Genomic DNA, 144,179 nt, shown 5'->3' with positions numbered 1-144,179 from the left:
TCACCTTCTACAAGGAGCCTTCCCCCATCCTTCTAAATCCTGGTGTGTTCCCTCTCAGATTACTATTTTTCCAAGCATATATCTTTTTTTTTGGCTTAATTGTTTTTATCTTTCTCTGCTCGTGCTTTCTCTTCTTTTCTCTATTTTCTTCTCTTTTTTCCTCTCTTCTATTCTTTTCTGTTATCTTCTCTTCTTTCCACTCCCTTTTCTTCACTTATCCTTTCCTTTCTGCTTCTTTCTTTCATTAATTTCTAACAATTTAATTATAATATTTATTCAGACAATACTTAGATCTGCATATTAGGCTCTAGCATCTCCTCTGAAACAGAGTATTAACAGTTACAACTGGACACTTCAAGCTGAGCATTCTGATAAAATCTCAAACTCAACATGCTCAAAATGTGTCTCTTCTCTTTGCTCTTAAACCCATTCCTCCTGCAAATTTTCTTATTTCTGTTGAGGTATTGTCATTTCCTTAGTACCACAAGTTTATAATCTTGGATTTATACTAGACACCTCACTATTCCTTAGTCCATTCTTCACACAGCTGTCAAAGTGATTTTCTTTAACTATAACTCTGATAATGTTACACCCCCATGCAATAAAGTCCCATGTCTCACTATTATCCCTAATACAAAATATAAATGCACTTCTTTGTAATTTATAACCTTTATTGCCTAGCTCAAAAATCTTTCTTCTTTCTCATTATATATTATTCTTTTTCTTCCTCCCCACAGCCATGCCAAACTGTGCTTTTCTTCACTCTTTTTTTATTATTATTATAACTTTTTATTGACAAAACATATGCATCAGGTAATTTTTTTTACAACATTATCCCTTATGCTCACTTCTGTTCTGACTTTTCCCTTCCCTCCCTCCACCCCATCTCCTAGATGGCAGGCAGTCTTATGCACATTAAATATGTTCTAGTATATCCTAGATACAATATATGTGTACAGAACCATATAGTTGTCTTGTTGCCACTACTAAAGGGCTGCCACAAACATTTTTGAACATACAGGTCCCTTTTCCTTCTTTAAGATCTCTTTGGAATATAAGCCCAGTAGTAACACTTTTGGATTAAAGGGTAGGTACAGTTTGATAACTTTTTGAGTATAGTTCCAAATTGCTCTTCAGAATGGTTGGATCTATTCACAACTCCACCAACAATGCATCAGTGTCCCAGTTTTCCCACATCCCCTCCAATATTCATTATTATACTTTCCTGTCATCTTAGCGAATCTGACAGGTGTGTAGTGATATCTCAGAGTTGTCTTAATTTGCATTTCTTTGATCAATAATAATTTGGAACACCTTTTCATATGAGTAGATATAGTTTCAATTTCATCATCTGAAAATTGTCTGTTCATATCCTTTGACCATTTATCAATTGGGGAATGGCTTGATTTCTTATAAAGTCAATTCTCTCTATATATTTTGGAAATGAGGCCTTTATCAGAACCTTTAACTGTAAAAATGTTTTCCCAGTTTATTGCTTCCCTTCTAATCTTGTCTTCATTAGTTTTGTTTGTACAAAATCTTTTTAATTTGATATAATCAAACGTTTTTATTTTGTGATCAATAATGATTTCTAGTTCTTTTTTGATTACAAACTCCTTCCTCCTCCACATGTCTGAGAGGTAAATTATCCTATGTTCTTCTAATTTATTTATAATCTCATTCTTTATGCCTAAATCATGAACCCATTTTGATCTTATCTTGGTTTATGGTGTTAAGTATGGGTCAATGCCTAGTTTCTGTCATACTAATTTCCAATTTTCTCAGGAGTTTTTGTCAAATAGTGAATTCTTATCCCAGAAGTCAGAGTCTTTGGGATTGTTAAACATTAGATTGGTATAGTTATGGGCTATTTTGTAATGTGATCTTAACCTATTTCACTGCTCAACTAATCTATTTCTTAGCCAATAGTAAATGGTTTTAGTGTCTACTGCTTCATATTATAGTTTTAGATCAGGTACAGCTAGGCCACCTTGATTTGATTTTTTTTTTCATTAGTTCCCTTGAAATTATTGACCTTTTGTTCTTCCAGATGAATTTTATTGTTATTTTTTCTAGGCCATTAAAATAGTTTATTGGAAGTCTGATTGGTATAGCACTAAATAAATAAATTAATTTAGGTAATATAATGATCTTTATCATATTTGCTCGACCTACCCAAGAGCACTCAATATTTTTCTAATTGTGTAGATTTGACTTTATTTTTGTGGAAAGTGTTTTGTAGTTTTGCTCATATAGTTCCTGACTTTCCTTTGGCAGATAAATTCCAGATATTTTATACTATTGACAGTTATTTTAAATGGAATTTCACTTTATATCTCTTGATGTTGGCTTTTGTTAGTGATGTATAAAATGCTGATGATTTATGTGAATTTATTTTGTATCCTGCAACTTTGCTAAAGCTGTGGATTATTTCTAATAGCTTTTTAGTAGAATCTCTGGAATTTTCTAAGTATATCATCATATTATCTGCAAAGAGTGATAATTTGGTTTCCCTATTATCTACTCTAATTTCTTTAATCTCTTTTTCATCTCTTATTACATAAGCTAGAATTTCTTATACAATATTGAAGAGTAATGGTGATAGTGGGCAGCCTTGTTTCATTCCTGATTTTATTGGAAATAGTTCCAGTTTATCACCATTTCATATGCTGCTTACTTATGGTTTTAAATAGATGCTACTGACAGATTTAAGGAAAAGTCCATTTATTCCTATACTCTCAAATGTTTTTAATAGGAATGGATGTTGGATTTTATCAAATGCTTTTTCTGCATCTATTGAGATGATCATATGGTTTTTGTTAATTTGGTTATTAACATGGCCAATTATATTGATAGTTTTCCTAATATTGAATCAGCCCTGCATTCCTGGTATAAATCCTACTTGGTCTTGGTATATTATCTTGGGGATGATTTTCTGTAATCTTTTTGCTAATATTTTATTTAAGAGTTTTGCATCAATGTTCATTAGGAAGATTGGTGTATAAGTTTCTTGCTCTGTTTTCAACCTACCTGATTAAACTATCAGTACCATATCTGTGTCATAAAATTAATTTGGTAGGACTCCTTCAATCCCTATTTTTTTCAAATACTTTATATAGCATTGGAATTAATTGATCTTTAAATGTTTGGTAGAATTCACAAGTAAATCCATCTGATCCTGGGGATGTTTTCTTAGGGAGTTGACTAATAATTTGTTCTATTTCTTTTTCCTAAAATGTTACTATTCAACCAATTTACTTCTTTCTCTGTTAATCTGAGCAATCTATATTTTTGAATGTATTCATACATTTCCTTTATGTTTTCAAATTTATTGGCATAAAGTTGGGCAAACTAATTCCTAATTATTGCTCCAATTTACTCTTCATTGGGGCAAGTTCTCCCTTTTCATATTTAAGACAAACAATTTGATTTTCCTCTTTCCTTTTTCTAATTAAATTTATCAAGGTTTTATCTATTTTGTTGGTTCTTTTCATAGAACCAACTCTTAGTTTTATTTATTAATTCTATAGTTTTTTTTTACTTTAAATTTTATTAATCTCTCCTTTTATTTTTTAGAATTTCAAGTTTAGTGTTTGATTGGGGTTTTTTTAATTTGTTCTTTTTCTAGCTTTTTTAGTTGCAAGCCTAATTCATTGATTTTCTCTTTCTCTATTTTATGCAAGTAGGCCTCTAGAGATATAAAATTTCCCCTTGATACCATTTGAGTGCATCCCATTTTGGTATGTAGTCTCATTATTATCATTCTCTTGGGTGAAATTATTAATACTGTCTGTGATTTGCTGTTTCACCCAATCATTCTTTACTATAAGTTATTTAGTTTCCAATTACTTTTTGATCTATTTCCCCCTGGCTTTTCATTGAATGTAACGTTTATTGCTTTGTGATCTAAAAAGGGTGCATTTACTATTTCTGCCTTTCTGCATTTGAATTTGAGATCTTTATGTCCTAATATATGGTCAGTTTGTGTATAGGTTCCATGAACTGCTGAGAAGAAAGTGTACTCCTTTCTCTCTCCATTCAATTTTCTCCAAAGACCTATCATACCTAACTTTACTAGTGTTCTATTTACCTCTTTAACTTCTTATTTATATTGTAGTTTGATTTATCTAGTTCTGCAAGTGAAATGTTGAGATCTCCTACTATTATAATTTTGCTGTCTATTTCTTCTTGCAGCTCTCTTAACTTCTCCTTTAGGTATTTAGATGCTATACCACTTGGTGCATATATATTTAACATTGATATTGCTTCATTATCTATGCTACCCTTTAGCAAGATATAATGACCTTCTTTATCTCTTTTAATTAGATCAATTTTTGCTTTGCTTGATCTGCTATCAGGTTGGCTACTCCTGCTTTTTTGACTTCACCTGAAGCATAGTAGATTCTGCTTCAGCCTTTTACTTTTATTCTGTATGTATCACCCTGCTTCAAGTGTGTTTGCTATAAACAACATATTGTAGGATTCTGGCTTTTAATCCCATCTGCTCTCTGCCTCTGCTTTATGGCACAGTTTACCCCATTGACATTTATGGTTAAAATTACTGGTTCTGAATTTCTTGTTATCTTGTTAACCCCAGATTGTGCTTTTTCTTTCCCTTTTATCCCCCTCCCACCATTAAATTTATGAGCACCACTTGCCTCATGCAGCCCACCCTCTTTAGGATTACCCCCCTCACCTTAGGGTCCCTTCCCTTTTCTTAAACATTTCCCTTACAATTTCTGTGATCCCTTTTATTTAGCCTACTTCTTCCCTTTTCACTTTTCCCCTCCCACTTTTCAATGAGGTAGGAGAAGTTTCTCTGTAAACCGATTTTGTAGAATATTTTCTCTTTTTGCCAATTCTGATGAGAGTAAGATTCACACTATGTTCATCCCCCTCCCTTCTTTCCCTCAGATATAATAAGTTTCCTTTGTTCCTTTGTGAGATGTAGTAGATACACATTTCCCTTTTTCTGGTACAATTTCCTTTCCACCTCTAGATCCTTTTTTATATTATAACAGTAAAACCAAATTATGCATGTACTCTTTATGTATACTCATAACAGAAATACAGTTCTCAAGAATTTTTTTTTTTTTACCTTTTTATGTTTCTCTTGAGTCCTATATTTGGAAGTAAAACTTTTGTTTAGTTTCAGGTTTTTTGTGATAAATAGATGGAATTCATCTATTTCACTGAATGTCCATCATCTTCACTGGAAGAAAATCCTCTTTTTGGCTGGGTAAGTTATTTTTGGCTGCACCAAGTTCCTTAGCCTTTCAGAATATCAGATCCCAGGCCCTTCTATCCTTTAATGGATACTGCTAAATCCTGAATAATCCTTATTGTGGCTCCTCTCATAAAGGAGAAATAGGGTTTCATATGTACCAAAATGTTTGTGAAAGCACTTTTTGTTGGTAAGAAACTGGAAACTGGAAACTGAGTATATGCCTATCAGTTTGAGAATGGCTAAATAAGTTATGGTGTATGAATGTTAGGGAATACTATAGTTCTATAAAAAACGATCAGCAGGATGATATCAGAGAGGCTTGGAGAGACTTACATGAACTGATGCTCTGTGAAATGAGCAGAATCAGGAGCTCATTGTACATGGCAACAATAAGATTATATGATAATCAATTCTGATGGATGTGGCTCTTTTCAACAATGAGATAATTCAAACCAGTTCCAATGATCTTGTTTTAAACAGAGTCATTTATACCCAGAGAGAGGAATGTGGGAACTGAGTGTGGATCACAACATAGAATTTTCACATTTTTGTTGTTGTTTGTTTGCATTTTTTTCTTATTTTTTTCTCTTTTGAATTGATTGTCTTATGTAGCAAGATAATTGTATTAATATGTATGCATATATTGAATTTACTATGTATATTTTTAATATATTTAACATAAACTGGATTATGTGCCATTTTAGGGAGAAAATGGGGTTAAGGGGAAGACAATTTTGGAACACAAAGTTAGGCAAGGATCAGTGTTGAATAATGATCCTTACATATGTTTTGAAAATAAAACAGATGTAATAAAAACATTAAAATTAAAAAAGAGATAAAAGTTTAAACCAGAATGTATTGTTTTAATTGAAGTTAAAAAAAAAAAAAAAGCAGAGGTAAGAATCTTGTTCACAGATAAAGCAAAAGTAACAAAACATCTAATTAAAAAAGATTAGGAAGGAAACTAAGTCTTGCTTAAAGATACCATAGACAAGGAAGTAAAATCAATAATAAACATATTCAATAAGTAGTATAGCATCCATATTCATGGAGGAGAAGTTAAATGAGATACAAAAAGAAATAGATAGCAATACCATACTCGTTGGGGACCTCCACTCAACTTTTCATAATTAAATAAATCTAATCACGAAAGGAACAAAAAAGAATTTGAAGAGATAAAGAGAACTTTGGAAAAATTAGAGATGATAAACCTGTAGGAAAAGTTGAATTGGGAAAGAAAGAAATATCCCTTTTTCTCAGTAGTATATTACTGTACTACTGCACATACTGTACTGCACATACATTAAATGCTATGTATCAGGGCATAAAAATCTAACAATCAAATGCAGAAAAGCAGAATTATATGAATCCTTTTCAGAACATGATACAAAACAAATTATATATAATAAAAGATCATTGAAAAAGAAACTATAAAACTAACTGGAAAATAAACCATCTAATCTTAAAGATTAGTAGGTTGAAAAACATATCATAGAAACAGTAAATAATTTAATCCAAAAAAATGATAGTATTGAGTCAATACATCCAAACTTTTCAAATTCAGCCAAAACAGAACTCAGAGAAGATTTTATATCTATACATGCTTATATGAATACATTAAAGAAAGAGATCAATTAATTGGGCATTCAACTAAAAAAATTAGAAAATGAATTAATTAAAATCTACAATTATATACTAAATTAGAAATTCTGAAAATCAAAGAAGAGATTCAAAAATTGACAGAAAACTATTGAGTTAATAAATAAAACCAATAGTTAGTTTTATTTAAAGAAAAACATAAGAAAATAGATAAGTCATTATTTAATTTGATTTAAAAAAAAGAAAGAAGAAAAACAAATTAGATATCAAAAATGAAACGTGTTAATTCACTATCAATGAAAAGGAAATTACAAGTTATTTTGCCCAAATAGATGCCAAAAAGACTGTCAATTTAAGTGAAATAGGTGAAAAATAAAAAATATATAATTTTTCATAGTAACAGAAGAGGGAATAAAATACTTGAATAGTCCCATTTTAGAAAAAAAGAAATTGGACAAGCCATCAATGAACTCCTAAGAAAAAAATTCAAGGGCCAAATGGATTGACAAATTAATTTTACTAAACATTTAAAGAACAATTAATTCAAATATTACATAAATCATATGAAAAAATAAGTAAAGAAAGAGCCCCATCAAATTCTTTTTATGACACAAATGTGGTCATAGTGCCTAAACCAAAAAGGGCCAAAGTAGAGAAAGAAAATTACAAGTCAATCTCCCTTATGGATAGTGATGCAAAAAGAAAATTATTAACACAGAGGTTATAACAATTTATTGCTAGATCATATATGACCAGGTGGCATTTATGCCATGATTATATAGTTCATTCAATATTAGGAAAACTATCAGCAAAATGAACCATATCAATATCAAAACCAACAGAAATCATATGTTTATTTCAATACATGCTAGAAAAGCCTCTGACAAAAAACAGTATCCATTCTTATTCAAAAGATTTGAGAGCATAAGAATAAAAGGAGTATTCCTTAAAATGATAAGTAATAGTTTCAGCTAGAAATATCAGCTAGAATTATATGTACTGGGGAGAAGTTAGGAGACCTGTCAGCAAAATTAGGAGTAAAGCAAAAATTGTACACTGTACAAAAAGGTTTATAGCTCGTCTTTTTATAATGGCAAAAAATTGGAAATTGAGAGATGCCCATCAATTAGGAAACTGGCTGAACAATTTGTGCTTATTGAATATAATTGAACAATAATGTTCTGTAAGAAATGATGAGCATCTAAATTTTGGAAAAACCTGTAAAGATCTGCATGAACTGATACTGAGTGAAGTGAGCAAAATCAGGAACATATTGTACACAATAACAACATTGTGCTGATGATCAATTTTTATAAACTTTGTTCTTCTTAATAACACAATGATCTAAGACTATTCTAAAAGACTCATGATGGAAAACACTAACCACAAATACAGAATAAAATATGTAATCTGAATTAAGATAGAAACATACTATTTTCATTTTTTTTGTACTGATTCTTATTTTAAAGCATGACTAATGTGGAAATTTTTTAATATGATTTTACATATGTAATCCATATCAGATTGCTTGCTATCCTTGGGAAGAGGAAAGGAAATGAGGGAGGGAGGAAAATGGAAATCAAAATCCTATAAAATCAATATTTTAGATGATACTGGCAATAATATAAAATTTATTAGATATTTTTATGTGCAACTTACGTATTTTTCTAGTTATCTATATACAGTCATCTTTATTACATCCTCATTTTGTACAGGACAGCTTTATTTCATCCTCTTTTTGCATAAATGTTATGACTTACTTTTTTTCTTACAAAAAGAATAATTTAAGATATCTATTTCTCTTAAGTGAGAGACACAGAGAGACATCGGCTACAGATGCAATGTGCTTCACTATTTGGAAAATTATTTAAATTACTAACATTTATAATCAATAAAATAAATAACATATAATTATAACAATAGAGGCATAAAAAGATTTCTATAAGCACAGAATCTCATTCATGTTAGAAACTTTAAAAGATATAATAATGGAAAGATTATTAAAATATAATCAAAAGCATATAACTAACATCAATAGATAGTTGGAGTCTCTCTAGTTGGAGAATCATTGAAAATTTCTCAGTCAGTAAAGATGTAGGACAAAATACCTTCTTACCACTATTATTTGACATAATTCTAAAAAAGGCTTATTATAACAACAAAACAAGATATGTAAAATAAAAATATATCTAACAAACAGAAGACAAAATCATCTGTTTGTAATAGGGATTATTGAATACTCACTGTTCCCACCAAAATTAGCTAAAATATTTTTAGAAAATTAATAGTTTCAGACAAATAACAGGATGTAAATAAATCCAGGAAAAATAATTGGCATTTGTTTGTAAATTTATAAAATATAGAGAAAAAGATAGGAGAAAAATGTGTTTAAATCTTTAAATGCATAAAATTCCTGAGAGTAAATTTACTAAGATATTGTGAAGACTTGCAAAAATATAAAACTAAGACATCTACTTCTCAGTCCATTTTTATGTGAATACTGATTCTAGTACTCTACTAAGAATTGTTATTTCCAAGATTATTAATGGTTTCTAAATTCAATATATTCTTATATCTAATAATTTTTTTTCAGTCCTCATTTTACTTGGCTGATGGCTGGAGCTTTAAACATTTCACTTTCTAGCTTTCCTCCATTGGCCTTTGTTATAGTATTGTCTTTAATTTTCTCATTAGCTCCCATGGACCCATTCTCCATATAAAAATAACTTTCATATTTATAGATGAAGTTCTACTTTCTAAATTTAGCACCAATAGCTTGTTGAATATCATCTTATAGATAGATGTCTACTGGGTTTATCAATTTCATTATATAAAAATGAAACTTCTAGATTAAGTGATCCACTAGATGGAGGGTTAGGCATTTTATTCTGTTCTGATGATATCACAAACATTTCCAAAATTAGCAACTTTGGATAAAAATAATTCTGTTACCTTCATGGTAAAAGACATGAACAAATAATGAAATAATTATTCATTTTACTAATAAAAAAGTGGGACTTTAATGTTTAACATGCTTATTCAGATTAGCTACATTAACTAATTCATAATTAAAAAAAAATAAAAGTCAACTCTTTTTTTCCCTACCTCTTAGTCCCCAACAAATAAAACTGGGGAAGGGATCTACCAAGTTTATAGATTTACCATACCTGAAGGAATGGGGACTAATAGCCCACTCTAATCAGAATTCACTTGACATAAAGACTGAACTGGTAAAAAGTGAATTCATGAGTATAGAAGAAAATGCAAAAGTTGTGAGATCCAGCTCCAAGGGAAATTGCATTCAGAGGAGGAAAAGTAAAAAAAAAAAAATAGAAAAGTAGGGAAATAAAAAGAAAAAAAAAGAACCTGAAATTTCTAAAGGTGTGAGAAGAAATAAAATTAACTTGAGCACAAGATGATAAATTAGCAAGAAAGATATAAATAATAGAATGGAATATGGCCTATAGATCTGGTTTTAAAAAAAAGTCTGGATATCTATGAATAAATATTGTATCAGAAAGAAACATGAATCTCTGTATAATAGAAGATTCTAGGCAGTTCCATGAAATCACTGAACCACAGTAAGATGTTCCTGAACATTTTAAAAGATAAATAAGAATTAAGAAAGCAGAATTTACGATCTCTCCAACAGAAATAATTGTGAATCCAGAGCATCATCTCTTGAAAGAAATATAAGCAAAAATCAATAGCATAAACTACTTTGCACCCACTGGGAACAGCAATAGGGAATTATGATTTTTTCCAAAGATCAAAGGATTTCAAAATATAACACAAGGTTGCACCTTGAACAATTGAGAAGATAATCAATAGGGTAAAAATTGAGTGTTCAATAAAAATAGACATTTGATACATTCCTACAAAGAAAACTATCAGAGTAATTTGCTTTACAGATATCTGAGACAACAGAAATACATGAAAGATAAATATAGCAATCAAGAAAAGCCCAGGGAGTTAAATTATTTCTGGGGGAAAAAGTTGAAAAAATTAGCTAGATAGAGAAAGAGTTCAATAGATTTAACAACAGAAAAAGCAATAATCTAACAACAAAAGAACCATTAAGAGATTTCTTTCCATAGGTATATACAGAGACAAGAAAAGAGGCAGTGTTTAATTGGGAGAGCTGATGGTAAAGCAACAAATCTGAAACACTATAAACTAAACTTTACAGCATCTTGCTAGAGGTGAATTAATCTCTTTTGGAAAGACTAACGAACAAAATGGGAAATCTTTGACAAAAAAGGATTAGAGTGAATAAATTTAGAGGAATAGTATAATGTACTAATGGTTAACAATGAAGGGACAATCATTTTTTTTTTTTAAATCCTTCAGAAAGGAGTGGACCTAAAGAAGAATGGGTAATACCATCGCAAAGAGGTGGAACACAATAGGGAAAAAAAAGTAAAAATCTCAATTAAGTAATGAGAAGAAATCCAATGAAGATTGTTCCCCTGGAGTGATAGATATTCTTTAATAAAAAATAGAGACTTTACAGTTGATATAATCTGTTGGATTCAGTATTTAAACATACCACTAGGTCTGAGAGAGAAAGAGAAGTGAAATCAGAGTTCCTAGGGAAAATTTCTAGGAAAGCAGGGTCCCATAAATGAAATTTCACAGGAAATATGGGAAAACAATGATCATTGGGAGGGCAAAAGAGGTAGAAATGAACTGTATATAGGAAAATTCCTATAATGAGAAAATGCTTTTATTCCCTTTATTTCCTATAGCAATTTTCTGAAAGTGAAGTACGTTTAAAATGAGCAAACAGGGAGAAATATATACAAAGTAATAACAGAGAAGTTTTTCAGAAGAGAAAATTTGAAATAGATGTCTAAGGATTTAATTCCGTGAATAATACAGTGACTAAAGATGGACTCAATACCTAATAGGCCATGAATCAAAGAATATAAGTCCAGAATACAAAAAGAAGAGAAATAAAGTAAACCTTATTTTCATTATAGTGAGTTCCAATCCTCATTGTTATTTTGAAATATACCTGATCTGAAGGCTAACCCAAACAAGATTTTTAGTCATTTAAAAAATAAACTTTATACAAGCCCTGATTTCTATAACCATTTCCATATAGAGTAACCTACTGAAGGATTTGTATTAATTGATTTCTCTATCTGATATGATTTTTAAAAATTTGCTCACATGAGGAAAAAGCTTTGATATGATCCCAAATCAAATGCATTAAATCACTTTTAGAAAAATTACTCTCCTTTGCTTTTGTATATTTCAATTTGTCATCAAACTAATTCTTCATATTTTATGATGGATACTAAATCTCCTCAACTCATTATTTACAAAGACACTTTAATGTTTAAAATTTATATTAAATACATATTTTAAATGGTATTTGTGTTGCTCATATCACTTAAAATGCTATAAACATATACATTTTGAATTTACTTTTCCTGGAATCTTTTCCTTGTTAGTTTTTAGAACTAATTTCTAAATGGGCACTTTACTCTTCCAGTTTGAGCTTACTTCCTAGAATATAGATTTAGAAGGTTTACATTAATTATTTGGTCTTAAATGACCGAATTGATGGCATTTCTAACACTCATTGAAAGCTATTTCATAACCGAATTGATTTTACTGCTAAAAAATGTTTCATGGCATGCAAACTGAATGCCCCATTGTCTATAGAACTATATACAATTCTAGAAATCAAAAAAAGACTTAGGTTTTGCTATGCTTTCTTTCTTATTTATTTATTTTTGGTTTGACTTGCAGACTTCTCTGTGACTCAGTTATTATGTCTGTAAAGTAAGGATTAATAGCATTTGAATCTGAATCACACTGAAAAAGAGACTATATGGTTACTACATAAACAATTTTCTTGAGGAATTGAGAAAAATCCTTATACAGAAATTTATGTGGGTGATGTGGATACCAGGTGAGGGTAGAGACCAAAAGTTGGGGTTTGGTCATATGAAGAATTCTATTTGGTAAAAGGTAAATTTATTTAGGGAAGAGGTTACAGACAAAATGAAAGGATACAATAGAAACAAGAGTTGGAAATGCATAGAAAGACAAGTGCCTCAATGGAATTCACAGTTACCCAGTAGAAAAGGAGCACCCCATGATGTTGGAGCATGTCTTTAGCTAGCAGGCTAAATCCTGAAAATGACTTAACACCCTAAAAGAGTTAGTTAGCTATAAGTAGGAGAAATGGGGTTGAGAAGCATAATGAAGTTGGGGGGGGAAACAATATGTGGCATGGGAGAAAGGGATGGAGAAAACCACCAGGCAGAGTACTATAGTAGATTGACCCAAAGGAAGGCAGCAGCCATGGGATGGCCCATAAGTAGATTGTATAAGGAAAATTTAACCTCAGGGGAATGACAGGATATGGCAAGGTGCAACTGTAGACCCCTACAGAGGATAGGTCTCAGGGGTTTCACAACTTAATTTTCAGACTAGAGCTTATACCCAAAGGGTAGGACTGAGAAGCTAAACTGATCTCTAATAAGTTCCTTCTCCTGGCTTGGCTCAGGTATCAATTCTTTAGTCTCTCTCTATCCAACATACCATTCAGTAACATATGCAAAAACAAACAAACAAACAAACAAACAAAAAAAAAAATAAAACCCAAAACATAACAAAATCCAACCACCATAAAAATATTTTCTCATCAATAAGGTTATTTGTGATCCTTCATATGTTTTTGCAATCCATGTCTTTAAAATCTTTTTATTATGTTTTCTGTTTTGAATAAGATTATCATTGTGTATTTTTTATATTTCTTCATTTCTCATATATCACCTCACTACTTTTATAATCATTGCTGAAAATAGGCATTTTTAAAAGAATGTATATTTCTGTACTAAGGGAATTTCTGGGGGAAAAAACTATTTTATTAATCTTGAGATGATTCATATATGTATTTATGAGTTTGTGTATAATATATGTGTGTATTTGTAAACATATATATATATATATATACACACATATGTATGTATATGTATATCTATTAATTTAAACTAAGACATCTATTTAGAACCACAGAAGATATACAAGATAGGATCCATTATGTCTGGATTATACTGCTTGATTTAGTGACCAGTTTATTTTTTTCATCTTTACTAAGTGCCTTCTGTTTTCATGCACCATGATGTTTCCAGTGCTCTCCCTTGTGCTGGAGACATGCCATTAGTTGTGACTATTTCTCAGCTTGCTTAGGCTCAGAGGAATACAATATTTCCCTGAATGTTGTCTGCTTTCTCTAGGAGTTTGACACTTTGTGTACTGTACTCCCTAGGCTCAGTCATTAAACTTGGACTGATTATAATGGCATCTGTTAATCTAACACAAAGGAATAAACCTGGACTCTTAAGTGTGTTCTCTGGAGAAGCCTGTGCCCTGTTCAACAACTTCTAAAATTATGGGGGAAATGGAAAGGACTTTTTTTGATAACCATTTGGAAAGCAATTATTTTTCATTTAATCTAACAATTTGGAAAACAGCTTGAATTATTTCTTGTTAATTTGAAAAGTACTAGTTTTCCTCTTTCCATCTGTTCAGAAATCTCAAGTCAAAAACTAAAATCTATTGTCTAAGCAGGATCACCTAGTAAAGGAGGGAAAAAAATCTGCCCAGACATGCCTCCTTTTCATTATGATTTTGCAGATAAAACATGAACAGTGTTACCTACTTCTAGAAAACACAGAAAGTAACCACTGTATCTGACTCATAAGATTTTTACTGTTAGACAAAGAATAGTACTCTGCCTATTTTAAAGTTCACAAAAGGAAAATATGCTTTTTCTTTCTTTTCTTTCTTTTTTTATCCATCTCATAGGAATTTATTGTTTGATCTAGTCTTCTGAAATAACACACTGTACACTTATCAGAAGATGTAAAAAATATTCAGATATTTGGGAATCTGACATAGAACCATTGAACTATCACCAACCTTCATTCTTATTTCTTATTTCCTTTGAATTAGGAAAATAGTTCCTGTCATTCATATTTGGTGATGTAATTTGTCACATAGACCTTTTATTCTGAAAGGTTTGTGTTTAGCTAATATAATTCTAATGTAGTACCACTCTTGTTTTATCTGTTCCAGCTGTTGTGAATGTTGAAAATTTTGCATATGTTTTGAAAATGCTAATTTTGATACTATTTTAAAAAGCTAAAAAAAAGAAAAAAAGATACACTTCATGATAAACAAATATATAAAATAGTATCTCTGAGACAATAGTTTTAATTATAGCCTATTAACAGCAAGACTATTTTCTCCAATACAGTAGCATATATCATTAATCACTGTAAATAAGAATAGTTGCATTGCTTTTTCACATTTACATTATTTATAGTGTTGTAGTTATTAGGCATGCTATGAAAGGACCTACTAATAAGAGTACTGTTCCAATACTAGGAGCACACACAATTTTCAAATGAAGAGGATTTCTGGATACATTCTCCTACTCAGTCAGTGGTATCATTGGCTTTTGTTTATTCTTTCAAGATCTTAAGTGCATGAGTGTCCTTCAATGGGACTGCCATGTGATGAGTGAGACTGGGAGATCCATCAAGTGTCATCACAGGAATCTCATTTCAAAAATCAGTTAATAGCATCAGCAGCTGAGGGTGATAAGGCACTAGCACAACAGAGTAGCAACTTGCTTGATCCAGGCTCACAATGGATTGATCCAATAATAGAAGTAGATTAGTTTCATTTGGAGCCAGCCTACCTGAGCAAACAAGTGCTTCATCCCAAAGAAAACATGGTGAGTCCTCCTTGAAAGGAGAAAATGAATTATAAGATGATTCCTGAAGAATATCTTAGCCACATAAGTTTTGAATAGAAGTGATTGCCTTTATAACTTATATTTAGCCTACTTTCCCAAGATCCCTATGTCTGTGTGTGAAAGGAGAGAATATGCCCATTTGTTTTGGTAGGTTGTATGATGTTTTGTAACTACTGATTTTCAATGGCTCTTTAGTAAAACTCATCTTAGAACAGCAAATTGATATCAACTAGTTGATTGAAATTAAAGAGGCAACCAGATGAGGTATATTTTAATGTATTCTCTAAATCAATCTGGCAGTCAACTCAAAAATATAGACTCCTCAATATAAATTATTTAAAAAAAAGTATTCAAATCTTTCTCCATTGAGTCTTGGGAAGAAGACTCAATTCTTCAAACCAATCAGCCCGTATGATTAGGGAGAATAAGTCTAGAAAAAGTGTTGTTTTATATATCTGTTTAGATCCTGCTTTTTGAAGTCTGAATCTTTTTATACAAATCTTCCAATGTGTTTTCTGAATTTTTCATAGTAATTATTCATTGTGGCATTATAATAATATACCATGATATTCATTTTTTTTTATTTAATAGCCTTTTTTGTTGTTGTTATTTAATAGCCTTTTATTTACAGGATATATACATGGGTAACAAGCATTTTAAAATTTTTCCTTTTTCCTCTAATTTAGAGGCAGGATGACCAGGAGATTTAAATAATTTAAAAATAAATTAGATACAAATAAGTATAAGACAAAACGTTATTTTGCTGTACAAAAAGAATCAGACCTGAAATATTTACAATTAGCTTGAAGGAAATCAAAATCAGGTTCAAAAATAGGGATTAGGGAATTCAATGTAATGGTTTTAGTCATCTCCCCAGAGTTCTTTTCTGGGCATAGCTAGTTCAGTTCATTACTGCTCCATTAGAAATGTTTTTATCTCGTTGTTGGGATGGCCTGGTCCATCAGAACAGTCATCATATAGTATTTTAAGGGAGTATATAATGATCTCCTGGTCCTGCTCATTTCCTCAGCATCAGTTCGTGTAAGTCTCCGGCCTTTCTGAAATTATCCTGTTGGTCATTTCACAGAACAGTAATACTCCATAATATTCATATACCACAATTTATTCAGCCATTTTCCAACTGATGGCATCCATTCAGTTTCAGTTTCAGCCACTACAAAAGGGCAGCCATAAACATTCTGCACATAATCCCTTTCCCTTCTTTATAATCTCTGGGATATAATCCCAGTATAACCTGCTGGATCAAAGGGTATACGTTTGATAACTTTTGACATAGTTCCAAACTACCCCAAAATTTGGATTCTTCAAACTCCACCAACAATGCATCAATGTCGGTTTTCCCCATCCCCTCCAACAATCATATTTTTTTCCTGTCATCTTGCCAATCTGACGGTGTGTAGGGTATCTTAGAGTTGTTTTTGTTTTTGATTAATAATGACTTGGAGCATCTTTTCATAACTAGAAATAGTTTCAATTTTTCTCTGAAATTGTCTTTTCATATCCTTTCCATTTTTCAACTGGAGAATGGCTTTTTTTATAAATTAGGTTAATTCTCTATATATTTGGAAATGACCTTTATCAGAACCTTTGACTTTAAAAATATTTTCCCAGTTTATTGCTTCCCTTCTAATCTTGTCTATTAGTTTTTTTTTAAAAAACTTTTTCAGTTTAAATTAAATTTTCTATTTTGTGATGGTAATAATTCTAGTTCTGCTTTGGTCATAAGATTCCCCTTCCACAGGTCTGAGAGGTAAACTATCCTGTTTCCCAATTTAATAATTTCATTACTTATCTAGGTCCGAACCCATTTTGACTTTATCTTTTCCGGATTAAATATGGATCAATCCTATTTCTGCCTTATTAGTTTCCAATTTTTAACAATTTTATCAAACAGTAATTCTTATTCCAAAAGCTGGGATCTTTGGTTTTCGAACCCAGGTTGCTAATATTTGTTGACTGTTTATCCGAACCTAATCTATTCCATGATCAACTAATCTATTCCTTAGCCAATAAAATAGTTTTGGAACTGCTGCCTAAATATAATTTTTGATCTGGTAAGCTGCCACCTTCATTTGATTTTTTTTTTAACCCCTTGAAATTCTTGACCTTTTTGGGGGGCGGACCGATGGCGGAGAAGACACACGATTTCGCTCTTCTCTTACCCTTTTATCAATATTATTCGAGCCTCAAAAATAGTCTTGACTCCAACTAAAGATAAGAAGTAGAACAACTCACCGGGGAAAAATCCAGTCTCCCAAAAAATGGTTGGTTCCAGGGCCGGGGGATTGAACGGGGAAGTTAGGTTCAAGGAGAGTTCAAACCGAGGGTGAAGGGCCAGTTCAGCACAAGTCGTAGCCCCAACCCCGTACAGGCTATTCCTTGGGCATTTGGGATCCCTGCACGGCAGGAGGACGCAGCCGGGGTTAGTCTCAACCCATGGGGGAGCCGGGTTTGGGGCCCCCAAAACTTTTCCCAAAGGGTTTATTTCATCAAAGCCCAGAGCGCTGGGGAGTTTCTGGGTCTGGGTTGGGTCTGGTCTCCCGTTAAGGGAAATTCCCAAAACTCCCACCCAAAGAGGCCCGGCCTGGGGCAGTACCTTTCACCCCTGCTCTAGAGGGCAATTGCTACCCCTAGCCCTACTAAATTTGATAGCTCCCCAAAAGGGAACCACTCCTGTTGGGGAAGGAAAACCCCAAAGCACCCCAAATACCCGGGGGTTTCATTTTTTTCCCAAGGAAAGGAATTGTAAGGAGACCACCCAAAGGTTAAACCAAATAAAAAGAAAAAAGAACATGGGAAAGTTTTAAGGGAAAAAGAAAAATTACAAAAAAATTAAAAAAAAAAATCACAGACCCCCTTTACATTCCTCAAAGAAAACCAAAAAGTTAAAAAAAGTTAGAAAAAAAAAAAAGGAAAGAACCAAAGAAACAAAATTCCGAAATAAAAAGGAAAAAAAAAAAAATTCCCAAAGAAAAAAATTGAATTAAAAAAAAAGAATTCCTAAAATAAAGTTTGGAATTAAAAAACAAAAAAAACCCAAAAAAAATCTAATTAAAAAAAAAAAGAAACATAAAAAAATCGAAAAAAAAAAAACATAAAAAAAAAATTATAAAAATAAAAAAACCCCAAAACCAAAACAAAATTCAAAAATCAAGACATAAAAGAAAAATAAAAAAGCAAAAAAAAAATTAAAAAAGAACAACAAATAAAATAAAGTTCATTAGACACAAAACAGTCAAACAAAAAAAAAAAAGAAAACAAAAAAACTAAATTTTTCCAAAAGAAACTTAAAAAAAGGAAATAATTTAATTTTGCTTTCTAAAACAATGAAAAAATAAACCTAAACTTTTTAAAGAAATAACAAAAAAATCCCCAATCTTTAAAAACAAAAAAAGATTGAAAAATTATGAAACCCTTTGAAAAATAAAAAAAAAAACCCCCCCAAAAGGAAAAATTTAAAAAAATTTCCCAAAGCCCCACAGAAAAGGAAAAATTTTAAACACCCCAAAAAAAAAAAAATATACCCTTTAAAAGGGAAAAATTTTCTCCCTCATTAAAAAAAGGGGAAAAAAAAAAAAAAAATTAAAAAGAAAAAAAAATCAAAAAGGAGAAATTTTTTTAAAAAAAATACTTAATAAAAATAAATTTTTGAAGAAAAAACGGGAAAAAAAGAATTTAAAAAGAAAACCAAAAAGGGCAAAAAATTAAAAAAATTTAAAAAGAAACGGGAAAAAACCAAAAAAATAATTATTTTTTTAAAAACATTAAAAAGGGAAAAAAAAAGGGAAAAAAGGGAAAAAAAATTTAAAAAGGGATAAAGAAAAACATCCCAAAACAAAAATAAAAGAATTAAAAAAAAAATTTATTAAAAAATACAAAAAAAACTTTAAAATTAATCCAAGAGAGTAAAAAAAAAAAACTTTGAAAGAAACCCCCATTAAAAAAAAAAAAAAAAAAAAAAGTAAAAAAAAAAAAAACCAAAAAGTAAAAAGTAGATCTTTGAAAAAAATAATAAAAAAGGAAAAAATTTTTGGGAAAAAAATAAAAAAAATTAAATTATTAGGATCCCAAAAAGAAATACAAAAAATTTATAATCTCCCCTTTTAAATTAAAAAAAAAACCCAAAAAAAAATTTAGAAAAAAAATTTAGAAAAAAGGGTTTTTAAAAAAATTTAAAAAAAAAAAATACTTTCTTTCCCCCTCTAACCAACAAAAATGAAAACAACCAAAAATTATAGAAACCCAAAAAAGAAATTTTTTATCCTTAAAAACAAAAAAAAAAAATTAATAAAAAAATTAAAAATAAAAAAATTAAAACCCCAATAAATACAAATTAAATTTTAAAAATAAAGAAAATTAAAAAATGAAAAGTAAAAAAATAAAACTAATTAATAAAAAAAATTGTTCTTAAAAAAAACCAAAAAAAAAAAAATCAAATTAAAAAAAAAATAAATTAAAATTTAAAAAAAAGGAAAATTTAAAAAAAATTGAAATAAAAAAAATTTGCTAAATAAATAAATTTATAACCAAAAATGATGAACCCCAAAAATTGATTAGAAAAGGAGGAGGAAATTGGGGAAATAATATTTCAAAAAAATGAAAAAAAAACCTCCCAAGAAAAAATAGGAAAAATGGTTAATTGTTTTACAAAAATTTAAAAAAATTGGAATGCTTAAAAAATTATTTGATAAAAAGGGAAGAAATCCTAAAATCCTTTAGAACAGACAGGTACATCCCAAACCGGTGGCTGAAAAAGGAAAATTAAGACCAATTCCCAAAAGAATTATAAAATTTAAATAAAATTAGGAAAAGATCAAAAATTCTCAAATTAACATGCAATTTTATACCAAACCAGGTGTTAAAAAGGAAAAAAAATTAAAAATTTAATAAAAATTAACAAAAACCAAATTCCAAAGAGCAGAAAAACAGAAAATCAAATCCTTCCAAAAAACATCAATGAAAATGGATTTTCCAAAAATCAAAGGGCATTATTTAAAAATCATAAATATTTAAAAAGAAACTAACCATTCCCAAAAATCTGAGGAAACAATTCCCATATCACCTTACTATTTAATATTTATTAAAACCTACTATAGAAAAACTGAAAAATTAAAAAAGAATAGGCAAAGGAAGCCAAATTATTTCTTTCCTAATGGGTTTTAGAAACCCCAAATTCTCAAAAATTTTGGAAAAACCACAACTTTTAAAATTTTGGTTATAAAAATAAACCCACATAAGTCATCAGCATTCTTTAAATACTAACAAAATCCAAATAGAATACAAAAGAAATTCCATTTAAATAACTACAAATATAAAATATTTAAATCTACCCAAGGGAAAATCAAACTTTTACAAAAATTACAAAACATTTTCACACAAATTAAGTCATCTAACCAATTGAAAAAAATTAAACCTTGTCCGGGCACAAAAATAAAAACAAATTACCAAACTTCATTTATTTAGCACAACCAGCTCAAAAACTTTTTAAGCCAAAAAAAACAACAAATTCATAGGAAAAAAAATCCAAATTTCAAAAAATTAAGAAAAAAAATAAATAGGTCACTTACAATCTAAAATTAAAAAGCAATTCCCAAAACTTTTGGGGCAGAAAAAATTAGGTCAGTGGAAAATTATCTTCAAGGGACAAAACAGTCACTAACAACCCTATCTTTACAAAAACCCAAAACACGGGAAAGTTTACTTTCAAAAAATTTAAAAAGGAAAAATAGAAAAAACTAAGCATTATCCAACAACGCCGACACCAAAAACAAAAATTTCGAACTAGGCATAAAAAAAATATTAAAAATTAGAAACATAGGATATTTACCCTCAATTAGGAAGGGGAAGGTCTTTTAAACCAAAAGAACAAACATTCATCACAAAAAAAAATTTCAACCAAACAAAATTTTTAAAAACAAAACTAAGCAGACAAAATTAGAAAAGAATAAACGGGAAAAATTTTTTACATCAAATTCATAAACCTCATTTCCAAAATAAAAAATTAACTCTAATTTAAAAAAATCAACCATTCTCCCAAGGAAAAATGGTAAAGGAATAACAAAACAATTTCAATAAAAATTTAAACATTTCATCAATAAAAATCCCAAAAAACAGGAAAGCAAATTAAAAACAACCTAAAACCACCACACACCCGCAAATTGCTAAAACAGGGAAAAAAAATATATTTTGAGGATGCGGGAAAACAACAAATCATTTTGGTGATTGTAACAAATCCAACCATTTTGAAAGTATTTTTATATTAAAAAATTATCAAACCCTTTACCTTTATCCACATTTACCAACATTATATCCCAAAAGTTAAAAAAGGAAAAAGGGAACCTTTATTCACAAAATTTTTGGCAACCCTTTTTATGGCAAAACAAAAACAAATGTCCATAATTGGAAAGGCTAAAAAAGTGTTATAAAATTATGAATATTACTTTCTGAAAAAGCCAACAGGGTATTTCAAAACCTGGAGAATTACAGAAACATGCTGGGTAAAAGAGGAGACCAGGAATCAATATACTTAACAACAAACTAGGAGACCATTTATGGATCCAAACCATCCTCAAAAATCCAAATCATTTCTAAGGACAAAAACAAAACCTTCCCAAAAAAAACTCAGAACAAAACCATTAATTAAATTCCCAATCCCTATATTTATACACATCATTTTATTTCCTTCACAACTAAACAAAACAATATTTTTTTACAAAAAAAATTTTTAAAACATTTACTTTATATTTTAATTATTTCATCTACTGGGATCCCCATCAAATGGGGGTAAGTAAAAAATGAACAAAAATTTTAATGTTAAAGTTACCATTATATCCTTAAAAAACAAAAAAAAAAAAAAAAAAATTTTGACCTTTGTTTTTCCTAGGAACTTTGTTTTATTTTTCCAGGTATTAAAATAGTTTTTGGGACTCTATTGGTATGGGCTAAAAAAAATTAGTTTAGGTAATATTGTCAATTTTTTATATTTGCTCGATCCAAGAATTTTATTTTTCAAATGGTTAGATAGACTTAATTTGGGAAAAAGTGGTCTGTAATTTTGCTCATAAAGTTTTGATTTTCCCGGCAGATGATTCCTAAATATTTTTTATATTATCAGTAGTTACTTTAAATAATTTCTTTGTAACTCTGACTGTTGGATTTTTTATGATATATAAAATGCTGATGACTTATGTGGGTTTATTTTTTAACCGCCTTTCTAAAGTTGTGGATTATTTCTTAACTTTTTAGAACCTGGGGTTCTCAATAATCTGCTCCGGTGTTTTATTCCTATTCCTATTTTATTCCTTTAACTTTTCTCACTCTTATTTAAACAGTTTTCTAATACAATATTAAATTTTAAAAGTGTGTGGGAACCTTTTTCCACTCCAGTTTAGGGAATGGTTCAGTTTTCTCATCATATGATTTTTCTATGGTTTTAAAAAATTTGATTTTTTTTAAAGGAAACCATTTTTTATACTTCGTGTTTTTTAGGAATGGATTTTTGGATTTTTCAAATCTTTTTTTCATCTATTGGATGTCTATTTTTTTTTTGGTTTTAACTGGTTTAGATAGTTTTCTTAAAATTTGAAACCTCATTCCCTTTTATAAATAATTATATAGTGATTTCTTTGGGTTTTTTAGTCTTTTGCTAATTTTTTTAAGTTTTTGCTCAATTTCTTGGGAATTGGCTATAATTTTCTTTCTCTGTTTTCAACTATTTTTAGGTATCATACTATTCTTGCATAAAGGAAAATTTTAACTCCTTCATTTCCCTATTTTAAAATTTTTTTCATTGGGGCCAATTTTCTTTTTTTTAAAATTCCAATAAATCCATTTTGGGGTTTTTCTTAGGGGTTTTTAATTTGTTCTATTTTTTTTTAAATTTCAAAATTTATTCCTCCTTTTATTGAAGTCTATATTTTTGGGATCTAATTTCTTTTTAAATTTTTTAAAGTTAGCAAAATAACTCCTTATTATTTCCAAATTTTCCTCTTCTTTGTGGAAAGTTCTCCCTTTTCATTTTAAATATAATTTCATTTTTTCCTTCCCCTTTTTTAATAGATTTACCAAAGGCTTTTATTTTATTATTTTTATGGAAATCTTGTTTATTAATTGTTCAATGGGTTTTTTTTCAATATTTTAATTTTTTTTAATTTTAGAAGTAAAAATTATTTTTATTAAATTCAATTTTCTTTTTATTTTTTTAATTTAACCCTTTTAATCTTTTTTTTTTTTTATTTGAAACCCTAAGATTAAAAATTCCTCTTATTATTTGTGTCCCAAATTTTTTGAGCTCTCTTTATTTCTTATGAAATTATTAATTGTTTATAATTTTTTAAATCTTCTTTAAATGGTTTTTTAGCAATTACTTTTTCCCTATTCCCCTTTTTGTTGAATTGTTTTTTGCTTATCTGAAAGAAAGATTTCTATTTCTGCTTTTTGCATTTATTTTGGGTTTTATTTCCTAATTATTCCCTTTTAATGGTTCCTTGTAAAAAAAATTATTTCCTTTTATCTCCATTCTTTTTAAAGATCCAACATACCTAATTTTCAAATTTATTTCTTTTTAATTTCTTTTTTTTTTTGGTTTTTTTCTAATTCTGGGTACAATTCCTCTTTAAATTTTTTGTCTTTTCTTCTTCACTTTCTTTCTCCTTTATGAGGGAGAAATTTTGAAATGTTTAATTTATTTTTTTTTTTGGCCCCGAGGAGTAGTTTCCTTCCTTCTCTTTAATTGATAATTTTACTTTTGTTTTCTTAAATCTACCTTTTTATTCTGACATAATATTCTCCCTTTTATTTATTATAGTATTCCCTTTTAAATGTTTTTTGTAAACAACATATTTAAGTTTATTTTCACTTTTTGCCTCCCTTTTTGGGGAGTTCAATTTTTTTCGAGAAACTAAATCTTTATTTCCTGCCATCTTCCCCAAACTTTGCTTTTTATTCTTCCTCCCCCAACCTCTTTTCCCCTTTCAAACAGACCCCCTTGTGTCCAATGTTACCCTTTTAAATTTTTTTGTTTTTTTTTTTTTCCTTTATTTTTCCTTTTTTTCCCTGTTTTAATGGGGAGGTTTTTCTAAAACAAATTCAATTATTTTTTTCTTTGACCAACTCTGGGGTAAGATTCAAAATGTTCCTCCCCTTCTAGAAATTCCCTCAAATTAATATTTCCTTTGTCTTTTGGGAGTGGTTTCCTTTTTTTCCTTCCCATTTTTGGTTTATCCCTTTTTCCATATCTATTCCCTTTTTTTTTTAATTAAAAAATTTCATGTTTTTCTTTTTGTATATCCAAAAAAATAAATTCTCAAAATTTTTTCCTTTCTATTTTTTTAGGTTCTTTTAATCAAATTTTTTTTTAGTTCTTTTTCTTCGAAACAAATGGAAATTCTTTATTTCATTAAATTATTTCTTCCCTAAAAAATTACTTTTTTTTATTTTACTTCACCCAATTTTGTCCTTGGAATCATATTAGGCCTTCTTTTTTTGTGGATTAACCTAGTTTGGGTGATCCTTTTTGGCATGATTTAAATGTTTTTTTTTTTTTTTCAGTTTAAAATTTTTCCCTTAATCTGAAGCGAAATTTGAAATATTTTGGGGGTTTTTATTTTGGGTTTCTTTCAGAAGGGTTCGAGTTCTTTCAAATTAACCTTCTGTTCAACATTTGCCCCTTTGAGACTTGTAAAAAGTATCAGGCTCTTTTTTTCATCAAGTTTTCAGAAAGGCCAAAAAACCTCAAAATCTCCTGATCAAAGCTGGTTTTTGCAAGAGTTTCATGGCAGTTTGTCTTTTTGTTTTTTGGACACCTTTCCCCAAGAATCATTATTTCTTTTGTTCAGTTCTAATTTTTTAAAATTTTTTCTTCAACTTTTTTCTTCCTGGCAATTTTTTTAAATGATTTTTTCTCTGTGGAATTTTTTCCATTTCACAATTTTTTTAGTGAATTATTTTCTTTTAAATTCCAGTCCTACTTTCTTGGGTTCTTTGTCTTTTAATTAAATTTTTCTTGGAAAGTTTTTATTTTTCAATTCACCAATTTTGTTTCCCTAACCCTGGGAATTTTATTTTTTTATTTATTTCTAATCTTTTGGATTTTAATTCTCTTCTAGAGGCTCATGAAAGGACAGCTGACATTTTTGGTTTGGGGTTTCTTCAGGGGATGCCCGGGTTTGATGTTTTTTTTTTTTTTTTTTTAAAAGTTTAGGTTTGTTTAGGAAGGGGTTAAAAGCTTCCTCTGCAGAGAGGGGATTAAACCGATTTCGGCCCTGAGGGGGGGGCTCTTGGGGATCTTCCCTTTCCCCAAAGGGTATTCAGCCTGGAACTTCAAAATACAATTCTTGTGGGTTAGGATCCCTCCGGGGAAAAGTTGAAATTCCTGCCCCAGGCCGGGCCCTCTTGTGGGATGGGAATAAGACTAAGCAACCCGAAACCTGCCCAGCATCTTGCCCCTTGAAATGCCCTGGAAAAAGTCTAGGCCCCAAGCCGGCCCATCCAATTGGTAACCTGGGCTTTCTTGGGGAGGATCAGCCCCAAAAATGCCCCAATCAGGGTTGGGGCTCACTTTCTAATTTCTTTCATTTTCTTAGGAACTTTGTTACTACTGACCAATAGATTATTTATGTGACAGTCAGCAATGTTTGTACTATAGTCTTCCTAAGGCCTGGAGAATTATTGATAGATTGTTAGAACAAAAGTACTTCTAAAATCAGGGGACTTCAGGATTACTGGTATATATTCCCTAAAAACTAGAGGAAGAAATATATCCCTATAGCATTCCTAACAGGGGACACAAGCTGCACCCCATATAGATTGCTATTGCAAGGGTTTTAGTCACAAAAGGGAAGAGAGATGCAGCTAGTGAGGAGGTGTGGATTAAGTGTAGAGTTTTTTTTTTTGTTGTTGTTTTTTTTTGAGGATAGGAGAGATGTAGGCATGTTTGTAGATATTATGGAAGGAGTGAATATTGGAAGTGAATAAAGTCTGTAGTCCTTAGTAATTGGGTAGATTAGAAGGAGGGGCATTATTTGGACAGGGCCTGAATTATTGTAAACAATCAGAAAACCAAGCAATTCCCTGAGGGAAGCAGGGAGGGGCTCTAACAGGATCTTCACTTCCTTAAGTGGGCCTTTATTGCAATAGCTCTTGTTGAAATCCTTGTATTCCTTGCACTGACAAAAATTATCTTGACTCCACAGATAGTGTATCTAATCAGGAGGCCATTCTATAGTTGTCAACCATCTTATTTTTCTCCAATAAAAGAACCCATTTGTCACCCACTTCTTTGTGGGTTCATTTGGAACAGCCCACCTTATGGAAGCAAATTCTCTTGGAACTTAGCCTGCCTTATGGCACCTTTACCTTTATTAATGGCTAAAGCTCCCTTTTGGAAATTAGCCTTTTTGATTTAAAGATGTTCTTTAGAGATTTACAATGATACTGGCCTCAAGTCAAAAAAATTTTTTTTTGTTTTAATCCTGAACCCTCAAAATTCATACAGGGAGAATCATTGAACCCCAATATATTTGGTACTTGGTTACAGTCATGTATCCAGTACTGAGCTCACTTTCTTATAGTTTTTAAGTATTTCATAACTTTTCTCACAAATATTCAAGCTTTTTACAGAACAGTTACACTCAATTGAGAGCTCCATCAATTGTTCATTTGTGTTGTTGTCTTCCCACAGTGTCTCAATTCTTGATATAATTTTATCATTTTTGAGAGTTAAGATTGCATGATGGATAGCTCAAAACAGGAAGACTTGGATTCTAATCCTTCCTTTAGCATATATTTATTATCACTAAGCAAGTCATTTAATTCTCTCAGTATTTAGGCAACTCTTGAGGATTATAAATTGTAAAACAATTGCTGATTTGCATTGTTAAAAGGAGATTCTCTAAGTAGGAGATCTCAGAGCTAGAGGACAATCAAATAATCTTTGCCATTTACATGGCTGCATGGTAAAATAAATTATTTTAATTTTCCTTTCCATGTGAAACATTTTTTATATAGTTTTTGGTAGATTATATTTGAAAATTTGTCAATATCCTTTAACCACTAGGTAACTGGAAATGTCTTTAAAATCACTCAAACTGTGTCAGTTCCCCATGTATTGTGAACATTTTATCACCTATTTCTTTCAAAAAAAATTTTTAATAACTTGAACATTTTTATTATCCTTCTTGTTTTTATTCAGTTGTGTCTGATTCTGTCATCCATATTGAGTTTTCTTGGCAAAGGTACCAAAGTTGTTTGCCCTTTCCTTCTCAATTTAATTTTACAGATGAGGAAACTGAGGCAAGCAAGGTTAAGTGAGTTGTTCAGAATTACACAGTGACAAAGGCCAGATTTGATTTTTTGAATATGAATCTTACTGATTGTAGGCCTGACAAGGGAGACCCAAAACTCTCTAAAACTCCTTCAAGGAGAAAGTCTCCTTGAATTCTGGCCACTGACCTCAGGACAAACAGCTTCATTCTGTTATCTAGGTGGGGCTGATTGAGTCCTGAGCTGGAGAATTCCAATCTCATTAAATTGGAGAAATACCCATTCAATTTTACTATTTTCTATTCAATTCCATCTCGAGCTGAAACCCAGCCCCAACAAGAACAAAAACCTCAGCTTGTAGCTAAGCTTCTATTATAAAATTCACTCCTTGAAGAGGACCTGATTGCCATGCCAAGGAAACTCTCTCTCTTCCTGGCATAGCAGCAAACTGCCTGCTGGAATGATATTGTTTTTCACCATTATACTCTCTTAACTCTCTCGCCTTAGACTTTATACCTCTTTGTGAGAATTTCTCTACAAGAAACTTTACTTCTCTGCCAGGACTCATCCACTACTTTACTCCCACTGTCGGGACCTTGCCACTAAGAAATTCAGCCTTTCTATTATTCATGCATAGGAAAGGCTGACTTCTAACTGCCAATAATAAACTTCTTTTATCAGTCTAGCTTTTTGGGTTCATAAAATTCCTTTACGAAGGACCTCTGTACTACCAGAAGGTGGTTCACACAACTCCCTACCTTGCACTGAGACAAAAGGGATTTAGGGGAGCCCAAACTCTTCATTTGGTTCCCTGAACCCCGAATCTGTCACTAACCTCATCATTTAATTCCATGACCACCAGGAACCCTAATCTCATCATTTTGGTTCCCTGAATCTAATTTCATCAGGCCCATCACTCTATCTTAGGAACTTTGTTACTACTGACCAATAGATTATTAATGTGACAGTCAGCAATATTTGTACTATAGTCTTCCTAAGGCCAGGAGAATTATTGACATATTGTTAGAACAAAAGTACTTCTATCTACTGTGCCACATAACTGCTCCTTTCTTATAGAAGATGCATTGATTTTGTTTGTTCAAAAGCTTTCTTAACTTTAATCAAAATTATTTATTTCATGAATCTGATCCATCAGTGAGGAGCATTATTTTTTCAGATATCTTAAAGCCCCCATAGATTACAAAAAAAAAAAAAAAGGAGGGGGGGAGATGACAATTCTGCCAAATCCAAAGGTCTCAACTTTTCAATGAGACAAATTAATTTTAATCAATAGAGTCTTGCCCCTTTCACAAAAGAAAATTTATGGATTAATGCATTCAATGAAACTTGTTGTGAGATTCTTGGTCCTTTTTCCTTGTTGTAGCTAAATGAAGATGGATGAATGATTCCAACCAGCTAGAATGTAACATAATATTTATTGGTAATAAATAATATTGCTATGAATGATTGAGCAGACAGGCTCTGAACCACAAAATAATGACACTTAAAATTTTTTGGGGGGTATCCTTTAATAAGAATGGAGTTGGGTCACAATTAGAGACTTACTTTCAGTGTAAAAAGCTAATAAGACTTTGGTGACATTTCTTATTGGGGGATATAAATACTAGCAATCTGACTAGTTTTGGCAAATTAAAACAAATACAGATGTATAAGAATTTTTCCTTTCCTAGAAGGACAGATAGAATTTATAACATAACCTAAATAGTTAAAATCTAAAAGAGACAAAACAATTCAGAGAACAAACAGTAGAAAAAGAAATCTCAAACAGTAAAGACAATTTATCATCCTCAGTTCATAGTCCTAAATTAGTATTATAATTGAAAGTAACAGGTAATAAGCTATAAGAAAAGTGAACAAAATAAAATTGTTATCATCAGTGATATTGCTGGCATTTTTTTTTTTACTTTTTATTTTTTTTTATATTCACAAAGGTATTTTTTTATAAGAATGGAGAGAGGTTATCCATGAAGAGATGTCTCAGTTTCAGTGACTAGGCAGTTATTACTATAATACATACTTGCAACCCTTATTGTTTTACTCTGACAATCTATGAAGTTTCTACATTACAGCTATGTGGAATGTGAGTCACTGATGTACAAGGAAAGAGAGGAAAAACAGACTCAAAATCTTGGAATTGTCTCTCCACTATAAAATGTGTTCAGTTTATGAAACAAATACTTAGGTATAAAATTTCAGAACTAGATATGTTTTTTTACTGCCATGGTGGACTCCCCAGTGAGGAAGCACTTTTTTATCAATATAGCTCAGCATCTTCTTTGAAATTTTTAGTATCATCTACTGGTCATCCTGCCATCTGGGGGAGGGGGTGGGGGGTAAGAGGTGAAAAATTGGAACAAGAGGTTTGGCAATTGTTAATGCTGTAAAGTTACCCATTCATATAACCTGTAAATAAACGGCTATTAAATTAAAAAAAAAAGAAATTTTTAGTATCAAAAAGATACCTAGAAGTTAGAAAGATTAAATGATTTGCCTATGATCACATATGTATCTGAAGACAGACTTGAACCTGATTTTAATATATGAGCTCCCTCTTGGGCAAATACTTGAAAATATATATCCTATATATCTATATAAATTTATTTATATATGTACATATATATATATACTATTACATATTTATGAAATAATACTTATAATAACAATAATAATCATAAAAATGTCTATAGTATTTATATGTGTCAAGAACTATGCTAAATACTTTACCCTTATTATCTCTTTTGATCCTTACAACTATCATGGAAAGTAAGTAGATAGATAAATGATTTCTATTTATGCATAAGAACTGATGGAAGATGTATACATTCCTATTTATGCTTATAAATTCTCATTATTGTATTAGAGAAAAGTGCTAATCAAATCAAATGGTATCAAAAAGAGCCTATAAAAGGTCACTTTGAGGAGCCTCGTGAAATTAGATTCATTGATTATAATTATGCTCATTTATCTTTGAAAATAGCCACAAAACCTAGAGCAACTGGATAACTATAATATCATGGCTATCTTCAACAATGAGATGATTCAAACCAGTTCTAATTGCTCAGTGATGAAGAGAGCCATATACACCCAAAGAGAGGATTGTGGGAACTGAGTGTGGACCACAACATAGAATTTTCACCTTTTCTGTTGATGTTTGCTTGCATTTTGTCTTAGGTGTTTTTTTTTTTCCTTCTTGATCTCATTTTTCTTATGCAGTAATAGAACTGTATAAATATATTGGATTTAACATATATTTTAATGTATTTGACATATATTGGACTACCTGCTATCTAGGGGAGGGGGTGGGGTAAAGGAGGAAAAAAATTGGAACAGAAAGTTTTGTGAGGGTCAATGTTGAAAAATTACCCATGCACATGTTTTATAAATAAAATAGCTTTAATAAAATTAAAAAAAAAAGAAAATAGCCCAAGAACTGGATCAACTGGATAACTATAATATCATTTGCAGTCAGTTTTTTTTTTTTTTCCATTACGAGTGCAGACATAGTGTCACTATATTTGGCATGCATCTTTAATAATTTGAAGTCACAAAATGTGAAGAAAATTATTATTAATTTTAATTTTCCAAAATGTTTTTCACTGAATTTAAGTTTATACACTGAAATGAACACTAAGTAAATATTTTATGGTGACCTATGAAGCAATTGCATAACTAGATTGTAATTGCATTTCAAATCTCCTTATAATAATAGCTTATTACCATCCTCAAACACTTGACAGTGGTCATAGTGTAAGAGAGATGATATAACAGTTTATTTTTCTCTTTTAATAATTAAACTCTGAGAATTGGGTTCCAGTTAGTATTTCTAAAAAAAAAATAATAAAAACAAACAAACAAAAACCCCCAAGATTCCAGTGTGTTTCTTTATTCTGTTTCTCTCAACATCACCTATAATACCTCTTTACCTCTTCTGGTTTATATGAAAATATCTTTAAAGTAAATTGATATATTACAGTTAATATTTAATGATGCCAAAAGAAATTCATGTGGTGTTTTCAAGGACACCTTCAACAGAGCATCCTGCAATCTGCACATCTCATTTAAAATAGATTTCCCAAAATACTTTAAAAAGACAAATGAATTTTATTTTCACATTTTTATCCATGCCAAACCACCCATGCTTTAGAGGATTTATTCAATAAATTATTATCTCAGAAACTACTCCTCCAAAAGGTCCATATGTCCACAATGCAATACCTTCTCTATGTACTGTTGAAAATTTTCTATGACTTTGATAAACTTTAACCTCCTTATGATTTCTATAAGATTTCATGAAAAATGCTGTTGAGACAAGACTTTACAAATATTAGATGCTTAATGGATGTTCTTTGAATAAAACTGAAGGAGGGAGGGTAAATGTATAACCTTGCTTTCAAGGCTGAATAGAAGGCATGGCACTACAGTTTGACTATGTATTGATTTTGTGAATATGACTGTGATTTCTTGGGGAGAAATTCCATTATTTCTTAGTTCTATGTTACATTAAAATGTTTTTTGTTTTTGGTGCTTGTTAGTTTCTTTTGGAGTCTGGATTTATGGATAAAAGAAATAGACTAGGTTCACTACATAGCTTAAATAGAAAGAGAAATAGAGAGCAAGAGAAAGTATTTCACTAAGAGCAGTACTCAGTAATACTAAAAGTATTTACTTTGATTAAATTGGTCATCTCCTACCTAGGTTAAAGCTTATTTGTAAAGTCTTTCAAACTTGTTGATTGGATGATTATTATATGCCAGTTTCTGAGATCAGAAAAAAAAAATAATCTATCTAATTTGTTTCCCTCATATCAATATTAAAATAGGATCATAACTATTTCAGGGGCTGGGGGTGGGTGAAAGAGGAGAAGTGAATCAGGAATGTAGTTGGATTCTGAAGATTTGATGTTTGTCTCCAGCTCCAATGTTAGCTAGCCATGTGATCATTACCATGTCTCTAAGTGTCAATTTTCTCATCTGAAAAACAGTAATAAGGCTTGTATGATTTAGTTATACCATTATGAGCAGAGTTCTTTACAAATTGTAAATTGCTACAACATGTACATTATTATTACTCAAAGTTTACTTTGTCTTTCCTAGAAATCCCAACTTGATTTCTCATCATGGGATAGAGATTATATATTAGATTTAAATTCTATCAAGCTAGTAAATTATTATTTAGGGCCTTAGTAACAGATCAAATCCTGATGCAGACTTTTAATAATTTTTTTTTACTATATTGATTCATTAAATTTATTGATGGATTCTCAATCTTATGTAGTCTTCTCCTTTATAGGGTTCGAGATACAGAGATGGGAAGAACTTTAGTAGTTATTTAAGTCTAGGTCTTTTCAAAGATGAGAATGGAATTGAAGAGGTGGGCAAACAATTATGTTAATCCTAAATAAACACAAAAGAAAACAGTTGGAAAATTGGAAAAACACTTTAGAATTAATTATCAAAATTACATGTTTATAAAAACTAATAAATTGAAAAAAACTCTTTTTTTTTTTTTTTAATTTAATAGCCTTTTATTTACAGGATATATACATGGGTAACTTTACAGCATTAACAATTGCCAAACCTCTTGTTCCAATTTTTCACCTCTTACCCCCCCACCCCCTCCCCTAAATGGCAGGATGACCAGTAGATGTTAAATATATTAAAATATAACTTAGATACACAATAAGTATACATGACCAAAACATTATTTTGCTGTACAAAAAGAATCAGACTCTGAATTATTGTACAATTAGCTTGTGAAGGAAATAAAAAATGCAGGTGTGCATAAATATAGGGATTGGGAATTCAATGTAATGGTTTTTAGTCATCTCCCAGAGTTCTTTTTCTGGGTATAGCTAGTTCAGTTCATTACTGCTCCATTAGAAATGATTTGGTTGATCTTGTTGCTGAGGATGGCCTGATCCATCAGAACTGGTCATCATCTAGTATTGTTGTTGAAGTATATAATGATCTCCTGGTCCTGCTCATTTCACTCAGCATCAGTTCGTGTAAGTCTCTCCAGGCCTTTCTGAAATCATCCTGTTGGTCATTTCTTACAGAACGAAAAAAAAAAACTCTTTATAAAAAAGAGACCAGAAAAAAAAATTACAAAATTAGAAAAAAAAATAACAAAGTAAAATAATTATTAGTTATGAACCTTTAAAAATGATCAATTATATAAAATAATATGCATTATATATAATTTTAGTCTGTGTATTTATGTTGTACTATATATGTTATGTATAACATATATACATATTACAATATATATTATAACAAAACACACTTCAAAAGAAATAGGGTATCTACAAAAATATGAAATAAGCGAGTTATTAGAACACAAAATATGAAACTTAAATTACACAATCTCAGAATAGGAAGTCAGTCTGTCAATAAAAGAATTAACAAGAGTGAAAGAATGTTGGGACAAATCATCTGGAGCTTATTCATATACATTTTAGAGGTAAATAGTATCACACTTTTAGAAAACAATTAATACCTACATTATAGAAATTATTCTTAAAAATTTGACTATGAAAGTCTTATGTCAAACTTTTTACTAAGGAAATATAATCATTTACCAACTAACCAAGAGAAAATTAAATAGAAGAAATAACTAGAACTGTATCATTTATTTATATTCAAAATTCTAAATGAAATCTTAACGAGAAAGACAACAGCAATTTGTCCAAGGAAAATTTACTTTGATCAATTTGAATATCTATTAAGGTCATAAGGACAGTTTAACATGAGGAAAACAATATGATTCATCATATTAAAAATAAAAATTTCTCAAATTACTCACTAATATATCAATAGATGTGGAAAAGACCTTTGATAAATTCTGCTGATTTATGATGAAATCTTTTAAAAACTTCTGCAGGAAAAGACTTTATTCTAAATATGATTTTTAAAATCATGTGAAATGAAATAAACATAATTTCCCCCAATAAATGTAAGAATAAAGCAGAAATTGTTCCTTTATCTGTTATTACATTATAGTTCTAGAAATTATAGTAATAGAAATATGACAGTAGAAAGAAATTAGTAGAAGGGAATTCATCTTTATAGCCATAAAGATTTGAAAAAAAGAAAAAAATGCTTAGACAGTTCTCTAGAATAAGGAGTGAACATACACTGCAGATTCCTAAATAATCCCAAAGAATCAACATCACTTTTTTATGATAAAAATGAAATCCTGGAGAATAATAGAAAGGGAAGTCTCATTCAAAACAATTATAAAACATACAAAATATCTAGGAATCAATCCACCAAATCACATATAATAATTTCAAAATATTATAGAAATTAAAAAAAAAACACATCTCAAATAATTGGATGAATATTCAGGTGTTCATTTATAGGTTTCAACAATATGATAAAAACAAGTTAATCTTATGAACATTAATTTACATATTTAGCAAACTACCAAATTATCAAAGGAATATTTTGCAGTTATGAAAAAAAATGACAAAAATTATTTGAAGTTATTTATTTATTTATTTTTATGAAAGCTTTTTATTTTTCAAAACATGTATGGACAATTTTTAAACATTAGCCCATGTAAAACCTTGTGTTCCAATTCTTCCCTCTTTCCCCCATGCTTTCTCCTTGTTGGAAGTAGTCCAATACAAGTTAAACATGGTAGAAATATATATTAAATTGATTATATGCATATATCTTTATACAATTATCATGCCACCCAAGAAAAATCAAATCAAAGCAGTTAAGTGAGAGAGAGAGAGAGAGAGAGAGAGAGAGAGAGAGAAAGAGAAGCAAAATAAAATGCAAACAAAAAACAACAAAATGAGTGAAAATACTATGTTATGGTCCATGCTCAGTTCCTACAGTCCTCTCTGGGTATAGATGGCTCTCTTTATCAATGAACAATTCGAACTGGTTTGACACATCTCATGTCCTTCAGAACTGATCATCACATATTCTTGTTGTTGCTGTGTATAATAATTTCCTAGTTCTTTCTTATTTCACTTAGTCTTAGTTCATGTAAGTCTTTCCAGGCCTCTCTGAAATCATCCTGCTGGTGGCTTCTTACAGAACAATAATATTCCATAACAAACCATAATTTATTCAGCCATTCTCGAATTGATGGGTTTCTATTAATTTTCCAGTTTCTTGCCACTACAAAAAGGAGTGCCACAAACATTTTTGCACATGTGGGTCTCTTTCCCTCCTTTAAAATCTCTTTGGTATATAAGCCCAGTAGAAACACTGATGGATAAAAGGGTATAGACAGTTTGATAACTTTTCGAGCATAGTTACAAATTGCTCTCCAGAATGGTTGGATCCATTCACAGTTCCACCAATAATGTATTAGTATCCCAGTCTTGTGACACCACTCCGACATTTGTCATTTGTCAAAAATAACTTACCTATCCAAAATAAGCATCTTTTTCCAGGGAAGAAGATGGACATTCAATGAAATAAGTGAATTTCATCTATTTTTGATGAAAAAAAATGGAGCTAAACAAAATGTTTGATCTACAAATATAGAACTCAAGAGAAATCTAAAAACGTAAAAATAAACCTTGGGAACTATATTTCTGCTATAAAGATATATAAAAAACACGTGTATACTTTGTTCTAGAAACTAGAGGTGGAAAGAAACTTGAACCGGGAAAATGGTAAAGTGGGGGTACTACATATCATGAAGAGGCAAAGGAAACCTATTATATCTGAGAGAAAGAATGGAGGGGGATGAACATACTGTGTAGCTTTACTGCCATCAAAATTGGGTTAAAGAGAAAAATTTTAGACATATTCGATTTATGGTGAAACTTCTCCCACCTCACTGAAAAGTGGGAGGGGAAAAATGAAAAGGAAAGAAGTAAGCTAAGTGGAAGGGAATACAGAAATTGTGAGGAAAAGGGGTAAGATAGGGAGTGGAAGTGGGGGGAGGGATACTAAAAAGAAGGTCTTTGAGAAGCAAGTGGTGCTCACAAGTTTAATACTGGGGAGGGGGATAAGGGGGAAGAAAAGAAGAAAAGCATAAGCAGGGGTTAACAAGATGGCAAGTAATACAGAATTGGTAATTTTAACCATAAGGGTGAATGGGGAAAACTGCCCCACAAAGAGGAAGCAGTTAGCAGACTGGATTAAAAGCCAGAATCATACAATATGTTGTTTACAGGAAACACACTTGAAGCAGGACAATACATACAGAGTAAAAGTAAAAGGTTGGAGCAGAACCTACTATGCTTCAGGTGAAGTAAAAAAAGCAGGAGTAGCCATCGTGATCTCATGTTGGAATCCTTGCAAAGTATTAACTCATTAGAGTTGATAGAGACAATAGTTATCTAATTTAGCATGGTTCAGTATGATTGATCTGATCCTGTGAGGAGATGTTATGGGCCAGAACTTGAAACAAGGTACTAAGTGGAATTGAGGAGACAATGTTTAAATCTAATTTAGCATTGATTTAATCATACAACAAATAATGGTTTCCCAGTGATATAATGATTGGTGTGTACTCAGTGAACAGTATATAAGCAAGAAGCTCTTGGGGCCAAAGAGCACTCTGGGAGATACAGAAGCCCACTCTTGGAGGCAGAATCAGATTCATTCCATCTTCTACCTTTGTGCTGACTGGAGGCTGAAGAAAGCAGAAGCAAAGGACAAGCTACAAGAGCTTTTGGAACCAAGCAAAGAGATAGGCCTCTAAGAAAGCTAACCGGGCCCAAGGAAAGAGATAAGAAATAAATGTTTGGATTTTATCAGCTAGCTGTATTTGGAGTGATTATTACTCTGATCTGAAACTAAGGCTGCCTCCAGAAAACCTCCCCGAGAAACCTGCTCCCAGAAAACTATCATATATTATAAAAAAGAAGAACACCACAATCTCAGATCAAACAAAAGCAAAAATTGATCTAATTAAAAGAGATAAAGAAGGGCACTATATCTTGCTAAAGGGTAGCATAGATAATGAAGCAATATCAATATTAAACATGTGTACCAAGTGGTGTAGCATCTAAATTCTTAAAACAGAAATTAAGAGAGCTGCAAGAAGAAATAGAAAGCAAAACTATAATAGTGGGAGAATGCAACCTTGCACTCTCAGAATTAGAAATCAAGCCACAAAACAAATAAGTAAGAAGTCAAAGAGGTATTCTATTTACCTCTAGAATACTAGAAAAGTTAGATATGATAGATCTTTGGAGAAAACTAAATGGAAACAGAAAGGAGGACGCTTTCTTCTTAGCAGTTCATGGAACCTATGCAAAAATTGGCCATATATTAGGACATAAAAACCTCAAACTCAAATGCAGTAAGGCAGAAATAGAAATGCATCCTTTTCAGACCATGATGCAATGAAAATCAAATTCTATAAAAAGCCAGGGGAAAATAGACCAAAAAATAATTGGAAACTAAATAATCTCATACTAAAGAATGATTGGGTGAAATAGCAAATCATAGACAGTATTAATAATTTCATCCAAGAAAATGATAATAATGAGACGTCATACCAAGATATGTGGGATGCAGCCAAAGCAGCAATAAGGGGAAATGTTATATACAGGCCTACTTGCATAAAATAGAAAAAGAGAAAATCAATGAATTTGGCTTTCAACTAAAAATGCTAGAAAAGGAACAAATTAAAAGCCTCCAATGAAAAATTAAACTTGAAATTCTAAAAATAAAAGGAGAGATTAATAAGAATGTAAAAAAAAAAAAACTACTGAGTTAGTTCATAAAACTGAGTTGGTTCTATGAAAAAACCAACAAAATAAATAAACCCTTAGTAAGTCTTATTAAAAAAAGGAAAGAGGAAAATCAAATTGTTAGTCTTAAAAATGAAATGGGAGAACTCACCACTAATGAAGAAGAAATTAGAGCAATAATTAGGAATTACTTTGCCCAGCTTTATGCCAATAAATTTGATAACTTAAATGAAATGGAAGAATACCTTCAAAAATATAGCTTACCCAGATTAACAGAGGAAGAAGTAAATTGGTTAAACAGTCCCATCTTAGAAAAAGAAATAGAACAAGCTATTAATCAACTCCCAAAGAAAAAATCCGCAGGACCAAATGGATTTACATGTGAATTCTACCAGATATTTAAAGAATAATTAACTCTAATGCTAGATAAACTATTTGAAAAAATAGGGATTGAAGGAGTCCTACCAAATTCCTTTTATGACACAGACATGGTACTGATACATAGACCAGGTAGATTGAAAACAGAGAAAGAAAATTATAGACCAATATCCCTAATGAATATTGATGCTAAAATCTTAAACAAAATATTAGCAAAAAGATTACAGAAAATCATCCCTAGGATAATACACTTATGACCAAAGTAGGATTTATACCAGGATTGCAGGGCTGGTTCAACATTAGGAAAACTATTAGCATAATTGACTATATCAATACCAAATTAGTCAATAGGTGCAGAAAAAGTATTTGATAAAATCTAACATCCATTTCTAATAAAAGTACTTGAGTATAGGAATAATTGGGCTTTTTCTTAAAATAGTCAGGGGCATCTATTTAACCCACCAGTAAGTATCATATGTAATGGGGATAAACTGGAACCATTCCCAGTAAGATTAGGAGTTCAACAAGGTTGTCCAACTATCACCATTATTATTCAATATTGGATTAGAAACACTAGCCTTGGCAATAAGAGTTGAAAAAGAGATTAAAGGAATTAGAGTAGGTAATGAGGAAACCTGTAATGGGCTGAAGCTATTGAGTTGCACTGAGGTCCCAAGTACTTGAGGCTAATTAGCAATTGGACAATACTCTATTAATATATGCTTGGAAAAAGAATGTCCCTCCCACTCTCTGTGCAAGTTTGATGTGTTGCACTTAACACCATACACCAAGATAAGGTCAAAATGGGTTCATGACCTAGGCATAAAGAATGAGATTATAAATAAATTAGAGGAAAACAGGATAGTTTACCTCTCAGACCTGTGGAAGAGGAAGGAATTTATGACCAAAGAAGAACTAGAGATCATTACTGAACTCAAAATAGACAATTTCGACTATAACAAACTGAAAAGTTTTTGTACAAACAAAAGTAATGCAGACAAGATTAGAAGGGAAACAATAAACTGGGAAAATATTTTTACAGTCAAAGGTTCTGATAAAGGCCTCATTTCCAAAATATATAGAAAATTGACTCTAATTTATAAAAAAATCAAGCCATTATCCAATTGATAAATGGTCAAAGAATATGAACAGACAATTCTCAAATGAAGAAATTGAAACTATTTCTAGCCATATGAAAAGATGCTCCAAGTCATTATTAATCAGAGAAATGCAAATTAAGATAACTCTGAGATACCACTACACATCTGTCAGATTGGCTAGAATGACAGGGAAAGATAATGCGGAATTTTGGAAGGGATGTGGGAAAACAGGGACACTAATACATTGTTGGTGGAACTGTGAATACATCCAACCATTCTGTAGAGCAATTTGGAACTATGCTCAAAAAAGTTTCAAACTTGTACCTTTGATCCAGCAGTATTACTACTGGGCTTATATCCCAAAGAGATCATAAAGAAGGGAAAGGGACCTGTATGTGCATGAATGTTTGTGGCAGCCCTCTTTATAGTGGCTTGAAACTAGAAACTGAGTGGATGCCCATCAATTGGAGAATGGCTGAATAAATTGTGGTATATGAATATTATGGAATATTATTGTTCTGTAAGAAATGACCAATAGGATGATTTCAGAAAGGCCTGGAGAGACTTACATGAACTGATGCTGAGTGAAACAAGCAGGGCCAAGAGATCATTATATACTTCAACAACAATACTATATGATGACCAATGCTGATGGACTTGGCCATCCTCAGCAATGAGATCAACCAAATCATTTGCAATGGAGCAATACTGAACTGAACCAGCTACGCCCAGTAGGGCCCCAGAGGGGAGATGACTAAAAACCATTACATTGAATTCCCAATCCTTATATTTTTGCCCACCTGCATTTTTGATTTCCTTCACAGGCTAATTGTACAATATTTCAGAGTCTGATTCTTTTTGTACAGCAAAATAATGTTTTGGTCATGTATACTTATTGTGTATCTAATTTATATTTTAATATATTTAACATCTACTGGTCATCCTGCCATCTGGGGGAGAGGGTGGGGGGGGAAGAGGGGAAAAATTGGAACAAGAGGTTTGGCAATTGTCAATACTGTCAATATTACAAAGCAGTAATCAATTGTGCTTCATAATCAAATATCAATTCCTATTTGTTAAAGTAGAAGAGTAAATTAATGGGGCAAACTAGAAAATGATGAATAATAATAATCTCAACAGCTTACTGTCTTGTAAATCTTAAAAAAAAATCCCTAGATTTTGTATAAATGATAGAAATTGATGAGAAATGTCAAATACAGTCTGACACAAATTGTGTTTAATAGAATATTATACACCATACAGTACAATAAAATCAAAATGGAAGTGTGTCTTTAATTTTAAAGATAAGGTAATAACAAAACTAATAGAAACAAAATTAATAAAACTTTCAAGCTATAGGTAAAGGGTGACTTAAACAATGAAGAGATATAGGTGATTACAAAAAGTAAAATGAATAACATAAATTTAAGTTTAACTCTTTATGTGGGAAGTAGACCAATGGGAATTATACTTTCCCCCAGAGGAAGAAAGGACTTAAAGATTGAGGGAAGAAAAAAAATCTTAATATAGCCACAGCTCTGAGAATTTTTGCTTTTGGTGGTGAATGGAGAAGTGCAAAGTAGAAATATATCACTAATGAGCCAATATCCAAGAAGAGTTCTGCTACCATCAACTGAAAACAGTTCATGAATATTTAGAGCTTTGTATCTTTTCCTTAGCCCCTTAGAATATGATCCACCTTAATAGATGTATTGTTTGTTGCAATGTTTTTATGTCTGCCTTATTGCTGCCAACTTTACATCCTCTGGACCCATGTTTATTTGCTATCTGCATTATTTTTTGTTTATTTTTGTTTTTTTAAACAGGGATTTTCTCTATAGATTGACTAATTGATTTCATCCTGAAGAAGTATTTATAATCAGTAAATGGACCAAAAATGGAGAGGCAGTCAGAAAAAAGCATAAGACTATGCCAGCCTGACAACTTTCTTTTCATATTGAGAGTAATTTAGATTGAATAACTATGAATTAGTTATTCAATAAACATTTGAGGACTAACCTATCAACCAAAACCAACATATGTACCATTGTGTATATGAAGAAATGCATTCTACTTTCAAAATAACTGACTTGCAAAAGGATTTTTGCCATACATTCTTTCAAAAGTATTTAATTAACTATTATTTGTGAGACACTATGCTAGAAATTATGGAAATAATCAGAATTTTTAAAAGATACTTTCCCCCATGGAACACATAAACTAGTAAGATATATAATTCATTTCCAGGTATGTATTGTTTCAGAGTTAACAAAACTTTCTTCACAACAACTCTTTGATGAAATTAATGCAAATGTTATTGACTTCATTTTATAGAACAGGGAAATTGAAAGCAAGAAATATTCGTTGAGTAACCCATTATCACAATGATATTAAATATCACATTTGTTGACATAATCTGTGTTTTCTGATTCCAAGTTCAAGACTTTTCCCATTAGTCAACTATATTTTGGGTCATTATAATTTTGAGTCTTCTTTTATATCTATTCAATATAGAAATTTATAAAAAAAACAACATAAGACTAATTGTTTCAGATTGAAAGGCAAGTATTAAGTTTTCATATTGAATGCACCAAGATGGGATTTCCCATGAAATCAAACAATTTTCAGGAGCAATATTAATGCAGATAGGGTAGGAAGAAAGTAGAATAGAAAAGAAAACTTTGTATCAAATTTCTCAGAAAAGGATTCTGTATTAAACCATTAACAATAAATGGAAATTTATAAAACTAAATTATTTTCTCTAATAGTTAAATGGTGAAAAATATAGAAAAGGGTTTTGAAAATTATGGTAAAATATTAATGAACATATAAGAGAATGCTCTAAATCATTGACAATAATACCTGTAAATTAAACTGTCCTTAGGCTCCATCTAACACTTATGAAATTGGAAAAGATGATAAAAATAAAAATAGTCAATGATGTCAAAGATAGGCCCACTACATTATTGATGGTAGAATTAGGAATTATTCCCAATATTTGTTCAAGATCTTTCCCCCTTCTTAGCAATTAAGGTTAAGTGATTTGCCTAGGGTTACATAGCTAGAAAGTGTTAAGTGTCTGAGATCAGATTTGAAATCAGGTCTTCCTAACTTCAAGGACAGTGCTTTATTTATTGCACCATCTAGTTGCATCAGGTCTTCCTAACTTCAAGGACAGTGCTTTATTTATTGCACCATCTAGTTGCCCCATATTCAGTTGTTTTTCAGGCAAGTATGACTCTGGCCTCAACTTTGTTTTTGTTTTATTTTATTTTTTCAGGTACAAAAACATTTTTGCAAAGAATTTTGCATTTCCTTCTATAGCTCCTTTAACAGATGAGGAATTTTGGCAATATGGGCTAAGTAACTTGCCATGCAGCTAAATAGCTAATAAATATATATGAGGTTAGATTTGAATTCAGGAAGATGACATTTTTTCTCAGTTTAATCCTGGTACTCTATTTATTGCTCCACCTAGATGCCTGAAAATATCTATAACATTTTAGAGTTTTCTAGCCCAAAGAAGTCAAAGACAAAAAGTAGAGTGACCTACACTTTAAATAAATATAGTAGTATTTTTTTGTGCTAGTAATGAATGGGGAACAAAATCAGTGTCCATTGATTGGGGAATGACTATACAGGTTATAATACATGAATTTACTATGCTCTCAGAATCCATAGCTGTTATGATTACTGAGAAACATGGAAAGACATATGAACTACTGAACAGTACCAACAAACTAATGAAATAGAATGCTACCAAAATATATTGACTAAACTTGTCCTCAAAGACAAAATATGAAAAGTGACTTTATCCTGTTTCCCTGAAGGATTGGTATAACATTAATGTAGAATACTGCATTAATATCAGTGTTTCCTTTTTGTTAGTTTTATAGAATTTATTTTTAAGCTTTAATATAAGAAAAGAGTTGCTTTTCTGGAAGAAGGGTGGTGGCTAGATAAAATATAGATTGTAAATGATATAAAAATAGATATATTATTAATATTTTCTCCCAATATCCATAGCTTTAACCTGGATTCTTTCACAAAAATCTGAATTTTCTTATAGTGCCAATAAAATTTCATATAGCTTTAGCATCTTTGGGGATATGCAAATGTTGTAGAAAAGTGAAATCATCTTATTGTGATTAGGAAGTTAGAATTTTTCTGGTTCTAAAAATCTGTGGCGATTTTTGTGGTTATTTTAAAAGACATTTTGCCATAATGGTTAGATACTACATGTAAGAAATAGACTGGAACAATCTGGGTCTTGTTATTGTCAGAATTTTTTTAAAAGTCGAGAATGAGCAAAATCTTACTCTACTGCAAATATATTAAGCCATATAACTATTAAACCAAAACATGAATGTGAATTCTGACTTCTCATTTGTCTTATAATTTCTTTCCTACCAAAACCCTTTTCCAGTTTTTTGCCAATTGAATAATAAAGAACAATTATTGTTAATGTTCTTTCCTATTGATGGCATGTTCATATAGGCAACAGCTGTCTAATGGAGTAGAAGAAACACAAAGATAAAGAAAAATATACTTCAATTTGAAATAATTCCAACCATACGACCAGCAGCTAGGAGAAAAGAACCCAGGCCCAATCTCTCCCAGCTTCTCTTCCTGTTCCTCTCTGTCTCCAACCACAAAAATCGTCATTTCCTCTACAACACATCAGGACTTGCACGGAGAGTGGGCAGGGACCATTCTTTATCCAATCATGTATATTAATAGAGTATAGCCCAATTACTATTTAGCTTCATGTACTTGGGACCTCAGTGCATCAACTCAAACCTCAGCCCATTACATCTCCCGCTTTCTTTTATTTTAGAACACAGGTGGTCATGCCATCCCTGACTCCTCAGGGAGGTCAGAGCCCCAGAGCTGTGATCACCTCCCAGCCTCCCTGACTTCTCAGGAAAGGCGGTGAAAGCACTAAAAAGGAGATGATCACACCCTCACTGACATCTCAGGAAAGGAGATGAAAAGCACCAAAGGGAAGTGGGGGTTGCTAGCGGGTTTCTGGGCTGAAGGGTCTTATTATGCACAAACCCATCAGCATGGGAGGTATTACACAAGCACATAGCAATAACACAGAGGCTATTAGGGATGACTCTCCCCACAGTCAGTGCAGGCTCGATGTGGTGTAACAAACATGAATCGTACACACAAGTAGTGGAATGGCAAACAATATAAATCAACATGGTGTTGGAAAAGATCACCAGACATCCTAGAAGGAGGGTATGTAAACAACAGTCACACATACACCTTCTTCAGCAGCCAAGAGATAGTCCAAATCCAATCTATTGTCCATTGCTTCATGTGTCAGGGAATCCAATGATCCTAGTTTTTTGAAGTCCTGCAAAAGTCATGTTTGGGAATCAATGATTCCAGCAGATTTTAGTCCTGTAACAGTCTTATCATTTCTAGAATCAATGACTCCTGAGGTTTTAAAGTCTATGTCCCAGGGTCAATGATTCCGAGGGTTTTCAACTCCTATGTCTCAGAAGAATCCAATGATTCTGGGGTTTTCAATCCCTATGTCTCAGAAATCAATGATTCTGAGGGGTTTCAATCCTATGGCTCAGAGAATCAATGATTCCTGGGGGTTTTGAAACTTTGATGTCTATGAGTCAAAAACCCGCCCTTTGCCACTCTTTTCAATGGTGAGCACAATCACAAAGCCACCCGATTTTCTTGGGTTTGTCTCCTTTGTTTCAAGGGTCTGCTCCTCTCTTTGTGATGGACAAAGGCAATATGGCTTGTTGGCACCTATCATTCCTTCCCACCTGTAGAGATACAACAAACCCTCTCCCAAAACGTTAGCCGGCCCTTTCCATTCACCACTTTTAGGTCTCCCCTCACCTGGCGTTATCTAAAGATTGTGGGCTGCTCCCCTGGACACTGACCTTCCGGTGGGTTATAAAACCTGTCTCCCAGCCATGCATCTTTTTAAAATCAAAAGTTAATAGTATAAAAGAGCTAGATTTAAAGTTCTCTGGGTTATGTGGCCCCCTTTCTTTTGTTTTGGAGGAGCATCTTATTCTCTGTTTCTCCTCTCTCTATTGCCTGTCCTTGAGGATTAAAAGGTATTCCCGTGGTGTTAAAATCTTATACTGTGCACAAAAGTGTAAAATGTTTCAATATAAGGAAACCATTGTCTGTTTTATTGCCCCCGGAAATGCTTATATGAGAATTCAGTGACCACTTGGGCTGTCTCTTTTCTGGGCATTGCAAAAGTGAATCCCAAAAAGGTGTCTACAAATGGATGAAAGACAGACGACCAAAAGATTTATAATGGTCAATCCACCAATTTCATTGGGTCTCAAACCAAGGGTTCTTCCCTGGAGGCAGTGTGGGCGTGGAAAAGGAAGGCAAGCCTTCAGGCTTTTACTATGCTCCTACTTCCTCTTTGTTATTCCAAATTGAAACGTAAAAGCTCAGCAGCCTGATGATTTTAGAATGAGATCCTGGGCTTTTGGAAAAAAAGGGGTATTGACCAACATAGTTAGAAGGCTATCTGCCTTTGGTTGCCATAAATAGGGACCTGGAAGTCCACTATGAGAATGGACATGTAATATATAGATCTTACCTGGATGCTTTCTCACTTGCTCTTGAAGTTTCTTAAAGCTATATATATTAAAACAAATTTTATTTAGGCTGTGGCAATTCGCCACACCTATGAATAGGCCGAATCAGATATTATATTTTGTCTCCTGGATAATAAGTAACGTAGGTTCTTTTTCTGCGGTGGACTGAAAAGGAGTTCTGACTACTCTCTTTATGTTAGATCATGAGGTACACAACCCAAATTTATGTTTGGATGCATACATGAAATGTTGGTCCTTTAAGGGGAATTTAGAAACTTTTCTTTAAGAATCCATCACCAATTATGTAATAGTCTAGTTATCTTTAATGGAGACCCATGTAAAAATTTGGACCATGGCTAATAAAATTTGCCACTCTGGGATGATCTCACAACACACATTAATTTTTATTGGTATAAAAGGTGTATATCTTGTGGTCTTTCCCGATAATTACTCTTGCTTGTGGCCTTTAATAAAATTTTAGCCACAAGCACTGGGTAAGGGTAGGCTTTTTTCTGGTTGTGCCGGGAGGTTCACCCACTGTCTCCTTATGAAGGACTGCTGTGCGTGCCTCTTTTGGCAAAACTGATATCTCAAGGGTTTTAAGTGACTCACCATTGGATAAAGCCAGAACCCTCAAAGCCTCTTGAGCTTCTTTTGTAGCTGGCGTGGTGAATTTGCCTCTCTCCCCTTAAAATGTCATAAAACGTTTGTAACGATAGGTAGTCAAATTAACACGGTGCATCCATGGGATATCTCTTATCTTTTGAAAATCATTCAATGTGTTTAGCTTTTCTGTTCTTAAGAACAGTTTTTTTACCCTTAGGGTATACTTCATATCCTAAATATTGGGGATGTCTTTGAATTTCTTCTGGTGCTATGTATAATTTGTAATTCCTTAGTGTTTCTATGGTCTTTTGGCATGCTTCAACATTTGTTCCTCATGCACATCAAATGTCATCCATGTAATGTAATAGCATAACTTTTGGGAATCTTTTTCTTACTGGAGCAAACGACAACATAATTTGTAGTATTTTTCATTCCCCTTGGCAAAACCTCCATTCTATCTTTTATAAGGCTCAGCTAAGTTAACGCTGGGCACTGAAAAGGCAAACTTTTTCTTCCTCCTTATCAGGGGATAGAATGAAACCATCCTTAATATCTATGACCCAAAAAGACCATTCTCCAACTGGTAGGAGATGGAAGTCAGGCTGAAGAGTTCCCCATGTTTCCATCTGTTCATTCACTTTTCTTAAATCCGTTAACATCCTCCATTTTCCAGATTTCTTTTTCACAACAAACACTGGGGAATTCAAGGACTTAGAAGGTTTAAGTGTCCTTGGTCAAGCTGTCCTTACTATATTTAATAATAATTTTTATCTTTCGGGCCCCTGTTCTATCCACACTGGTGTATCAGTTTTCCACTGGATGGAACAGGTGAAAGTGTTAAGGCCTTCAACAGCAACTTTGCAAAAAATCAATTAAAACCCTAATTGCTGTAAAACATCTCTTCCCAAGATTGATGGGGTTTTAACTATAAAAGGGTAAAACTCTATTTTTGCCTTCAAAAAGTCCATCTCTGGGGGACACTAACTTCAGCTGCTTTGATCCTCTACCGACATGTAGGTGTCTGCTTTAATCTTTGGCCAGTGACTGGGCCAACTGGCACCTCAATGCCGTCCGATCTGCCCAGTTCTACCAATCCTTCCAATGGAAGGCCATTTATATAGATCGTGAGCATAGGTTGGTCGTTGGCACCTGCTGTTATATTGCTATTTTGTGATCTGAAATCGGAATCTGGGTGATATCACCAAGCTGCTTATTAGGATTCTGTATGGTAAACCAGTACTATTTCTCCTGGGTGATAAGTAAACCTTGTCTGCCTGTATTGGTGACTGGGATATTATCCCAAACATTCCCAGTTTCCCACATCAATGTGGATGGACACTGTTTTTGTCGTACTCTCCAGGGGTAAAATGGTCAACCTACTGTGCCTGGAGGCAAAGGGATCCATAGGCTGTGGGAACGTTTCCCTCTCCAGGGGATATCTCAGTTGTCTCATGCATCAACTCTATTCTCCCTAATTGTAATCCCTTTCTCCCATCATATGGCTTCCTGGTTGATTGGTCATTTGGGGTTTGGCCGTCTGGCACTCTTGGGTGCACCATTGGTTTGCCATCATGCCCCGTGTTTTTTTGGGGCCCTGGGCTGGGCCCCTCATCCCTTCCCTGAACCTGTCCATTCTGAGGCCCAATGGAAGCCTCTGGTGCATTTTGGACATGGGGTCGCTGGGTCTTGTTCTCCCACCCGCTTTCTCCTCTGCCTCTATCCAACATTGACTTTAGATGCCTCTTTACACACTGAAAGCATTGATGTTCTCTCAAAGTCCCTTGCCAGAGGGACCCTGTCACCCATATTGGGATCTTGGGAATTGCATCATAGTCGGCTATAAAAGGCATTTGTACCCACTGTGGCACAGTGTCTTATGAACTCCTCAAAGGGCATCCTTGCACAGTCCTATATAATCCTTTCACCTCTTGCTTTTTCCCAATTGCCTTAAAACATCTTTGATGAATTTTCCCCATTAGTTCTTGTATACGTCTGCAAACATCCCACAAAGTCAGCAAAGGGTTCATCTGGCCCTTGTGTTATTTTTGTGAAGGCCTCACCTTTGTCATTTTGATTGTGAATCGAAGTCCACGCTTTGATAGCATTAGCAGCAATTTGCTCATATGCTGCTACTGGATAATTAATCTGTGCTGTGACGTCTGCATATGGACCTATACCTGTTAGTAGGTCATAGGTGATCGCAGCACGAACAGCATTTTGACTATTTTGTTGGGCTTGTATCCTACAGAGCTCATTATTTTCAGAAAGCCACATGTAATTTTGTCCAGGTTCTAGGCATACCCTTGCTATAGATTTCCAGTCATTAGGAGTCAAGATTTCAAAAGCCAAATTCTGTAATAGCATCTTAACATAAGCTGATGTAGCCCCATAAAGAGTACAAGCCTTTTTTAGGTCTTTGATGATTTCTATGTTAAAAGGGGCGTATCTTTGACTTTGCTGACCGGAGGCATTAAACTGGGAAATTCCAGGAAAGATATGTGGCTGGAGCTCCCTGACTTCCACGCCCCTTTCTTTGGCCTTCATTAAACCTTCTTGTAATCTACTCATAATTGGATACTGGGGATGCTGGGGGGGGAGGTGCTGGTGCTGTCACTGCCCCCCCCCCCACTGCCCCTCCTCCCTCCATCCTGGAGGGTGGAGTTGATGGAGGAGATTCAATCATTTGCTCCTGAGGTGGGGCTGAAGCTGCCTCCTGAGGTGAAAAGTCACCACACCCTTGCTCACTTAAGTCTCCATGTCCTGTGGGTATATGGTCATTAATTTCTTCATTGCCTTCCTCCTTAATATCAGGCCTCCCTCTTTGGCTACTCCGAGCAGGAGCAATGGGTTTTTTTCCTTCTTCTACGGATATGGTTTCTTAATGCTAACTGAATTATATTGTATAAATAAAATACCTTGATGGAAATTGAATGAGGACCGTTTTCATTGTAATATGCAAACATCTGTTGTCCAACCAGGGACCAGATCTCTTGAGAGATCTGCTCCTGCTCTATGAACCAAGGGGAGATGCGGTTTAATGTACCCAGAAGTCTAGCTACCTGTTCCCAAGTTATAAGTAGCCCTTGTCCTTCTATCAGTTTAAGCATGCTTTCTATAGCACCACTCATGGGTGGCGTTGAAGGGGTTGAAGGGGTTGAAGGGGTTGAAGGGGTTGGGGGCGGGGATGAAGAGTCTTTAGCTAGCATTTCTCCCATTTTAGTCAAAAAAAAAAAAGATTACTGGTTTAGTTTTTAAGAAAATAAGTTCCCTGTTTGTCTATTAACAATACTCACCCAAGTTCCTAGTCACCGGAGACTTCTTCAGTCCTTGGTTCCCACCATTGGGCGCCAAATGTAAAGACCGTGTATTTTTAAATCAGCAGGAGTCAGGAATTCAGGTTAGGGGAAAATCGTCAGTCTTTATTCTCAGTGAAGGATCGGAGGTGGAAGAGAATCGGCGATAGCAATGTGTGCAGCTGAGTCAAGAAGCTAGCTGGATCAGCAGCCACACGACCAGCAGCTAGGAGAAAAGAACCCAGGCCCAATCTCTCCCAACTTCTCTTCCTGTTCTTCTCTGTCTCCACCCACCAAAATCGTCATTTCCTCTACAACACATCAGGACTTGCACGGAGAGTGGGTAGGGACCATTCTTTATCCAATCATGTATATTAATAGAGTATAGCCCAATTACTATTTAGCTTCACGTACTTGGGACCTCAGTGCATCAACTCAAACCTCAGCCCATTACAAACTTCATCTTGTTTTGTTAGTTTTTTCAAATTTTATATTACTTTTCCCCCCAGAGTCTTCTGCCAAGATGACATATTATAAGATGTTCATACAAAACATGCACACACACACGTGCACACACACACACATACACACACACACACACACACACATACACACACACACACATGAGCCAGCAGGACTGTTTCAAATTCCAACATGTCTAGAATAAATATGGGTTTTTAAAATTTTATTTCAGTCTACTTTGGAAACAGAAATATGCAGTTATCTCTGAGTGTTGACTGCAGAGAATGGATGATCCCAGCTGCACTTTGAGTTTATTGAATGTTTTAGCCTGTTTATCAAACATTTTGGAATCAGCAAAGTCTCCTACATATTTGCCAATGAGTTTTCTCTTCCATATTTAATTTCATATATATTTAAAGATTGGATCTAGCCATACGTTCTGATTTTATTTCTTTCTACTCAATTATTTTTTCATCTTTATTTCTAAACTGTCTAGAAATTCTAGTTTTATATGTGAATCTGTACACAAATACACACATGTTTAATGGGAAAATGCTCTTAACTCATTAAATATTATTTTATAGGACTCATTTGCTGATTCAGAGATGGTAGGGATTCTTATAACGCTTTATAGAGTTATTTACCAAAGGAAAATTACCAAAGAAAAATAAAAGACATTTGTTAATATGGGAAGGTTGATACTTACATTTATTTCAACTTCTGAAGTAACACGTAAACTAGAATATTTTAGTTATTTTAATAAACATATTCCATCTCATTTAATTCCTAACTAGAAAATCCAAGCTCCAAGACATCAACTATTCTTGACTCAAGAAATAGTGAAGGAATGAGGAATACACACTTGATCTTGAACTGATGCTTCGAATCTTCATCTATAAAGGAAAATGTTTATTAATGACATGAACAATATTGGTAATCTAATAGATAACAGAGAGTGCATATAGATCAGAGATATTATAGCATATCTGACCCAGAAAATTAGCAAACTCTGATTTAAGTAATCACCAGTGCCTCATAGAAGTCTTTGAAAAAAAATCTATTTGGAAATTTACTATATTCTGCCCTGTTTTCAGTGCTTTTGCATTTTTAAAAGGAGAATTTTCAAGAAAGCAATATAATTTAAAGCTTCCAGGTCCTTGGAGAATAAATTGCATTTTAAAGCATAAAGTGAAAAACCAGATCCAACACAGGGCAACTATGATGCTTCAAGTAGGATCACAGCATAAATATTAAAGAAAAAAAGTATTTGTTATAGGTATTTGTTTGTACAGAGCTTTTCATTTAAAAGCTCACATCAATTTAGAAGTATTGTTCCATTTTCCCCCCTCAAAAAACCTCCATAAATTTCCAAAATCTTCAAAAAAAGTATGTGAAATATGTAGCTTGTTTCTTTTCAGGATTTTACTAACAGGATGATTAGAATACATGAAAATGATGACATTTCCTCAAGATCCCATAGGAGAGTAAATAACATGGCATCTTTCTACTGTTTCTTTCTACTGAATTGGCCTCATATCCCCTCAATGTCTCCCTTTCTCCTTTTAATATCTTCAGGAAAGAAATATTGGTGATAGAAAATGAAATATATTTTTCTCCTATTAAATTACATCTGAAGGCAATGATGAAGCTCTTCATCAAATTATATGATTTTGTTTATCTAAGTTCTTTAGATTTACAAATTGTATGACATGTTTTAATTGCAGCCCAATGGTTCATTAACATTTTTCTATTATCATTTATTTTCTTTTTTGAAATCTCTACATGCTATGGGTGGGGAGGATTGACAACACTCTTCTTATTTTCCAAATGTATCTTTCCTTATTTCCATCTGTCTCCTTTCACCCCAGAAATCATTTCATGAAAACATATTTGTCCAAATTTCTGCATTTTCTCACATTTTTGGGGAATGGCACTATCATGTTTTTTTGGTCACAGTATTTTAAAAAACCAACTCATCTTTAATAATCACATCTGTACCTCAGAAAAAGACTCAACAAAATTAAACTTAAGGTATTTGGCCATGATCATACTGTTGACAATGAAGAAATCTTGCAAGAATTGAGCATCCAGAATATCTCATAAATACTTCTTATCCTATTGGGTTGCATGATACTTTACATAGACTATTGAAGTAATATGACAAGTGTTCTTGCATCCTCTATTCTTTACCAACATCCCAACCTTGTACATTCTTGAAAGATCTTTCTGCTTCATGGGTTATGACCATGTCATTCCACTGCTCAAAAGTTTTCAATAACTCTCTATTTCCCTACCATTTGTATAGTTTACAAAGCCCTCCACAATCTGTTCCAACCTACTCTCTAAGTCTTTTTTCCCACTACATATCCACATTGATAGCTATATTTGTTATTAGAGGATCTGGAATTGAATTTCAGATTTTGTCTTTATTAATGAGAGTAACTTAAATATTCTAGATATCAATTTCCTCATTGGGACAGAAAGGGGTTATATTATCTCTAAGGTTTCTTCATTTTAAAATCAAAATCTCCTAACAAAATTTGAGTTTTTTTTTAATCCCCCTACCTTTGCTTTTTCTGTTTCATATAACTATAATCCCTTGCCTTCTCATAGCCACATATTACTATCATAGTCATTTTTCAAGGCCTATTGTTTGTTTAAATTTTTCTTTTACTCAGTTTCCTCCTTTTATCTTCCTCATTTTACTTTTTTTTTTTTCAAATCTCCAGCCTTGACAGCAACATATATAATGGATCCTCTCTTGATTACAAATACCTCACATTTTTAGTAAGTCCCTAAATCCTTTGTCCATTATGCAAAAGATTTAGATTTTTTTAAGGATATGTCATATTTAGATATGTGCATGTTATATCTTCTAATAGCTTCAACATAGCAGGGATTCTTTTCTTTGTTCTTTTATTCTCTAGGGCTTAGCACTATGAATGACAAATACTGGATACTTAATAAATGCTTGCTGATTAATTTTTATTTATTTTATTGTTTTCTTTATGTTTTGGTTATACTTGTACATTAATTATTTTGTCAATACACATTTCTTTATAAATCATATTGGGAGAGAAAAACCAGAACAAAAGGGAAAAACCATGATAGGAAAAAGAAACAAGCAAAAGAAAAAAGTGAATATGTTAATATTATTAATAATAATAATGTATTGATTTACATTCATTCTCCATCGTTCTCTGGATACATTTTGTATTTATCTGAAGTTTATTGGGATTGCTTTGGGTCACTGAATTGTTGAGGAGAACCAAGTCTTTTATAATTGATCATCACAAAATCTTGCTGTTACTCTGTTCAATGTATTTCTGGTTCTAATTGTTTCAGTTAGCATAAATTCATATAAATCTTTCCAGGCCTTTCTAAAAATCAGTTTATTTATCATTTTTATAGAATAATAATATTCTATTACTTCTATATACCATAACTTATTCAGCTGTTCCCTGTGATGACCGCACTAGGACCCTAGATACCTTAGAATAAGCCGGAGTCAGGATAAGCAAAAGTCCTTAGTCTTTATTCTTGGTCTTTAAATGCAGGATTGATTTGGATGGAAGCTGAATCTCAGCAACCTCCTTCTCCTTCGTCTACCACCAAAGTGATCCTGGCTAGTCTTACTTCACCCCCTAGTCCGTCCTGCAATTCTCTGTATACACCAATCATTGAGCCAGCACAGGATTGTGGGAAGGAGCATTTTCCAAGCATATGCCCATAGAGTATTGTCCAATCAGTAGTTAGCCTCAAATGCTCGGCTGTCCTGAACTCAGTGCATCAACTCAAGAGTTTCAGCCCTCTACAGTTCCCCAGTTGATGGCATCTACTCATTTCCCAATTATTTGCCACTGTAAAAAGAACTGCTGCAAACATTTTTGTATATGGGAGTCATTTTCTCTCTCTCTCTCTCTCTCTTTTTGTTTTTTTATTTTTAAAAAATTTTTTTTAATGATCTCTTTGGGATACAGACCCAGGAGAGAAACTGCTGGATTAAAAAGTATATCTAGTTTGGTAACTTTTTGGGCATAGTTCCAAACTGCTATCCAGAATGGTTGGATCATTTCACAACTCCACCAACAATGCATTAGTGTTCCAGTTTTCCCACATCCCCTCTAATACTCAATACTATCTTTTCCTGTCATCTTAGCCAATCAGAGAGTGTGAGGTGGTACCTCAGAGTTGTTTTAATTTGCACTTCTCTAATCAATAGTGATTTAAAGCATTTTTTATATGACTAGTTATTTCATATAATTTTATCATTTGATGAAAAGGGAGAACTTTCCACCAATGAAGAGGAAATTAGAGAAATTATAAGGAGTTATTTTGCTCAACTTTATGCCAATAAATTTGATAACCTAAGTGAAATGGATGACTACCTCCAAAAATATAGACTTCCCAGACTAACAGAGGAGGAAGTAAATTGCTTGAGTAGTCCCATTTCAGAAAAAGAAATAGAACAGGCAATTAAACAACTCCCTAAGAAAACATCCCCAGGACCAGATGGATTTACATGTGAATTCTACCAAACATTTAAAGAACAATTGGCCCCAATGCTATATAAATTATTTGATAAAATAGGGAATGAAGGAGTCCTACCAAATTCCTTCTATGACACAGACATGGTACTGATACCTAAACCAGGTAGGCTGAAAACAGAGAAAGAAAATTATAGACCAATCTCCCTAATGAATATTGATGCTAAAATCTTAAATAAGATATTAGCAAAAAGACTACAGAAAATCATCTCCAGGATAATACACTATGATCATGTAGTATTTATACCAGGAATGCAGGGCTGGTTCAATATTAGGAAAACTATCAATATAATTGGCCATATTAATAACCAAATTAACAAAAAACATATGATCATCTCAATAGATGCAGAAAAAGCATTTGACAAATCCAACATCCATTCCTATTAAAAACACTTGAGAGTATAGGAATAAATGGACTTTTCCTTAAAATAATCAGCAGCATCTATTAAAACCATCAGTAAGCATCATATTAATGGAGACAAACTGCAACCATTTCCAATAAGATCTGGAGTGAAACAAGGTTGCCCATATCACGTTACTATTTAATATTGTATTAGAAATCTAGCTTTGGCAATAAGAGCTGAGAAAGAGTCAAAGGAATAAGAATAGACAATGGGAAACCAAATTATCACTCTTTGCTGACGATATGATGGTATACTTGAGAACCCAGAGCATCTACTAAAAGTTATTAGAAATTAATCCACAACTTTAGCAAAGTTGTTGTTATAAATAAACCCCATAAGTCATCAGCATTCTTATATATCACTAACAAAATCCAACAGTCAGAGTTACAAAGAGAAATTCCATTTAAAGTAACTACTGATAATATAAAAAAAATATTTAGGAATCTATCTGCCAAGGGAAAATCAGAAACTTTATGAGCAAAATTACAGACCACTTTTCACACAAATTAAGTCTTATCTAACCAATTGGAGAAATATTAAATGCTCTTGGATATGGCGAGCAAATATAATAAAGATGACAATATTACCTAAACTAATCTATTTATTTAGCACTACACCAATCAGACTCCCAAAAAACTATTTTAATGACCTAGAAAAAATAACAACAAAATTCATATGGAAAAAACAAAAGGTCAACAATTTCAAGGGAATTAGTGAAAAAAAAAATCAAATGAAGGTGGCTTAGCTGTGCCAGATCTCAAATTATATTATAGAGCAGCAGTTACCAAAACCATTTGGTATTGGCTAAGGAATAGATTAGTTGATCAGTGGAATAGGTCAGGTTCAAGGGACAAAACAGTCAACAACTATAGCAACCTAGTCTTTGACAAACCCAAAGACCCCAGCTTTTGGGATAAGAACTTACTGTTTGATAAAAATTGCTGGGAAAATTGGAAACTAATATGGCAGAAACTAGGCATTGATCCACACTTAACACCATACACCAAGGTAAGGTCAAAATGGGTTCATGACCTAGGCATAAAGAATGAAATTATTAATAAATTAGAGGAACACAGGATAGTTTACCTCTCAGACCTATGGAAGGGGAAGGTCTTTATGACCAAAGCAGAACTAGAGATCATTACTGATCACAAAATAGAAAATTTTGACTATACCAAACTGAAAAGTTTTTGTACAAACAAAACTAATGCAGACAAGATTGGAAGGGAAGCAATAAACTGGGAAAATCTTTTTACAGTCAAAGGTTCTGATAAAGGCCTCATTTCCAAAATATATAGAGAATTAACTCTAATTTATAAAAAATCAAGCCATTCTCCAATTGAAAGATGGTTAAAGGATATGAACAGACAATTCTCAGATGAAGAAATTGAAACTATATTTCTAGTCATATGAAAAGATGCTCCAAGTCATTATTAATCAGAGAAATGCAAATTAAGACAACTCTAAGATACCACTACACACCTGTCAGATTGGCTAAGATGACAGGAATAAGTAATGATTGTTGGAGGGGATGCGGGAAAACTGGGACATTGATGCAATGTTGGTGGAGTTGTGAACGAATCCAACCATTCCTGGAGGGTAGTTTGGAACTATGCTCAAAAAGTTATCAAACTGTGCATACCCCTTTGATCCAGCAGTGTTACTACTGAGCTTATATCCCAAAGAGATCATAAAAGAAGGAAAGGACCTGTATGTGCATGAATGTTTGTGGCAGCCCTCTTTGTAGTGGCTAGAAACTGGAAACTGAGTGGATGCCCATCAGTTGGAGAATGGCTGAATAAATTGTGGTATATGAATATTATAGAATATTATTGTTCTGTAAGAAATGACCAACAGGATAATTTCAGAAAGGCCTGGAGAGACTTACATGAACTGATGCTGAAAGAAATGAGCAGGACCAAGAGATCATTATATACTTCAACAACAATAATATATGGTGACCAGTTCTGATGGACCTGGCCAACCTCAGCAATGAGATCAACCAAATCATTTCCAATGGAGCAGTAATGAACTGAACCAGCTATGCCCAGAGAAAGAACTCTGGGTGATGACTAAAAACCATTACATTGAATTCCCAATCCCTATATTTATGCCCACCTGCATTTTTGATTTCCTTCACAGGCTAATTGTACAATATTTCAGAGTCTGATTCTTTTTGTACAGCAAAATAAAGGTTTGGTCATGTATACTTATTGTGTATCTAATTTATATTTTAATATATTTAACATCTACTGGTCATCCTGCCATCTGGGGGAGGGGATGGGAGGTAAGAGTTGAAAAATTGGAACAAGAGGTTTGGCAATTGTTAATGCTGTAAAGTTACCCTACATATAACCTGTAAATAAAAGGATATTAAATAAAAAAAAAAAGTTATCATTTGAAAATTTTCTGTTCATATCCTTTAACCATTCATCATTTGGGGAATGATTTGCATTTTAAATTTGAGTTCTTTATATATTTTAGAACTAAAGTCTTTATCAGAAGCACTGGCTGCAAATTTTTTCCCAGCTTTGTATTTTTAATCTTGTTTGTGTTAGTTCTGTTTGTGCAAAATCTTTTTGATTTAATGTGATCACCATTGTCTATTTTGAATTTCATAATATATACTCACTGATTAATTGATATACCTAATATGTTAAGGACCTTCTGCCTATTTAACTGTTTTTTGGGTGATATTTCAGCAATAGAGTTGAAATATTTTATGCTTTTGTTACAAGGCTAGTTCTGTTTATTTTCTGGTCAAACATATTTGATATTAAAAGAGTTGGATTTAAATATTCATTCTCATTTGCTATGTAAATGACCTTGGACAAGAAATCATTTAATGTCCCTAAGCCTTAGACTTTTCATAAATATGAGCAGATTGGACTAAGTATCTTCCAAGGATTATTCTAGTCTAAGGATTCTAAGTCTATAATTCTATGATCTCTTATGTCACTTTTTGTGTGTGAGTTATATATTTCAACCAATGTGTACTTTTATGTTACTTTATTTTTCTTTGAGTATCTTAAATTTGATTCTGCTAAGTGAATGTTTGATAAATTGAACTGAGATCACTGTCTTCCAAAATAAGTAACATTTTAAAATTCCAATAATAAAAATGTATATTTGTTGTACATAAGATGTGACACCATACAATAGAAAGATTGCAGGGTTTGTTTTGGAACAGTCATAAGTCTGAATCCTGCTTCCAACATTTACTATCTATGTGATCATAGCCAAATACCTTAACTTTTCTGAGCCTGAGTTTCCTCATTTATAAATAAAGAAATAGTAATAACAAGTATCTCAATGAGCTACTATAAAATTTGATTGATTTAATATACAAAAAAGTTTTTTCAATTATTCCTGAGATTTTAATAATAAGAGTTTAAGTTTTGGTGCTGCAAACTTGTGATTCTATTATTTAATATCAAGACAACATTCATTTCAAAAGAGAGCCAAAGCTGTGTTTTAGCTTCAACTAACAATGTGGTGTGTTTAGTATATTAATGGAATATTGAATTTTGAGGCTTAGCAAATAATCGTTACAGTGCAAATGTTACTCATTATAGCATGGTGTTTCCTCAAAATATTAGGCATAGGAAGCTAAAAAAAATGAATGAAAATATTTTTAAATAACCAAATCTTTAAAATTGATGATGCCCAATAAAAATTAAAAATTCTGTTTTGGATCAAAAATAAAATCTAATTATTAAGAGTTCAGCATGAAAGATTATAGATTATAATATGAATGATTATAATATAGATTAGCATTTGATATGCTACTTTTTGATCTAGAAAATAACCATTTTACCTTCCAGTTCTAGGAGATGAAGTCAGTTTTCCTTAATGATTTCTTGAAAGATGATGTCCCGGCTTCTTTTTTTTTATCATGGTTTTCAGATGGTGTAATAGAGCTTATGGATCTATTTTCTAGGTTTTTCTATTGACATATTTTACATTTTCTTCAATTTTTTCTTTCTTTATTTTGATTTTGTTTGACTGATTCTTGATGTTTTATTGAATCATTCACTTCCATTTATCCAATCCTAATTTTTGATGAATTGTTTTCTTTGGTTAGCTTTTTTTAAACTTCCTTTTGCTTTTGGCCAATTGTACTTTTACAAGAGTTATTTTGTTTAGTGATTTTTTTCCATTTTGCCATTTCTATTTTTAGGTAGTTGTTTTCATTTTCCATTTCACCAATTCGAATTTTTTAAAGGAGTTGCTTTCTTTAGTGTGTGTGTGTGTGTGTGTGTGTGTGTGTGTGTGTTTCCCATGTCATCAAATTCATTTTTAAGGAATTGTTTTCTTCGATCAATTTCTGTTCTTCCTTTTCCAAGCTGGTTCCACCCCGCCCCCCACAACAAAAAAAAATAGCAATTCTCCTGCATAGCTCTAATTTCTTTTCACATTTTTCTTCTGTCTTTCTTTTAAGATCCTTTCTGAGCTCTTTCAAAAGAGCCTTTTGAGCCTGAGAGCAGTTCATATCTCAATTTGGGGTTTCACATGAAGACATTTTCCCACTGCTATTTTCTTTTGGATTTGTGTTCTAATCTTCCCTATCATTAGAGTAGCTTTCTATGGTCAGGGCTCTTTTTGCATTTTGCTCATTTTAAAAATTGGAACTCTGCTCTTAAGGCACAGGGAAGATAGTTTTAACATTTTTTTTTTTTTTTTTTTTTTTTTGGCAAGAGGGTAGGACCCACTCACTCTCAATCACTTTCTCCTATGCTGGGGGCAGCAGAGCTGCAGTCTTTCCAACTGTGCTATGTTGGCTTGACTAATAGCCCCACCTGTTTTACTGGAGTTTCAGGTCTCACAAGTTGCCTTCTGTGATTGCATTGGAGGTCTATATAGCTCATTGTTGAGCTAAGGACCCTGCTAGATTCCTCTTTGCTGAACCTCTCTGCCCCACAACTGTGCTGGGCCACATCCTACCTTGCCCAATTTGTGTAGGCCTTTCCTAAAGTCCTTTCAAGTTATCTTAAAGTGGAGAAGTATTATACTCAAAATGTTTGTGGGTTGTCACTCTAAAATCTGTTCAGAGCTTGATTTAGTGTTGATTCTGAGGGAAGCTGAGAGGATTTCGGGCAATGTCCTGGCTTCTCTCGGCCATCTTGTTTCTGACCACCTATTATTCTTGAACTCCTGGAGACCTTCTTAACTTTTGTTTTTTCTATCTCACTGTTAGGAGAGAGAGAGAATTAGAGAAAGGGGAAGGGGACATGACTGATATAAGAAATGGTAGTGGATTGAAGACAAATGTTACATAACTTTCACTGTATTCCTGGATTATCTGTTACTGTAGGAAAGGGATGACAAGGTAATTTTATTTTGTTTTGTTGGTTGTTTGCTTTAAGCTAGAGGAAGAAGTTTGGAAACAAACAAACCTGGGAAACTGAATCATAATTTTGATGACCATACCACTGAGTTTTGCTTCTTCCATAGCTCTTGTTCTGCCTCAGTTAAAAAAGGAGAGACCGACTGGGAATAAAAGATAATTGAAATGTACCTTAGGAGTTGCTATAGTACAATAGAAAAGAGGTTACTTAAGGACAATTTAGCTTGGCTTCTTCTCAGGAATAAACTATGCTCATAGTGGGAGGTGTCTTTAGGCCAAGATATGATTCTAGTTTATTGTCTTTTCTGGGATCCTATTCAACCTCTGTTTACAACTGTATTATTCTGTAAGCAAGAAACAAAAAACAACCACAAAAAACCCAAAACAAAACAAATCTGGTGGTGACATTTGAAATATATTTAATGGATTCCTAATGCTATGTAACCAGATGTCTTTGGTTTTTAATAAGAAAACAATGACTGTGCCATCCATATGACAAATGTTAATCTTTAATATATATAGCATAACAGCATTACCAATAGAAAACTTATATGATGATTTCATGTCAGTACATGGCATCAGGAACCATCTGTTCCAACTTTCCTTTTATTACTGCACAGCAGATTGAAATTTTAAAGAAACCTACCTAGAAAATAATTGGAGGTTGGTATATTGAAGATATATTTTGAAATCCAGCTATTTTCTTCTTGTTGTTGTTGTTCCCTTGATGAACAGGTTTTTCCCTCCATTCATCTTAATGGGCTATGATACAATAGACATCCAGTCATCTCTGTTTTTCACTTTTTCTTAACCTGCTGTGCAAAAGAGAAAAAAAAAAGATCTAGTTTACACAGATAAAGAAATCAAGAATGGTGAATACATTCCCCTTCATAATCCTTGTTCAGTAGCTGAAATATGTAAACATCTAAAAAGCAGTCAGTACTTTCACCTCAATATCTAAATCCATCTCAGTCTATAAAAAATCACCAGTGTACTATAATTTATTGTTTACATATGTATATAAAGACAGACAGAGAGTGAGAAAGAGAAAGAGAGAAAGAGAGAGGGAGAGAGAGAGAGAGAAAGAGAGAGAGAAAGAGAGAGAGAGAGAGAGAGAGAGAGAGAGAGACAGAGACAAAGAGAGAGAGAAATCTCTATACTAAAATTAGAAGGTACTACATAATGAGGAGAAATAGCAGCTATATATGGCAAAATATAGGCTATGAAATATAATTCAAAATGTTCCTAAAGAAGAGAAAATGTTTAAAATAAGGTTTTGGGGGAGTATTGGGTGAGATGGAGAGGAGATGAATTTTTGTTGTTAGCCCTGGAAATTAGTCTTTATTTTGGTACTTAGTGATACTAATATGATCATTGTCTAGTTTATGTATATCTTCTGTGTCTTTGAGTGCATTTACCTTCCAATAGACATTTTATTATTTTTTTTGAAGATTTTTATTTTCAAAACATGTGCAAGGATAATTTTTCAATGTTGACCCTTGGAAAACCTTGTCTTCCAATTTTCCCTCCCTTACCCCACCCCCAACCCTTCTCCTAGGTGGCAAGTAAGCCAATATACATTAAACATGGTAAAATATATGCTAAATTCAATATAGGCATGTATATTTATACAATTATCTTGCTGCACAAGAAGAAAGAAAAAAGAAAGAAAATGAGAAAGAAAATAAAAATTCAAGTAAACCACAAAAAAAGTGAAAGTGCTATGTTGTGATCCACTGTCAGTTCCCACAATCCTCTCTCCCTTTGGGGAGAAGAGATTATCAAATCTTTTGTTTTTCTCTTGAAATTCATTCCTACCTTCATATTTATGGCACTCTATTTCTATTAACCTTCCTTTTCATTCCTTTAAGAACATGTATTCATAAATATCTTATACAATTACAGAATCTAAGAGTTAGAAACCAAACTATCCATATCGTCATTGAAACTTTCCAAATAATTTGAAAGAATGATGCTCTAGGTTATCTCTCCACCAGTGCTAATTAAAACCCATTTTTACCATCTTATTCTGCATAACTCTTTTTCATATACTTCTATAAATCCTCCCCAGAGCATTTTACTAAAGCATTAGAGGGCTTCCCCAGCCTTACTTATATCCTTTTTTTCCCTAAAGCAATTAAGTGACTTGGCAAGGACCACATAGCTAGTGTCAACTGTCTGAGTTTGGATTACAACTAAGGTCCTCCTGACTTTTAGGTTGGTGCTCTATTCACTATATCACCTAGCTGTCACTGTTCTTACTTTACCTTAAAATAACTGTCCATAGATTCTCCATAGTTCTCTCTTTCTGACCAGTTCATCCTCCTTTCTGTTTGTATTATCATTGTAGTTACCTTTTTTCCCCCTTCCTTCTCACAAATCAGAATTTGTGACTGAGAAGTTACATAGCATAATAGATAAAGGCTGGGTCTCATTCTCTGAAAGACTAGGATAAAAGTCTCTAATACTTTTTAAACATATTTTGATCAAGTGATGTAAGCTCTCAGAATCCTAAAAAATTAATGAAGAGTAAAAATTGCATAGTTAATGAACTACATTGGCAGAGGTAATTTCCTCATCCAAGAGTTTACTATGCCACTGAAATCACATGTCCAATCTAATTCATACTTATTCTCATCCTGGGTATTTTAAATCTCCCGTTCAGTCACTTGACATCCTAATTCTTGTGAGATTATGGTATTCTTTGATTTGAAGCCTTAGAGAAACACCAAAAAAAATTTGTGTGGAAAAAAAAAAAGTCTTTTATGGTATTGAATAATTTGGGTCTTTGCCTTCTCTGACTGATTTTTCCACCATGTCTCAGGAATATCATTAATGGATTAACCTTATCATTCTGCAACATCTCATCAAACTTGGGGCTGTACCTCATTACTACATTCTGCTTTTTTAATTGGAGTGGAGTCATGAACTCTAAACCTCCATTTTAAGAAAGAGGTCAACTCAAGAATCTTCTCATTTCTTAGTAGATGGTGTCACTTTGTGAACTCTCTGACTGACTTTTGAACCATACCCTGGCATTGGATAATTTCCATCACCCACTTTTTAGCTTTCTTTTATTTCTTGTCTTCCCCTATTAGATTATCTGTCTCCAATAATCAATGATTATACTAATCTTGTGTTTGATAAACCAAGAGACCCCAACTTCTGGGATAAGAACACACTATTTGACAAAAATTGTTGGGAACATTAGAAATTAGTATGGGTCAGAAATTAAGGAGTAACCTACACGTAACACTCTATGCCAAGATAAAGTCAAAATGGATTGATGCTTTAGACATAAAGAGAAATATTATAAGAAAAAATAAAGTTTAGTTTGCCTCTCAGATCTGTGGAAAAGGAAGGACTTTGTGGACAAAGGAGAATTAGAGTATATTATGGAATGCAAAATGAATAATTTTGGATATATTAAGTTAAAAAGTTTTTGTAAAAACAAAACAAATACAGACAAGATTAGAAGGGAAGCAATAAACTGAGAAAAAATAGTTATATCCAAGAGTTATGATAAAATCATCATTTCTAAAATATATAGAGAATTGACTCACATTCATAAGAATTCAACACATTCTCTAACTGACAAATGGTCAAAGGATATGAACAATTTCCAGATGAAGAAAATAAAACCATTTCTAGTAATATGAAAAATGCTCTAAATTATTATTGATCAGAGAAATGTAAATTAAGACACCACTGAGGTATAACTACACATCTCTCAGATTTATTAAAATGACAACAAAAAATAATGATGGATGTTGGAAGGAATGTGGGAAAACTGAGACACTAATATATTATTCGTGGAGTTGTGAATTGATCCAACCATTCCCAAAGGGCTATCAAACTGTGCATACCCTTTGTTCCAGCAGTGTCTCTACTGTGCCTATATCTGAAAAATACTATAAAAAAGGGAAAAGGACCCATTTGTGCAAAATTATTTGTAGTAGCAAGTAACTGCAAGCTGAATAGATGCCCACCAGTTGGAGAATGGCTGAATAAATTATGGTATATCAATGTTATGGAATACTATTGTTCTAAAAGAAATGATCAGCAGAATGATTTCAGAGAAGCCTGGAGAGACTTACATGAACTGATGCAAGTGGAGTCAGTAGAAACAGGAGAACATTGTACACAGCAACGGCATGCTTATACAATGATCAATTCTTATGGATGTGGCTCTTTTTAACAGTGAGATGATTCAGGCCAGTTTTAATGGTCTTGTGATGGAGATAGCCATCTGCACCCTGAGAGAAGACTGTGGGGACTGAATGTGGATCACAACATATTATTTTCACCTTTTTATTGTTGTATGATAGTTTTATTGTTTTAATTGTTGTTTGCATTTTGTTTTCTTTCTCTCTCTTTTTTTGTGATCTGATTTTTCTTGTGCAGCATGATAATTGTGGAAATATGAATTGTAGAATTGCACATATTTAACATATTGCCCATTAGGAAAGGGGGTGGAGGGGTAGGGAAGAAAAAAAAAATTGGAACACCAGGTTTTGCAAAGGTGAATATTGAAAATTATCTATGCATATATTTTGAATATAATAAGCTTTAATCAAAAAGTTAGATTGACTTTCTCCATCTTCCATTCCTCCTGAATGCAGGTCTGTCTTTTAAATATTTGTATGCTCAGTGCTTAGAACAGTACCTGGCAAACAGGAGGTGTTTAATAAATATTTATTGACTATTGAAAGCAATATGACACTTCCCAAATGAAATATAATAGGACAATTTCTTGTGTCCTGGGACTTGATACAAAGAAAAATATCATCTGTGTATAGGATTATTTGACAATATCAGAAGGTAATTCTTCCTTATTTATACTCTGTGCAGGACGTCTTTCAAAACACTGGAGCATACCTTAGGAAAGTATAAGGAGGCATATTTTGTTATTCATTTATATCAATGATAATCAGATCATTATATAGTTCTCTCCACTTCTCCTTGTCTAAGGAAACATGGTTTTTAACATAAGAATAGGGAATCGTGTGTTTGTGGAGATAATGGCATTTTGTTCTGTTTGCCAAATACTTTAAATATGCTTTATTAATTAATTGTTATATATCACTTCAATTTCTGCAAATGTCAGCTTTGCTTAAACTATCTTCAAAATTGAATCATTTTTTGTTGTTGTTGTAAAGAAAACCATTTAAACAAAATCACATAATGCAATGACTACTTGTAATAATATGGAATGAGTACACCCTCTCACTATTTAAAAATACTCAATTATCATTTCTAGTGATCATATGGAATCTAAAGGAGGAAGAAAGCCTATCCAATAAAATTCCCAAATTTTATTCTGATATATAATGCCAACATTATTATGCCAATATTCTGATACCTATACATCCATCTTTATTCATATCTATATATGTACACTTATATAGAAACATATGAAAGCATTAATAAATATAGATAGATAGAAAGGTAGAAATATGTCCCTCAGAGCACTCTCTCCTTTAGGGCTTCAAAGGAATTCTTTGAACTGTTCAGAGGAGCCAAGCAGGTGATGTTCTTCTACCTACCAAGCTTTAAGCCCTGAGCAAATATCCACTGTCTAGAAAAGTTAGTGACTAGAATGAGGCTGCCTCTCTTTTGTGTCTTAATTCCTTTCTATAATTCTTGTAAGAACTTGAAAGAATTGGATGTCATCAGTAGCAATGTCAGCCTCCCCAATAAGCAAGGTAACAGCGGAGTGGCAGTGGCTGATGGCAGGGAAAAACATAATAAAAGAGAGTGTTTAGACAACAATCTTAGTGGGATAGTGTCAAGAGTTGGCATCAGATATAGGAAACCACTAGACAGAAGATGGCTAATTAGTACCCTTGCAAACAATACTGTTCCTTATCTTTATGAAGCTTGAATACTAAACAGCCTTATAATTAATTGTGCTAGCAGTGATAAATTCTGCATTATACCTAGAGTTCTGTTTTGTTTTGCATGGTTTTGTATGTGTATATAAGCATATACCAATTATGCAGTTCATGTTTACACATTGTGTACAAAAAGTAGATTCTTCACAATTTTTTTTTTTTCTTAGAAATTCTAGACTATAATCCAAAGCAGAATTTTCCATGCAGTATCCAGGGTAGGTATGATAAGTCAATTAAGGGGGCGGAGCCCAGATGGCGTAGAAGGCACACACCACTTTCTAAGCTCTTCTCTTACCCTCTCTATCAATAAGAGCCTCAAAAATAGTCTTGACTGCTACAATTCGTAAAGTAGCAGTATAACAACTCACCAGCCAAGGAAAATCTGCAGCCTCACCAAAAAAAGGTTGGTTCCGGGGCCAGGGGGCAGATCAGCCCAGACTGGTAGAGAAATTAGGTTCCAAGGAGAGTCTCAAACCGAAAGTGAAAGCACAGATCTCAGCACAAGCTCACAGCCCCAACCCACACGCAGTACGGGGCTTTTCCTTGGGGCAGTTGTGATCCTGCACAGCAGGAGGACACAGCCCAGGTTAGCCTCCAATTTGCCCAGTGCGGGGCTCGGCTTGGGGCCATAGAGCTTTCCCAGGGCTGATTTGCATCTGGCAGAGACATTGGGGGCAGAGTTTGTGGCGGTCTGCGGTCTGTGGTCAGCTGCTAATACTCACAGTCCTACAAGAGGCTCTGGCCTGGGGCAGTGACACTTTCACCCCTTAGTCTCTAGCCTAGGACAATCGCTAACCCACACAGCCGAACTGGGCATTTCCATAGCTCAGCCAGTGCTGAATCCACCTCCTGTTGGGGGAAGGGAAAACTCTCACTCAGAGCACTCCCATACCTCAGAGCCAAAATCGGTTTACATCTCTCCCTGCTCTGCAGAGGAAGCTGGTAACCCCCTTGCCTAGGAGACATACCCTAAAGTCTTTAAAACATGAATAAAAAGATAAAAAGAACATCTACAGCTTCTATGCAGAAAAAGAGCAGGTCATCAAACCTGAAGAGACCTCAAACAGCAAAAATGCATCAGACTGTTCTCCTTTACATGATGCTCTCATAGAAGAGACCATTAAAAGTCTCAAAAGAGAGTTAGAAGATAAATGGGGAAAGGAAAGAGAAGCCTTACAAGAGAGCAACAACTTCCTAAAATACGAATTGGAAAAGATAAAAAATTCCCAGGAAGTGCAGGGAAACAAAATTTGTGAATTGCAAAAAATAAAAAAAATCTCAGGAAAGTAAGAATTGTGAATTGGAAAAAATAAAGAATTCACTGGAAATTGGGATTTGTGAATTGGAAAAGACAAAGAACTCGCAAGAAAGTAGGATCTGTGAATTGGAAAAGACAACTTGCAAGAAAGTAGGATCTGTGAATTGGAAAAAGAAAATAATTCACTAAAAAAAAAAAAAAAATAGTGAAATGGAAAAAAATTCCACAGACCAAAACAATACATTTAAAAACTCAATTGGACATATACAGAAAGAAGTAAAAAAAGCTAATGAAGAAAATAATTCTTTAAAAATTAGAACTGAACAAATAGAAACTAATGATTCATTGAGACAGCAAGAATCAGTCAAGCAAAAACAAAAAAATGACAAACTGGAAAAAACCATGAATTATCTACTTGCAAAAACGACAGACTTGGAAAATAGATCTAGGAGAGATAATCTGAGGATTATTGGACTTTCCGAAAACTATGATGAAAAAAAGAGCCTAGATACTATTTTACAAGAAATCATCAAAGAGAACTGCCCAGATGTAATAGAATATTGATGCTAAAATATTAAATAAGATATTAGCAAAAAGACTACAGAAAATCATCTCCAGGATAATACACTATGATTATGTAGGATTTATACCAGGAATGCAGGGCTGGTTCAATATTAGGAAAACTATCAATATCATTGGCCATATTAATAACCAAATTAACAAAAAAACCATATGTTCATCTCAATAGATGCAGAAAAAGCATTTGACAAAATCCAACATCCATTCCTATTAAAAACACTTGAGAGTATAGGAATAAATGGACTTTTCCTTAAAATAATCAGCAGCATCTATTTAAAACCATCAGTAAGCATCATATGTAATGGAGACAAACTGCAACCATTCCCAATAAGATCTGGAGTGAAACAAGGTTGCCCACTATCACTGTTACTATTTAATATTGTATTAGAAACGCTAGCTTTGGCAATAAGAGCTGAGAAAGAGATCAAAGGAATAAGAATAGGCAATGAGGAAACCAAATTATCACTCTTTGCTGATGACATGATGGTATATTTAGAGAACCCCAGAGATTCTACTTAAAAGTTATTAGAAATAATCCACAACTTTAGCAAAGTTGTTGGTTATAAAATAAACCCACATAAGTCATCAGCATTCTTATATATCACTAACAAAATCCGACAGTCAGAGTTACAAAGAGAAATTCCATTTAAAGTAACTACTGATAATATAAAATATTTAGGAATCTATCTGCCAAGGGAAAATCAGAAACTTTATGAGCAAAATTACAGACCACTTTTCACACAAATTAAGTCTGATCTAACCAACTGGAAAAATATTAAATGCTCTTGGATCGGGCGAGCAAATATAATAAAGATGACAACATTACCTAAACTAATCTATTTATTTAGTGCTATACCAATCAGACTCCCAAAAAACTATTTTAATGACCTAGAAAAAATAACAACAAAATTCATATGGAAAAACAAAAGGTCAAGAATTTCAAGGGAATTAATGAAAAAAAAATCAAATGAAGGTGGCTTAGCTGTAGCAGATCTAAAATTATATGATAGAGCAGCAGTTACCAAAACCATTTGGTATTGGCTAAAGAATAGATTAGTTGATCAGTGGAATAGGTTATGTTCAAGCGATAAAACAGTCAACAAATATAGCAACCTAGTCTTTGACAAACCCAAAGACCCCAGCTTTTGGGATAAGAACTTACTGTTTGATAAAAATTGCTGGGAAAATTGGAAACTAATATGGCAGAAACTCGGCATTGATCCATACTTAACGCCGTACACCAAGATAAGGTCAAAATGGGTTCATGACCTAGGCATAAAGAATGAAATTATTAATAAATTAGAGGAACACAGGATAGTTTACCTCTCAGACCTGTGGAAGGGGAAGGTCTTTATGACCAAAGCAGAACTAGAGATCATTACTGATCACAAAATAGAAAATTTCGATTATACCAAACTGAAAAGTTTTTGACCAACAAAAACAAATGCAGCCAGATTTGAAGGGAAGCAATAAATTGGGAAAATATTTTTACAGTCAAAGGTTCTGATAAAGGCCTCATTTCCAAAATATATAGAGAATTAACTCTAATTTATAAAAATCAAGCCATTCTCCAATTGAAAATGGTCAAAGGATATGAACAGACAATTCTCAGATGAAGAAATTGAAACTATTTCTAGTCATATGAAAAGATGCTCCAAGTCATTATTAATCAGAGAAATGCAAATTAAGACAACTCTAAGATACCACTCACACACCTGTCAGATTGGCTAAGATGACAGGAAAAATAATGATGATTGTTGGAGGGGATGCGGGAAAACTGGGACCTTGATGCATTGTTGGTGGAGTTGTGAATGAATCCAACCATTTTGGAGAGTAGTTTGGAACTATGCTCAAAAAGTTATCAAACTGTGCATACCCTTTGATCCAGCAGTGTTACTACTAGGATTATATCCCAAAGAGATTATAAAGAAGGGAAAGGGACCTGGATGTGCACGAATGTTTGTGGCAGCCCTTTTTGTGGCTAAAAACTGGAAACTGAATGGATGTCCATCAGTTGGAGAATGGCTGAATAAATTGTGGTATTTGAAAATTATGGAATATTACTGTTCTGTAAGAAATGACCAACAGGATAATTTCAGAAAGGCCTGGAGAGACTTACACGAACTGATCCTGAGTGAAATGAGCAGGACCAGGAGATCATTATATACTTCAACAACAATACTATATGATGACCAGTTCTGATGGACCAGGCCATCCTCAGCAACGAGATCAACCAAATCATTTCTAATGGAGCAGTAATGAACTGAACTAGCTATGCCCAGAAAAAGAACTCTGGGAGATGACTAAAAACCATTACATTGAATTCCCAATCCCTATATTTATGCACACCTGCATTTTTGATTTCCTTCAAAGCTAATTGTACAATATTTCAGAGTCTGATTCTTTTTGTACAGCAAAATAACGTTTTGGTCATGTATACTTATTGTGTATCTAAGTTATATTTTAATATATTTAACATCTACTGGTCATCCTGCCATCTAGGGGGGGGGGGTAAGAGGTGAAAAATTGGAACAAGAGGTTTGGCAATTGTTAATGCTGTAGTTACCCATGTATATATCCTGTAAATAAAAGGCTATTAAATAAAAAAACAACACCAACAACAACAACAACAATACTATATGATGACCAGTTCTGATGGACCTGATCCTCAGCAAAGAGATCAACCAAATCATTTCCAACGGAGCAGTAATGAACTGAACCAGCTACGCCCAGAGAAAGAACTCTGGGTGATGACTAAAAACCATTGCATTGAATTCCCAATCCCTATATTTATGCCCACCTGCATTTTTTATTTCCTTCACAAGCTAATTGTACAATATTTCAGAGTCTGATTCTTTTTGTACAGCAAAATAACATTTTGGTCATGTATACTTATTGTGTATCTAATTTATATTTTCATGTATTTAACATCTACTGGTCATCCTGCCATCTAGGGGAGGGGGTGAGGGGTAAGTGGTGAAAAATTGGAACAAGAGTTTTGGCAATTGTTAATGCTGTAAAGTTACCCATCCATATAAACTGTAAATAAAAGGTTATTAAATAAATAAAAAAAAGGAAATTCTCTTCATAAGGAAAAGTCAGGCTTGCCCATCAATGGACCTGATGCACAACCAGATGACCAGATATTGAGCTGGGAAGAAAGAATAATCTGATTCCCTCTGAGTCCTAACAGCAGTTGCCTTTAGTCTGTGCTGTAAATGTATACAATATTTTACCCTAGTAATCCTCTGCTTCTCTAAAGAGATTGCTATTATGTATTTTCTGGGACCATTACTAGATTTCCAGTTATTAAAAGTTTGGATTGATATTAGTGATTTTTTAATTTACATTGATATAACAATTGTATATGAAATTCTTCACTTCTTAGGGAGCTTAGCTGGAGGTATGGCTAGGGAGATTCACCATGTCAGAAGTATTGTCAACCAGAAGTCATAGTAATAGTAATGTTTTGAACATGGTATTAGAGTTTTGTGAGAGAGAAAAAAAGACAAGGATACATCATGTGTGCTTTATCAATGCAACTGGTCAGCTAGACTTTATCCTACATATGTTTCTCTTTCTTCCTCTCTCCCCCCAAGCCTCTGAGGATAGTAGAACTAAGCAGTTCAGGGGGAATGTAGGTGAAGAAACAAAAGAGAGACAGAGAGACTGAGAGACAGAGACAGACAGGGAGGGAGGAAGAGGAAGGGAAGGAGACAGAGAGAGACACAGAGACACAGAGAAAAAGAGACAATGTGTGTGTGTGTGTGTGTGTGTGTGTGTGTGTGTGTGTGTGTGTTAGAGACAGAGACAGAGATTTCTTGGTTTCTAAAGAACCTCCATTTCCCCAAGGATATATAGGCCAATCATGTCTTCATTTCTTTTCATACTACCTGACTGAATTCAGATTTTTTCTATTATATCCCACCCCAGTACCTTCATCTTTTCTCTCAATTTTTTAAAAATTTCTTTTAATGTTCTGTCTTCTCTCATTAGAATTTAAGGTCCTTGAGGACAGAGGATTTTTACTTGTATTTTTATTCCCAATGTTTAGCACGGTGGCTGGCACATAGAAAACATTGAATAACTATTTATTGACTTGACTAGCAAAGGAAAATGATTGGTGGAGAAGAAAGTAGGTATCTAAACAATGGAGAGTGATAAAACAAATTGTGATACATGAGTGTAAATATAGTATTATTATGTACTAGGAAATGACAAATGAAAAATTTAGAAATATGGAGTCAGATAATTGTAAAGGAAAGTACATAAAATCAGGAAAAAAAGATATATATATATATATATATATATATATATATATATATATATATAGTGAGTACAATAATGTAAATAAAAAGAATGATAAAACTGAATGTTATTTATTTATTTTGACCAAACTTGATTCCACCAAAGTAATTAGAAACTGTATCGTTCTCCTTGCATTTCATAAGTGAGGTGAGCAAGAGATTGAATATGTCATCAGATATGGTTCATATATCAACTAAGTGGTGATTAGTTTTTTTTTTTCCCTTAATCTTTGGTGCAGTGAAAGATTGAAAGACATAGAATGGTAGAAGGTACACATTAGAAACAAAATCATTGTAAAAACAAACCGTATGAACACAATGACATGATAATATTGTATAATCTATGACAGGGATTGTTTTGGTATCTATCTGGTCAAATCCAGTCACTCTATCTTGACTCAGTTTGTCAAATATCATTGTTATATTAAGATAATAGAATACAAAGATGTTAGTTTTCCTCACAAATATATATAAAATACACAATTATAAAAAATGCCAACCAATTTGTTACATTTTGAGTCTGATGTTTTCCTTCTGTCTTTACAAATCCTCATAGAATCATAAAACTAAAAGGGAGCTTAGATATTAACAAGCCTAACCCATTACTTTTCAAATGAAGTAACAAGTAAAAACAGGTGTATTCACTTGCAGACAATGTGTCCCAGACAGGATTTCAACCTAAGCCCCAAGACTGCCTTATGTTGATCTAACATTAGTATCTCAATATTTTCTCCTAAATAATTTTTTGATTGTTTTGTGAGGTTCACTGTCTTGCATCTTACTCTTCTCTAAAATTTTCCTTAAAGATGTTTCTTTTGTCCATTCTTTATATTTCAGCATTATAGCAAGTCAGTTCATAGATATTTTAAGTTGCAAAAAACTTTTTTTCCACTTTAATCTTTGTTTTAACTTACTATCTATTTTTCCCCTTGATAAAATGAAGCATTATTTCTTTTTTTTCACTTTTTATTTTTCCAATTACATGTAAAGATAGCTTTTAATATTCATTTTTAAAAGATTTTGAATTCCAATTTTTCTCTCTTCTTTTATTTCTTCCCTCCTCCCCAAGATAGCAAGCAATCTGATATATGTTATACATGTATAGTCATTTTAAACATATTTTCATATTAGTCACTTTATGAAAGAAAAAGCAGAATAAAAAGAAAAAAAAAACATAAGGAAGAAAAATCAAGCAAAAAAGTTGAAAATAATATGACTTGAGCCACATTCAGGCTCTATAGTCCTCTCTGTGGATGCAGATGTCATTTTTCCATCCAAAGTGTATTAGAATTGCTTTGAATCAAGACATTGTTGAGAAGAGCCAAGTCTATCATAGCTGTTAATTACAGAATCTTCCTGTTACTATGTACAATGTTCTTCTGGTTCTGCTTACTTCTTAGCATCGGTTGATTTAAGTCTTTCTGGCTTTTCTGAAATCAGCCTGCTCATCGTTTCTTTCTTTCTTTCTTTCTTTCTTTCTTTCTTTCTTTCTTTCTTTCTTTCTTTCTTTCTTTCTTTCTTTCTTCCTTCCTTCCTTCCTTCCTTCCTTCCCTCAGGCAATTGGAATTAAGTGACTTTCCCAAGGGTCACACAGCCAGGAAGTGTTGAGTGTTTGAGGTCAAATTTGAACTCAGGTCCTGACTTAGGGCTGGTACTATATCCACAGCACCAACCAGCTGCCCCTGCTCATTATTTCTTATGGAACAATAATATTCCATTACATGTACATACCACAATTTATTCAGTCATTCTCCAGTCGATGGGCATTCACTCAATTTCCAATTTCTTGCCACCAAAAAGAAAAAAAAAAAAAAAAAGAGGTGCTACAAACTTTTTTTTTTTTTGGCATATGTGGGTCTTTTCCCCTCTCCTATGATCTCTTTGGGATATAGAGCCAGTAGTGATACTGCTCCTAAAAGGGTTTGCAGTGTTATATCCCTTTGGAAATAGTTATATATTGCTCTCCAGAATGACTGAATTAGTGCACAACTCCACCAATAATGAATGTCTCCGTATTTCTTACAACATATATCATTATCTTTTCTTGTCATATCAGACAAGGTAATAGATGTAATCCGGCCCCCCAGAATTGTTTTAATTTACATTTCTTTAACCAGTAGTGCTTTGCAGCATTTTTTCATATGACTATAGTTGGCTTTAATTTTGAAGCTTTATTCCTTGCAAAAGAAATCCATCTTTTTAGTACCAATAGTTTCCTTGTGATGTTATGTGTGAAGCAGTGAACTCAGAAGAATAAGCATTGTGGATTACCCAAATTTTAATGGAGAGACAAGCAGTGTGTATAAATGAGTTACATGATACCAATCATGATTTTTTTTATGACAAATGAAAAAAAAAAGCATCATCTTTGGCAAATGTGATTTAAGACAACCTTGCTTTTAACTGAATTAAAAAAATAACTTGGGCTTATTTGTTATATGAATCTTGTATGTGTTTAAGTATATAATTCTCTCTGATTAGAATGTAAGATCCTGGTGAATAGCAATTGTTTCCTTCAGTGTAATTTTATCTGCAGCACCAAGCACATGACTGACACACACTAACCATTTTAGAAATGTTTTTTGTTTACTTGATTGAAAGTGAAGATTATTTTACATATATTTATTCTATGGGATAGCAAATGGATCAGCTTTCTGGGTGTATTCATACTAATGACCTTAAATATTACATTCCATACCACACCCTATAGCTTGCAAATATATTCATGATGAAAGTATTCATGATACAGACTTCTGAGCAATCAACAAATCTATGTTCACTTCTCCACTGAGGTTGCCAAGAAACATCTTGGATTACACCAAGTTCTTCACAGGATCTCTCTACTTCTTTATTTTTTGTAATGGATGTTATCACATAAGCTACAATCATCATTATAGTATTCTATTTACTTATCCTCATTTTGAAAACTGTGAGACAATATGGATAGGTATTTTATAAAATAAGGTCATTCAAAATTCAACAAAGATTTTTTACTTGCTATTATGTGTAAAACATTCTGCTAGCTACTGGGTATATAAAATTTTTTAATGACAGTTTCTGTCTTTAAGAGCCTTACATGTTATGAGAGGAATTTGACATATAAAGTACTAAAATTCAGAAAATTGTCATAATCTAAATAATCTAAACCAATTTCATTTGAAAGATAAGGAAATTGAGATTCATGGAATTACATTAAAGATCACCTAATTAATAATCAGAGAAGGTAGAATGTGAACATAAGTTTGCTAACTCCCACCTTTTTTTTTTTTTTTTCTGAGGCAATTGGGGTTAAGTGACTTGCCCAGGGTCAGACAGGTAGGAAGTGTTAAGTGTGTGAGACCAGATTTGAACTCAGGTACTCCTGACTTCAGGGATGGTGCTTTATTTACTGCACCATGTAGTTCCCCATTCCCATTATTTTTTATCATATAATTGTAAATTTCTGGGGTTGTATAAATTAGAATAGTGCTATTTATAACAAAATTTGGTAATAGAAATAAAAACCAGAACTAAGGTAACTAATATACCATAGTTGCTTGTACTTATGCAAGAGTCTTATTTAAAAACATAAAGGATGCTAGGAAATGAAAACATTCTCACTTCTCAGTTAATCTTATATAGTGGCTATAATTCTACCATAAATGAAAATTTTTAATTGAGTATTTTTTTCCTTGTTTATGTCTTGGTCACTAATTTTGATAACTTGAATATTCTGGAGTAGATGGGTCTTTATAAGGTATTTGGATATCAAATGTAGCCAGGAAGTTTGATTAAATGCTGAATATTTGACATGTGGATAGGAAGTAAGTAAATAATGCCACTTTGTACATGTGAGGAGCAAGAGGAAATATTTATAAGTTAGACATGAAGATAGTGGTTGCCTTTAGGAAAAAAAATTCTCATGTAAATGTCTCATTGATTAATACTTAGAAGTGGGGAATGACATTTTACTAAACAAAATCAACCCTATTAAAACAAAATTAATAGAAAGCCATCTGCATCCAGAGAGAGGACTATGGGAACTGAGTGTGGTTCACAACATAGCATTTTCACTCTTTTTGTTGTAGTTTGTTTGCATTTTATTTTCTTCCATATTTTTTCTAGTTTGATTTGATTTTTCTTGTACAGGAAGATAATTGAATAAATACATATGAAATATTGGACTGAACATATATTTCTATCATGTTTAACATTAGACTACTTGCCATTAGACTACTTGCCAGGAGAGGAAGTGGGAGAAGGGGCAAAATTGGAACACAAGGCTTTGCAAGGGTTAATGTTGAAGAATTATCCATGCATATGTTTTGAAAAGTAAAAAGCTTTAACTAAAAAAAAAAAAAGGTATTCCACTGCTACCACCCAATTTTTAAAAAGTTTGCAAGCAGAATCTATTCTTAAATTGTCATTGTCCAAGGCAAAGTAGACTACTCTTTTTAAAATGATAGAAGTCCATTTTACAAATTGATGATTTTATGCATATCTTTATGATGTATAATTGTTTGGGGAGAAGACTTTGACTCATCTTATTTTATAAATCATAGATATTATTAAAGAATTATTGCTTTCAAGGTTAAAATGCTCAGGAAATTCTTGACCAAAGTAGTTTAAAGCTAAAATTGTATATTTCTATTTGTGGGGACCACCTCATATTATAACTCATCTCTAGAATTTAGGCTGCTTTATTAGTGAATCACCATTTCTTTCATAGAATTAAATGTCTATTAATATCATTTATCAAAATAGCTGAAATGATAAAATTTTATCTTGGTTTCATTTTTTAATACTAAATCACATGTAATCATACTATGATAGGTTTTCAAAATCTAAGTAAATAAGAAGAAAGTAAGGAAGTTATGATATATTTGACCTCATATGATCACACTGATTGAAACTAAGAGTGATCTAGACTAGGAAAAGTTTGTATAGTACTGTAACTTCCTTTGCAAAATTGAGAAGCTAAAGATGTTAGTGTGGTTAGCCAGACATTTACTTCGTATAACCTGAAACAATGTGATTTCTCCAGCATAATAAAATTCTAAAGCATTAAGTATTTTGTCCTCTTGCAGAGGGAAAAATATTCCTTTAAATCAACAAAATGATTGGACCAAACTAACTATACAAATATGTGATGACTAGACAAATTAGATTATATGTGTTTTTTTAAAGAATTGTTAATGAATTGCTTTATATAGTACTGTTTATAAGGCAAAGCAAAAGAAGATGAAAGATAAATTTTATTTGGAAATAATGACTTAATGACTGTGAATCAAATACTTCTGATTTAAAGGCTTATTAAAATAGGATTCTGATTTCAGCACAGTCACCAACGAAACCAAGTTCTTACAACACCATTAGAATAAAACATGCTGAAAGACTTTTTTTGTGATTGTTGATAAATAGTTCTCTGAAGCCGATATTTCTCTTGTGACATTTAAAAGCCATTATAGCTGTTTAGCCATATATTGTTCATTTGTTAAGCTTTGTGCTTTTCCCTCCTCTCAAAATTTTAAAATAATTTTAGATGCAAATATTTGCTATTTAGATTGACCAATAAAAGACCTAACTATAAAGTTGCAGAACACTGAAAATTTCAAAAACCATAGATGATAAATTCTATGAATAGTTTGCAAACAAAATTTAAGAGCCAATTTGTTTTCAAAACCTGAATGATCCAAGGGGCTAGCCTAAATAGTGTGGGAATTTTTCTTTTATAAATAAAGTTAAATTAAATACAATATGTATTTGTTTTATTTATTTTCAAAAGTTTTAGGTGTGTCTGCATAGGCCCACTCAATCAAACATTACATTCAAATTATTTTTATGAATTCTTTTTAAAAAGTGAGTAGCACAATAGAATAGTGAGGGGATAGAGTCAAAAAGAACTAGACTGAAATTATACCACTGACATCTCTAGCTTTGTGCCAGTCTAAGATTGATATAGATTGTTGGGAATTTACAGAGGATGTCTTTTTCAAGATAAACACATAATTCTCTTAAATCACTTTCTATATTTTGTGTTTTCTTTTTGAATAAGAAAGTTAAACCATGAAGTTGGCTGTGATTCTCCTTGAATATGTGGAATTCTGGCCAGTAAATTGGTCATTACAATTATGATCATTACCTTACATCAAATATAAAAATGAGAAGAATTTTATACCATCATATCTATGATATTACTGTCTGTGGATTTTAACTTCATGGCTGACAAAATAATTGATTATTATTTCAGCCATATTCTTTTACTTCTTTCAAATGAAATTTCTTTCAGTTTGTCAGGAGAAATTTAAATGTTATATGATAAATCTTAGTATCACTATCAAAATTCATCCAAGTCCACAATAATGTCCATGTGGGCTATTAACTCCCTCTTAGTCATATTTTGACTCTTCTTTCCAATCCAAACTTTTCTTGGTAGAGAAAATATAAGTACAATTTATATACTTGAATATGACTTGGATACTCAATATAACTTAAACTATGCAACTTAAAACATTTGTATATAGGTATATACTAATTACTCTGATTATATATATAACTTTTTTGTTGTTTTTTTGATGTTCAGTTGGGTTCAACTATTCATGACTTCATGGACACCATCGCCCAGCTATTTTCCATTGTCTCTCAAAGTCTATCAAAGTTTTCATAGTAATCTTTCCATTTCATCTTCTGCTGTCCCTTTTTTCCTTTTGTCTTCAATTTTTGCCAACATCAGGTCCTTTTCCAATGAATCCTGTCTTCTCATTATGTAGCCAAAGTATTTAAGTTTCAGCTTCTGTATTTGGCCTTCTAATAAATAGGGCGGATTAATTTGTTCAAGCATTGACTGATTTGATCTCCTTGATATCCAAGAGACTCTCAAAAGTTCTCTCCAGCACCACAATTTGAAGGTATCAATTCTGTTTTGCTCAGTTTTTCTTATACTTATATGTTGCTATTGGAAAAGCCATAGTTCAGATTAAACAGACCTTTGTTTGCTAGATGACATCTCTGGTTTTTGTATGCTGTTCAGATTTACTTTTCCTTTAAAGAAGCAAGTGTCTTTTAATTCCATAGCTGCAGTCACCATCTGCAGTGATCTTTAAGCCCAAGAATATAAAATTTGAGACGGCTTCCTGTAATGGGCTGAGGTTTGAGCTGATGCACTGAGGTCCCAAGTACATGAGGCTAGATAGTAATTGGGCTATACTCTTATTAATATACATGATTGGATTAAGAATGGTCCCTGCCCACTCTCCTTGCAAGTCCTGATGTGTTGTATAGGAAATGACGATTTTGGTGGGTGGAGGCAGAGAGAGAGGGAGGAAGACAAGTGGGGAGAGATTGGGCTGGGTTCGAGACTCCAAGCTGCTGGTTGTGTAGCTGCTGGTCGAGCTAGCTTCTTGACTCGGCTGCACACATTGCTATCGCTGATTCTCTTCCACCTCCGATCCTTCTTCACTGAGAATAAAGACTGACGATTTTCCCCTAACCTGAATTCCTGTCTCGTGCTGATCTTAAAATATACGATCTTAACAGCTTCCCTTTATACTCTCCCTATTAACCAGGAAGTGACAAGACTATTTGCCAAGGTCTTAGTTTTTTTTTTTTTAATGTGAAACTTGAAGCCAAATTTTACACTCTCTTCTTTCATCCTCATCAAGAAGTATCTTAATTCCACTTCACTTTTTTTTATTAGAATGATATCATTTACATATCTGAAATTGTTGAAATTTCTCACATGAACCTTAATTTTACCTTTTTATTTATTCACCTGCCTTTTCACATGATTAAGGTGATGATATATAGATATATCTGATTCTTTTTCCAATTTTAAATGAATCAGTTCCATGTTCAGTTCTAACTGTTGCTTCTTGACAATTTCCTTGTGAGGCAAGTAAAATCATCTGGAACTTTCATCTCTTTAAATTCTTGGTACATTCATCCACAGTCAAGGACTTTAGTGTAATCAGAAGAAGTATATATATTTTGAGGGGGCAACTCCCTTGCTTTCTTCAGCAAATGCTAGTGATTTTATATTAGTTCCCCTGACTCTTCAAAAACTATTCTCTTCTGGTAATTCTCAATTCATATAATGCTGAAGCCTAGTTTGCAGAATCTTAAGCATAGCCTTGCTGGTATGTGAAATGAGTGCAATTATTCAGTAATTTGAACATTCCACTTAAAATATGAATAAAATATATATATTGTTTATAATAATAAGTACTATCTGTCACCCACTGACAAAAGCCAGATGTGTTACATTCCACTCTTTCCTTACATTCTCTGCCTTTGACTCCAACCCCCACAATTGGTGTTCTTATAATTATAGGAAGTCACTTACATCTTAATTCCATTTAAACACTTAACAGTTATGTTAGATTTTATAAAATAATATTTACTTCAAAGGTATATAAGATCAAATATATAAACACACTCCCAACCAATGTGGGCATAATTCTACCTCTTCACTTTTGTTCTCCTCCACTCCTTATTCTAGAAAGGTGATTAAGTTCACAGTTTAGCTTAGTTACCTTATAGCACAATCCAAAATTCCAAATACATAAGTTCCTTTTGGGTTTGAGTCACAAATACTCTGGCTTCTTAAAGTTTTACAGCTGAATTGGTTGGCTACAGCAGCCAACCTAGAATCCTAATTCCAAGGTTGCTGTGGCTTCATTCTAGGTTCAATGGGGATCTCTTCCTCCTGAATACTGAAGAGGGACAAATGAAATAGACCAGACCAGAAACCCTATGCTCATTTCTTGAGGTCATAGGATAAGAAGGGGGAAGGAGAATTCCCTTCCTTATTAGTTCAGTTGACAGAATCTATGTTGTGTGTGAACTCAGATCTTTAATTTTCCTATATTCTTTAGGGAAAAGTGTCCTAGCCTGTGGAAATAGTTCCTTCTGCCTACTAAGCAAATTGAAAGAGGCTTTCCCATGTATTAGGGGAATTTAGGATATCTTCTTGGTACATAAGGCTGCTTTCATGTTGATGATTTGAGCATAAGCAGAAAAAGGTCTTTATCATATAAACAAAATAAAAATTGAGCAAATTTACCTTTTTCTGGTTAGTTATCCTCATTCCATTCACATTAACCAGCATTCTCTGTTTTTATCATTCTCTTTCCCTAATACACCTAGCAATTCTCAATATTCATATTAAGATTTACATTATATATATGTATATATACATATATATTTCTATAATGTCCTTTCTTTTTATCTTTGATTTTAGGATACCAGTTTCTCAACATTGCAGTATTTGTCTCAACTACCATCATTTTCCTTAATACCTATATTCTTGATATATACTGGCTTAAGAAAACAAAGGTATTTAGAGATATCAGCTTTGTCCACTAGTTAAATTTGACTTCTACATTCAAAGCCAAAGTCTTCAGTTTCTGTATTTCATTATACATAGTAAGAATTTTTTTGATTTTCTTATTAAAGTTTTTTATTTACAAAACATATACATAGGTAATTTTCAACATTGACCTTTGCAAAGCCTTCTGTTCGAAATTGTTTTCCTTCCCCACACCCCCTTCCTTAGATGACAGGTAATACAATACATGTTAAATATGTTAAAATATATCTTATATCCAATATATGTATACATATTTATACAGTTATCTTGCTGCACAAAAATAAAATTGGATCAAGAAGTTAGAAAAAAACTGAGAAAGAAAACAAAATACAAGCAAAGATCAACAGAAAGAATGAAAATGATATGTTGGGATCTACATTCAGTTCCCACAGTCCTCTCTCTGGGAGTGGATGGTTTTCTTTATCACTGAACAATTGGAATTGGTTTGAATCATCTCATTGTTGAAAAGAGTCACACCCATCAGAATTGATCATCATACAGTCTTGTTGTTGCCATATATAATGATCTCCTGGGTCTGCTCATTTCACTTTGCATCAGTTCATGTAGGTCTCTGCAGGTCTCTCTGAAACCATCCAGCTGGTCATTTCTTACAGAACAATAATATTCCATAACATTCATATACCATAATTTATTCAGCCCTTCTCAAATTGATGAATATCCACTCAATTTCTAGTTTCTTGCCACTACAAAAAGGGCTGCCACAAACATTTTTGCATATGTGGGTACCTTTATTTCCTTTGAGATCTCTTTGGGATATAAGTCCAGTAGAAATACTGCTGGATCAAAGGGTATGGACAGTTTGATAACTTTTTGAGCATAGTTCCAAATTACTCTCTGGAATGGTTGGATCCTTTCATAGTTTCACCAATAATCATGTCCCAGTCCTATGACATCCCCTCCAACATTTGTCATTATCTTTTCCTGTTATTTTAGCCAATCTGAGAGGTATATATCTTAGAATTGTCTTAATATGCATTTCTCTGATCAATAGTGATTTAGAGCACTTTTTCATATGATTAGAAATTGTTTCAATTTCTTCATTTGAAAACTGTGTGTTCATATCCTTTGATCATTTATCAGTTGGAGAATGGCTTGAATTCTTACAAATTTGAGTCAATTCTCTATATATTTTAGAAATGAAGCCTTTATCAAAACCTTTGGATGAAAAATATTTTCCCAGTTTATTGCCTCTTTTCTAATATTGTCTGCATTAGTTTTGTTTGCACAAAACTTTTTTTAACTTAATAAAATCACATTGATCTATTTTATGATCTACAATGAGCTCTAGTTCTTCTTTGGTCGAAAATTCCTTCCTCCTCCACAGATCTGAGAAGAAAACTATCCTATGTTCTTCTAATGTATTTATAATATTATTCTTTTTGTCTAAATCATGAACCATTTTGACCTTATCTTGGTATATGGTGTTATGTGGGGGTCAATATCTAGTTTCTGTCATACTAGTTTTCAATTTTCCTTATCCAAAAGGTAGGGTTTTTGGGTTTGTCAAACACTAGATTGCTGTAGTCATTTACTTTTTTGTTCTGTGTACCTAATTTATTCCACTGATCAATTGCTATATTTCTTAGCCAGTATCAAATGGTTCTGATCACTGCTGCTTTATAATATAGTTTTAGAATTGGTACAACTAGACCACCTTCATTGGCTTTTTTTCCCCCCAGCAATTCCCTTGAAATTTTTGACCTTTTGTTCTTCCAGATGAATTTTGTTGTTATTTTTCCTAGGTGAATAGAATAGTTTCTTGGGAGTTTGATTGGTATAGCACTAAATATATAGATTAGATAGTATTGTCATCTTTATTTTATCTGCTCAACCTATCCAAGAGCACTTGATATTTTTCCAATTGTTTAGATCTGACTTTATTTGTGTGAAAAGTGTGCTGTAGTTTTGCTTATATAGTTTCTGACTTTCCCTTGGCAAATAGATTCCCAAATTTTTTATACTATCTATGGTTATTTTAAATAGAATCTCTCTTTGTATGTCTTGCTCTTGGTAATCTCTTTCTAATATTTTATCTAAGATTTTTGTATCATGCATACCTAATGAATTCATTAGGGATATTAGTCTATAAATTTCTTTCTCTGTTTAGTTTTAGGAATCAGTACCATGTCTGTGTCATAAAATAAATTTGGTAGGAGTTTTTCATTCCCTATTTTTTTCAAATAGTATATATAGTATTGAAGTTAATTGCTTTTTAAATGTTTGGTAGAATTCGCATGTAAATCCCTCTGATCCAGGGGATTTTTTTTCTTAGGGAGTTGATTAATATCTTGTTCTATTTCTTTTGCTAAAATGGGACTTTTTAAATTATTTATTTCCTCTTCTGTTAATTTGGGCAATCTATATTTTTGTAGGTATTTCTCCATTTCACTTAGGTTATCAAATTTATTGGCATAAAGTTGGGTAAAATAACTCCTAATTATTCTTTAATTTCCTCTTCATTGGTGGAAAGTTTTCTCTTTTCAATTGACTAACAATTTGATTTTCCTCCTTTCCTTTTCTAATTAAATTAACTAAAGGTTTATCTATTTTGTTGATTTTTTTCATAAAAAAACAACTCTGTTTTATTTATTAATTTTACTTTCTATTTTATTAATCTAGCCTATTATTTTTAGGATTTCAAGTTTGGTATTTGATTGGGGGGTTAATTTGTTCTGAATTAATGAATTCAGCATTCATTAATGCTGAAATCAGCAAGCCTGATTCATTGATCTTTTCTTTATCTATTTTATGCAAGTAAGCCTCTGGAAATGTAAATTTTCCCCTTATTACTGCTTTGGCTGCATTCCACAAATGTTGATATTTCTCATTATTGTCATACTCTTGGAGGAAATTATTAATTATTAATTAGGTTCCATAAACTGCTGAGAAGAAAGTGTACTCCTTTTTGTCTCCACTCAATTTTATCCAAAGATCTATCATGCCTTACTTTCCTACTATTTTATTTACTTCTTTAACTTTTTTCTTATTTATTTTGTGGTTTGCTTTATTTAGTTTTGAGACAGCAATATTGAGCTCTTCCAGTATTATAGTTTTGCTGCCTGTCTTTTCTTACAGCTCTCTTAATTTCTCCATGGTATACAATATGTTTGATATTTACATTGCTAGTATTAATATTATTTTAATCTTATCTATGGTACCCTTTAGCAAGATAGTTTCCTTCCTTATCTTTTTTAATTAGATTAGTTTTTGCTTTTGCTTGATCTGAGATGACGATAGCTACCCCTGCTTTTTTTTTTTTTTTCCTTCACCTGAAGCATAATAGATTTTGCTCCAGCCTTCTGTAGGTATCACTTTGCTTTAAATGAGTTTCTTGTAAACAACATATTGTAGGGTTCTGGATTTTAATCCAGTCTGCTATCCACTTTTCTTTTATGGGAGAGTTCACCCTATTCACATTTACAGTTAAACTGCTAATTCTGTATTTTCCATCATCTTATTTACCACAAATTATACTGTTCTCTTTCCTTTTCCCCTTTCCCTTCTCCCCAGTATTTTACTTATGAGCACCACTTACCTTAAGCAGCTCTTCCCCTTTAGAGCCCCTTCCCTTTTCTTATACTTTCTCCCTTACATTTCTATTTTCCTTTTTATTTAGCCCATTCCTTCCCTTTTCCCTCTCACTTTTCTATAAGTGAGTTGTTTTGTTCTATGGAATTTTTTTCCATTTCACAAATTCTTTTATTTTATTTTATTTTATTTTTTAAAAATAACTTTTTATTGACAGAACCTATGCCAGGGTAATTTTTTACAACATTATCCCTTGCACTCACTTCTGTTCCGATTTTTCCCCTCCCTCTCTCTGCCCTCTCCCCAAAGATGGCAAGCAGTCCTATACATGTTAAATAGGTTGCAGTAGATCTTGGATATAATATATGTGTGCAGAACCAAACAGTTTTCTTGTTGCTCAAGGAGAATTGGCTTTAGAAGGTATAAATAACCTGGGAAGAAGAACAAAAATGCAAGCAGTTTACATTCATTTCCTAATGTTCTTTCTTTGGGTGTAGCTGCTTCTGTCCATCCTTGATCAATTGAAACTAAGTTAGATCTTGTCTTTGTTGAAGAAATCCACTTCCATCAGAATACATCCTCATACAGTATCGCTGTTGAGGTATATAATGATTTCCTGGTTCTGCTCATTTCGCTCAGCATCAGTTCATGTAAGTCTCGCCAATCCTCTCTGTATTCTTCCTGCTGGTCATTTCTTACAGAACAATAATATTCCATAACATTTATATACCACAATTTACTCAACCATTCTCCAATTGATGGGCATCCATTCATTTTCCAGCTTCTGGCCACTACAAACAGGGCTGCCACAAACATTTTGGCACATACAGGTCCCTTTCCCTTTTTTAGTATCTCTTTGGGGTACAAGCCCAGTAGAGACACTGCTGGATCAAAGGGTATGCACAGTTTGATAACTTTTTGGGCATAGTTCCAAATTGCTCTCCAGAATGGCTGGATGTATTCACAATTCCACCAACAATGTATCAGTGTCCCTGTTTTCCCACAGCCCCTCCAACATTCTGCATTATCTTTCCCTGTCATTCTGGCCAATCTGACAGGTATATAGTGGTATCTCAGAGTTGTCTTAATTTGCATTTCTCTGATCAATAGTGATTTGGAACACTCTTTCATATGAGTAGTAATAGTTTTAATTTCATCATCTGAAAATTGTCTGTTCATATCCTTTGACCATTTATCAATTGGAGAATGGCTTGATTTCTTATAAATTAGAGTCAGTTCTCTATATATTTTGGAAATGAGTCCTTTATCAGAACCTTTGACTGTAAAAATGTTTTCCCAGTTTATTGTTTTCCTTCTAATCTTGCCTGCATTAGTTTTGTTTGTATAAAAACTTTTCAATTTGATATAGTCAAAATTTTCAATTTTGTAGTCAATAGTGATCTCTAGTTCTTCTTGGGTCATAAATTTCTTCCTCTTCCACAGTTCTGAGAGGTAAACTATCCTATGTTCTTCCAATTTATTTATGATCTCATTCTTTATGCCTAGATCATGAACCCATTTTGACCTTATCTTGGTGTATGGTGTTAAGTGTGGGTCAATGCCTAGTTTCTGCCATACTAATTTCCAATTTTCCCAGCAATTTTTGTCAAATAATGCATTCTTATCCCCAAAGCTGGGGTCTTTGGGTTTGTCAAACACTAGATAATTAAGGTTATTGGCTGTTTTGTCCTTTGAACCTAACCTATTCCATTGATCAACTAGTCTATTTCTTAGCAAATACCAAATAGTTTTAGTAACCGCTGCCTTATAATAATTTTAGATCTGGTACAGCTAGGCCACCTTCATTTGATTTTTTTTTTCATTAATACCCTTGAAATTATTGACCTTTTGTTTTTCCATATGAACTTTGTTGTTATTTTTTCTAGGTCATCAAAATAGTTTTTGGGAAGTCTGATTGGTATAGTGCTAAATAAATAGATTAGTTTAGGTTGTATTGTCATCTTTATTATATTTGCTCGCCCAGTCGAAGAGCATTTAATATTTTTCCAGTTGGTTAGATCAGACTCAATTTGTGTGGAAAGTGTTCAGTAGTTTTGCTCATAAAGTTTCTGATTTTCCCTTGGCAGATAGATTCCTAAATATTTTATACTATCAGTAGTTTTTAACATTCTCTTCATGAAGCAACTTCTAATTTTAAATTTGGAGGGTATTTTTTTTTTGTTAGTTATATTTTTTTGTTGTTGTTTGTGACTGTTACCTCTTTGACACCATTACTCTTAAATCTTGATTTTTCAGATAATGATGAATGTTGGAAGGGATATGGGAAAACTGAGACACAAATATATTGTTGCTGGAATTGTAAATGGATCTAGCCATTCTGGAGAGCAATTTGGAACTATACTCAAAAAGTTATCAAACTGTGCATACCCTTTGATCCTACTAGTCTTATATTTCAAAGAGATCTTAAAGAAGGGAAAGAGACCCATATGTGCAATCAAAAGAACTAGATCTGAAGCCCAAAATATCATATCCAGCAAAAGTATTTACAATTTTGAACGAGAAAAATGGACCTCAACTAGCAGATTTTTAGCACTTTCTATCAACCAAACCGGAACTTAGAGGAAAATTTACCATATAAAGGCCAATATCAAAGATCAATTTTAAAGAACTGAAAATAGACAAACTATTTAAAGATGAACAAATTGTTTGTTTGTTTTACATAGGAAATGCATACTATATGTTTTGAGATTTACATCAACAAGAAGGTAGCTCAAAAGAAAGATTTGCAGAATTAAGGTAAAAATAGTAAGCATGTTATACAAATGAGGTGCAAAGAAAAAATAGACACAGAGGCATTAGAAGAGGGGGAAGAGGGCTCATAGTTCTGAAAGCCTACTCACATCAAGAATGGATTCAATAGGTAACAGTACATGGATACCATGAAGGGTATAGCACCCTCCAAAATCTATAAAGAAATAAAGTAGGAGGAAGAAGACAAGGGAGGGATCCTTGGCTGGGGGGAGGTTAAGTAATAGCAAGGGAAGTTATAGAGCAGAATTTAGTCAAAGAATCAGCAGGGATAGAAAAGATGTGTGCATTTATGGGGTATGTTTGTATGTGTATGAGTGTATGTATGTATCTACATATCCATATATGTACACATAAATGTATCTTTTCTCAACTATAGGTTGCTTGGAGATGGTAGAGGAATGAATGAAAGGGAGAAAAAGAATAAAGTAAATCAGGTGCACATCAGAATATCAAAGAACAATTTACAAAGAAAAAATGGACATTCATAAATATAATTTCTTTTACTAATGTATTTACTTTCTTGATCTGGTAATTTGTTATATATATAATCATGAAGAAGAGCTTATGATTTCACCCACAAAATAGAAGACACCAGAATAAATTAAATTAGAATCCAACAATGTGAAACAAATATTCACAGATGTGGGAGTAGAACTAGAGTTATTATGCTCCAAAAGAAAAAAAAATTAGAAGTATGGAAACAATTAACTCAACAAATTCAAAATCAAAATTGAAGAAGAAATAAAACTAAAAGTGCTGAGCTTATTTTAAAAGTTCATTTTAAATATTTTTAAATTTTATTTTATTTGGAAAGAAGAGTAAGGAAAAAACAGAAAAGGAATACAAAACAAAATAAAATAAAACAAAAGAGAATATTGCCGTGTGCTCAGCAGAACATCAGGGAGGATTCAAAATATATAACCACAAATTATCACAACAAGAAGTCCTCCTTGAACAACCTATGTAACTCCCACCACTAATTCCCCCGCACAAAAGTTAATTATCTGAATGAACACGCCTCCAAAATTAAAGGTTATAGTATTGATACTTTCCTGTATAAGTTTATACAACTCAAATTGCAGTAACATTTATAGATAAAGATGAATGTAAAATATAAAGTCAAAAATAATTGTAAACATTTTGCATGCCAGTCCTGACAAATAAATTAATGATAAACAAATAGGGCTAATTGCTTTCAGACAATGTACAGTAGGATTGGATTTTTCTTTCTTTAAATATGTGAAAGAACACGTGGTGGTGGTGGTGGAAAAGAATCAATTAAGTGTTTCCTGGTCAATAAAATAAGGCATATGTCTAATAGAATTATAGAACATTTGCTGATCTGTACTGATAGGTTCATCACTAGGAGCTCCCTATCTGAAAACATCACAAGTCTAAATTGCCCTCCTCTTAAAAAAAATGAAAATGTCAATCATTTGGTTGATTCAAGGAGAAATATAAAGTTAATTATCACAGTCACTGTAACCATTAGCCTTAGAAAGTCTGCTAAATGGCAGAATGATTGCAATATTATGATAGGTTTTAAAAGATTTTTATGCCAAGGAACTTCTTGAGAATGGTAAGAATGTAGTGCAGTGAATCAACTAAAATTTAGCTAACTCCTGTTCCTAATCATCTCTTTGTCTAGTTTATGACCCTTTGTTGTATCTTTCATTTGAACACTTGATTTGAATGATTCAATCTTGAATTTGTAATGAGCATATTCACTCCAGCCTTAAATAATGTAAACAACTTCATTACATAGATCAGATAACCAGATGCTTGTGATGAGTATATATTGATCTTGACCAAATGCTATAGGTGGTGGTTAGAAAGAACATATCTATTTATATAGAAATTAAATTTTCTTTTAAAAATGTTGAATAAAATGTTTTCTTTCCCTTCCTATTTCTTCTACCTTTAATTAAATAAGAGAAAAGGAGGACTGAGGAGGAGGAGGAAGAGATTTTGAAAAAAATGGGGAAAAATAACGGGGAGTGTAGCTTAATGGGAGATTACATAATTAGGAATATACTGGTATTTTACCAAAGGGAATATCAATTAGGTCACCTGCAGGAAGGAGAAGAATAAGAAGTATTAGGTACCCAGACAGTTCCAATTTTTTCTCTTTCTGATTTAGAATGAATGATCTTTTCCAGCACCACATATCTGGAAACATCTAGCACAAGGTCCTCATCACTGTCCACAGAGCCCTTCTCTTTATCCATAGGAACATTCACAGAGGTAAATTTTTTTTATGACCACAAAAGTTTCTCTGTCTGTCTTTGTCTCTCTCTGTGTCTCTCTCTTTCATTCTGTCTTTGCCTTTCTGCCTCTCTCCCTTGTTTTCCTCTCTCTCCCACTTTCTTTCTCTATACCAGGTAATTTCATGGTAGCCCAGCCTAGCTGTCTATCCAAAGTAAATTCCAGGGGGAATAGAACTAGCTGTGGTTGGATGTTGGGCTCTTTTCTCAGGCTTTGTGGAGCATCACAAGGCTTTTCAGACATGGTGTCCCATCCTAGTTTTTTAATCTTTTCTTTAACTGGCTAATAGCTTGACTGCATGATATGTGAGTTAATTTTGAGATGTAATTTATAACAACTAATAACCAGTCAATTACTGTCTTTTAAGATAGGATCTGTGCATGTGCGTGTGTGTGTGTGAGATTTTATTTGGAATTTGATCTATTGTCTTAAGACTTTTTTTCTTTCAAGAAAGTATTCATGACACTTTCACAGGAGGCTTTCAGTTACCCAAGTGTGCAACTTTGACATTATTCTTGACTATGTTATTGATCATCCCTTCCTCCCATCCCTCATCACCAGCCATATCCAATTGTTTGCTTTGTTAATCCATTCCTCACAACTCTCTTCAATCTACTTCTCACCACTCACATGAGCACCATCCTAATTCAGACTGTCCTTGTTTCTGGCCTGGTAACCTAATTCAGTCCCCCGCTTCTCATGTCTACCTTTCCAATATATTTTTCATACAGCTGCCAAATGTCCCCATAAATAATATTTCATCTCTCCAACCTTTGCTTAGACCATCCTCATTATCTAGATTTTTCTCTCCTTTCAAATCCTCTGTTTAGAAACCTTAATTCCCTTCAGGGATAAATCCAGTTTCCTTCTATTTAGTTCTAACTCTTTAAAAGTCTTTTTATTATGAACACAAAAATATTCATTAGCATGGACACATCCGAAAACAATTAGGCCAGAAGAGATAATTATTTATGAAACTATGGATCTATATGGTATATATCTATCTCTATCTATTTACCAATAGATATATAGATGTGCTTGTGTGCATATCCATATTTGTATAGAATTATTATGCTATATACATACACATATGTTTGTGTGTGTGTCTGTGTATGTATGTGATAGGAGCAACATTCTCCTATTTTATATATCTGTGTCCCTATTCTCAATCCAACCTACCTTCTCTATATTTTAAGTTTCATTAACTTTTTTCTTTCTTTCTCTTTTCTTTTATTGTATCTTTATCACTACCATTCCCAATTATCCTTTATAACTTGCCACCCTGCCTTTCTTCCTCCCCTAGCAAGTTTAATTTATAATGAAAGACTTGTTATCATTGTGGCTGAGTTTTTCTAGAATGAGTATTTCTCTCTCTTTTTTAAATTAAAGCTTTATTTTCAAAACATATGCATAGATAGCAAGTATCCCAATATATGTTAAACACACAATTCTACTATACATATTTCTACAAATATCATGCAGCCCACAAAAAATCAGATGAAAAAGAAAAAAAAAATGAGAAAGAAAATAAAATCTAAGCAAACAATAATAAAAAAGTGAAAATACTATGTTGTGATCCACACTCAGTCCCCACAGTCCTCTTTATGGATGCAGATGGCTCTCTTCATCACAATAACTTTGGAACTGCCTTGAATTACGTCGCTGTTGAAAAAAGCCATGTCTATCAGAATTGATCCAATTGATCAATAATCAATAATGTTGCTGTGCACAATGTTTTCCAGGTTCTACTAATTTCAATTAGCATCAGTTCATGTAAGTCTCACCAGGCATCTCAGAAATTATCCTGCTGATTGTTTCTTAATAACATTCATATACAATAACTTACTCAACCATTCTCCAACTGATGAGAATTCATTATGTTTCCAGTTTCTTTCAACTACAAAAAGAGCTGAGAACAAATGTTTTTGCATACTTAGGTCCTTTTCCCTTTTTAAATGATTTTTTGGGGATACAGACACAACACAGATACTACTGGATCAAGGGTTGTACATAGTTTGATAGCCCTTTGGGTATAGTTCCAAAGTTGTCCTCAATATGGTTGGATCAATTCACAACTCCACTAACAATGTATTAGTGTCCCAGGTTTTCCACATCTTCTCTAACATTTATCATCATCTTTTCCTGACATCTTAGCAAATCTGAGAGGTGTCTAATGGTACCACAGAGTTATCTTAATTTGCATTTCTCTGATCAGTAATGATTTGGAGCATTTTTTTTAATATGACTATAACTAGTTTTAATTTTTTTCATGTGAAAATTGTCTATTCATATCCTTTGACCATTTATCAATTGGAGAATGATTTAAATTCTTATTAATTTGAGTCAGTTTTCTCTATATTTTAGAAATGTCAATCCTCTATATGTTCTAGAAATGAGGTCTTTATCAGAATATATGTAAAATATTTTTTCCCAGTTTCTAATCCTGTCTGCATTGCTTTTGTTTGGCAAAATATTTTTAATTTAATATAATGAACATTGTCCATTTTGCATTTCATAATGCATTCTAGTTTTTCTTTGGGCATGAAATTCTTTCCTCCTCCACATATGTGAGAGGTAGATCATCCTTTGTTCTTCTAATTTGCTTATAGTATCACTCTTTATATCTAAATTATGAATCTATTTTGACCTTATCTTGGTATATGGTGTTAGGTGTGAGTCAATGATTAGTTTCTGCCATAATAATTTTCAATTTTACCAGCAGTTTTTGTCAAATAGTGAGTTCTTATACCAAAAGCTGGGGTCGTTTGGTTTATCAAATACTAGCTTGCTATAGTCATTGACTATTTTGTTTTGTAAACCTAACATATTGCACTGATCAACTACACCATTTCTTAACCAGTACCAAATAGTTTTGATGGCCACTGCTTTATAATATAGTTTTAAGTCTGGCACAGCAAGGCCACCTTCATTGGCATTTTTTTTTCATTAATTCCCTTGAAATTCTTGATCTTTTTTTCTTTCACATGAATTTTGTTATTATTTTCTTTAGATTTTTAAAATAATTTCTTGGGAGTTTGGTATGGCACTAAATAAGTAGATTAATATAGGTAATAGTCATTTTTATTATAATGGTGCAATCTATCCATAAGCACTTGATATCATTTCCAGTTGATTAAATCTGACCTTATTTGTATGGAAAGTATTTTGTAGTTGTGTTCATATAGTTCCTGACTTTGTATCTCCTGCTGTTGAACTTGTTGGTAACATAGAAAAATGCTGATGTTTCATGTGGATTTATTTTGTATGCTTCAACTTTGCTAAACTTGTGAACTGTTTCTATAGTTTCTTGGTTGATTCTCTAGGATTCTCTAAGTGTACCATCATATTATCTGCAAAGAGTAATAATTTGATTTCCTCATTAGTCACTCTAATTCCTTTATTTTCTTTTTCATGTCTTAGTGCTAAAAGTAACATTTCTAATACAATATTGAATAGTAATGGTAATAGTGGGCAATCTTGTTTCACCTCAGCTCTTACTGGGAATGCTTCTAGTTTATCCCTGTTATAAATTCTTGCTAATGGTTTTAATTAGATGCTACTGATCATTATAAGGAAAATGCCATTTATTACTAGACTGCCTAGTGTTTTTAATAGGAATGGGTGTTGGATTTTGTCAAGTCCTTCTTCTGTATCTTTATTTTTTTAGATAATCATATCATTTTTACTAGTTTGTTTATTGATATAGATAATTATGCTAATAATTTTCCTAATATGGAACCAGGCCCACATTCCTAGTATAAATCCTACTTGGTTGTGGGGTATTATCCTGGAGATGAATTTCTATAATCTCTTTGCTAATATTTTATTTAAGATTGTTACTCTAAATTTCATGAGAGAAATGGGTGTATAATTTTCTTTGTTTTGACCCTACCTGGTTTAGGTATTGGCATCATATCTGTTACCATAAAAGTAATTTGGTTGGACTCCTTCTTTTGCTATTTTTCCAAAATAGTTTATATTTTAAAATATGTTTTTAAAATAACAATAAATGGCTTTATTTTTGTAACCTGAAAATTATCTGTTCATATCTTTTGACCATTTATTAATTGGGGCATTACTTGTATTCTTATAAATCTGACACAGTTCTTTATATATTTTAGAAATGAAACCTTTATCAGAAATACTGGCTGTAAAGATTTTCCCACCCCCAGCTTTGTCTTCCTTTTTAATCTTGTTTCTGTTGCTTTTGTTTTTACAAAATCCTTTTAATTTAATGTTATCAAAGTTGTCTATTTTGCCTTTCCAAATATTCTTCTTTTGTTTTAATTTGTTTTAAATTCCTCCCTTTTCCAAAGATCTGATAGGTAAATTATTCCGTATTCTCCTAATTTGTTTATGGAATCATTCACATATCCATTTTGACCTCATTTTGTTATGGGATATGAGATGTAGGTCTATGCAAAGTTTCTGATAGTATTTTCTAGTTTTCCAAGCAATTTTTGTCAAATTGTGAATTCTTATCCTAGAAGTTGGAGTTCTGGAGTTTATCAAATGCTAGATTGCTATGGGCCTTGATTATTGTGTCATGTATATCTAATGTATTCCACTGTTCGACCACTCTTTCTTAACAAATGGTTTTGATTACTGATGCTTTATAAAATAGTTTTAGGTTTGGAATTGCTAAGCAACCATAATTTGTATTTTTTAATTAATTCTCTTGATTTTATTGATGTTTTGTTCTTCTAGATGAATTTTGTTCTGATTTTTTCTAGTTCTATAAAATAATGTTTTGACAATTTGATTGGTATGGCACTGAACAAGTAAGGAAATTTAGGCAGAATTGTCATTTTGATTACATTAGTTCAGCCTATCCATGAGCAATTGATATTTTTCCAATTGTTTAGATCTGATTTTATTTGTGTGAAGAGTGTTCGGCAATTGTTTTCCTGTAGTTCTTGGGTTTACCTTGGCAGGGCATCTCCAAAGATTTCATTCTACAGTAATTTTAAATGGAATTTCTCTTTCTAACTCTTATGGATGGGATTTGCAGCAATATATAGAAATGATGATGATTTTTAGAGGTTTATTTAATATGCTACAACTTTCCTAAAGTTGTGAATTATTTTAAGTAGATTTTTGGATGATTTTCTAGGATTCTCTAAGTATATCATATCATCTGCAAAGAGTGATAGTTTTATTTCCTCATTGCCTATTTTAATTCCTTTAATTTTTTTTCTTTTCTTATTGCTAAAGTCAACATTTCTAATAACATGTTGAATAATAGTGATGATAATGGGCATCCTTGTGTCAAGCCTGATCTTATTGTGAACACATGCAGTTCCATTAACAATGCTTGCTGTAGGTTTTAGGTACATTCTGCTTTTTATTTTAAGGAAAGCTCCCTTTATCCTTGGGGTCTCTAGGAATGGGTATTGCATTTTGTCCAAAGATTTTTCTGCATCTATTGAGATTATCATGCAATTTCTGTTAATTTTCTTATAGCTATGGTTGACACCAATGACTGATATTGAACCAGCCTATATTCCTGGTATAAATCTCACTTGGTTATAGTGTATTAACCTGCTGATGAGTTGCTGTTATCTCTTTGCTAATATTTTCTTCAAAATTTTTGCATCAATATTCATTAAGGAGATTGGTCTGTAATTTTCTTTCTCTGTTTTGGATCTTCCTGATTTAGTTATCTGCCATATTTGTATCATAGAAGGAATTTGCCAATACTCCTTCTTTACCTATTTTTTCAAATAGTTTATATAATATTGAAATTAATTTTTCTTTAAATGTTTGATGATAAGGGTTCTGATAAAGGCTTCCTTTCTAAAATATATAGAGAACTGATTCAAATTTATAAGGATTTAAGCCATTCTCCAATTGATTAATGGTCAAAGGATATGAAAAGACAACTTTCAGAAGAAATTAAAACCATTTCTAATCATATGAAAAGGTGCTCTAAATCACTATTAATCAGATAAATGCAAATTAAGACAACTCTGAGGCACATACATACCTCTCAGAATGATTAAGGTAATAGGAAAAGATAATGATGAATGTTGGAGGGATGTGGGAAAACTGGGACACTAATACATTGTTGGTGGAACTGTGAATGGATCCAACCATTCTGGAGAGCAATTTGGAACTACACTCAAATAGTTCTCAAAATGTGCATAACCTTTGATCCAGTAGTGTTTCTATTGGGCCCAAATCCCAAAGAGATCTTAAAGGAGGAAAAGAGACCCAAATGTGCAAAAATATTTGTATAAGCCTTTTTCATACTGGCAAGAAATTTGAAACTGAGTGGGTGTCCATCAGTTGGAGAATGGCTGAATAAGTTATGGTATATGAATGTTATGGAATATTATTGTTTTATAAGAAACAATCAGGAGGATGATTTCAGAGAGATTTGGAGAGACTTACATGAATTAATGCTAAGTGAAATGAGCAGAACCAGGAGATCATTGTACACAGCAGCATCAATTTTATATGACAATCAATTTTATTATGAATGTGACTCTTTCCAACAATGAGATGATTGATACCAGCTCCAATGATCTTGTGATGGAGAAAACCATCTATACCCAAAGAAAGAACTGTGGGAACTAAATACTCATCTCAATATAACATTTTCACTCTATTTAATGTTGTTCACTTGCATTTTGTTTTCTTACTCATTTTCTTTCCTTTTTGATCTGATTTTTCTTGTGCAGAAAAAGAATTGGAGAAATATGTTTACACATAATGGATTTAACATATATTTTAACATGTATAACATATATTGGATTGCTTGCTAGGGGAGGGAGTGAAGGGAAGAAGGGGAAAATCTGAAGCACAAGGTTATACAAGGATCAATACTGAAAGATTGTGTGCATAGGTTTTGAAAATAAAAAGCATTTTAAAAAATAAATGTTTGGTATAATTTACTTGTGAATTCATCTGGACCTGAAGGTTTTTTCTTAGGGAGTCCATTAATGACTTGTTCAATTTTTTTTTCTAAAATAAGACTATATAAGTATTTTAGTTCCTCTTCTGTTAACCTGAGCAAATGATATTTTTGTAACTATTCATCTATTTCAGTTGGATTGTTAGACTTGTTTCCATAGAGTTGGGCAAAATAGCTCATTATTTCTTTAATTTCTTTTTTCATTGGTGGTAAGTTCACCCCTTTCATTTTTGAAGTTGGTTATTTGTTTTTTTGTTTGTTTGTTTTTGTTTTTCTTTCATTTTTCTGATCAGATTAAACAAAGGTTTATCTATTTTGATAGTCTTTTAATAAAAGCAACTCTTAGTTTGATTTATTAGTTACATTGTTATCTTAGTTTCTATTTTATTAATCTTTATTTTGTGTTTCGAAATTTCTCAGTTGGTATTTAATTGGGGGTTTTTAATTTGTTCTTTTTTTTTTTTTAGCTTTTTTAGTTACATATCTAATTCATTGATCTCTTTTTCTATTTTAATTATGTAGCCTTTTAGAGATATAAAATCTCCTGTAAGAACTGTTTTGCTTGCATCCCATAAGTTTTGTTATGTTGTCTCATCATTGTCATTTACTTGGATGAAATTGGGAATTTTTTTCCTATGACTTGTTTTTTGATGCACTAATCTTTTAGAATTAAATATCTAATTGGTTTTAGTCTATCTTTCCTTGGCCTTTTATTAAATATAATTTTTATTGCATTGTGCTCTGAAAGGGAAGCATTTACAATTTATGCCTTTTTGCAGTTGCTTGTAAGGATTTTATGCCTTAAAGCATGGTCACATATTGTGTAGGTGCCATGTACTGCTGAGAAAAAGGTGTATTCCTTTCTGTTTCTATTCAATTTTTTCCAGATGTCTTATCTAGGTTTATCTTGGATCCTATTATCTTGGATATTATCTTATCTAGATTTTCTTGGATCCTATTATCCTTCCTACTTTCTTTCTCACTTATTTTGTGGTTAAATTTGTATTCAGAGAGGGTAAAGTTGAGGTTCCCCACTAGAATAATTTTCCTTTATATTTCTTTATGTAATTGGCTTAAAATCTTCTCTAGGAATTTGCCTCCTGCACAACTTGGTTCATATACATTTAGTATTGTTACTACTTCATTATTTATGGAACCCTTTATCAAAATGTACTTTCTCTCCTTATTTCTTTTCATAGCATCTATTTTTACTTTAGTCAGAGATCAGAATTGTTACCTATCATGTTTTTACTTTAGCGGAAGCATAATAAATTCTGTTCCAGCCTTTTACATGTACTCTTTTATGTGTCTTTTAGTGTAAAATGTGTTTCTTGTAAACAACATATTGTAGGATTCTGTTTTTTAATCCAATTTGCTATTCACTTCCATTTCATGGTAGAGTTCATCCCATTCACATTCACAGTAATGATTACCAGCTCTGTATTTCCCTCCATCCCATTTTCTCCCCTATATATACACACACTTTTTTTCTCTCCACACTCTCCTCAGTTTTGTGTTTTTATTTATGCATCCCATCCACTACTTTATCTCCTATCACCCCTCCCCTTTCTCTTAATAATGTTTTTTTAACTCTCTCCACCCACTACCTTATCTTCTACCAATCCTTCCACCCTTAAGTGTTTCTGCCCTCCTTTCTATTCTGTCCCTTCCTTTTGTTTTCCTCTTTTTTTGCCTATTTTTATAGGGTTAGATAAATTTTTATATTAATGATTAAATTATTCCACATTAAAGCCAAAAGTGATGTGATTAGCTTCAGACATCATTCACCCTGTTCCCTTCTTTCTCTGGATTATAATAGGTATTTTGCACCTCTTCACATGAACTAATTGCCCCATTATATCTCTCCTTTTCCTCTTTTTCCAGTACATTTTCCCATCCCTTGATGTCTTTTTCTTTGATGTCAAAACATTAAAATCCATTCACACAACCACACCCTCTGTCCATGTGATGTCCCCCTCTGTCTATACCAATAACAGATACAGTTCTCCAAAGGTACAGATATTGTTTTCTTATCTAGGGATACAAACAGTTTAACCTTTAAATATATATTTTTATGCTATTTACCTTTCTATGGTTCTCCTGATCCTGTATTTGTAGATTAATTTTTTTTTTTAGTTTTGATTTTTTCAATAGAAATGATTGAAAGTTTCTTACTTCATTGAAGATCCATCTCCTCCAGTGAAAGATGATGCCTAATCTTGCTGGGCAGTAAACTTTTGGTTGTAATCCCAGGTACTTTGCTTTCAAGAATATAGTAATCTTGGCCCTCCAACCCTTTGATGTAAAAGCTATCAGATCCTGAATAATCCTGACTGCTACTCCTTGATATTCAAACTTTTTTTTTTTTTTCTGACAGCTTGCATCATTTTTTTTTTTTCTTCAGATTATAGTTTTGATATTTCACAATAATGTTCCTTGGGGTTTTTCTTGTGGAATCTCTTTCTAGAAGTGATTGATGGATTCTTTCAATGAGTATTTCCTTCTTTGTTTCTGTATTATTTGGGATATTTTCCATAATTACCTCTTGTAGAATGCTATCCAGGATCTCTTTTTGGTCATGGCCTTTGGGTACCTCAATAATTTTTTAATTGTCTCTTCTAGAGTTATTTTCCAGATTGGGTATTTTGCCAGTGAGGTATTTCAGATTTTCTCCCATTTTTCATTCTTTTTAATTTGTTTGACTAATTCTTGCTGACTCACAAAGTCATTAGCTTCTATTTGCCCTGTTCTGAATTTTATTGTGTGATTTTCTTCAATTATCTTCTTTTTCATTTGTTTTATTCTACTGTTTAAGGAGTTGGTTTTTTTTTTCAGATATTTTTTCTTCCTTTTCCAAACTTTTGATTCTGTCATGAATACTTTTCATTTTCTTTCTCATTTTTTCTTCTACCTCTTTTATTTGCCTTTTGAAGTTTTTTATGAGAATTTTCAAGAAGCCTCTTTGAGCTTGAGACCAATATCACACAATGAGATTTCTTTTGTGCATATTCTGGCCTTGTCTCGGTTTGTTTTTTGGACTGCCCTGTCACAATTGTAGTTTTCTGTGGTCAAGGTTCTTTTCTGTTTCTTGCTCATTTTCATTCTGTTTGGTATTTCCTCTTTTTTATACTTTTAAGGTTGAGCTCTGCTTCTGTGGTAAAAATGACCCTGTCCCAAGCTGCCTGTGCAGCGCTGAGCTTTGGATTTGAAAACAGGGGTCCCTCATATTTTTAGGGGGTGGCTTTGACTGCTTTGTTAAGAAAACAGCTTGGTTTCCCAGAGTTTGCCTTCTGAGCTGAAATTGAAAGTTGCCCCACTAATTTGCTCCTCTACTGAACCAGGCCTGAGGTTTTTAGTTGCTGATGTGCTGTGTTTAAGACCTTCTACTGGCTTTCCCAGAGTCTATCTGAACTGAGATGAATACCCTTTTTACCCCTGTGAGAATGACCTTTCTTGAATTTTTTTTTCAGTCTATCATGAGCTGGAAAGTGATTTCATTCCAGTAGACTCTATTCAAAGGCTTGATTTCAGGTAGTTTTTGAGGGAAATTGGGAGAACTCGAGCACTTCCTAACTTTCCTCTGCTATCGTGGTTCTACCTCTACATGGTCAATTTTTGTGGATATTACATATATTGCCAAGGAAAAAAAAAGTTTCCACTCAATTTTCTCCAAAGGGCTATCACACCTAACTTTTCTAAAAGTTTATTTATTTCCTTAACTTCTTGTTTTTAATTTTGTGAATCAATTTATGTAGTTCTGGAAGAGCAAGTCTGAGATCCTCCACTAGTATAGTTTTGCTATTTAATTCTTCTCTTAACTTTTCCTCTAGGAATTTGGAAGCCATACTATTTGAAGCATATATGTTTAGTATTGATATTACTTCATTATGTATGGTACCTTTTAGCAAGGTACAGTTTCCTTTTTTATCTCTTTTAATTAGATCTATTTTTGCTTTTGCTTGATTTGAGATCAGGATTGCTAGCCCTCATTTTTTTTTTTTTTTACTTCAGCCAAAGCATAAAAATTCTGCTCCAGCTTTTTGCCTTTATTCTGTATGTGTCACTCTGCTTTAAATGTATTTCTTGTGAAATGCATATTGTAGAATTCTGACTTTTAACCCAATCTGCTATCTACTTCCATTTTATGGGAGAGTTTGCCTCATTCATGTTGATAGGCAAAATGAATAAGCTGTATTTTCTGCCATCTTATTTTCCTCAAGTTTATACTTTTCTCTTTCCTTTCCTCCTTTCCCTCCTTCCCAGTGTTTTATTTCTTACCATTATCTCCCTCAAACAGCCATCCCTTTTACACCTCCTTCCTCTTTCTTACCCCTTTCTCCTTCTACTTCTATTCTATCTTCTATCAACCACCTTTCCTTTCTCCTCTCCTCTCCTATTTCCTTATAGAATGAGACAAGTTTATCTTTGAGCTACATGTATCTGATAGTCTCTCTTTGAGCCGAATCTGGTGAGAGTAATGTTCACACAATATGCATACTCCTCCCTTCTTTCCCTCAATTGTAATAGGTCTTTTTTCCCTTTTCATGAGATATAATTTACCCAATTTTACTTCCCCTTTCCTTTTATTTTCCCCTTTAGTTTCTTTTTTTATATTATCACAATAAAATAAAATTATATATGCCACCCTCTATATATGTCCGTAACTGAGATATAGTTCTCAGGAGTTAAACTCTTACATTACATATAGGGATGCAAATGTTCCTGTTTTTAAAAGAAAGTTATTTTTTTCTTTCCTTTTTACTTTTTTGTTCTTCTCTTGAGTATTGTATTTGGAGATGAAATTTTTTGCTCAGCTCTTGTCTTTTCACTGGAAATAAATCACTTTGTTTGTTTGTTTTACTTTAATTGAATGTTTGTTGGAATCTTACAAAGTGTTAAGTCATTAGAGTTGATGAAGACAATAATTATCTAATTTAGCATGGTTCAATATGATTGATTTGATCCTACAAAGAGATGTTATGGGCCAGAACTTGAAACAAGGTACTAAGTACAATTGATAGAAATAATGCTTGTGTTCACACCTTTAGAGAGCTCATATAAGCAAGAAGTATTTAAGTACTCATTGGGGTTCACATGTCTGGGAGATTTCAGGGTTGAGTATGAGCTATTCAAATTCACACCTCACTTGAAGCTCTCAGGGCCAGAGAACACTCTGGGAGAAACCCATAATCCCACTCTCACAGAAGAGACCATATATAAGAAACAGACAGAGGCTCTCTCCGGGAGTTGAGCTGAAAACATTGAGAGGGGAGCATCAAGTCTGTTCAGGAGAAGCCCTTTCTCAGAGGTGCAACCAGATTCACTTCATCTCACACCACTGTGGTAGCTGGGCTCCTGCACTTACCCCATTGAGACCAAGCTGGTCTGAAAGGCTCTCCAGAAAGCTAGCCGAGTCCCAAGTGAAGGAGAAAAGAGATCCATTCCATCTTCCACCTTTGCGCTGGCTGGAGGCAGAAGAAAGCAGAGGCAAAGGATAAGCTGCAAGAGCGCTTAGAACCAAGGAGAGAGAGAGAGAGAGAGGCCTCTAAGAAAGCTAACCAAGCTATATTGAAGGACACAATAAAAGTTCTGAACTTTTAGCACCTGACTGTGTTTGGATGATTATTACTCTTAACTGAAACTAAGGCTGCCTCCAGAAAACCTCCCCAAGAAACCTGCTCTCAGAGAGAACCATTTATTATTTTAAATAAGAAAAAACACCACAAATGTTCATCTTTTCACCTGAAAGATAATGCTTGATTTTGCTGGATAGTTGATTCTTGGCTGCAATCCAAGTTTGTTAGTCCTTCTGAATATCATATTCCAGGCTCTTTGATCCTTTAAAATAAAAGCTGCTACATTGTATGTAATCCCTATTGTTATTCCTCAATATATGAATTGTTTCCTTCTTGCTGCTTACAGTGTTTTCTCCCTGATCTGATAATTCTGAAATTTAGCTATGATATTTCTTGAAACATTCATTTTGGCATCTCTATCAAGATGTGATCAGTGAATTCTTTCAGTAACTATTTTACCCTCTGCTTCTAGGACTTCAGGACAATTTTCCTCAATGATTTACTGAAACATGTTATCCAGGTTCTTTTTTTTTTCCATCATGTTTTTTCAGGAAGTTCAATAATTCTTAGATTATCTCTCCTGCATCTATTTTCCACGTCAATTGTTTTTCCAGTGTGGTATCTTATATTTTCTTCTTTCTTCTTCTCCTTCTTTTTGTTTTGTTTGACTGATTCTTGATGTCTGTTTCAATCATTTCCTTCCATTTGTTCAATTGTAGTTTTTAGTGAATTATTTTCTTCAGTTTGCTGTTAGATTACTGTATGGTAGTTAAGTTAAAACATTAACTACTAGTATCCTAAATATAATATAATATTTCATGTAACCAAAAATAATGTTTCTTCTTGCCCATCTTAGTAGGGTTCTTAGAAATGCTAATGATTTTTATCTGTATTTTAAGGTGATATTATTAATGACAACACAGAAATTTGAAATAAATATTAAAACATATAAAAATTTTTAGTTTTGTGAATTACCAAGAAGAAAATACAATTAGAATGTAATGCTTTGCATTTGAACAAAACTATCAGATGTATCAAAATGCAATGTTTTTGCAAAGCCATATTCAAAATAGGATACATTTTCCAGAATAACTAAAAGAGGTGCTTGTTGCTAGTATACAAATCTAATTCATAACTAAGGCTAGTCTACATAAAGCCAAAACAACAAATAAACTCTGCCAGACAATCAATCAACCTGATTATATGACTCAATGAATCAATTCAGTAAAATGGTAAATGTTCACAGCCCAAAGGAATACTGCTTAGGATCAAAAGATTATTAAGATTTGGAAGAGACTTTAGAATGGAATTGAAAGTTCTCTCAGTGCTGCTTAAAGTCTCCCAATTTAAAATGATATAGATCCTATATCAAATTAAACTGATTGAATAGGTGACTTGTCAAACACCTTCTATTTGTGCTAAAAGCTCAGTTATGGCTATTTTAGGCCCTAAATCTTAGAGATTGAAGTAGACAGAATACACTTGTTTTTCTGTTAACTTGTTCATTTCACATTAGTGACAACTTTTAGCCAGACTTAATTTCAGGTATCATCTACTTCTTTGAAAATGGTAAAAATCGGGGGGGGGGAAGCAGACAGGGAGGATCGGTCGCGCAGAGCCAAGATGGCAGAGAAGGCACAAGCGACGTTCTAAGCTTTTCTCTTACCCTCTTTATCAATATTATATCGAGCCTCAAAAATAGTCTTGACTGTTACAATTCATAAAGATAAAAAGTATAATAACTCACCAGCTAAAGAAAATTTGCACTCTCACCAAAAAAGGTTTGTTCTGGGGCTAGAGGGGAGATCAGCATAGACTGGGAGAGAAATTAGTTTCTTAGAAGAGCCTCAAACAGAAAGTGAGAGCACAGATCTCAGCACAAGCTCACAGCCCCAACCCGCAGTACAGGGCTTTTCCTTGGGGCAGTTGGAACCTGCACGGCTGAGGGCACAGCCCAGGTTAGCTTCTAATCTGTGCAGTGCAGGGCTCGGCTTGGGGCCATAGAGCTTTCACTGGGCCAATTTTCATTGGGCAGAGACACTGGAGCAGAGTTCCGGGCAGACTTGCAGTAGAATCGGAGGTCTACAGTCAGCTGCTAATACCCACAGCCCCATAAGAGGCTCTGGCCTGGGGCAGTGACACTTTCACCCATTAGTCTCTAGCCTTAGGGCAATCACTAACCCACACAGGCCTACTGGGCACTTCCCCCAAGGCCCATGCAAATCCCCTCTTGTTGGGGGAAAAACTCTCCCAACACTCCCACCTCCAAACCCTTTCATCCTCCCCTTTCCGAAACCATCCCCTTTGGGGCATACCCCAAAACTTTAAACATAAAAAAAAATAAAAAACATAACAACTTTTGCAGAAAAAAGCAGTCAAAATTAAAAACAACAAACAGGCACAACTTCCTCTTTTAATGTATTCTAGAAAAACCATTAAAATCCTCAAAAAGCTTAAAATAAAAGGGAAAGGGAAAAAACCAAAAAAAAAAAAACCAAATAAATTATAAAAATAAAAAATTCCCAGGAAATGCAGGGAAACAAAAATTTTAAATAAAAAAAAAAAATCTAGGAAAGAAATTTGAAAAGGAAAAAAAAAAAATTCACTAAAAGAATTTGTAATTGGAAAAAAAAAAACCAAAAAAAATCTGGAATTGGAAAAAAAAACACTACAAAATTTGAAATGGAAAAAAACCCGGTCAAAACAATTCATTTAAAAAACTCATTTGGACATAACAGAAAAAAAAAAAAACCAAGAAAAAATTCCTTTAAAATTAAAACAACAAAAAAACCAAGTTCATTTAACACAAAATCATCAAAAGCAACAAAAACAAAAACAAAACCAATTATCTACGCAAATTTGGAAAAAAATCAGGAAAAATCAATTTTACTATCAAAAAATTAGTAAAAACCAATACTCACAAAAATCATCAAAAACCCCAATTAAAATTAAAATACAAAAGGCAAAAAAATTATAAACCCTTCTGAAAAAACCTAAAAAAAAAACCCCAAAAATTGGGCCAAATTTCAAACACATTAAAAAAAAAAGCCCCCAAAAAAAAAAAACATAAACCCCATCCCCAAAAATCCCCAAGAAACCCCCACAAAAATCAAACCAATCCCAACTGAAATCAAAAACGGAATCGCCAAAAAAAACCCACTAAGGGGCCCATTTTCTTCCCAAGGAAAAATGGACATTTAATAAACAAAGAATTCCATTTTTTTAAAAAAAACCAAACAAACCCTTTGATTCCAACCAACAACCAAAATAAAAAAAAAAAAAACTCTTGGGAATTTTATTTTTTGTAACAAAAAAACAATATAATTTGTTTTCTATATAACAAAAAAAGGAAGAATATGGAAAAGGGATTGCAGAAAAAATGGGAAGGAGGGAAAAAAAACCAATATAAAAACAAAAAACTTTCTCTGAAAAAGAAAACATTTGTAATCTTCTCCATCAAAGGTTCTCAAAAAAAAAAAACATTTTTTTTAAAAAATTTCAACTCATTAAAGGGGAAAGGGAAAAAAAAAAAAAATAAAGGGAAAAGGGGAAAAAATTCAAAAAACAAAATTTTAAAAAAACATCAAATACAAGGGGAAATAATTCAAAAATAAAGTTGAGGAAAAAAAAAAAAAAAACATAATTTTTTGAGGCAAAAAAAATTTATAATTCTAAATAAATTAATGGGGAGAACTCCCCCATAAAACGAAAACTGGATCAAAATCAAACCCACAATTTTTTTACAAAAAACATTTAAAAAGCAAAACATATAGATTAACAAAAACACATTATCTTCGGTGAATCAAAAAAATGATTCACCTCAATCAAAACAAAAACAAAAATTTTCTAATTAAAAAATAAGGAAAAAACCATCCCTAAAATTTGTTTACAACCAAAAAAACAATAAAACATATATTACCGTGGTTTGCATTCACCCAAAGGGAAAAGTTACAAAAAAAAACAACAAAACTTAATAAAATCTCAACCCACCTCAAATTAACAAAAACACAAAACTAAAAAAAAAAATTAAAAATAAAAAAATTTAGAAAAAAAAAGGTATTTAGCTCTAGAAAACAAATGGAATGAAAAATATACTTTCTTTCCAGCATTCATGGAACCTATTCAAAAAAGCCCATATTGGGACATAAAAACCTCAAAATTAAATCAAAAAAGCAAAATAGAAATGCTTTCTTTTCAATCATAATCAAAAAACACATTCAACAAAAATTAAAATGAAACCCAAAAAAAGGGAAACTAAACTCTCATCTTAAAAAATGATTGGGCAACAAATTTCAACAATTAAAAATTTCACCCAAATAAACAATGGGAAACTCATACCAAAATTTGTGGGATCAGCCAAAAAAAATAAAAATTTTATATCCTTAACCAAAAAAAAGGGAAAGAAAAAATTAAAATTCTTTAAAAAACTAAAAAAACCAAAAAAACCTTAATAAAACTTTTAAATTTAAAATTAAAAGAAAATTAAAAAAAAAGCAAAAAAAAACTATTAGTAAAAAAACAAATTGGTTCTATGAAAAAAACCAAAAAAAAAACCTTTAAATCATTAAAAAAGGAGGGAAAAAATAAATTAGAGTTTAAAAAAAAAGGGAAACTTTCCACCAAAAGAAAATTAAAAAAATTATTTTCTCAACTTTTCCAACAAAGTAACCCAAGTAAATGGAATACCTCAAAAAAACCCAAAACAGGGAAATAATTGGAAATCCCATTTCAAAAAAATAGAACAGGCAATTAAACAACTCCCTAAGAAAAAATCCCCAGGACCAGATGGATTTACATGTGAATTCTATTAAACATTTAAAGAACAATTTGCCCCAATGCTATATAAATTATTTGATAAAATAGGGAATGAAGGAGTCCTACCAAATTCCTTCTATGACCCAGATATGGTACTGATACCTAAACCAGGTAGGTTGAAAACAGAGAAAGAAAATTATAGACCAATCTCCCTAATGAATATTGATGCTAAAATCTTAAATAAGAAATTAGCAAAAAGACTACAGAAAATCATCCCCAGGACATTACACTATGATCAAGTAGGATTTACACCAGGAATGCAGGGCTGGTTCAATATTAGGAAAACTATCAATATAATTGGCAATATTAATAACCAAATTAACAAAAAAAACATATGATCATGTCAATAGATGCAGAAAAAGCATTTGACAAAATCCAACATCCATTCCTATTAAAAACACTTGAGAGTATAGGAATAAATGGACTTTTCCTTAAAATAATCAGCAGCATCTATTTAAAACCATCAGTAAGCATCATATGTAATGGAGACAAACTGCAACCATTCCCAATTAGATCTGGAGTGAAACAAGGTTGCCCACTATCACCATTACTATTTAATATTGTATTAGAAACGCTAGCTTTGGCAATAAGAGCTGAAAAAGATATCAAAGGAATAAGAATAGATAATGAGGAAACCAAAGTATCACTCTTTGCCAACGACATGATGGTATACTTGGAGAACCCCAGAGAATCTACTAAAAAGTTATTAGAAATAATCCCCAACTTTAGCAAAGTTGCTGGTTATAAAATAAATCCACATAAGTCATCAGCATTCTTATATATCACTAACAAAATCCAACAGTCAGAGTTACAAAGAGAAATTCCATTTAAAGTAACTACTGATAATATAAAATATTTAGGAATCTATCTGCCAAGGGAAAATCAGAAACTTTATGAGCAAAATTACAGACCACTTTTCACACAAATTAAGTCTGATCTAACCAATTGGAAAAATATTAAATGCTCTTGGATAGGGCGAGCAAATATAATAAAGATGACAATATTACCTAAACTAATCTATTTATTTAGCAGTATACCAATTAGACTCCCAAAAAACTATTTTAATGACCAAGAAAAATAACAACAAAATTCCTATGGAAAAACAAAAGATCAAGAATTTAAAGGGAATTAATGAAAAAAAAAAATCAAATGAAGGTGGCTTAGCTGTACCAGATCTAAAATTATATTATAGAGCAGCAGTTACCAAAACCATTTGGTATTGGCTAAGGAATAGATTAGTTGATTAGTGGAATAGGTTAGGTTCAAGGGACAAAACAGTCAACAACTATAGCAACCTAGTCTTTGACAAACCCAAAGACCCCAGCTTTTGGGATAAGAACTTACTGTTTGACAAAAATTGCTGGGAAAATTGGAAACTAATATGGCAGAAACTAGGGATTGATCCACACTTAACACCATACACCAAGATAAGGTCAAAATGGGTTCATGACCTAGGCATAAAGAATGAAATTATTAATAAATTAGAGGAACACAGGATAGTTTACGTCTCAGATCTATGGAAGGGGAAGGACTTTATGACCAAAGAATTAGAGATCATTACTGATCACAAAATAAAAAATTTCGACTATACCAAACTGAAATGTTTTTGTATAAACAAAACTAATGCAGACAAAATTAGAAGGGAAGCAATAGACTGGGAAAATCTTTTTACAGTCAAAGGTTCTGATAAAGGCCTCATTTCCAAAATATATAGAGAATTAATTCTAATTTATAAAAAATCAAGCCATTCTCCAATTGAAAAATGGTCAAAGGATATGAACAGACAATTCTCAGATGAAGAAATTGAAACTATTTCTAGTCATATGAAAAGAAGCTCCAAGTCATTATTAAGCAGAAATGCAAATTAAGACAACTCTAAGATATCACTACACACCTGTCAGATTGGCTAAGATGACAGGAAAAAAATAACGATGATTGTTGGAGGTGATGCTGGAAAACTGGGACATTGATGCATTGTTGGTGGAGTTGTGAACGAATCCAACCATTCTGGAGAGTAGTTTGGAACTATGCTCAAAAAGTTATCAAACTGTGTATATCCTTTGATCCAGCAGTGTTTCTACTGGGCTTATATCCCAAAGAGATCATAAAGAAGGGAAAGGGACCTGTATGTGCAGGAATGTTTGTGGCAGCCCTTTTTGTAGTGGCTAGAAACTGGAAACTGAGTGGATGTCCATCAGTTGGAGAATGGCTGAATAAATTGTGGTATGAATATTATGGAATATTATTGTTCTGTAAGAAATGACCAACAGGATGATTTCAGAAAGGCCTGGAGAGACTTACACGAACTGATGCTGAGTGAAATGAGCAGGACCAGGAGATCATTATATACTTCAACAACAATACTAGATGATGACCAGTTCTGATGGATCAGGCCATCCTCAGCAACGAGATCAACCAAATCATTTCTAATGGAGCAGTAATGAACTGAACTAGCTATGCCCAGAGAAAGTACTCTGGGAGATGACTAAAAACCATTACATTGAATTCCCAATCCCTATATTTATGCCCACCTGCATTTTTTATTTCCTTCACAAGCTAATTGTACAATATTTCAGAGTCTGATTCTTTTTGGACAGTAAAATAACGGTTTGGTCATGTATACTTATTGTGTATCTAATTTATATTTTAATATATTTAACATCTACTGGTCATCCTGCCATCTGGGGGAGGGGGTGGGGGGTAAGAGGTGAAAAATTGGAACAAGAGGTTTGGCAATTGTTAATGCTGTAAAGTTACCCATACATATAACCTGTAAATAAAAGGCTATTAAATAAAAAGAAAAAAAGAAAAAAAAAGAAAATGGTAAAAATCCTCACCCATGTTAAGGTGAATGCTGTTATTGTTATTCATTTTTATGTGACTATCTATATGTCACATATACTCATATATATACTCACACATATAAAAATATATTTAATATTTGTGGATATGCACATAAATACAACACACACATCTGTGTGTATAATCTCGCAAATTACTTCTGACAAAAGAATAAAACTCAGGAATAGCTATATATATTTCTTCAAAATTACATTGAAAGACTTCTTACATGTAGAATGACATATGTGTTGGCGGGTTATTCAGCTGAGTTTCTCATTATAGGTCTTGAATTTTTCTATGATGAAATGTTGATTTAGGTGCTGTGCAAGAGATTTCTCACTTCAATGTGAACCTTTTGGTTTTTTGATGATTGAAAGATTTTTGGCTCTGCAATCTCATGAATTAAAAATTAATTTTAAAAACTTACGTTGACCTTATATTTCCAATATGCAGTACCATCACATAAATCAGGAGAACATTAATTAATTCACTAATGAAATTTAGAATGTCACTTTCTAAACTCATGGCTCTTACTAAATATTATGTAAGTGAACAATGGCAATACTTTTACAATGCAGTCTTCCATATTCCAAATTAATTTTTCAGTTTTTTAAAAGAAGCTTTATTGGTGACTTCCCCCCTCCCTTTTTATAGTCATTTTTAGAAAAAAAATAAAACTTGAACCTCTTCAGTATGAATGCTTCCTTGTGGCCAAAAGAAGTCATTAAACTAAAACATTTGCTGTAATGACTTTATATGTTAATATATACAACATTTTGTTCTAATAGCTTCCAACTCTGTCAGAAGAGGGAGCTTATATTTCATGATCTACTTTTCAAAACTTCATTGATTTTCCCGTTATTAGAACATAATTTCTCTTAGATTTCTCTTCATTTAGAGGTCATTGTGATTTTTTTCATTCACTGATATTACTTTGTATTAATTCATACAAATCATTTAATGTTTCCTTGAATTCCTCAAAGATGCCATTTTTTATCACCATTAAAAAGCTTATATTCTGTTAGTGGCAAGAACAACTACATATATAATAAGGGCAACCATGATAAGTTGGGATTATCTATACCTACTTTAGTATCTTCCTTCTTTTATATTGATGTCTGGATATCAAAATGTCTGGGAGCTGTTGCTCCCAAGAAGAAATTACCTTCTACATTTTCTCTCACATTTACTGGGTATGTCTATGTACAACTACCATGTTGGCTTAATAAAATTTAGGATCTTAGAGGTAAGCTATGTGGCAACACTTTCACCCTTTTGCTGCTGTTGTTCCAGTTTCAGTCATGTCTAATTAACCCAAAGCACCTCAAACTCTTCTATCTTCTGCTCTTTCTCAAAGTCAGTAAAAAATTCACATTCATTTTTTCTATGATATTATTTACACATCTCATTCATTCCCTTTTCTTTTTTCTTTCAATCTTTCTCAATATCAGGGTCTTTTAAAATGAATCCTGCCTTCTCATTATGTGAAAAAAAATGTAAGCTTCAATATTTCAGCTTCCAGTGAGTAGCCTCAATTAATTTGTTAAGTATTGACTGATTTGATTTCCTTGCTGTCCAAGGGACTCTCGGAAGTCTTCTCCAGTGTAACAATTTGAAAGCAGCGATTCTGTGGCATTCATTTTCCTTATAGTCCACTTTTAAAATTATACATTGTTCTGAGAAAAAACCAGCAATAACAACACCACAATTTTGATTAAACAAACCTTTCTTAGCAAGGTAATATCTCTCTTTTCAGTGTGCTCTCTAGATTTGTCATAACTTTTCTTCCAAGAATTAAGCATCTTTTAATTTCATGGTCTGCTATGATCTTTGACCCCAACACCTAAAAATATAAAAGCTGACATTACTTCCATTTCTTCTCTATTTGCTAGAAAGTGATGAGACTATTTGTGAAAATCTTAGTTTTTCTTTTAAAGTAAGCTTCATGCTAGCTTTTATTTTTATCAAGAAGATTCTTAATTCCTCTTCACTTTCTGTGCCTATGGTAGAATTCAGTTGCATATATGAGATTGTTGCTATTTCTCCTGGCAACCTTGATTCCAGCTTTTCATGCAGTCAACCTGGCATTCTCCCTCCTACTCATTATTTTTTTCCTTGGATGACAGTTTTATGTCTCAAGCATAATATATTATTTACCAATGATGTAAAAGTAAAAATAATAGCATTACAGGTAGTCATATAGCAAACAAAATGAAGGATAAAATATGTATCATAATACACACAAACAGACACACATATACATATAAAAATGAGTTACACTCTCCCATGAATATACTCAATATCTATGGGAGAGAGAGGGGACACATTATCAGAAACCTGGCAGGGAAATAACTGAAATAGGAAAATCCATATTGTTTTATTAATTCACAATTCTGGACTGCAGACTTTGATGTTATTAGTACATTCAGGAACATCTATATCACACAATACTCTCTGTTAATTGCTTTTTTGATGTTTCTCATTGCTAATCAACTGGTTAAAATGCTTTTTCTTTAGGATTCTATTAATCCAAAGAGAGTGTAGCAAAATAGTGTTTATAGAATCATTATTCATATTGGCATTTTTTGGAAAAAAGACAATCTAGCTCATCATTCACCAAGAGTCTACTTTATTTTTTCATTAAATATCAGCATCTTTTCCGATATAGCAAAACAGAGATATAACTTCTTTCACCATTCTCATTTCCATTTAAATAAAAGTAGTTTAAAAAGAGCAACAAGTACGTCTTAAAGACTTCATGTTTCTTAATTTCTAGATAGTGTTAAAAGTTAATGCTGATGTCAAAGTCTTTATTTAGTCAATTGGAAATTAACAGTTAAATCTTCTTTTACATTAACTGATACCCCTACTATTTTATCAGACAGTTCTTCCAAAGCTGTATTTTGAACCCTTTCTGCAACTATTTCTCCTACTATAATTTTTCAGTCTCAATCTACATCCTTGAAATTGTGTTGCTTTATGGTCACAAGTTAGTTTTCAGTAAATAAACTTTATTTATCTGAATGCTCTAGACTATTCAATTGTCCAGTTTAACATATTGTAAACATTAGGAAAATCTTTAATATTTATATTTCCATAACAGTTTATATTCATTCCCAAACTTTTCACATAACAACCTCCCTCTATTTCTTTATACACCCATTTCAGCATGTATTATTAAATAAAAATTATTTTCCTATTTGTTTATGGTATTGGACTCTACAATCCTATATTTTGCATCCCCAAAAAGTACTTCATGCAAAAGTATCTTTTGGCACTAATCTACTGCATGTAAAAGGGAATATATAATATGTAAAATATATAAAATGAATACAAGGTAATTGTTTTTGGGGAAAGGAGAGACAAAAAACTGGAGGATAAAGGAGATAAAAAATATTTCATATAAAAAGCAGTGCTTGGCTGAATTTGGCAGAAAACTAAAAATTTTCAGAGGTAGATGTAAATAGGAAGCACTTTTCAGCAATGATAGCCAATTCAGAGCCACAGGGATTAGAGGAGTGTCAGATTTAAGTAACAAGAAGAACAGTTTGACTTAGTTTTATATTTCATGAAGAAAAGTTATTTATAATATACGTGAAAAGGATTGGAGTCAAGCTTAAAAGGGTTCTAAGTAACAAACAAGAGTTTGTATTAGATTCTGGAGGCAATAGGGACCTAGTGCAGCTAATTATATTTAATTTGAGTAATGGAGTAATACGGTCAGAACTATACATTATGACTACCACACTGGCAATTTTGTGGAAGATAGTTTTGAGAATTCTACTTGAGTTAGAGGCCAATAAGAATAACATTTTAATTATCCAGGTCAGAGGTAATGAAGGCTTAAACTAAGATGGCAGCTGTGTGTTTGAAAAGAAAGAAGCAGATGGGAGAAATGTGTGATTATATATGTAGAATTGGGGAGATGAGGAAGTCAAGTTCTAAATTTGGCTGATGATGGAGAGTAGCAGTCTGAGAAGAAATGGAAAAGTTCAGAATAGTGGGTTATGCAGAAAAGATGATGAGACCTATTTTGCCTTTGTTGAGTATGAGATATTTTATGGACTAGAGATTGAAATGTTCAATATGATTTTTGTGATCAAATGCTGAAATTCAGGAGATTAAAGATTAATATTTATTCAGATTTATTTATATCAATAAGCATAGTTATGTATGTTGATATATATCTGAGTCTTTTAAATGGAAATGATTAATTGAACTCATGGGAGTTGAAGTCAATAACTAAAATTATACTATAGAGGGAAAAGAAAGAAGAGGCTTCAGAACAGAAACTTTTAATATCATTTATTAAAAATAAATACTTATTACATTCCATTCAAATATCTATTTTCAGTTTATTATGACCCCTGGGGTAAGATTTATTCTAGACTTCTGCAAATTTTTTTCCAGATTTCCCAGAAGTTCATATTCAAGAGGGAGATATTTTCTTGGTAATTTTTTGCTCTTTGGCAATTTTAGAATTCTTACCACTTTCCCCTTTTTTGTAGTTTTTTTTTTTAATTGCTCTGTTTAGCCTGAGTATTGAATCATTTTACTGCTTAGTAATTAACAAATAAAATCTGTCACAATAATGTCATTATAAATCATTACAAAATAAAAAGTAAGTACAAGATGGTATATTTTTTTGGTTAACCAACAATTTACTCATATGGAGTCTTTCTTTTTTAACCTAGGAAAATGAAAAGTTTTTTTATTTTAATAATCTTCTTTTTGCTATTGAAGGAAGGGTATATTACTAGAGCTATTTTGCTCCATTCGTATATGAATATTAAAAGTCTTTATTTCCTACTGAGATGATTGTATTTTAAGTTTATATGAAGAAACCAAATATTTTGTCACTTTTGTCATATAGACACTTGTTAAAGAGAAGTTGCTCAATTTTTATATATTTGTAAGAAGGGCTTTAACTTTAGTGCCTTCAAGAAAGTAGGACAAAAGTCATTCATTCCATCCCCTTTCTCCTATTTTTACTAAGGAAACACTTGGGCAATTTTTTTTGTTCCAGACTAGCAACCAAAGGCATGATGGTAGTTGAAATGTTCACCTCAAATCCAATTGCACATTCAGTTTGAGGGCAGCTTTTAAAAGAAAGACATTCAAAAGAGTTTTGGGGTACTAGGTGATTATGACTATGTTTCTGATTTACATATGAGCTTAAATAGATCTCCCTACTACATATAAAAAGAAACTGAGATCATTGCTCAGGAATAAAAGACATGGCAGTTATAATTCAACATCAAATTTTTGGATGGAAATGACATAGATATAATTCTAGCAGAAGAAATGGGGGACAACAGTAGATATCAGGCTGGTTGAGAAATTAATAAAACATAGTTTTGGAAAAGAGGAGTTCTATTCAGGGTGAACTTGTATAAGGCTCAATTGCTCACATCATACTTGTTCTCAAGGCCTCTTTTCCATGAGTTCCCTAGCTATGTTCCTATTATATGTGTCCTCTCCATAGCAGTATGGGAATTTGTGAAGGAGTGTTTTACATTTATGTGAAGATTGTGCTTCATGTTTAGCTTGTTTTCCTGTTGCATTAAATATCTTTTGCATTTTTGATAACATAAAACCTTTGGTATAGGGTCCTTAGCCATAAGGACTATGAATAGCTATAGAGCCAAATAGTTCCTTGAACCAAGGATAACTTTCCAGGGAATCACATGGACTCTAAGAAGCTTGAATGCATGGACAACATGAACAACAATGATTGCCTTAGCCTATTTATACAAAGTACTAAATGTGCTGGGATACTTTCAGGTAAACATTATCATTGTTTTTTTCCAGATCCATAATAGATCCGTAGTTTTTTCCAGATCATGCTTTATATTTGTTTATGGTTATTAAATAGTAAGAAGTAAGCTATAAACATTCTACTTAATTCCATTTTTGGTGTCTCAAGTATTTTCTTCCTTATCATAAATTCAAGGCTAGATTTCCTTGGAACTTTAGCTTGCTTCAATTGTAGTTACAATTGCCCCTTAACTTGGAAAAAAATTAAAAGTATATTGCCCCATAATTTACAACTGTTATTACTAATTATATTGTCTGGGCAAATCCAAAAGTGTTTTTGCTCCTCTATGTGACAGCATTCAAATACATGTGGAACTCAAATATCCTTTTGACTAATCATGTCCAGTACCTACATTCACTCTTTCTATAGCATTGTTTTTGTGTGATTTCACCAAGGTTAACTTCTTCTGGATGCTCTTTACTGAAAGCTTCCTAAAAATGTGGTATCTAAGACTAAACATTATAATGTAAGTATGCCTGCTAGATAAAGCAATATTGAAAAGAATTATTTTCCCTATTTTTAGACAGTAAGATCTTCTTAATGCAGATGAAAATTTTGAAAACAAATATTTTCTGAACTTATTTTAAACTTTGTATTTCTAGTTTCTTTTCAATCTTTCTACTTCAATAAAAACCCCAGTGTACATTTGTATAATAACCATAGTCTTTCAGTGTCTTTCTAAAGTATTCTGTGAAGTAGATAGTATAATTGTTGTATCCATTTTGCAGAGGAATCTGAGTCTGAGATATTAGCTGACTTGTCTGTTGTCATAGAACTAGTAATTGTCTAGATGAAATTCAAAACAATATCTCCTAGTCCAGGACCTTTTCAAATATATAACCGTCTGTAACTCAGATCAAATTTCTTTTCAAGATTTAATATATTGAAACATATTTACTTCTTCTACAAAAGAACAGAAAGTAAAATTTTCTGATTTCTAAAATGATAACTGAATTTAGTGTACTCTATCATCTGCTCTAGCCAGAAATAGAACTATCCTTAGGTATTAATATTTTATTTCAGGTACTGACATTAAGGAGATGAATTATTCCTGTTTGAGCAGTACCAAGTTCTTGCCTATCCCCCAACTCTCAAATCCCATTCTTCAAGGTTTCCCATTAAGAAAAATTTCTCTTGCATCTAGATCAATAAAAATTAGTGAGGAAAATCCCACTGAAAGATTACAGCTTAAAGTTAACTTTAACCATCAGTGCTGTCTTCCTCTATTGTTAACAAATTCCCATTTATCCAAAGTTGCTTCTTTTAATATTTTTTCAGTCTTATAACAATAATCAATGTCTATAGTGTACTTTAGATTGTACAAAGCAATTAAAATTAGATTTATGAGAGATACTAAAGATATTATTTTATTGATAGGGAAACTCAGATTAAGAAAAGTTAAATGCTATCAAGTGTGTCTCTGAAATAGGATTTAAAGCCAGGTCTTACTGGTTCCAAGTCTTATACTATTCACCATGGAACACTATCTTTCATTTTCTGATGCTTCTAGAAAAAGGAGATTTCACATCTCTTAGTACCTTCTTTAGGACTGACTGAGCTTTATCCTAAAGCCTCTAATTACTTAAACTTTTTGCCACCATTACTCAACAATTCCTTCCCTCTTTCCTTCTTTCCCTCCCTGCCTCTGTCTTTGTTTCTGTCTCTCTATCTCTCTGTCTCTATGTCTTTCTCTGTCTCTCTCTGTCTCTCTCTGTGTCTCTGTCTCTCTCTCTCTCTGTTAATTAATATGCTATACTTTATTCACCCATTCTCTAATTGACAGCCATCCATCCAGTTTCTAGTTCCTTGCCATTACAAAAAGAGCTGCTACAAACATTTTTGGACATGTAAGTGCTCCCCCCCTTTTTTTTTTTTTTTTTTTTTTTTTTTTGCTGAGGCAATTGGGGTAAATAACTTGTTCAGGGTCACACAACTAGGAAATATAAGTGTCTGAGGTCAGATTTGAACTCAGGTCCTCCTCAGTTCTATCTTCCTTTTCCCTTTTTAATGATCTCTCTGGGATATAGACCTAGTAGAGGCTCTGCTGCATCAAAGGTTATGTAGTTTGATAGCCTTTTGGGCCTTTTCAAATTTCTCTCTACAATGGATGGATTAGCTCATAACTCTACCACTAATGTGTTAGTGTTCCAGTTTTCCCACAACCCCTCTAACATTATCATTATCTTTTCCTGTCATCTTAGCCAATCTGAGAGGTGTGTAGTGGTACCTCAGAGTTGTCTTACTTTGCATTTATCTAATCAATATTCAGAGAATTTTTATATGATTAGAAATGGCTTTAATATCTTCATCTGCAAATTGTCAGTTTATGTCCTTTGCCCATTTATCAATTGGACCCAAATATTTATAGAATGATACTCTAGTCTCATTCTTTCAAGGTCAAGGAAGCTATTTGTATTTCTCAGATTTCTTGGATATCCTGAAAGATATTTGTTCTCTGTTTTTAATTCGAAGACCCAACTATGTTTTCCCATGTTATAGAGGGCTAGTGATCAGCACCCTGGTATATTAACAATCTAGTATTGACTGCCTTTCATAAAGGGACATTAAATTCAATGATACAGTAAAAGCAAACATACAAATATTTCCTCTAACATCTCTGAGAAAGCATGATAATCCTTTGCTTCAGTCTTTGAGGAAAGAATGGAAGGTTTATCTCAAATCCTGACTCAAATGATAACATTGGAACTCCTAAACTCCTTTTCAAAAGTGACATTGCTGCAGATTATTCCTTATTCTTTTTATTTGTATTGTATTTTTTTCAAATACAAATATAGTTTTCAACATGTTTTTGTTCAAGATTTTTTGTTCCAGATTTTTCCCACCCTCCATTACCTCCCCTATTCCCAAGACAGCAAGCAACTTGATATAAGTTAAATATGCATAATTGTTTTGTCATATTGTATGAGAAAATGAGACCTAGGGGAGTGGAATATGAGAAAGAAAATTACAAACAAAAAATTAAAATACTATACTTTGATCCATGTTCAGTCTCTATAGTTCTCTCCCTGAATATGGATGGCTTTTCTATCCCAAGTCTATTCATATTTTCTTGGATGATTCCTTCTTCTGCAGTGTGATCCTGAAGATTGTTTTTTTAAAAAAATTGATCCTTGTTCTTCAAGGCTCCAATGCTGGTTTGGCTGTAGTACTTCACCTGTATCCCAGCTCTTTGATTCCCAAGGCCCATTCTTCAACTTTTAAGACTCCTAGGATTAGAAACTCCATTCCTTGACCTTAGAATGGAATAGGAAAAGTGAAGAAATTATGTAAGTCCTATTTCTTGGGTGCTGTATAACCTGAAGGGAAAAAGATCCTGTATGCTTTACATTGTGGTTCCACCTTTGGATGTTATTATGCCATCAAAGAGTAGTTGAAGGCAATGGGGAAAAGAATGGCACAGAAGCAACTAAAGCTGACACTAGATCTTTTAAAATGATCAGTAAAAAAAATCTCTCACTTAACAAATAGGTCAACCAGAAACAGAATTTCCATATATTCTCCAGTTTCTCCAAGGCATTTTCTTCACATGTCATCATTATTCTCCTAGAAGCAACTAGTGTCTTCCATGTGAAAACACTTTAGTAAAGTGATGGTTTTTACACCTTAACCAGACCTGCATCTTACATATATCTTTAACTTGACTTCTCCCTCTCATGATTCAATTTAATTTAGTCTATATTTCAGAATTCCTAGTTTCTCTTCTAATTCCAACTTTGACTTCCTGTCATCTAAATGCTTAGATTTAAGTGGAAAAAGATTAAAGTTATATGTAGAGGGCCGAAACTCTGAAATGGTGTGCTTGAATCAGAATGCAGAGCACTTAAGGCTAATTTCTTATTCTGTATGAGATAATGGCTCTATAAACATATAATGGTGATGTGATGGCTCTCCTCACAGTTGGCTCTTGCCAAATACTTAGAGGTGAGGTAAGTGTAGGCTTATTTCAGTGAAGAAGTCCCTGTGACCAGAAAGTAGGGTGAGTATTAAAATAGACAAGCAGGAAACTTTGTTAAGGGCTGAAATGGGACAGCTACTAAGAAAAGAGCCTTCCTCACCCCCACCCTCACCCCCACCCCTACTCCAAGGGAGCTCTATAGAAAGCATACTTAGGTTAATAGAGGCAAGGTTTGCTTGTAACTAGGGAGCAGATTGGTGAACTCTTAGAAATATTAGAATGCACGCCCCCTTGGTTCTCCAAGGAAGAAGAAATAGAGGCAGATAATTGGAAACTAGTAGGAGAGCAACTAAGTGAATATTATAATGATAATGGTTCTGATTAAATTTCTAAAGAAACATTATATATATATATATATATATATATATATATATACACAATATAATACAAATGGACTTAAAGAATCCTACATGTTCTAAGAAAAAAAAAAGTTTTAAGGAGAATAGCCAGACAAGGAAACAGGAGGAGAAAGAGGAAGAGAAGGGGGAGAGTACTGAAAAAAAATCACTGAAAGGCATGGGGAATTGAGTGAACTTAAAGGGTGTGGTGATTCTCACTCTCACAGCCCAGCTTTACCTCCTCCTACACCCTTCACCTGAGCAGGCTCTTGACTCTCACCTCACCCCCCATCAACTTCATATTCCTGGGTGGAGGGAGGAGGAGGAGTGGGAGGGGTAGTAATACCACCAGCACCTCCCCCAGCAATCATCCCACCCTGTGATTAGATTGCAAAAGGCACTACTTAAAGCCAAAGAGAAAGGGGAGAAAACAGCTGATTTGAGAATAGAAACTTATCCTATGATTGAGCAGCTTAACTCTTCAGGTCAAGGAATGATTGGATTCCCTGACACATGATGAGACTGTTGCAGGACTTCAAAAACTTGCAGGGATCATTGGATTCCCTAACACATGAAGTAATGGACAACAGATTGGTTTTGGAATATCTTTTGGCTGCTGAGGGAAGATATGTGTGATTGTTATTTACATACCCTCTTTTTAGGACTTCTGGAAATCTTTTACAACACCATGTTGATTTATTTTGTTTGTTATATCACTACTTGCATGTACCATTCATGTTTGTTACAACACACTGAGCATGCACTGACTGTGGGGAGAGTAATCACTAATAATAGCCTGTGAATTATTGCTATGTGTTTGTGTAATACCTCCCATGCTGTTGGGTTTGTGCATACCTGTTTTTAGTAAGACCCTTCAGCCCAGAAACCCACTAACAATATCTGGCTTGACTCCCCACTTCCCTTTGGTGTTTTTCATCTCTTTTCCTGAGAAATCAGGGAGGGTGTGATCATCTGTGTTCTAAAACAAAAGAAAGCGGGAGATGTAGAGGGCTAAAATTCTGAAAAGGTGTGCTTGACAGCACTTAAGGTTAACTACCTTTTCTATATAAGCTAATGGTGCTCTCTCTCTCTCTCTCTCTCTCTCTCTCTCTCTTTCTCTCTCTCTCTCTCTCTCTCTCTCTCTCTCTCTCTCTCTCTCTCTCTCTCTCTTATATATATATATATATATATATATATATATATATATATATATTTAGATGAGATGGTGATATGATGGCTCTCCTCACCATTGGTGCCTGCTGAATGTGTGGTAGTGAGGTAATCGTAGGAAGGATTGGAGGATTGGGGGAGAGAAGTCAAAGGCAATTGGTGGAAGCATGAGGAGGAGAGAGGCTGGAGACTCCAAACTCCAGAGACCAGGATACATCTTTTGCAAGCCTTGTGGCAGCTTGCCTGCCTCCTTCACTTCTCCCCCTAAAGACCAAAGATTTTGATTGATCCAGACTCTGACTGATGCTAAGGCCCTCCAGAAAGCTAGCCCAGACAGTTTAGTTATAGATCTGGAATGAATTACTGAGGAAAGAATTACTTCACCTTATAGGTTTACTCAATTGGTAAAATGAGAATGTTGGACTAGATGGTTCCTTAGAAATCTTCAATCTCTAAAAATCTGAGACTTTAATCAGGGTTATTTTGTGATGGTACTTTTTCAAAAATATTCTGCAAACTCAGGGAAGTATAAATTAAAGGTAGGTAACCTGTGGTCTGGGGAAACTAAGGGACCTGAGTGGCAAAGGGCTAATCTGGCAAAGGAGGTGGGAGAAGTGAACTGTGTCTGATGACATTTGGACATGGGAATAAGGATATTTGAGATGGAAAGTAATGATAGAGCAAGGAATGAGGAAGTCTAGCAAGTGAATAATTGTATTAAAATGTGTTAGTGTATCCACAGATCTTTCAGGTTGGATTAGTTCTGATTATTGGAACCATTAGTGCTTTTGTATGACTATGGCTCTTGTCTCTTTTTTCCCCTACATTCCCAGACAGATTCAATGACTTCTCACAATGCTATATTAAATATCCTGCTCAAACAGGAAATCCTCATCACCTTCCATATTCACAGGATACAGAAGCTTGTTAAATGTAATGCTACAGCTCTAGATGAGAATGTTGAGTGTTTAATATTATCTTAAATTTAAGTAGTAGTATCTAACTCATGTTTATCAAGCCAAAAGAACAATAGAAATTTTGCATGTTAGAATTATTGTAAATAATCAACTCAAGTCTTTTCCTCATTGTCTTCAGAAACTCTTTGATATCAGTAGAACTCCAGAGCCTTTCCCCTTTCGGGTTATATAGCACCAAAGAATAACACTTCCATCACCTTTTCAATTTTTCTTTTACATTCTAGGTTCAAGGAGTGGAGGTTCCAATCTGGGGAGTCTCAAATGCCAGAGTGAACCTTGGAAATATGACAATTGCAATCCAGATGAAATATTGCAGCCAATGCAGCATCAAAGTCTTGAGGAACAAGGAGCAATTTCATAGTACATCAATTAGAGGAGGGCAATAAGCTTTTGTTTTTCAGAATTCTAAGCATAAAGCCTATTCTTCAAGGGGGAGAATTTTATGCCAGCAGCAGTCCTCCAATTATCTGTTTTCCTGTCTCAAAATTATAAGTCAACACTTTTCTGTATGTGATAAGTATCCTGGCTTCCCTAGTCAGTCCCTTCTGCCACTACTGTGAGTTCTCATTGCCTTAGAATCCCTCCTTTAGAGCACACCTTCCCACATCACCATGTTTCTTACCCATCAATTTCTTCTTACTCTACATTTTCCAGGATGGAGAGTGATCTTTCACATTCCCTGAATACTCCAAATCAGTGTTGTTTGGGTTTGATTTTAATGACACAATAGATGTATTAAATGATTTTTCTAAGTCCCTAATATCTATAATATTAATACTGTTAGCTGTACTTTTATGTGTAGGGAAATTGAGAAAGAAGGGAAAATAAATGTAAGACCTTACATTATGGAAACTCTTAGAATCACATTCATTTCAGTGACTATTTAGCTTACTGAAAAAGTCCATTCACTTTTTCTCCCATGTTAGAATTGGTAAGCCAATATGAGGTGGTCAAAGAAGGGATCAGCAAACTCCTACACAACCCTGGAAACCCTTGATATATACTTGTCTGGCCACTGATACGTAAATGACTCTGTAAACTATAAATGATAAATCACTTCATCAACCAAACAATCAATTAAACAACCAACATTTATTACATTTATTATTACATGGCTTACCATGGCCCAGCACTGTACTGAAAACAGTAAAATTATATCAAATATAGTATTAATACTTTTAGAATCCAGTTGCCCTCAGTCCAGTTCATCCATTCAGTAGAAACAAATGAATACTTTCCCTCTTAATCTCCTAATAACTACCAATAAGTAGCTTAGGCCAAGAAGAAAATGGAACCTGTGGAAAATTAAAATTTCAATAATAAGGACTGATTTCTGCCTTAGTGAGAACACATTATTCCTAAGTCTAAATTGGATCCTAGTTTTCAGCTGTGGAAGCCATTACCATAATGTTTCATGTTTATCTATTTCCTATTGTAATACTGCGATTTATATGAGATGCTTTCTCTGAGGTTTTAAAAGAAACAATATGTAGAGAAGTTTTACAGACAAAAACTGTAGTTGTTTTGAAGCATAATAAACAGTATATCTATCTTTCTGTCTCATTAAATAAAATTGTATTGATGCCTTATCTGAGTTATAAGACCCTATGTTTAAATTCCTCACTGTTTACTGTTCCATAACTATTTGAGAACTATTGTCTGCAAGGAATTTGAGAATGTATAACAGCTTTTACAACTCTACTTTAAAGATAAAATGAAAAAGGAAAGTTTAATACCTTAAAATGAATAGAAGTGTCACACTAGAGATTCACTATTTACTCTGAATTATATTGCTTTTATTGGCTACTATACAGCTTTTAAGGTTAAATAAACAATTTCAGGAATTGACTGATTCCTTCATTTGTATAAAGTGTGCTCAAGTGTGGTAACAGCTTTAGATGCTTCATGGTAATGCATGCTTTGAGCAAATGCAGGCATTGTATAGTCAGATATTATTATTCAACATTTGTCATGCATTTCAATGACTGTATGTCTCAGTATGCATAGAAAGCACTTCACTCAGAATCACCATGCAGAGATTCTTATCTTCTCAACAGAAGTCAGGCAAGAGAACAATATCTGAAGAAATCAATGCCATTCTTTGGCAAATACTGAATAAACTTGCTGCCAGTCAAAGATGGGTATTTGAGAAAATTAATCATAAGTAAACTTCAACTAGTTAACATTCACACATACACAGAAAAACTGAATTTCAAAACATTAAATGATTTCTTTCTATAACCTTGCATTTCTTCTCTGTTGGAGGACATTTTTTTTTCCTGGCTATAAATTTTGGTTTTGGTTTTGTTTTTGTCAAGGGAAATCATTGTATTTTTTTAAATTACAGTGTTTTATTTTCAAAGTATATACATGAATTTTTGACATTGACCCCTACAATACCCTATGTTCTATTTTTCCCCCTTCTCTTCTCCCCCATACCCCAGTTGGCAAGTGTTCCAATATATGCTGAACATGTGCAATTCCTCTACACAAAGGACATTTTTCTTGCAGAAGAACTTGATTTACATATACTATTTAAGTCACCATACACACATTATTATCATTTATTTCAATCCAATTAAATAAGAATTTATTAAATATCTACTATGTAGAATATACAATCCTGGGTCCTGGGATTTTTAAAGACAAAATGAAAACAGATTCTGCCCTCAAAGTTGTTTAGATTTCATTGGGGACAAATGCTAAATATACATTGCAAATATAAGATACATTCAAAGGAAATAGAGAATGATTTTAGGGGTGGGGATATGCAATAAAAATATTTTTATTTTGGGAAAGGATTGGAGGAGAAAGGAAAGGTCATGCATAGTCAAGCCTTGGGCTGATCTTTAAAGGCAAATCAAGATTCTAAAAGATGGAAGTAAAGAAGAATAGAATTTCAAGCTTGAGGGCATTTTATACAAAGTCATGGAAGCAGAGTGAAATAGTGTATTAATAGTAGGAATCTCTTGAATGATTAGATAGAAGAAAGTAAAGTGAAACACTTGGGAAGGTGGTTTGAATCAGTTTGTGAAGGGTGTTAAGTCCTTTACAGAAGAATTTAAACTAGATCCAATAAAAATCTTGGAGCTTTGTGAGCAGGGAAGTGACATGATCAGACATGGGATTTAGGAAAACATTTTGACATCTAGTGGAGGATAAATTATGGAGGATGAGGTTAAAGCAGGGAGGCCACTTAGGAGGCTATTCCATGCGTTAATTAAAGGAAAAATGAGGGACAGATTTAGTGTGTTAACTATTTACATCTTGGTGACAAGAGTAAATAACATGAGTTTGATTCAGTATTTACTTTTGAAGAACTTAGAATGTTAAATTCCTGTGCTCAAGGGACTTGCATTTTGGCAATGGGATGAAGAACAGATAAGTTTTTTTTTTGTTGTTTTTTTTTTTTTTTTAATAAGACAATTTAAGAAGGGTGACAAAAATAATGCACAGAAGGAATTGCTTGTCCAAATGAGGATTTCAGGCAACAGGTAGTAGCCATTTTGGGGAAAATGTAGATTATTTTAAGTGAAGTAATATGTAATAAATACAAGTTAATAAGTAAGGAATGGAAGGATTGAAAGGAGATTATGGAGTTTCTAAAATGCAATGTTGATGAAATTATAATAGCATGTTTTCTTGCTAGTTATTTGTTATTTTACCCCAATGATCTGAAAGAATATATATTATGCAGGTTGTGTCTAGGACACTATTTCATTAGAATAACATTTTTAATTTCAAAAAAATCATATATGTGATCTAATCTTGTTGATGCAAGTTTGATGGATAACCATCTTTAAAATAAATTCTTATTCAACAAAATGCAAAACAATTTTTAAGACAAGATTATTGTTAGGGATCCATAATCAGAAAGAACAGTAATATTAACTTTTTCTTTGGTATCTTCATGTTTGTGATCTATCTAAGAGATCTAATATAATCTAATAAATGTAGTTTCAACTTTATGCATTTTCTTCTAGCATAGTAGTTCCTCTGAATTCTTTGGGATCTTAGTAAGTGAAAGTTGTTTGAGAAGGCAAATATGTGAGAAATATTTTTATCACCATATGTATATTGTTTTAATTTGAAAAAAAATCCTGTTTTCTTATTATGTGGTTCAGAAATGGTGAGGGGCCATCATTTAATAAAAAAGCTGGAGAGATCTCTAGAAGCAAAGCAAAGTTTATTATGTATTCTCACGAGAATGGCATCCCACCCCTCAAGCAGACAATCGAAGGGAGGAAGCACCTTCTGGGGCAGGGTTAACACTTTTAATCCCTAACACAAATACCCCTTCCCACCACTGACCCTCATCCCCATTGGTTGAGGATCTTATATTCTAAACGCAGGAACTACCCAAGAAATTGAACTTGACCAATAAGTACGTAGTTGCCCATATTTGACTGAAATAGGGAGAAACTGATGTCATAGGATAGCAGGAAGGAGCCTTAGGTATGCCCTTGACCCAGTCTTCAAAGTCCTTCAGGCCTATGCAAACTCTGAAGTAGATGAAGCCTTACTCGATTTTCACAACTGTCTTGAAAAATCTTACCTCATCTCATTCAGTTATACTCATGCTTAATTTCAGGATTTAATTGAATTTTAAAAGAAAATTTATTTATCTAATGAAAATTCCATGATTATACAGTGTATATAGGGGAGAAAATGTATGTAAAGAATATTTTTTGACAGATGCTTAATACTTAATTTGTAAACATTATTTATTTTGTGGGTTTTCCTTCAAAAGATTTAAAAGTTTATTGGACTTTTATTTAAAGATTTAAAGATAGAATCTTAAAAGTTTAAATGGCAAAATTTTAATTCTTAAATAAAAATAAAATTTGTCAAATTTGCCCCTAATTCATCAGCAAAAAAGCAATTTTTTTTATTATTTTAAAGTTATGCAAAAATTTTAACTCTGTCCAACCAGTGACAGAAACAAACAAAAACCTAAACCTGCTCAGTAGTAACATAGGAGAAATATTATACTTGTCAGTAACAGTGGAATGTTTTACTTCAGAATGAGGTTTGTAGTCTTCATGATTTCAATAAGTTTTAGTATTTCAGTTTTCTCTGTGGAGTAATGTTCAGTCAAAATACTTTTATAGCTCTTTCAAAAATAACTATGCCTGAAAGTTGATTTATTTGTAATGTATCAATAACTGCCAGATATGACTTTTATATTTAGTGACAAGGTCCATTACCAAAATTCATAAATTTATAATGCTTTCTTCAGGGTCTAATTTGGGGAAATTAGGGTTTACAAATTACCATAATCATAAGGGCAAAGCAGTTGATACGTGGAGACAGGAAGACAATTGGTATGACCAATAGTACCATGTTATAGAGCCTAGGTTGGAACATAATAGAATATTGTGTTCAGTTCTGGAGGCAGATTCTAAAAGGATAATGAAGAATTATACAACATGTAGATAAACTGTATTTGAGGGCTAAAATCTCTTGATACTTGAGGAGTGGTTGAAAATATTTTAGATATTTACCTAGGATAAAAGAAAACTTAGGATAGGCAAGGTTGCTCTCTTTGAGTATCTGAAGACCACTAATGAAATTGAACCAATTTCTAGTCTTTCCAACGTTTTAACAACTTTATTTGGAACTTTTTTCTTGTATCAAATACAAATTTGTGTTACTTCATCTTTACCCCATTGTTGCTCAGTCTTTTAAGATCATATAAAACAAGACCAGTCATTTCCCCTGATACCAAACATTTTAAGGAAAGAATTCACCAGACTTATGTGGCATAATATTAAAAATCTGGATATAAGGAGCAGCTAGATGGCACAATGGATAGAACACTAGCCTTGAAGTCAGGAAGACTTGAATTCAAATCTGGCCTCATACACTTAACACTTCCTACCTGTGTGACTCTGAACAAGTTAATTAACCCCAATTGCTTCAGCAAAATAAATAAATAAATAAAGTAAACATAAAAAAAATCTGGATAGATTTTGATATGGTCATAGCTAGAAATATCAAATATCAGAAGCTGAACCAAAGCAGTTTACTGTCAGCATGTTTGAGGTCAGAGATGTTAAGTTATACAAGTTTCAGAATGCAAGTTATTTGGTGTGCCATTACCATGTTAATCAAATTTGAAATATTTCTCCTAGGATGAGTTGGTAACAGCAAAATGATTAGAAATTTTCTGCCTAACTCTACTGGATATTTATTTTAGGGACAAATTCCCTAAAGACTGAGCAGGCCCATAAACAAAATAAATTAGGCATTCTTTTCTCTTTACTTCAACTATTGAAATGGAGCGATTTGTCATTTCTGTATCTATAAATTAAAGCTTTTTATTTTTCAAAACCTAAGCATGGACAATTCTTCAACATTAGCCCTTGCAAAACCCTGAGTTCCAATTTCTCCCCTCCTTCCCCTATACCCTCCCTTAGACGGCAAGTAGGCCAATATAGTAAACACATCTTTATTAAAAAATACTCCCATCTTGGCAAATTAACATTGTATGAACCATGCTGGTGGAGGAGTGAGAGTTGGCATAAAGAGTTCTAAAAAATTCTGTGATAACACAATTAAATTTAATTCAACAAATATTTATATTACAATTTACATGCTATACAGATTAAAAATGGAGGGTATTGTTCAGCCATTCATTCATATCTGACTCTTCATGGCTCTGTAGACTATGGGTTTTCTTGAAAAAAAAAAAAAAACACTGTAGTAGTTTGCCACTTTCTTTGTCAGTAAAAATGGGAATAGCACAGTTTAATTTTTCAGCAGTAAATCTGTCATTTTGAAGGTCAACTTCCCTAAATGTATTTTTTTGCTGACATAGAATGCTATAATAAAAATATGATGAGGTTCCCCCCCCTCCAGGAGAATATCATGAAATTATCTCACCCATCCATATTCATACTTATTTCCTCCTAAACAGATTAATGAGGTTTTTGGTTGAGATATTTGTGGTATAGACTTAGACTCCCACTTTCAGTACTCAGAACAAATACTATTCTCCTGGACCAAATATTGAATTTCTTCTCCACATGGGGAACTTATTCATTTTTCTATTTATATTCTATCCTACATGAACATCTTTTTAACTCTTGAACACTGCATTCTAAAAACGTTTTAGTCATTCAATGTTATTGAAATTAATCCCTAGCAATTGCGCTACAATACTGACTCTTCGTTTGGTTCTCTCTCTCTCTCTCTCTCTCTCTCTCTCTCTCTCTCTCTCTGGCACAAACAGGATAATTTCTAATAATTAATAACATTCCTAAAATGATTTTGTGATTCCCATAAATGCTCTAGCTAATAGGTGCTCCTATAGCATTGGACTTGTTTATCCCTTGAAAATATTCTCTACATCTAATAATTATAAAATTAATGATTCAATAAGTATTTTAAAAGTTTACCATGTGCCTGGCACCATGCTAAGTGCTGGAAATACAAATACAAGCAAAAAGAAAGATAATTTATATTTGTTAAAAAGCTTACATTCTAACAAGAGAAGATAACATATTAAAAAAGACTGAAAAGGATGTGGGAAAGGAAATCACTTAGATACATGGTTGAAGGGAATAAAGAATATTTGGGCCCTTTCTCAAAAAAATTTTTGAAAAAACTTATCAATTGGAGAAGGGAGTGTTAGTGGAAGGAGGCATAGTGACAAAGTCTAAATTTCGACCTTTCTTTAAATGTTCCAGGATGAAGCATTCTTTACATATCAAAAATATAACTCCAGTCTTGCCTTTATATTTTATTTTATCCATTAACAAAAAAATTCAAAGGAAATTAGTGAGTAAATGATACTTTATTTTTTCAAGGATCTTCCATGTTATATTTTAGCCAATATATTATATTCATCCCTATCATTAAAATGCATGGAACAGAAATAAGTAAATATAACATGTTCTATTAGTAATCCATTAGCAAGACAGTCTAAAAGATAAACAGTACTGAAAACATCTCAAAATCAATGTGTCTTACAAAGTAATCTCACAGGAGCTTTTTGAATTGCAATAGACAAAATAGCACTTAGACCCCTAAAGATGTCAGTCATAGGCAAGCACAGAGCATATGTCCAAACCAAAGGCCCATTGCCATTTTTTTTCTTCTAAGGGAAATGAATACACACAGCTGTGTACACACACATACAAACACATACACATACACACATGTTTTTCTCTGTATTTTTGTTTGTATTATCTTTAATATTCTATTAAAATATTTAATTAGTGAACAGATAGATATGGACAAAAGTGAGATGAATTTCACATTTTCATTAGGTAATGTTCATCAGATAATATTTGTTTGATATTAGGAAAGTCATATTCTGCAATGAAAAGAGTGTACATACAATGTCAAGAGAGCTGAAGAAGGCTACCAGTATATTGTGTTTCTAATCTAGGAAGGAAATATTTTCCCTGTATAAAAGCAACAAAATAAAAACAATAACATTCATGTCAATGAGATGAAAGATACATCAATGGACCAAGACAAATCGACAGCAATTGAATAAGTCATCTGAGTTAATTTCTGGTTGCTCCATAAAGACTAGGTGTCTAGTCTGTAAAAATCTTACCTCAAATTTTGACATGGTAGGGAATGTCTTTACATGCATTAATTATCATTAATTTTTTATTTTATAATTTTATAAAGTGTTATTAGTCAAGTTAATCACTGTGCATTACTTATGTTTCTTGTTAGTTAAAAATAGTGGCATTTGCTTATTTTGTCTCTAATTTTTGGAATGCGCCTTCTTTTTGGGAGCCCACTGTTCATTGAACATCCTTTTGAAAAAAGGGAAATTCCTCGTATTGTGTTGGGAGGAAAAGGAAATAAGAAACATGGTGACATTGTTAAATCGCAGTTACTTAAGGCAAAACATAGATGAATTAATTATTGTCATATAATTAGACAAAATAGATATATTTTCTTTTTATTAAAAAGAAATAGATTTCTTTACATAATACTGAGTGGTTCTTCCTCCCACTTTTTTGCTGTTCTAAAATAATTAAATGCTTTTTCTCCGTTATAATCAGTGAAATAGTTGTCAAAACTGTGGGAAAACATTTTCCCTTTATGTGGGAAAACATTTTCCCTTTATAAAATAAAAGCATAATTCACCTTCAAATCATGCTTCTGACAAATACCATCAGGATGGATAATTCCAGACAAATAACTTAATTTCTCTACCAAGTGCAACTCATTAAGTGTATAAATTACTGAACAGTTACCTATTTGCATTAGTAGAAAGAAATTGCTTATTGGGAGCTCCCTACATCAATGGAATACCCCTGTATCTTACAATTCCCAATGGATCAGTGAAGTTGCAGGTCACACACACACATATATACTTGATAAAAATATTTTCCCTCTGGTGTTTTCAGAAAGTTATTTTTTTTCTTTTGTAAAAAACAACATAACAGGTTTATTAAATATAAATATTAGAGAGGCATAATCAAGTTGCTAGAATGAGAGTCAGCATTTTTCTCTAGCTGAGCCAACATTATTTTCTCCATAAATAACTGGAAAAATACTGTATTCTGAATTGTGGTTTCGAAGATCAAGAAAAAGTTAAGACTTTTTTTTTTCTTTTTCCTCTCTCTCTCTCTCTCTCTCTCTCTCTCTCTCTCTCTCTCTCTCTCTCTCTCTCTCTTTTTAAATCTTCCAAGCCAAGGAAAATTTAACAAGATAGAGAGTTCTACAAATACTGAGATGGGGCTGTCCAGGATTTATTTCAGTATCATGGTGGCTGGAGCAGAAAGGCAATAGTAGTCAAGAATGGGAGGGGGGAACTCACCAGTGAAAGAAGCAGTGTGTACATCACCAACAAAATCCACAGCAAGAGATAAAAAGAGAAATTAGATTAAAAATAACTGTGATAGCATAAAATATTTGAGAATCTATATACCAAAGGAAAGTCACAAATTAAATGAGCAAAATTCCGAAATAATTTCCACACAAATAAAGTGAGATTTAAATAACTGGAAAAATATTGTGCTCTTGGATAGGCCAAGAAAATATAATAAAGATGACAATACTATCTAATCTATTTATTTAGTGTTATACCAATTAGACTCCCAAGAAACTATTTTAATGACCTAGAAGAAATAACAACAAAATTCATATGGAAGAACAAAAGGTCTAGAATTTCAAGGGAATTAATGAAAAAAATCAAATGAAGGTGGTCTAGCTATGCCAGATCGAAAATTATATTATAAAGCAGCAGTCCCCAAAACCATTTGATATTGGCTAAGACAGAGACCAGTTGATTAGTGGAATAGGTTAGGTTCACAGGAGAAAATATTTAATAACTATAGCAATCTAGTATTTGACAAACCCACAGACCTCAACTTTTGGGATAAGTATTCATCACTTGACAAAAAGTGCTGGGAAAACTGGAAATTAGTATGGCAGAAATTAGGCATGGACCCACACTTAACATCTTACACTAAGATAAGATCAAAATGGGTCCATGATTTAGACATAAAGAACAAGATTATAAATAAATTAGAGGAACATAGGATAGTTTACCTCTCAGACTTGTGGAGGAGGAAGGAATTTGTGACCAAAGACAAATTAGAGATCATTATTGATCACAAAATAGAAAATTTTGATTATATCAAGTTAAAAAAACCTTTTTACAAACAATACTATTAGCAAACAAGATTAAAAGAGAAGCAACAAACTGGGAAAACATTTTTACAGTTAAAGGTTCTGATAAAGGCCTCATTACCAAAATATATAGAGAACTGACTCTAATTTATAAGAAATCAATCCATTCTCTAATTGATAAATGGTGAAAGGATATGAACAGACAATTTTCAGATGATGAAATTGAAACTATTTCCACTCATATGAAAGTGTTCCAAATCACTATTGATCAGAGAAATACAAATTAAGACAACTCTGAGATACCACTACACACCTGTCAGATTGGCTAAAATGACAGGAAAAATAATGATGAATGTTGGAGGGGATGTGGGAAAACTGGGACACTGATACTTTGTTGGTGGAGTTGTGAACAAATCCAACCATTCTAGAGAGCAATCTGGAATTATGCCCAAAAAGTTATCAAACTGTACATACCCTTTGATCCAGCAGCACTATGACTGGATTTATATCCCAAAGAGATACTAAAGAAAGGAAAGGGACCTGTATATGCCAAAATGTTTGTGGCAGCCCTCTTTGCAGTGGCTAAAAACTGGAAAGTGAATGGATGCCCATCAATTGGAGAATAGTTGGGTAAATTGTGGTATATGAATGTTATGGAATATTATTGTTCTGTAAGAAATGACCAGCAGGATGAATACAGAGAGGCTTGGAGAGAATTACATGAGCTGATGCTGAGTGAAATGAGCAGAACCAGGAGATCATTATACACTTCAACAACAATACTGTGTGAGGATGTATTCTGATGGAAGTGGATTTCTTCGACAAAGAGAAGATCTAATTCAGTTCCAATTGATCAGTGATGGACAGAATCAGTTACATTCAGAGAAGGAACACTGGGAAATGAGTGTGAACTGTGTGCATTTTTGGTTTTGCTTCCCAGGTTATTTTTATCTTCTGAATCCAATTCTTCTTGTGCAACAAGAGAATTGTCTGGTTCTTCACACATATATTGTATCTAGGATATACTATAAGATATTTAACATGTATAAGATTGCCTGGCATCTAGGGGAGGAAATGGAGGGAGGGAAGGGAAAAGTCAGAACAGAAGTGAGTGCTTTTTTTCAAATTTTATAAAAAATTACCCATGTATATGTTCTGTCAATAAAAATTATAATAATAATAATAATAATAAAAAGAAGCAGTGTGATACATCTTCCAGATTGGTTAAGATGACAGAAAAGATAATGATGATTGTTAGAGGGGATGTGGGAAAATTGGCACACTAATGCGTTGTTGGTGGAGTTGTGAATTGTTTCAACTATTCTTTAGAATAATGTGGAACTATGCTCAAAAAGTTATCAAACTGTGCATACCCTTTGATCCAGCAGTGTTTCTATTGGGGTTATAACCCAAAGAGATCTTTTTTTATATTAAAGTATAAATTAAATACAAAATAAGTATACATGTCCAAACTGTTATTTTGCTATACAAAAAGAATCAGACTCTGAAATATTGTACAATTGGCCTGTGAAGTAAATCAAAAATGCAGTCAGCTGAAAATATAGGGATGGGGAATTCAATGTAATGATTCTTAGTCATCTCCCAGAGTTCTTTCGCTGGGTGTAGTTGGTTCAGTTCATTACTGCTCCATAAGAAATGTTTTGGTTCATCTCATTGCTGAAGATGGCCAGGTCCATCAGAATTGATTATCATATAGTATTGTTGTTGAATTATATAATCATATCCTGGTTCTGCTCATTTCACTCAGCATCAGTTCACGTAAGTCTCTCCAGGCCTTTCCAAAATCATCCTGTTGGTCATTTCTTACAGAACAATAATATTCCATAATATTCATATACCACAATTTATTCAGCCATTCTCCAATTAATGGGAATCCATTCATTTTCAGGTTCTGGCCATTACAAAGAAGGTTGCCACAAGCATTTTGGCATATACAGGTCCCTTTCCCTTCTTTATAATCTCTTTGGGATATAAGCCCAGTAGTAGCACTACTGGATCAAAGAGTATGCACAGTTTGATAACTTTTTGAGCATAGTTCCAAACTGCTCTCCAGAATGGCTGGATATATTCACAATTCTACCAACAATGTATTAGTATCCCTGTTTTCCCACATTCCCTCCAACACTCCGCATTATCTTTCCCTGTCATTCTAGCCAGTCTCACAGGTGTGTAGTGGTATCTCAGAGTTATCTTAATTTGCATTTCCCTGATTAATAATGACTTGGAGCATTTTTTCATATGGCTAGAAATAGTTTCAATTTCTTTGAGAATTGTCTGTTCATATCCTTTGACCATTTGTCAATTGGAGAATGGCTTGATTTCTTATAAATTAGAGTCCATTCTTTATATATTTTGGAAATGAGGCCTTTATCAGAACCTTTGCGTAAAAATGTTTTCCTACTCCAAACAGATCTTAAAGGAGGAAAAGGGACCCACATGTGTAAAAATGTTTATGTTAGCCTTCTTTGTAGTGGCAAGGAACTGGAAACTGAGTGGATGTCCATCAGTTGGAGAATGGCTGAATAAGTTATGATGTATGAATGTTATGGAATATTATTGTTCTATAAGAAATGATTAGCAGGATGATTTTAGAGAGACCTAGAGAGACTTGCATGAACTAATGCTAAATGAAGTGAGTAGAACCAGCAGATTACATATACGGGGCAACAACAATATTATATGATGATCAATTCTGATGGATGTGGCTCTTTTCAGCAATGAGACTATTCAGGCCAGTTTCAATGATCTTGCTACGAAAAGAGCCATCTACATTCAGAGAGAGGACTGTGGGAACTGAGTGTGGACCACAACATAGCATTTTCCTTCTTTCTGTTGTTGTTCACTTGCATTTTGTTTTCTTTCTCAGTTTTTTTTTCTTTTTAATATGATTTTTTTCTTGTGTTTCAAGATAACTATAAATATGTACACATATATTGGATTTAACCTATATTTTAACAGATTTAACCTTTATTGGATTACCTGCCATGTAGGGGAAGAGGTAGAAGAAAGGAGGGGATAATTTGGAACCCAGGGTTTTGCAAGAGTCAGTGTTGAAAAATTACCCATGCATATGTTTTGTAAATAAAAAGTTTTAATTAAAAAAAAGAAAGAAGCAGTGGAACAGAAAATGATCTCAAGGGACTCCTGAACCAGTGTTAGGAACCAGAATGGATTCCAGATAATGACTCTGTTGCCCATTACCCAGTTCTGGGGCAGAGAGGCACAGTCTCAAGTAAGGGGTTTCTGTACTGTAGCAAGAAACAAGTTACAAAAACATAAACGTGTGATTCCAAATATAAGAACAGAAAGGAAAGAGGACTTGGTTCTTACCATTAGCCCTGCACTTATGACTTCAATATTCAGGAGACCAATACAAAATGGAGTGAAGTAGTCCAGTATTTCTGAGTTTGTCATCAGTCTGCTAAAACTCACCACACACAGAACATAAATCCAAACTTTTGTCAGGGACATGTAAAGTTCTGATCATGAGAGCAAGAAATATTGATGCCAGAATGCAACAGTTTGGAAGCGTTTAAAACTTGCAGGACATCAGAATGAGATGTGAAAATAGCAAAAGATGGTAAAAAGACAGAAGACCCTTGCCCCACACGGAAGTAAGAAGGGCTCAGTGTTGTCACAAAATCCAAAGTCAAGAAAGACTGAAGAATGAGTAAATAAGCAAACAAATAAAAAAGAATCTGAGTACAGAAACTACTAAGACAATTGCAAAGCTTAAGACACAAATATACAAATGGACAGTAACTTGAATATTTATAATCGCTCCCTAAATGCAGATGGTAAAAGTCCAAATATAACTTGTAGAAGAGCTCTAAAAAAGGATAAAAAAGAATACTAGAAGAAAAATGGGAAAATAAGTAACCTATTCAACAAAGATATGAAAAATAAAATAATAAGTGGATAAAAATATACAAAATTTTACTGAAGAAAGTTAATCTTTAAAAAGTAGAATTTGGGGGGCAGTTAGGTGCTGCCACAGATAGATCACTAGCCCTAAAGTCAGGAGGATTTGAGTTTAAATCTGGACACAGACACTTAATACTTCCTAGCTGTATGAACCTAAGCAAGTCACTTAACCCCAATTGCCTCAGGGATGAGAGAGAGAGAGAGAGAGAGAGAGAGAGAGAGAGAGAGAGAGACAAAGAGAGAGAGGGAGAGAGAGAAATTTGCTTAATGGAAAGTAATGACTGCTTGAGACATCAAAAAATAAGAAAACCAACTCAGCAGACTAAAATAACAGAAAATATGAGCAATTTCATTTGGGAAAAAAAAACTAACTTGGAAAATAGATGAAAGAGAAATAATATAACAATCAATGTCCTGAAAACTAAAGACAAAATATAACCTAGACATGACGTTATAAGAAATTATGAAGGAAAACCGTCCAAATATTTTAGATCCAGAGAGCAAAGTAGAAATCAAAGAATTCACTGGTCACTTTCTGAAGGAAAACACCAAATGAAAACTCTCAGAAATATTGTAAACAAAATCCAGAACTCCTAGTTTGAGGAAAAAAATACAGAAAGGATAAAATATGGAAAACTATTTATGCATTAGTTGGTCATTTTCTTGTTTATCCTTATTTATTATTTTGAGAGAAAAATTAAGTTAATGAAATAATTCTTTTACAACAATTTTTGAAATATGAGACTTTTCATAAATAATATTTTTCTGATTGCACGAACTATAAGTTTGTCACTGTTAATCTTGAATATTCATGCATTTTGACAACAGATCAGAACTATCTAAGAAGTCCTTTTAAAAATATCTGTATAACAACATGTGTAATATATTAATTAATAAATTGTTAATATGTGATTAATCAATGCTTTAAATTAAAATGAAAATGATTTTAATATAAATGATTTCATTAAGTGGTACATATTCTATGTAATACTTTGTTTGTCTTCATTTTTTTTACACTGTATTGCAATATTCTCCATTCTTTTTACTGTTATTTATTTCCCAGGCTAATCTGTTTCCCTGTATATATATTTTAACTTCCCTAAAAATTGTATCCTGCAATCTCTCTGTCTCTTTGTCCCTGACTTACTGTGTCTATCTTTCTGTCTCTACCTCTGTCCTTCTTCTTCTTCTTCTTCTTCTTTTTTGCTGAGGCAATTGGGGTTAAGTGACTTGCCTAGAGTCACACAGCCAGTAAGTGTTAAGTGTCTGAGATCCTGAGACCAGATTTGAACTTAGGTATTTCTGATTTCAGAGCTGGTGCTCTAACCATTGTGCTCCCTAGCTTCCCCTTTCTTCTTCTTTTGCAACCATATCCCTGGTCATCAAAAAAAAAAAAAAATCAAGAAAACCACAAGGGCTATTTTAAATTATACAAGTTAAATTAATATATTGGTAGGAATAACAAATAAAATAATTATATATATATATATCATGATAACACAGAAAAAGTACCTCTTCTTTTTATAGGGAGGGGTAGGTTGGAATACATTCAATGTAATGTACATAAAACTCATCTACATTTAACAGAAATCTCAAATACACGATAGATGATGGCACATATGTCTCTAGAATTTGCCAGAAGAATTTGAGGTATTTTCTATGTAATATATTCCAATCCAAAAATCATTATAACCATTAAAAAGAAGGTTATTAATTATAATAACTTTTTTTTTTTTTTTTTTTTTTTTTTGCTGAGGGAATTGGGATTAAGTGACTTGCTCAGGGTCACACAGTTAGGAAGTGGTAAGTGTCTGAGATCGGATTTGAACTCAGGTTCTCCTGACTTCAGGGCTGGTGCTCTATCCACTGTGCTGCCTAGCTGCCCCCTAAGTATAATACCTAAACACTTATCATCATTATTAAAAGGGGGTTCTGCTAATATCATACTCATACAATGATCATTGAATATATAAAATACATTTTATTCTTACATTGGAAATGGTAAAATTTATACAATAGTAAATGTAGGAAAATATACAATAATGCAGAGTTGAAGTCTGAATAAAACAGAGTTCCTACCCAATAGTAAATTGTAAATGGAGAGTATTATTTTTTTAGGCTTTTTTTTTTAAATTGGAGTTTGATATCTTGTTGAGAAGTAAAGCTTTATGACACACTAATATATTAATTATACAAATTATTAAGACAATTAGATTATGTTCAAAATATGTTGATGATACCCAACTACTATATACAAGCATACATATATCTATGTATATAGATATAGATACAGATATATAAAAATAAAAGAGAAACATTTCTCCCATAAGACCAGTCTTGAATATAACATAATTTAATTGATTATTGTCTCAACTATTTGTATATTCCCTCCAAAGTGCAGACCATAATCATTTATGTTGTCATCCTATGTAATTATTATTCTCTTAAGTAAATTCCTATAACTTTTTTAAAGAGGTTTCACTCTTTAAACTGAAGGCTGAATCATCTATGTCTTTTACCATTTTATTGATAGCCATTTACCATTATGTTTCTCATCTGTTTTTCCCCTTTGTGGATAGATAGTCAATTTATTTATTTATTTTTTTGTACTTTCTAAGTGCTGAATAGATGTTTGTTGTTTGAAATTCAAATTTATTGGGGGGGCGGAGCCAAGATGGCAGAGAAGACACACGCGACTTTCTAAGCTCCTCTCTTACCCTCTTTATCAATATTATATCGAGCCTCAAAAATAGTCTTGACTGCTACAATTCTTAAAGATAAGAAGTAGAACAACTCACCAGCCGAAGAAAATCTGCAGTCTCACCAAAAAAGGTTGGTTCCGGGACCAGGGGGAAGATCAGGGCAGCCTGGGAGAGAAATTAGGTTCCGAGGACAGCCTCAAACCGAAAGTGAAAGCACAGATCTCAGCACAAGCCCGCAGCCCCAACCAGCAGTACAGGACTTTTCCTTGGGGCAGCTGTAATCCTGCATGGCAGGAGGACACAGCCTGGGTTAGCCTCCAATCTGCGCAGTGGGGGGCTCGGCTTGGGGCCATAGAGCTTTTCCAGGGCCGATTTGCATCAGGCAGAGACGCGGGGGAAGAGTTTCCAGACAGAGTTTGGGTAGAATCGGTGGTCTATGGTCAGCTGCTAATACTCACAGTCCTACAAGAGGCTCCGGCCTGGGGCAGTGACACTTTCACCCCTTAGTCTCTAGCCGAGGGCAATCGCTAACCCACACAGCCCAACTGTGCACTTCCATAGCTCGGCCAGTGCTGAATCCACTTCCTGTTGGAGGAAGGGAAAACTCTCACTCAGAGCACTCCCATTCCTTGGAGCCGGAAATCAGTTTACATCTCTCCCTGCTCTGCAGAGGAAGCTGGTAACCCCCTTGCCTAGGAGACATACCTTAAAGGCTTTAAAACATGAATAAAAAGATGAAAAGAACTATCTACAGCTTCTATGCAGAAAAAGAGCAGGTCAGCAAACCTGAAGAGACCTCAAACAGCAAAAGTGCATCAGACTGTCCTCCTTTACATGATGCTCTCATAGAAGAGACCATTAAAAGTCTCAAAAGAGAGTTAGAAGATAAATGGGGAAAGGAAAGAGAAGCCTTAAAAGAGAGCAACTTCCTGAAATACGAATTGGAAAAAGTAAAAAAATTCCCAGGAAGTGCAGGGAAACAAAATTGGTGAATGGGAAAAAATAAAGAATTCACTAGAAAGTAGGATTTGCGAATTGGAAAAGACAAAGAACTTGCAAGAAAGTAGGATCTGTGAATTGGAAAAGACAAAGAACACGCAAGAAAGTAGGATCTGTGAATTGGAAAAAGAAAATAATTCACTAAAAAAAAAAATTAGTGAAATGGAAAAAAATTCCACAGACCAAAACAATACATTCAAAAACTCAATTGGACATATACAGAAAGAAGTAAAAAAAGCTAATGAAGAAAATAATTCTTTAAAAATTAGAACTGAACAAATAGAAACTAATGATTCATTGAGACAGCAAGAATCAGTCAAGCAAAAACAAAAAAATGACAAACTGGAAAAAACCATGAATTATCTACTTGCAAAAACGACAGACTTGGAAAATAGATCTAGGAGAGATAATCTGAGGATTATTGGACTTTCTGAAAACTATGATGAAAAAAAGAGCCTAGATACTATTTTACAAGAAATCATCAAAGAGAACTGCCCAGATGTAATAGAATCAGAAGGTAAAATAGGCATTGAAAGAATTCATCGAACACCTTCTGAAAGAAACCCTAAAATAAAAACCCCAAGGAATATTGTGGCAAAATTTCAGAACTATCAGATTAAGGAAAAAATTTTACAAGCAGCCAAAAAAAAACCATTTAAATACCGAGGTGCCACAATAAGGATCACCCAAGATCTGGCTGCCTCTACATTAAAGGAAAGAAGGGCCTGGAATATGATATTCCGAAAGGCACAAGAACTTGGGATGCAGCCAAGAATAAACTACCCAGCTAAGCTGAGCATTTTCTTCCAGGGAAGAAGATGGACATTTAATGAAACAAATGAATTCCATTTGTTTCTGAAGAAAACCAGAACTAAACAAAAAATTTGATCTCCAAGAATAGAACTCAAGAGATGCAGAAAAGGTAAAAATAACTCTTGAGAATTGTATTTCTGTTGTGGATATACAAAAAGAATACATGTATAATTTGATTGTACTGATATAACATAAAAAAGGGAAGTAGATATGGAAAAGGGATGATGGCAGAATAAGGTGGGAAGGAGGGATAAAAAGAGGGAAACCACATCCCACAAAGACAAGGAAACTTACAATCTGAGGTTTTAGAGGGGGAGGCGTGTGAATCTTACTTCACGAGTTAGCTCAAAGAAAAAAAATTGACATTTGTTTTAGAAAAATTTCCTCGCCTCATTAAAAAGGGGGGAGAGGAAAAAGGAAAGAAAAAGTAATAAGGGAAGGAAGGGGAAAAGACTCAAAGGGGGAGGGGGGTTAAAGAGGGAAGCATCGTGTTACAAATAATAAGTTTGGGGAAAAAGAGGGTTGGGGAGGGTAAAGAAAGCATAATCTGGGGTTATTAGGATGGCGGAAACAGAGGTAATTTAACGAAATGGAATGGATGAACCCCCATAAAGAGGAGGCAGATAAGACTGGATCAAAGTCAGAACCCAATATGTTGTTTACAAGAAAACATTTAAAGCAGGGATACATAAGAGTAAAGGTAAAAGGCTGGAGCTAAACATTATGCTTGGTTAAAAAAGGGGTAGCCATCCTTATCTCAGATCAAGCAAAAGCAAAAATTGTCAATTAAAAGATAAGGAAGGAAACAATCCCTAAAGGGTGCATAAACAAAAGGAAATTCAATATTAAAAATAATGCACCAAGTGGTATGGCACTCAGCTTCCTAAAGGAAGTTGAGAGTTGCAAGAAAAATAGACAACAAAACTGTAATAGTAGGAGATCTCAACCTTGACCTGAATTAGACAACCAAACCACAAAACAAATAAGAAAGAAATTAAAAAGAAAGAAATTAGAAAAATTAGTATGTTGGATCTTTTGGAGAAAATTGAATGGAGATGAAGGGAATATACTTTCTTCCCAGCAGTTCATGGAACCTATTCAAAATTGACCATATATTAGGAAATAAAGACCCAAAATTAAATGCAAGAAAGAAAATAGTAAATGCTTTCTTTTCAGATCTGATGCAATAAAAACTAATTAACAAAAATTAGGGAAATAGACCAAAATGTAATTTGGAAACTAAACAATCTCATCTTAAAGAATGATTGGGTGAACCAGCAAATTATAGATACAATTAATAATTTCACTGAAGATAAGACAAATGAGACATCATACCAAATTTTAGAAAAGGGGGTAATAAGAGGGAATTTTATTCCTTAGAGGCTTACTTGAATAAAAAGAA

Source organism: Sarcophilus harrisii, chromosome 1 (assembly GCF_902635505.1).
Source record: "Sarcophilus harrisii chromosome 1, mSarHar1.11, whole genome shotgun sequence".
Classification (NCBI taxonomy): Eukaryota; Metazoa; Chordata; class Mammalia; order Dasyuromorphia; family Dasyuridae; genus Sarcophilus; species Sarcophilus harrisii.
The sequence above is the reverse complement of the archived record's forward strand: the minus strand, read 5'-3'. Positions refer to the sequence as shown.